This window comes from Eumetopias jubatus, unplaced genomic scaffold, assembly GCF_037043125.1.
Source record: "Eumetopias jubatus isolate StellerSeaLion01/CBP00866 unplaced genomic scaffold, mEumJub1_p1.0 scaffold_1, whole genome shotgun sequence".
In the NCBI taxonomy this organism is placed as follows: Eukaryota; Metazoa; Chordata; class Mammalia; order Carnivora; family Otariidae; genus Eumetopias; species Eumetopias jubatus.
In genome coordinates this window covers 204,347,185-204,486,177 of record NW_028274807.1, presented here as the reverse complement: position 1 = coordinate 204,486,177, position 138,993 = coordinate 204,347,185, and the positions used below count along the sequence as shown (strand labels likewise).

At 54.8% G+C, this 138,993-nt stretch overlaps 5 protein-coding genes and 1 pseudogene across 11 annotated transcripts; 2 read left to right on the top strand and 4 right to left on the bottom strand.

The window, feature by feature from the left end:
- The first annotated feature begins 21,193 nt into the window (after positions 1 to 21,193).
- GDF15 (growth differentiation factor 15) lies at positions 21,194 to 23,651 on the top strand. Its single transcript, XM_028086992.1, has 2 exons — positions 21,194 to 21,476; positions 23,008 to 23,651. The coding sequence occupies exons 1-2, from the start codon at positions 21,194 to 21,196 to the stop codon at positions 23,649 to 23,651; spliced, it is 927 nt and encodes a 308-aa protein (XP_027942793.1).
- A 4,005-nt stretch (positions 23,652 to 27,656) lies between these two features.
- Positions 27,657 to 31,569, bottom strand: LRRC25 (leucine rich repeat containing 25). Its single transcript, XM_028087198.2, has 3 exons — positions 31,482 to 31,569; positions 30,034 to 30,827; positions 27,657 to 28,089 (listed from the first exon to the last, which is right to left on the bottom strand). The coding sequence occupies exons 2-3, from the start codon at positions 30,816 to 30,818 to the stop codon at positions 27,951 to 27,953; spliced, it is 924 nt and encodes a 307-aa protein (XP_027942999.1). The 5' UTR covers positions 30,819 to 30,827; positions 31,482 to 31,569; the 3' UTR covers positions 27,657 to 27,950.
- Positions 31,570 to 43,797: 12,228 nt separating this feature from the next.
- Positions 43,798 to 58,559, top strand: SSBP4 (single stranded DNA binding protein 4). Of its 5 annotated transcripts, none has more exons than XM_028087011.2 (18): positions 43,798 to 44,214; positions 50,413 to 50,485; positions 50,857 to 50,918; positions 51,008 to 51,092; positions 54,624 to 54,713; positions 55,205 to 55,270; positions 55,494 to 55,553; positions 55,641 to 55,710; positions 55,875 to 55,942; positions 56,031 to 56,098; positions 56,430 to 56,475; positions 56,568 to 56,603; positions 56,721 to 56,775; positions 56,867 to 56,937; positions 57,038 to 57,116; positions 57,517 to 57,545; positions 57,708 to 57,931; positions 58,182 to 58,559. In XM_028087011.2, the coding sequence occupies exons 1-17, from the start codon at positions 44,156 to 44,158 to the stop codon at positions 57,915 to 57,917; spliced, it is 1,227 nt and encodes a 408-aa protein (XP_027942812.1). In that variant the 5' UTR covers positions 43,798 to 44,155; the 3' UTR covers positions 57,918 to 57,931; positions 58,182 to 58,559. The 5 variants fall into 5 exon arrangements, with proteins under 5 accessions (XP_027942812.1, XP_027942813.1, XP_027942814.1 ...); XM_028087013.2 differs by having other exon boundaries at positions 43,802 to 44,214; positions 57,708 to 57,815; XM_028087012.2 differs by lacking the exon at positions 55,205 to 55,270 and having other exon boundaries at positions 43,799 to 44,214.
- A 215-nt stretch (positions 58,560 to 58,774) lies between these two features.
- ISYNA1 (inositol-3-phosphate synthase 1) lies at positions 58,775 to 67,306 on the bottom strand. 2 transcript variants are annotated; one of them, XM_088028960.1, is made up of 12 exons: positions 67,146 to 67,306; positions 64,638 to 64,752; positions 61,761 to 61,889; positions 61,459 to 61,620; positions 61,033 to 61,165; positions 60,699 to 60,892; positions 60,318 to 60,467; positions 60,019 to 60,234; positions 59,728 to 59,892; positions 59,509 to 59,622; positions 59,217 to 59,434; positions 58,775 to 59,077 (listed from the first exon to the last, which is right to left on the bottom strand). In XM_088028960.1, the coding sequence occupies exons 1-12, from the start codon at positions 67,304 to 67,306 to the stop codon at positions 58,876 to 58,878; spliced, it is 1,959 nt and encodes a 652-aa protein (XP_087885086.1). In that variant the 3' UTR covers positions 58,775 to 58,875. The 2 variants fall into 2 exon arrangements, with proteins under 2 accessions (XP_087885086.1, XP_087885087.1); XM_088028961.1 differs by lacking the exon at positions 67,146 to 67,306 and adding an exon at positions 65,139 to 67,103.
- ELL (elongation factor for RNA polymerase II) lies at positions 67,291 to 136,998 on the bottom strand. 2 transcript variants are annotated; one of them, XM_088028955.1, is made up of 13 exons: positions 136,850 to 136,998; positions 92,772 to 92,819; positions 86,253 to 86,374; positions 85,640 to 85,803; positions 83,294 to 83,568; positions 79,572 to 79,696; positions 74,707 to 74,803; positions 73,076 to 73,550; positions 71,338 to 71,517; positions 69,827 to 69,893; positions 69,360 to 69,531; positions 68,169 to 68,213; positions 67,291 to 67,494 (listed from the first exon to the last, which is right to left on the bottom strand). In XM_088028955.1, exons 1-13 carry the CDS (start codon positions 136,982 to 136,984, stop codon positions 67,378 to 67,380), a joined length of 2,022 nt encoding a protein of 673 aa, XP_087885081.1. In that variant the 5' UTR covers positions 136,985 to 136,998; the 3' UTR covers positions 67,291 to 67,377. The 2 variants fall into 2 exon arrangements, with proteins under 2 accessions (XP_087885081.1, XP_027942811.2); XM_028087010.2 differs by lacking the exon at positions 71,338 to 71,517.
- Positions 97,615 to 99,450, bottom strand: LOC114196376 (succinate--CoA ligase [GDP-forming] subunit beta, mitochondrial-like; annotated as a pseudogene).
- Positions 136,999 to 138,993: the final 1,995 nt, after the last annotated feature.

The following is a 138,993-nucleotide window of genomic DNA, read 5'->3' as shown; positions in this document are numbered from 1 at the left end:
AGGCTCCCAGGCAGGCCCTAGAGACAATGGGCAGAGGTCGCTGGGAGTGCACTGGTGATGGGGAAGGGGGGAGACTCCGTCTGACCATGTTAAAGAGTAATTGGGCCATGCTAGTGCTATTGAGGACAGACGGACCCTTCGACCTGGCCCTTCTGCTGATGGTGTGAATCCCAGAAAAACCCAATGTGCATGGTTTCCCAGCGGCCTGGTTTACAAGAATGAGGAGTTGGAGTGTGGAAAAACACTAGGGTATTCTTATACCGTGGAATACTATACAGCACGGAAAAAGGATGAGCCGGACTTCCAGGCAAAAATCTCCAAGCCAGAACATTGAGTGAAAATAAGCAGGTTGTGAAAGGGAACAAACAGTGTGATACCAATGTTATGGACGTGGTTTTTTTTTTTTAATTTGCATTTTTGTATTGTGGTAAAATATATAGAACGCAAAATTTGCTGTTTTAACTGTTTCTAAGTGTACTGTCCGGTGGCATTAAGTACATTTACAAGGTTGAATATGCACAATACCTGACCTCTATTTAGTTCCAAAACTTTTCCATCACCCCCAGATGGAAACTCTTTAACCATTAAGCAATAATTCCTCATTCAGGTCCCTCCTCCTCCAGCCCCCGGTAACCTCTAATCTACTTTCTTCTGTCTCTATGATAGTTCATCCAAGTTAGGGACACCTGGGTGGCTCAGTTGGTTAAGCGTCTGCCTTCAGCTTGGGGCGTGATCCCAGGGTCCTGGGATCGAGCCCCTCATCGGGCTCCCTGCTCAGCGGGAAGTCTGCTTCTCTCGCTCCCTCTGCCACTCCCTCTGCTTGTGCACTCTCTCTCTCTCTCTCTCAAATAAATAAATAAAATCTTAAAAAAAATAAAGTTCATCCAAGTTGTATCATGGATCAGAACTTCATTTTTTTATGGTTAAGTAATATTCCATTACATAGATGTACTACATTTTGTTTATCCATTCAGCCTGTGATGGACACTTCGGTGGTTTCCACTTTTCGGCTGTTGTGAATAGTGCTACGATGAACATCGGGGTGCACACTCAGTTCCAGTCCCTACTTTCAATTCTTTTGGATATATACCCAAAAGTAGAATTGCTGGATCATATGGTAACTCTATGTTTATCATTTTGAAGAACCACCACCAAACTGCACAGCAGCTGCCCCATTTCACATTCCCACCAGTGGTATAAGAGGGTTCCAATTTCTCAACATCAACACATTATTTTTGATGATAACCATGCTATTGAGTGTGAAGTGGTATCTCATTGTGGTTTTCGTTTGCATTTTCCTAATGACCAATGTTGTTGAGCGTCTTGTTACGTGTTAATTATCCATTTATATATCTTTCTTGGAGAAATATGTATTCAAGTCCTTTGCCCATTTTTAAATTGGGTTGTTTGTCTTTTTGTTGTTGAGTTGTAGGAGTTCTTTGTATATTCTGGATATTAAAACTTCATGAGATATGTGATTTGCAAATATGTTCTCACTCTCTCATGGATTCCTTAGGATTTTCTATAAATAGGGTCATGTCATCTGTGAATAGAAGTAGTTTTACTTCTTCCTTTCAAATGTAGATGCCTTTTTTTTTAAAGATTTTATTTATTTATTTGACAGAGAGAGAGAGAGAGAGAGCACAAGCAGGGAGAGCAGGAGGCAAAGGGAAAGAGAGAAGCAGGCTCCCCGCTGAGCAAGGAGCCCGACACAGGACTCGATCCCAGGACCCTGGGATCATGACCTGAGCCGACGGCAGACGCTTGCTTAACTGACTGAGCCACCCACATGCCCCTAGATGCCTTTTATTGATTTTTCTTGTCTAATTGCTCTGGTTAGAACTTCCAGTGTGATGTTGATTAGCAATGGTGAAGGTAGACATTCTTGTCTTGCTCTTTATCTTAGGCGAAATCTTTCAGCCTCTCACCATTGAGTATGAAGTTAGCTGTGGGTTTTTCATAAATGTCCTTTATGATGTGCAAGAAGTTCTTTTTATCCCTAGTTTTTAGAATGTTTTTATCACAAAAGGATAATAGATTTTGCCAAATGTCTTTAATGCAACAATTTAGATGATCATGTGATTTTTTTCTATTTATTCCATTAATATGAGTATTGCATTGATTGATTTTCTTATGTTGAACCGTCCTTGCATTCCTGAGATAAATCCTACTTGGTTATGGTGTGTAATCCTTTTGATATGCTTTGGGATTTAGTTTGCCAGCTTTTGGTTTAGGAATTTTGCAACTATATTCTTCAGGGATATGGATCTGGGTTTAAGGGAAAACCTCAGACCTCCTTCTGTGTTTTTCCTTTGCTCTCACCCAACTACCACACTCATGACACTTCTATAACACCACAACAAGCAATTCTCTGCAACACCAGTTGGTATCTGAGAATTTAACTCAGTTCTGACACTATATACCTGGAGATAGTGTCAGATCATTCAGGTTAAAGGTTCAGTCCTACAAGACTGTCCACCATTTCAGATACCCAGAGCACGTCCAGCTTGTTAACTGTGGTCCTAATGGACTGGCTAGAAATCAGAGGTTTCCATTACCCCTTCTTTGGGTTCAGTTGATTTCCTAGAGTGGCCCACAGAACTTAGGACAACTGTTTACTTACTGTTTACCTGCTTATTATGAAAGGATATGATAAGGGTACAGATGAACATCCAGATGGAAGAGATCTGTAGGGCAACGTATGTGGGAAGAGGCATGGAGCTTCCATCCTCTGGGTGCACCACTCTCCCAGCACCTCCGCATGTTCACCGACCCGGAAGCTCTCTGAACCCCGTACTTTTGGGATTTTTATGGAGGCTTCGTCACGTAGGCATAATAAATGATTAACTCCATTTATAGCCCCTTTCCCCCTCTCTGAAGAATAGGGGGTGTGGCTGAAAATTCCAAACTTCTAGTCATGGCTTGGCCTTTCTGGTGACCAGCCCCTCTCCAGGAGCCCACCCAGAGTTGCCTCATTACAACAAAAGACACTCCTATCAGGAAATTCCAAGGGTTTTAGGAGCCCTGTGCCAGGAACTTGGGTCAAAGACCAAATAGTGTAACAAAAGATGCTCCTGGTGGTTTTATCACTTAGGAAATTACAAAGGCTTCAGGAGTTCTATGCCAGAAACTGGGGGCAGAGACATATAAATATATGTATTTTCTCTTTTCTCACCGGCTATAATTTTAATTGCTTTCTTTTTTTAAATTTTATTTATTTATTTGATAGAGAGAGAGAGTACAAGCAGGGGGAGCGGCAGGCAGAGGGAGCGGGAGAAGCAGGCTCCAGGGAGCCCAATGCAGGGCTTGATCACGACCTGAGCCGAAGGCAGATGCTCAACCGACTGAGTCACTCATGTGCCCCTGTAATTTCCATTTCTTATATTTATCTGTCTTTATTATCAGGGTAATGCTGGTTTCATTATAAGTGTTGCTTCCTCTTCTATTTCTTGGAAAAGTTAGATAAGAATTGTTATTATGGTTGAGCCTTGAACAAGATGGATTTGAACTGCACAGGTCTGTACATGGATTTTTTTCAGTAATTTTGGTACAGGACTGTAAATGTATCTTCTCCTCTTTATGATTTTCTTTTCTTTTTTTTTAAAGAGAGAGAGAGAGCATGAGCCAGGGGAGGGGCAGAGAAGCAGACTCCCTGCTGAGCAAGGAGCCCCACGCAGGCGTTGATTCCAGGACCCTGGGATCATGACCTGAGCCAAAGGCAGACCCTTAACCAACTGAGCCACAGGCGCCCTCCTTATGATTTTCTTAACAACATTTTCTTTTCTCTAGCTTGCTGTATGATAAGAATATAGTATATAATACATATACAAAATATGTGTTAGTCAACTGCTTATGTTGTAGGTAAGGCTTCCAGTCAACGGTGGGCTACTAGTAGTTAAATTTGTGGGGACTTGAAAATTATATGCTAGGGACATCTGGGTGGCTCAGTCAGTTAAGCATCTGCCTTTGGCTGAAGTCATGATCCCGGGGTCCTGGGATTGAGCCCCATGTTGGGCTCCCTGCTCAGCAGGGAGTCTGCTTCTCTCTCTCCCTCTGCCGTTCCCCCTGCTTGTGCGCACGCTCTCTCTTTCTCTCTATCAAACAAATAAATAAAATCTTTTTTTTTAAGTTATATGCTGATTTTGGACTGTACAGATGGTCAGTGCCCCTAACCCCTGCATGGTTCAAGGGTAATTACTCCATAAATGATTGGTAGAATTCACCAGGGAAGCCATCTAGTCCTGGACTTTTCTTTATTGGAAGGTTTTGGATTACTAATTCTATCTCTTTATATATTATAGGTCTGTTGAGATTTTCTATTTCTTCTTTTTTTTTTTAAAGATTTTATTTATTTATTTGACAGAGAGAGACAGAATGAGAGAGAGAACACAAGTAGAGGGAGTGGGAGAGGGAGAAACAGGCTTCCCGCCGAGCAGGGAGCCCGATGCGGGGCTCGATCCCAGGACCCTGGGATCATGACCTGAGCCGAAGGCAGACATTTAATGACTGAGCCACACAGGCGCCCCAAGATTTTCTATTTCTTCTTAAGTCAGTTTAGGTAATTTATGTGTTTCTAGGAATTTGTCCATTTCATCTGGGTTATCTGATTTGTTGGCATACAATTTTCCTTTTTTTTTTTTTTTAAAGATTTTACCTATTTATTTGACAGAGAGAGAGACAGGGAGAGAGGGAACACAAGCAGGGAGAGTGGGAGAGGGAGGAGCAGGCTTCCCGCTGAGCAGGGAACCCGATGCGGGGCTCGATCCCAGGACCCTGGGATCATGACCTGAGCCGAAGGCAGACGTTTAATGACTGAGCCACACAAGCACCCCAATTTTTCCTCTTTTAAAGATTATTTATTTATTTATTAGAGAGAGAGAGAGAGAGAGAGAGAGACAGTGGGAGCAAAAACAGGGGAGGGGTAGAGGAAGAGGGAGAGACAAGCAGACTCCCTGCTGAACACTGAGCACAGAGCCAGACATGGGGCTCGGTCCCAGTACCCTGAGAACATAACTTGAGCCAAAGGCAGACACTTAACCGACTGAGCCACCCAGGTGTCCGAGCATACAATTTTTCATAGTGTTCTCTTATGATCTTTTTTATTTCTATAGGGTCAGTAGTAATGTCCCCACTTTTATTTCTGATTTTAAGGATTTGCATCTTCTCTCTTTTTTTCTTTGTCAGTCTAGCTAAAAATGTCTTGATTTTGTTGATCTTTTCAAAGATGCAACTTTTGGTTTCATTGATTCCAGTGATTCTATTTTTCTCTATTCTCTCTTTAACTTTGCTCTAATCTTTACTATTTCCTTCCTGATACTAGCTTTGATTTAAGTTTACTCTTCTTTTTCTACTTCCTCAAAGTCTAAAATTAGGTTATTCATTTGAGATCTTTCTTCTTTTTCAATATAGTCATCCATAGCTGTAAATTTAATATGTGCGCTGCTTTTGCTGCATCCCATGACTTTTAGTAGGTTTTATTTTGTTTTCATTTGTCTCCAGATATTTCCCAACTTCCTTTGTGATTTCTTTGAACCACAGTTTCTTTAAAACTGTGTTGTTTAATATCTACATATTTGTAAACATTCCAATTTCCCTTCAGTTATTAATCTCTAGCTTCATTCATTCCATTGTAGTTGGAGAAGACACTTTGTATGAATTCAATTTTTCAAATCTATTTTTTTAATCTTTTTTTTTTTTATTTGACAGAGAGAGACACAGAGAGAAAGGGAACACAAGCAGGGGGAGCGGGAGAGGGAGAAGCAGGCTTCCCACAGAGCAGAGAGCCCGATGCGGGGCTCGATCCCAGGACCCTGGGATCATACCCAAGCTGAAGGCAGACACCTAACGACTGAGCCGCCTGGGCGCCCCCATTTTTTCAAATCTATTGAGACTTTTTTCCCCTTAGCATATGGCCTATACTGGAGGATATTGCATGTGCACCTGATAGGAATGTGTATTCTGCTGTTCATTCATGGAATGTTCTACAGATGTCTCTTCAGTCTAGTTGGTTTATAGTGTTATTCAACCCTCTATGTCCTTAATCTTCTGTTTAGATGTTCTATTCATTATTAAAAGTGGGGTACTGGAGTCTCCAACTGCTTTTTTTTTTTAAAGATTTTATTTATTTACTTGAGAAAGAGAAAGAGCATGGCGGCGGGGGAGGGCAGAGGGAGAAGCAGACTCCCTGCTGAGCAGGGAGCCCAGTGCTGTACTACATCCCGGGACTCCAGGATCATGACTTGAGCCGAAGGCGGTCGCTCAACCAACTGAGCCTCCCAGGAGCCCTCTCCAACTGCTTTTGTAGAACTATTTGTTTTTCCTTTCGATCCTGTCAATGTTTGTTTCTTTTAATTTGGAGCTCTGTTGTTTGATGCATATATATTTAGATATGGCTTTGAGCTAATGTCTAGTGTCCTTTTATTTCAACCTGTAGGACACCTTTAGCATTTCTTGAAGGGTGGATATAATGGCAAAAACTCCCTCAGCTTTTGCTTATCTGAGACTGTCTTGATTTCTTCCTCATTTTTGAAGAACAGTTTTGTTTGATATAGAATTCTTTGTCAGGCTGTTAATTTTCTTGAGGATAGGGGCGCCTGGGTGGCTCAGTGGGTTAAGTGTTTGGCTTTAGCTCAGGTCATGATCCTGGGGTCCTGGGATGGAGCCCCATGTCAGACTCCCTGCTCAGCAGGGAGTCTGCTTCTCCCTCTCTTTCTGCCCCTCCCCTGCTCATGTTCTCTCTCTCTCTCAAATAAATAAATAAAATCTTTTTAAAAATCTTATTGAGGATAGCTTATAAATGATGGGTACTGGTTTTGTTTTGTTTTGTTTTGTTTTTGAGAGCGAGACCACAAGGTGAGGGGGACAGGCAGGAGAGAGGGAGAGAGAGAATCGTAATCAGGCTCCACGCCCAGTGCAGAGCCCCATGTGGGGCTTGATCTCATGACCCTGAGATCATGACCTGAGCTGAAATCAAGGATCAGCTGCTTAACTAACTGACTGAGCCACCCAGGCGCCCCTATTCTGTTCCTTTGAATGGGCCATAATTTTATGTTTCCTTTTATGCCTTGTGATTTTTTTGTTGAAAATTAGGCATTTGAACATTATAATGTGATAACTATGGAACTCAGATTCTTCTCTTGCTTGCTGTTTTTGTTTTTGTCTTTAAATTGTTGAAGGCTGTATTATTTAGTGTAGGTACTCACTGGGTATTATATAAGACTGATGAATCACAGACCTGTACCCCTGAAACAAATAATACATTATATGTTAATTAATTGAGTTTAAATTAAAAAATTAATTTGTGTAGGTACTTTTGCAAACTATTTTGTGCAAAGACTGTATTCTTTATTGTGTGTGGTCACTGGGTTCTCTGTTCTTTAGCTCACGTTCAGTTAATGTCTGGACAGAGATTTCTTTGAATGCCAGGAGCTAAAAAAAGAACCCAACCCCCACCCCCTACAATCAAACAACAAAAGAATCCACCTCTCCTAGTCTTTGCAGACCAGTTCCCTGCTGGGGCATTCCTTCAACATTAAGTCAGGCTTGTGCTGAGTCTAGGGATCACCCTGAGATGAAAACTTAGGGTCTTCTCTGGTCTTTTCTGAGCCTAAGTCTAGCTCTGAGCCATGCACATAGTTTTCTAAATTCCCCCCAGATCTATGGATGCTTTGAATGTCCTAATTTCCCAAAGAATCCCCCCAATTTTTCTCCCAGGGTTTAGGTAATTAATTTTTTTAAAAGATTTTACTTATTTATTTGACAGAGAGAGAGCATGAGCAGGGGAAGCAGCAGGCAGAGGGAGAAGCAGGCTCCCCGCTGAGCAGGGAGCCTGATGAGGGGCTCGATCCCAGGACCCTGGGGTCATGACCTGAGCCGAAGGCAGATGCTTAACCAACTGAGCCACCCAGGTGTCCCTGGGTAATTGATTTTGACCATAATCTTTTATCCTATATGTTTGCAGGTTGTGAGTTCATCTTGCAGTATTTTTGAGCAATGCACGCCACCTTTCTGGCCTGAGCTCTGAGTTAGGCAATTCAGAGATGAGCATTCTGCGTCAGTCCTTCAAGAAGCCCTGAGTAGGTTAGAACAGACCTACAAAATAATTTGTGAATAAGATCTGCTCTGCCTCCTCCAGAATCAGGGACCAGGGTTTAGCACCAGAAACACAGTTTGCTTTTGCTAAACCACAACTGCTGAGCTGGGGAGGGCAAGAACATCTTTGGCAAGGGCAAGTAAAAATGCCACGAAGCTTTCCTACCATTTTCAGGGGCGCCTGGGTGGCTCAGTTGGTTAAGCGTCTGCCTTCGACTCAGGACATGATCCCAGGGTCCTGGGATCGAGCCCCGCATCAGACTCCTTGCTAGGCAGAGGAGCCTGCTTCTCCCTCTGCAGCTCCACCTGCTTGTGCTCTCTCTCTCTCTCTCTGATAAATAAATAAATAAATCTTAAATATATATATATATATATATATATAGTATTATAAAAATAGGCCTGAGGATGATCCAATCCTAGTTTCAGACAGAGACTTCCCTGAGATTGGAGAGGAGAGCGTGGTGGATGGATGATGGGGGGTGTACAGGGGCTTCAGCTCTTTGGGGACTATTTCTTCAGCTGGGAATAAGGTAGGTGAGTGTTATTTTATGAATGATACTTTTGTGTATACCTGAAATCTTTCATAACGAAAATAAAACTGACGAGAGAAGGTTTGGCAGTTTCTCAGCAAGTTAAACATAAAATCATCACATGACCCAGCAATTCCACTCCTCGGTATAGGCCCAGGAGAACTGGACACAGGGGGTCAAACTAAACTTGCAGAGACATGTTGCCGGCAGCACTAGTCACAGTTGACAAAATATAGTATAAATATTATACGATTCCACTTGCCTAAAATTTTCAGAAGAGGCAAAATTATAGACGGAAAGTAGATTGGTGGTTGGCAGGGGCAGGGAGAGGGGGACAGGGTTTCCTTTTGGGGTGATGAAAAGTTCTGGAACTAGACAGATGTGGTGGTCACACAACCCTGTGAATGTGCTAAATCCACTGAATTGCACATTTTAAAATGGTTAAAATGATATATTTAAGTTATATGTCTTTTACACAATAAAAAAATGTTTGTTTGTTTTTAATATTAGAACTGACTTTGCTCAAGAAGCAGCCCTCACCATCGATGGGGGTACTTTTTGGGGTGCCTCTAATGCTCACAGATTTTTAATCTTACCTTGATCCTGAAGAGTCACAAATAAACCTCTCCAGGTGAGAATAATTGCCCTGGACAAGAAAAAGAATCAAGGATGTGAAGAGCTCGCTTGCTCACAGAGCTAAGGAGAAGCAAACCAGGATCTCAAACAGGCCCATCTGCTGTGAACAGTTTCTTGGGCCTGGGTCTGCTTTCAAGTTCCTGAGCCGGGCTGTCACCTCCAGGTTGTCTGTGGGAGAGTCTCCAACCTCAGGGCCTCTGAATAGGCCGTGTACCCTGCCGGGAGTTCCCTTTTCGCTACTCCTTCCATACCCAGAGCCTTCTCTTGCCACTTGAAAGGAGCCCTGGCACATGACAGATGTTAAAACAGCGTTTGTGGAATGAACGAGTGAATGAATGAATAGATAGGTTTCTTTAAAGCACCTCTCGGGGACACCTGGGTGGCTCAGTTGGTTAAGCGTCTGCCTTCGGCTCAGGTTATGATCCCAGGGTCCTGGGATCAAGCCCCGCATCAGGCTCCCTGCTCGGCGGGGAGTCTGCTTCTCCTTCTCCCTCTGCTCCTCCCCCGACTCACGTTCTCTCGCTCACTCTGTGAAATAAATAAATAAAATCTTTAAAAAAAAAAAAAAAGGACCTCTCATGGGAGCACTGTCCAATGACAAAAATACTACAATTTAGCAACAAGTTTGATGCCCTTTATTCAAGGGAAAACAATCCATGAATTGGGGGAGTACATGCCTCACAAGCAGAGAAGTACACTTCCTGAGGAATTCTATAGAACTTTAGAAGCGGCAACTCAGAAACAGGGCATGATTGGCTAGGAGGTCAGGGATTTCCTTACAAGGCCAGCATGTCCTATTTTCTAGGTTAAGGTAAGCTAGCTAAAGCTGAATGAGAAGATTGTGATTGGTGTATGTTAGGTTTCCTGTAAGAGCAGGCTGACTTAGATTTAGATTTGTGATGTGGGCAGGGACACTGGGGTGGCTTCTATTTTATGACTCCTACTAGACAAATTACCCTTATCAGAACTAAGGAGAAAGACCTGTGAATCCTCATAGCTCTGGCCAGTCCAGGGATCAGGACATCCGAGGAGGAGCTTGGCACAGAGAGGTCAAGACCCCCGCCCAAGATCACACAGCCAGGAACTGATAAAATCAGGATTTGAAACTGAGTCTCATTTCCCAGAGTGTGTGTTTGTCCCACAATGCCCGAGTATTGCAAGCCCATCATATGCCCCACAGTACGTGTGTATCATTCCCATCTGTAGGTAGCAGAAGATGCCACTGCAGAAAATGCTTCTCTGGCATAAGGACCATTTTGAGAAACTGCAGACACGGGAAAAGCTCTGGAAAAACAGAGTAGAAGTGACTCTTTTGTCATTTATAAGGAGGGTCACCATTTGTAAGAGCATGTCCCTCTCTGTATCAGGACGAGAAGGTTGGCTCAAAATCACAAGAGAATCTTATCAATGACGAAGCACATAACTAGCCTCGAGCCCCACCCCCAACATCTTTCTTTTGTCTTTAGTTGAAGATGGTATTTAAGGTGATGGCTTGGGCCATCTCCTGGAGTTTCCTGTTTTCCTGTGTCTCTCCTATGTATATTTGAGGTATACATGTTAAACTTCTGTTTTTCTCTTCTTAATCTGTCTTTTACTACAGGAGGTCTCAGCCAAGAACTTAGAAGCGTGGGGTGAAATTCTTCTTCCGCCCCACTGCATCTCACACTCAGAAGTGTGGCCATATCCCGTCATGTTAGGGGTCCTGAGGGAGATGGAGCAGTCTCGGGCCTGGCTGTAAGGGGCTCCACCCCCGACCCTGCTGGCTGCCAGCCATGTGGCCTTGGCAAGCCCACCTCTCTGGCCTCAGTGTCCCATTTGTGAAATGGAGATCACACGTCCAACACATTGGGTTTTATAAAGATTGAGTCTTAAGCCCCTGACACATGATAAGAGCTCAAAAATTCCCCCTTGATATTTCTTTCTTTCTTTCTTTCTTTTTAAGATTTTATTTATTTATTTGACAGAGAGAGAGGGAGAGAGAGTTAACGAGAGCAGAAACAAGCAGGGGGAGTGGGAGAGGGAGAAGCCGGCTTCCCGCGGAGCAGGGAGCCCGACGTGGGGCTCGATCCCAGGACCCTGGGATCATGACCTGAGCCGAAGGCAGACGCTTAACCGACTGGGCCACCCAGGTCCCCCGATCTGATATCTATCCCTCACAGTCCCTGAGAATGTGACCTTAGTTGGCAAAAGGGCCTTTGCAGATGTAATTAAGTTAAAATCGGGAACGAGATCATTCTGGATTTATGGTGGGCCTTAAATATGACAGGTGTCCTTAGAGAGGGGAGAGGAGGGACGGAGAAGAGGAGAAGGCCATGTCAAGACAGAAACAGAGTTTGGAGTGACTTCGCCACAAGCCAGGTGTTGGGGAGGAAGAATTCTCTCTGTCCTTCAAAGTCCCTCTAGTGGGACTAAATCCAACTGACATGAGACAGAGTAACAGGAGAAAATCAAATTTAATAGTGGACATACATACGGGGGAGGCACTTCAGCCTGGGGGAACCTGGGGAGAGAATGGGGAACGCTTATTGAAAGACAGGACATTAAAGCTGGGGTTTAACAGATAAATAGGAGTTTGTTGGAAGGAGACATTCTTTCCAAGCAAACTTGCCTGGGCCTAGCTCAACTCAGCTCTGGCTAAAGCAGAGACATTGCTGCCCAACCACCTATCCTCATGATGGTAATTAATTCTAAAGTATTGGGATTATATCTCAACTCAAGCCTCATCAACTCAGGGCTACTCTCTAAGGGGGTACTACTGAGAAACCAACGTTGGGAAGAGATTAGCAATGCTTCCAGATCTGCTGGGCATCTCGAGGGCTGAGCCAGGGTTTGACCCCAGGGCTGGCTGTGGAACCCTCTAGATGACAGAGGTGCCCACTGGCCTGGAGGGACGTTCACAGAATGGGCTATCAATTCTCCCTTGTCCTGCGAAGTCATAGGAAATTTTCAAATAACCTGCTTTTTTGCCTTTTCTGGACCTCCTGCCATCACTGTTTGCCTCCTGTCATGAGGAACAAACAATAAAAGTGGGTGTGTGTTCTGTTGTGTGTTGTGTGTGTTTGACGAGGGTGACTATGGACGAGAGTAGGTGGTGAGGGAAAGTTCTGGGCGGTTTGTGGCCAAGCCAGGTGGCAGGGACGGCCTGACCCCTGGCCTCCATGCTGTTTACTCCCACCTTGGATTGGCCCCCTGGGGACCCATGGAAGCTGCCAGCGAGGAATGCAGGGTCCCGGCCTGCTGAGCTCACCCATGGCTGGCTGCCCACAGTCTGTCCTACTGCCCCGCCCAGCTTGGCCACGGGGCTGGCCATGAGGTCATCTGCTAACGATGTTGTAAAGGGAGCCAGATGGGCCTGGCTGCCAGCATTTCGGGGTTTGGTGAACCGGAAACACCATGGAGCTCATGTCCCCCCCTTTCCCTGTCCCTGGGGATCCCCCAGGCCCTCCGTGGCGCTGTGTCCTCTTGGGAAATTCCAGGAATACATTAATTACTGGTCCTGTTCGTAAAGTGACAGACGCCCATTCACGAACCAGCAGCTCCTCTCCTGGGTGGGCCGAGGGGCACGATACTGCGAGGGAAAGGGATGGACCGGCGGCGCCTGGGGGGCTCAGTTGGTTCGGCGACTGCCTTCGGCTCAGGTCATGATCCTGGAGTCCCGGGATCGAGTCCCGCATCGGGCTCCCTGCTCAGCGGGGAATCTGCTTCTCCCTCAGACCCTCCTCCCTCTCGTGCGCTCTCTCTCTCATTCTCTCTCTCTCAAATAAATAGATAAAATCTTTAAAAAAAAAAAAAAAAAAAGGATGGACCCCGTGGGAGAGAAAGAAGTGTCTCAGACGTGACGTTGGGTGAGAGACACCAGACCGTAAAGAGAATACCCTGACTGGTTGTGTTATATCAGGTTGGAAAACAGGCAAACTCATCGCCGGTCACAGAAATCGGCCTGGCTGTTACCCAGGGATAGGAATCGGGACGGGAGGGGGACCGGGAATGATCTGGGACCTCATCTGGGAAGTGGTCCCACAGGCCTACTGTGTGTGAAACACCATGGAGCCGAACACTAAGATGGCTTCTTCTTGTTTCATGGAAGTCGTATCTCAATAAAAGTTTAAAAGGAAAAAGGCAGAGCTGTGGAAACTATTCTGGCCACCCCTCAAAACGTTAAACACAGAATTCCAATTTGACCCAGCAATTGCACTTCTGGGCCTATCCTATCCCCGCAAGAACTGAAGACAGGTCCTCAGACCCCCCCACGCGAGCGTTCACAGCAGCCCCGTCTGCAATCACCCAAAGGTGAAAGCAATCCAAATGACCATGTTCATGAGTAGATGAACAAGATGTGGTCCATCCACCTGGTGGAATGTTACTCAGCCGTAAAAAGGGATGAGACCCTGACACATGCTACACCATGGAGGAACCCTAAAAACATCATGTGCTCAGTGAACGAAGTCAGGCATGAAAGGCCACCTGCTGTATGATTTCACATATGTGTATGACATTGTCACTTATAATAAGAAATATGTGTTTGTTTGGTGTTTGATCCTTGGAATTCCCACGATGAGAGCTATAAATGTGTCTTTTTTTTTTTTTTTTTAAAGTAGGCGCCATGCCCCACGTAGGGCTTGAACTCACGACCCTGAGACTGAGAATTCAATGCTCCACCGACTGAGCCAGCCTGGTACTCCAAGAGTACAAAGATGTCTTTTCTTTTCTTTTCTTTTTTTAAGATTTTATTTATTTATTTGACAGAGACAGTGAGAGAGGGAACACAAGCAGGGGGAGTGGGAGAGGGAGAAGCATGCTTCCTGCTGAGCAAGGAGCCTGATGCGGGGCTTGATCCCAGGACCCTGGGACCAGGACCTGAGCCGAAGGCAGACGATGCCTGAGCCACCCAGGTGCTCCTGTCTTTTATTTTCCTAATGAGGTGACTTTTGGAAGACACCTAACCGTGTGCTTGGAGAGTTTAACTTTCTGTCCCACTCCCGCTGACCTCAGGGGAGGGGAGAGGGGCTGGAGGCTGAATCAACCCCCAACGGCCAATGATTTAATCAGCCATGCCTGTGATGAAGCTTCCATAAAAACCCAAAGGGTAGGGTTCCCTGGAGAGCTTCTCCGTTGATCAACATGGAGACTTGGGGAGAGGGCACCCCTTCCCACATATCTTGCCCTATGCATCTCTTCATCTGGCTACTGATTCGTATCCTTTAACATCCTTTGTCATAAATCAGTAAGTGAGTGAACGGGTTTCCTGAGCTCGTGAGCCGCTCCAGCAAAGTAACCGAACCCAAGGAGAAGAGGTCCTGGAAGCCTCTGAGTTATAGCCAGGCTATCAGGACCGCAGCTAACAACCAGGACTTGCTCTGGGCATCTGAAGTGGAGACAGTCTTGTAGGACTGAACCCTGAATCTGTGGGATCTGACACAGGTAGGTGGTGTCAGGATTAGGTTGAATCGTAGGACACCCATCCGTGTTGGAGAATTGTTGGCGTGCAGAAACCTACCCCCGCTCCACCACATTGGAAATTGGGTGCAGTATACTTAATATGAAATGTCCAGAGCAGACAGATCCACAGAGACAGAAAGCTGATTGGTGGCTGCCACGGGCTGGGGGAGGCCGAGGGGGAGTGGCTGCTCAGGGGGACAAGGTCTCCTTGTGTGGTGATGAGAATGTTCCGGAAAAGACAGGTGATGGCAGCACAACCACTGCACGCCACTCCACTGCTCACTTGAAAATGTTGAACCTTCTGCTACTTTTCCACGCAGCCTCACACCTGACAGCCTCGCAGGAGAACCAGGGGTGCATAGAGGCCTGCATGGCCTGATGGGACATGGTGGGATTGTCCCCTACAACTCTATCTACCTTACTTGCCCCCAGGGCCCTGGCTTTCTTATCCCTAGAAAGCGACTGGGTCTGAATGGAAAGAGGCTGGGTCTAACCTCCCAGCCAGCTGTGATCAGGCTGGAAAGTGACAGTGGCAGGAGCAGGCTTAAGCACCTCCTGCTTCCTGGGGGCATCACTCGGGACGCTCAGGGACTTGACTCAGGTCAAGGCTGGGCTGGAGGAGAGGATGGGGGTTGGGAGCACCCAGCTGAGCCTGGGATGGTAGTGTCAGAGAAGGCTTTCTGGAGGAGGGGTTTTTTTGAGTAAGGTTTTGAGGAACGAGTAAGAGTTCCCCCACAGATAGTGATGAGTGACTGCAAATACACCCAGTTAACCACATACCTCTTATGCACCTGGCCCTGTCCTTTCTACCTCATTTGAACTTTTCTCCAGTGAAAGTCTCAGTTCTCATTTTCCAGACAAAGAAACGGAGATGGGAAGGAGAGGACTGACTTGCCTGAGGTTGTACTTTCTGGCTCTTTCTGTCCTTTCTCTCCTCTGCTTCCTTTGTTTTTCAACATCTTTAGCCTTTGGCCCTAACCAGGAAGGGAGAGCAAGAATCCCATGAGGGAGAAGGCCACCTCTTAAGCTCCTGCCATGAAATTTAGCACATAGTTAATGACATTGTTTTGTTTTTTTTTTAAGATTTTATTTATTTATTTCAGAAAGAATGAAAGAGAGAGAGAGCACGTGAGAGGGGGGAGGGTCAGAGGGAGAAGCAGACTCCCTGCTGAGCAGGGAGCCCGATGCGGGACTCGATCCCGGGACTCCAGGATCATGACCTGAGCCGAAGGCAGTCGCTTAACCGACTGAGCCACCCAGGCGCCCCATAGTTAGTGACATTGTAATAAGTCTTCTTCGACAAAGGCATTCTTTCCACCAGTCCACCAGGCTGAGCTGATGTTCTCATTTTACGGAGGAGGATACTGAGGCTCCAAGTGGTGCCCCAGCTTCATCAGGAGCACATCTCTGCAACCAGGCCCCACTGTGACCTCTCAAGTAAGTTTTGTACACAAGGGTGGGCAGGAGATGCTGGGGAGGCCGGGACAGTTAAGTTCAGACTATAAAGTTTGGTCCTACAGTGTCAGGCCCAGCTCAGAGAGCAAGGAGCACAGCCATGCCTGGGCAGGAACCAACACCATCACGTTTCTCCCTGATGCTGCTGACACCCCAGGGGGCTACCACTGGGGCGTGCCCTATCCCTGATCCAGGAGCACCTCCCGACCTTCCCAGGACCCTCCAAAATGCACTCCAGGCTGGATGTGCCCAGATCCCAGAAGTTGCAGAAACACTTCAAGGACACCCCGCCCATGCTGCCGTTGACCAAGAACTTGAAAGACTCACACCCCAACTGCATCCTGAAGTGTGGGTAAAGTCTCGGAGACCCCTCTGGGCAGTCCCCACATCCAACCAGTGGTTCTGTGTCTTAGAAAAACACTGCTCAGTTGTGAACTAGGCAGGAATATCCCATCCCCCACCGTGACTGATGAAGTAGCTAACAGCCTCATTTGTTTTTTTTTTTAAAGATTTTTACTTATTCATTTGAGAGAGAGAGAATGAGAGAGAGAGCACATGAGAGGGGGGAGGGTCAGAGGGAGAAGCAGACTCCCCGCCGAGCAGGGAGCCCAATGCGGGACTTGATCCCGGCACTCCAGGATCATGACCTGAGCTGAAGGCAGCTGCCCAACCAACTGAGCCACCCAGGTGCCCCTAACAGCCTCATTTGTGGCCAGACAGGGTGGGGCTCGGCCAACATGGGATTGTTAAAACCCCATCCTGATCACAGATGGGGAAACTGAGACCCAGAATGGCCAGCAACTCTCCTGAAAGTGAGAAAGGGCTCAGCACCTGCGGAACCCAGAGAAGCGGGTGCCAGGAGGGCATAGTTCTTGCCCTTGGCTAGGGGTCTGCATGTGGGAGTAGGGGAAGGTGGGCAGAACCCGCTCAGGTTGGTTCCAGATTTGAGGCAATCGAGGGCCAAACTCAGCTAAAGTTGCCAGCAGAAGGTGCCCTTGAGAACTGTGCTACCTAGGATCCCGGGGGGAGGATTTGGGGGCGGGGGAGGTGTCAGGCTCCGGGGAGGGCTCGGAACCCTCCCTGGTCTCACCTGGGCTGTGTATTTCCAAGTAAACCTCTATCCTCTCAGACAGAGAGTAACCTAGTAACTAGGTCGAGGGTCCTAGAACCACAGGCCCACTCCGCAGTTGTCCCCAAGACCTGGGAGGGGAGCTGTCTAGGGATCCTAAGGGTCCAAGGAATCTGGAAGCTGGACATCTTGTGTGGTCTGCCACCCCACGCCCTGCACATAAGGAGGCCCACGAGGGGTCAGTTTCTCTTTCTTTCTCCACAGGAAACCTCCAGCCTAACATCTCTTCTGCCCCTGAGAAATCCTGCCTTTTCCGGCCCTACTCCCACTGTCTCCAACGGTGCCAAGCCCACTGTGAGTCCTACAGTCCTTGAAGCGCCATGCGGGCCTGGGTCTCAGTTCATTGTCCAACCCAGAGGGAGCCTCCAGGCCCCTGGAGTGCCGGAACCACCAGGAAGACCGGGTAAAAAGCATTTGGGATATGTCTCATAGCCTGACCATAATGTCGCCACTTTGGCTCCAGGCCCACAGGTCAGAATAGCAGCCTTTCGGGTGAGGCAGGTACTTGCCAATGGCCATGCCTTGAAACTCAATTCCTAACAGATGCTGAGTGCACATTGTCCCCTGACTCACTGCCTATGAGTCCTCCTTCCAACCCCGTGAGGGGGTGCCATTACCACCTTTTACAGACAGGGAAACTGAGGCTCACTGGTCACAAGCTGAGGGTTGAGGGCTCACAGATCTTGAGGGACTCCAGTCCAGCCTTTAGCTGTTCCTTCTTCCCCAAATCCATTTCTCTTCCTCCCTCTCCTCACCAAACCTTCCTTCAGCTGCCCAGTTCCTGCCTCCCCAGTATTCATGGGGCACAGAGAAAGGGGACGGGATGGGAAAGAGAGAAGCGACCCCAGGCTCTGGGAGGTGGCCCTGGCTCCCCACTGCTTGGGTGGGAGTCACCCAAGTGTTCACCCAGTGGGGTCTGGGGCAAGTGGCCCTCGTGGCCCACATACTTCGTCTTTCTTTTTTAGGATTTTATTTATTTATTTGACAGAGAGAGACAGCAAGAGAGGGAGCACAAGCAGGGGGAGTGAGAGAGGGAGAGGCAGGCTTCCCGCCGAGCAGGGAGCCCGATGCGGGGCTCGATCCCAGGACCCCGGGATCATGACCTGAGCTAAAGGCAGACACTTAACGACTGAGCCACCCAGTCGCCCCCCCACATACTTCGTCTTGAGGAAACCCCGGAGAAAGCTGGTTTGGAATTGGGCTCTCCGCTCCCAAGGCAGGTGGTATCCCCGAGTACTACAGGAGGATTTCGGGGAACAGAGTTGATCTTCTGCCTGCCCTGGGGGTACCTGGTGTGTTTCTGGGGCTCCCTTAACATCTCAGATTTCCAGCTGTTCCTAAATCTCTCTTTCGGAGAAAACGTTTCTGCTGAAGGTGACGGCATCTTCTGTCCCCAAGGGAGGGGCTGGCCGCTGGCCCCTCTGCTTGCCTTCTCCCTGATGCCCAGAGCTCCTGTGAATGCCTTGTCCGAAACCCCCGTGCCTGGGACCCCAGGGTCTGCTGGACACTGTCCAAACGACACCCCAAAAAGTAAATGAAACAGTTGAAATATGTGATTTCTTTGTGTCTTTGTGAGAGGTTAGGGTCCACCGGGATGATCCTTGGCCTAGGAGGCATCAGTGGGCAGAGGGGGCCCAGAATCACTGGGATTCCTGTCCTTGGTATGTGACCCGGTGCCCAGTCTGTGGTGGCAGTTATGAGTGCGCTGAGTTAAGAATAAAATTTCTGTTCTGAACATTCGCCTTCCTCACAACACACTACCTTTGTTCTGATGCACAGAGAGTTGGAGTGACTTGCCTATGGTCACACAGCAAAGTGGGTGGCGCTGGGATTTGAATCATGATCAGGTTGCCGCAGAGCATGTGCAAACATTCCCACTCCCTGTGTGTTGTCCCCACAACCCTGACACAGAGTGCTGTTACCACCTTTTACAGATGGGGAAACTGAGGCTCTGCCAGTTGATGCCCGTTGTCCCATGTGTCACGGCCAGGGAGGAGTAGGCTAGAACGTCAACCCAGGCCAGCTTCTCTGGAGCTGACAAATGTCCAGTCTGTTGGGACCTGGGTCAGGAGAAACTCTTCACGAGGCTTTGAAATTTGGAGGAAAAAAAACAGTCAACAGTTCTAGACAGAGGAAACTTCAGAATCCTATCCCAGGCTTAGAAATGCCAGGAAAACAGATGGCCAGCCAGGAGCTGGACGTATGTGAGATCTCCAGTATGGAGTCGCCCCCCTACAACCTTACGCGCCTCCTTGCCCCCTCTTGGTTTGATTCCCTTATTCAGTAATGGAGGCTAGTGAATGTTGGCATCTCGCCATCATTGATCTTGCAGGGATGCCTACTAGGACAGCGCCCCCTTTGCCCCACTCAGCCCCAGGTTAGATCAGATCTAGGCACTGGTGACCCTTGCTGCCCTGTCCCTACCAGTCTGGACTACTCAGCATTCTGGCTCGCCTTCGGGGCCTGGCCTCTGCTCTGACCCCTGTTACTGAGCACTTACTACGTGTGCCAAGCTGGTGAGGCAAGAGGCCCATTTTCCCAACAGCCCCCGTCAGGATGGAAGTGACAGTGGCAGGAAAGAGTGTGTTTACTAAGCACTTGAATGCCCGGAGCATCACGGGGTGGGGGTGGGGGGGAGATTTGGACCCATAGCTGGGTGATAATCTCACGCATAGAAGCTGAGACTGAGACTCAGGGGGGCCCGAGTCTCCCCAGTGGGTGCATGCTGGGGGTGGGGAGAGGTCTGACCCTGTTCCTCCAGGGGAGACTTGCTGTGGGGCCCCCCAGCATGTCCTTGTGCCTATCACCAGCACACACTCTGTCCCACTTGACACATCCCCTCCATCTGCCTCAACACAGCCGCTCATCTTCTCTCTGGCCAGGAAGCTAGAAGCAGGCACAGGGGCTGGGGCCAGGGGGCCTGAGCCGTGGAGAAGGGGCTGAGGGGAAGACCTGGGTCTTTCTGGGGCACCCCTTGCCCCTCCACCATCTGGTGGCTGGACCTGACACCAGCCCTCCCTGACCTAAACCCCAGCACTCTGATTCCCTGCCATCTCTGTTCTGGGCCCAGCCGAGGGACTGTGTCCCAGAGTAGCTTCATCTCCATCTAAGTCTTCAGAGACCTCCAGTCTGGGGAAGACAGAGCCAAGCACAGATAGTCTCAGTGCTGGGAGGTCAAGGCTGGGCTGGAGGAGAGGATGGGGGTTGGGAGCACCCAGCTGAGGGTCAGAGAAGGCTTTCTGGAGGAGGGGCTTTTTGAGTAGGGTTTTGAGGAATGAGTAAGAGTTCCCCCACAGATAATGTTGAGTGCCTGCAAACACACCAGTTAACCACATACCTCCTATGCATCTGGCCCTGTCCTTTCTATCTATTTGAACTTCTCTCCAGTTTTCATTTTCCAGATGAAGAAACAGAGATGGGATGGAGAGGACTGACTTGCCTGAGGTTGTACTTTCTGGCCCTTTCTCCTCTGCTTCCTTTGTTTTTCAACATTTTTAGCCTTTGGCCCTAACCAGGAAGAGAGAGAGAGAATCCCATGAGGGAGAAGGCCACCACTTAAGGTGCTGCTGTGGAATTTAGCACATAGCTGGTGGCTAATAAGTCTTCTTTGACAAAAGCATTCTTTCCACCAGTCCACCAAGCTGGGAGGAAGTGCCCATCTCATAGAAGAGGATACTGAGATTCAGAGAGGCTTCTAGGGGGTAGGTACCCCCGCTTCTCCAAGAGAACCCCCCCCAGAAGGGCCTCCCCCTGAAAAAGCAGCCCAAGACTCAGCCAACTATGGTCCCTGGAGTGTTTACTCTGCACCCAGGGCGGAAGGGACCAGGCAGGCGGGGGCGGACAAAGTCCGGGGATTATAAAGGCCAGTCCAGCAGCGTCCGGTGTCTCAGTTCAGAGCTCAGCTAGCACTGGCATGCCTGGACACGGACTGACGCCACCGCACGGCTCTCCGATGCTGCTGATGCTGCTGATGTTCTCGTGGCTGCCTTCGGGAGGCGCCCTGTCTCTGGCCCAGGAGCACCTCCCGGCCTTTCCGGGACCCTCAGACGCACACTCCAGCACGGAAGTCTCCAGAGTCCAGGAGTTTCTGAAACGCTACGAGCACCTGCAGACCAGGCTGCGGTTGAACCAAAGCTGGATTGATTCAAACCCTGACCTCGTCCCTGCAGCTCAAGTCCGGATACTCACTCCAAAGCGTGAGTGAAATCTAAGAGACCTCTGTCCCCTGGGCAGCTACCATCATTTAACCAGTGGTTCTGAGTCATAGGGGCCCAGGCCTGCCCCTGAGCCTCAGTTTCCCCATCTGTGAATCGGACAAGAACATCTCCCCTTGGGGCTGATGGGGGAGCTGGTGGCCCGGTTTATGCCGAGACAAGGTGAGGGAGGCTTGGCCAAAGTGAGATGTTAACGATGGCAGATGGGGAAACTGAGGCTCAGAGAAGCTAGGGATTCTTTTGAAAACTCACAGAGCCTGGAATGCCCAGAGACAAAGTCAGGCAGCAGGGAGTGGGTGGGTGGGGGGTCCTTGTCCTTGGATGTATGGGGGAGGGCGCGCAATCCAGGAGAAAGGATGCCAGAGAGCAGGGAGCGGGCGGAGCAGACAAGAGGAGCAGGCGGAGCGGATGAGAGGAGCGCAGCCTAGCGATAGGTGGAATCTGCCCGTCCTGGTTCCAAATCTGACGCAATCCCTTGACACGGCACTGCTCAAGTCGCACGTGGCATGTGCCCTAGGGAGGGAGGAGATATCTTCTCACCCATCCACGGAGGATCTAGGGGGAAGAGAGGGCAGGAGGAGATCTGGGCTACGCTGGGAACTGGGAGGGGTTAGGGGAAGAGTGTCAGGCCAGGAGGGAGCGCTACTATCTCGCCCTAATCCTACTAGAGCTGTGAGACTCCAGATGACCGGCTTGTCCTCTCTGAGCCTGGTGACCGGTGTCCAGGGCCCTCAAACCCTAGTCCCCCACAGTATCTCCAACACCTGTACCAGCCTAGGGATCTGAGAATCCTGAGGATCCAGATATCTTTCATTTCTCAGATATGGAAACCAAGACCCAGAGAGTTGAAAACACAGTAGCTAGTCCCAGCACTTAGTAGGCCTTCAATGAAATGTTTTTGACTGCCACAGGAGGCAGAACCAGTGTTTGGATTTTAGTCCCTCTAAATATCATGTACCATTAATTCCTGCAAATATATATATATATATATATATATTAGATTTTATTTATTTGAGAGAGAGAGAGAGAGAGAGAGCACAAGCAGAGAGGGGGAGGGGCAGAGGGAGATGGAGAAGCAGACTCCTGGCTGGGCAGGGAGCCCGACATGAGGCTGGATCCCAGGACCCTTGGCATCCTGACCTGAGCAGAAGGCAGAGGCTTAACCGACTGAGCCACCCAGGCGCCCTAATTCCAGCAAGTATTTACTAAGCACCTACCGTATGCCAGACATGGTGGTGACAAAGCAGACAGAAATCCCTGGTGAGGGGATTCAGTAGGGAAGATGAAATGATACACAATGAAATAAAATAAAATAGGGCAGTGCCTATTTTAGGCAGCGTGGAGGGATACGTAGCCTGCCATGCTGAGATTCAGGGGAATAGTGTGCTTGGAAGAGGAAGCAGCTTGTGCAAAGGCCCTGAGGTGGGATGCAGCTTGGCGTGTGGGAGGAAATGGGCACTCGGCACCTGGCGCACAGTAGGCATGTGGTTGACTGGTTTCCTCTCTTCCTCAGTGCGACTTGGACCGGGCGGCCACCTGCACCTGCGCATCGCCCGGGCCGACCTGACTGAGGGGCTCCCCGTAACCTCCCGCCTGTATCGGGCGCTGCTCAGGCTGTCCCCGACGGAGCCGAGCTCGTGGGACGTGACTCGGCCGCTGCAGCGTCAACTCAGCCTTGGAGTTTCCGGGGCGCCCACACTACGCCTGCGAGTGTTGCCTCGGTGGGACCGGTTGGGAGCGACGTTGCCTTCTGCACGTCCCCAGCTTGAGCTGCACTGGCGGCCACGCGCGGCCAGGGGGCGCCGCAACGCGCATGCGCACGTCGGGGACGGTTGCCCCCTCGGGGAGGGGCGCTGCTGCCGCCTGCAAAGCCTGCGCGCGTCGCTCGAGGACTTGGGTTGGGCCAACTGGGTGGTGGCGCCTCGCGAGCTAGACGTGCGCATGTGTATTGGCGCGTGCCCAAGTCAGTTCCGATCGGCTAACACGCACGCGCAGATGCAGGCGCGCCTGCACGGCCTGAACCCCGACGCCGCGCCTGCACCGTGCTGCGTGCCCGCCAGCTATGAGCCGGTGGTGCTCATGCACCAAGACGGTGAGGGTCGCGTGTCGCTTACGCCCTTCGACGACCTCGTGGCCAAGGACTGCCACTGCGTATGAGCGGTCCTAGTCTTTCACTTACGGCTCGTGAGCAATGGAGGTGACCTCAGAGATCCTTGCCTGTCGAATGGGCTTGTGGGACCTTAGATGCCCGACTCCCACCACTGTTGTCTACCCCGTCCCGCCCAAACCTCTGTATTTATAAGTTTGTATTTATTATTAATTTATTGGGATGATCTCCCTGGGGACTGGAGGGCTAGGGAGGGCTGGTCTGACAGTGTGCACTTATTTAAACTGTGGTAATAAAAATGAAGCTGTCTGACCTGAGCCCCGTGATGTCCAGGATGAAGCTAGTGACCCTGGGAAGAACCTTCCCCTCCTTGGCCTCAGTCCTCGCAGGGGACCTGGTATCAGGGTGAGTGGAACCCCGTTCAGGGAATGCATGGTGGAGCGTTCTGGCATGTCAGGCAATTGGATGGTGCTCATGACACCGATGCACCTCAAGGACAATCCTTCTCTCTGTCTCTGCCTCTCTATCTCCTTGTGTCTCTCTTTCTGGGTGGCAGTCTCCCTCCATATCTCATCTCTTAAGTATTCCTGTTTCTGTAGTTATATGGCCCTGTCTCTATCACCGTCGTGCAGTCAGTCTCTCCTTGCACTGGAGTCACCTTTCCAAACACAGGCAGCCTAGAGTCATGTCCGTCTGCAGCCAAGTGTATTGTGTGTGATGTTGCCCCCGACCTAGAAGAGTCCCATCACTTCTTTTGGGGGCACCTCCCTCCAAGGGCCAGGGGGGCCACGCCCTGTGCAGCTAAGGCGACTAGGAATTCTGGGGCTCTGCCTGCACTTGGTTTCCACCAGCCCACAAGCAACAGCATGGCAGCCATCCCCTCCATCTGCTGGCTCCAGACCACGCCATTACTGGCGCCGTATGGGTTCCATTTCCAGTAACAGCTCCTGCGGAAGTGCAGAGTATCCTGGGGAAGCCATCCCTCACCACCCCAGCTCTCCCCAAGGCCAACCCGGGTCACTGGTGGGCAAGCTTCTGTTTCAGGAAGTCCACTCTCCTGTTCATGACTACAGTGTTGGAGTCCCCAGAACCCTCAGGATCTCTCCAGGCCTCCAGCGGCTGGATCACCTGTGACTTGGCTCTGGAAGCTGTGAGGAAGCAGCTCGATGGCCAGCCTGGCAAAGCCAACACCCCGCCCCAGTCCTGTGGCCACCCCCAGCCACCAGGCCTCAGGCGGCGCTAGGCTCATCAGAGCCTTTCCCCTCTCCTCCCTTCCCCTCCCCCTAGATTAGGCAGGCTGCAGCAGCAAGCAGAAGCAGTTGGGTTTTTTTAATATCAAAACACCAAAAAGGAAGTTGAGAGAACCCCACTTTTTACCATCCACGCCACATGCATGCCTCCCTGACACCCTATAATTGTGTGCCTTGCACCAAGTAGAAAATAAACTCCAAGCAGCCAGTTAAAAAAGAAAAACAAAAAACAAACAAACAAACAAAAAAACAGGAGGAAATAAATACGTTGTGAAGAACATTTTCGTGCACACAGCATCTCCCATGTTATATAGTCTTCCTACTTAGGATCTTGGGATCCCTGATATGTGCCAGGTCCCCCCTTCCCACACCGATGTGCCTGTTCACCCTGAGAATCTCCGAAGGGAAATGTTATGGGGGTCTGGGGGACAGAGTACCTACTGCCAGCAGTGAGTGAGGTGTGTCCCCTGTGAATGCTGCCACCTAGAGGCAGACCTGAATGATTGTAGGTGCCCATGAATGTAGTCAGTAAATGCCCGCTTTGTGCCAGGTCTTGACTGGGCACTCAGGACACAGAAGGAACAAGACAGGGGCGCCTGGGTGGCTCAGTCATTAAGAGTCTGCCTTCAGTTCAGGTCATGATCCCAGGGTCCTGGGATCGAGCCCCGCATCGGGCTCCCTGCTTGGCGGGAAGCCTGCTTCTCCCTCTCCCACTCCCCCTGCTTGTGTTCCTGCTCTGGCTGTCTCTCTGTCAAATAAATAAATAAAATCTTAAAAAAAAAAAAAGAAGGAACAAGACTGGCAAAAGCACCCCATCTAAGCTGTCGAGTGAGGGAAACAAATGAGTACAAAGTTACATAATAAGAAAGTGGTGGACTGCAGTATGAATTGTGCTGTGGAGTCAACCCAGGGAGTGCATTAATGAGTGGAGGCAGAGGTGATTTATTTATTTTTTTTAAGATTTTATTTATTTATTTGAGAGAGAGAGAATGAGAGACAGAGAGCACGAGAGGGAAGAGGGTCAGAGGGAGAAGCAGACCCCCCCCCTGAGCAGGGAGCCCGACGCAGGACTCGATCCCGGGACTCCAGGATCATGACCTGAGCCAAAGGCAGTCTCTTAACCAACTGAGCCACCCAGGTGCCCAGGCAGAGGTGATTTAGACAGTTGGGGGAGGGGGCCTCCCTGAGGATATGGCATCTGAACTGAGACCTGGAGGAAGAACAGGACTCAGGGGAGAGTTGGGGAATGGGCATTTGAGGAAGTCAGAACAGCAGGTGCAAAGGCCCTGAGGTAGGAACAAGCTCAGTGTTCAGCCACAAAACTGTTGAAGATGGGGTCAGAGAGGTGGGTGGGGGCCAGAATCCACCAAATCTCATCGGTGGTGGTGAGTGGTATGGGTGTGTTTGAAGAGCCATGGGTAGATGTGAAGGCGTGAGAGCTGGAGAGGGCTGGGATCTAATTTATGCTGGAGGCGAGCAGGGGTGGGCATTTGAACAGTGTCTAGGGTGGGGATGCAGAGGTTCAAGGAAGCTAAAGACCTTTATAGGTGCCCTCTCCCACCCCAGATCATTCCCAAGTGTTGGGGAACCCAAGAGAGCCTCAAAGTTAAGCTCAATCCCAGGGTCCCCCAAAGCTAGCTGATGCCATATGAGCATTTCCCCCAAATATCAGCTGTTGCCTTTGCTGAACATTATTATGCCCGTGTGCCTTTCCATACCTCTAGTTGCTGCTTACCAGGCCGGTCCCCCCACCCAGTATGCGTGTCCTCTGCTTCTCAAACACACATCCTTCAAAACCCACTCCAGATTCCCTTCTCATGAGCAGCCTTTTCCAAACTCTTTTGTTCATCTCTCTCTGGATCCCTTGGCCCCATCCCTCCCTCCAGCCCAGGCTTGACCTCTCAGGACTGAGGGTATCTGTGTCTGGCTCTCTCCCCTAGATTGGAGGGTTGGCAGGGTCCAGGCTGGGAGCAGCTGATAGGAAGCCCAGCTGAGGGGCACCTGGGTGGCTCAGTTGGTTAAGCGACTGCCTTCGGCTCAGGTCATGATCCCGGGGTCCTGGGATCGAGCCCCGCATCGGGCTCCCTGCCCGGCGGGAAGCCTGCTTCTCCCTCTCCCACTCCCCCTGCTTGTGTTCCCTCTCTCGCTGTCTCTCTCCCTCTCTGTCAAATAAATAAATAAAATCTTTAAAAAAAAAAAATGTTTAAGAGTGTGGGACGCCTGGGTGGCTCAGTCAGTTAGGCGTCTGCCTTCGGCTCAGGTCATGATCCCAGGGTCCTGGGATCGAGTCCTGCATAGGGCTCTCTGCTCCATGGGGAGGCTGCTTGTCCCTCTGCCTCTGTCTCTCATGAATAAATAAATAAAATCTTAAAAAAAAAAGATGTTTAAGAGTGAGAAAAAGTGGAAGGGGATGGCTTTCTGGGCAAAAGGAGTGGCACGGGCAAATGAAAACTTCAGGAGCGAGGTGGGCTGGGTGGTGAGGAGGCCTAGACCAGAAAGACAGAAGGATGGGAGAGGATAGTGATAGTGAGTGGGGTAGGGCAGAACCACGCAGGCCTCAACTGCCAGGCTGAAGTCCTGGGGGGCAATGGGGAGCCACGGAGGGTGTGTGAGCAGGGGAGGGGCACAGTCCCGTTCGGAAGTTATAATGATCCCTCTGGGGCTGGTGTGGGCTGCCCTGGGGGCTGAGCCTGGGTACCAAGTGCCTGGGAACGGGGCCTGAGAGGGACAGAGTGGGGAACAATTCGGGAGTCTCGGAGAATCTGGTCTGGGGAGCTTAGGGAATCCCCACCTCAAGGAACCCACTTGCCCTGAGCCAGCAGCGTTTATTAAGCACCACCCGCACACCGACGGGAGGGTGATGACAGCGTTCACAAACTGACCCTCCTGTCCCCATGTCGGGGCCTCTCCTCTTCCCCCTTGCAGCAGCTGAGGGAGCTGAGAAGCAGAGCGGGGCTGGAGAGGGAGCTGAATCCCTGGGCCTCAGGGACGGTCCTTCCCTGTCCCCATTCCTCAGGTGGGAAGACTGAGGCCAGTGAAGAGCCAGAATGCCCCCAAGTAAGTAGAAAGCAGCAGGCTGGAGTTCAGGGCATCAAAGGCTCAGCGCCCGGGGATCACGTACTCCTCTTCGTCAAGTGGGGTCTGGTGCATCGACCGCAGGTTGCAGTAGACAGGCTGGGAGGCATGGTCGGGGCCCTCGTAGTTCATGTAGAAGTCGTTGTCCTCTGATGGGTGAGCCCTGTGGAGACAGAGAGGGGAGGGAGCACTCAGGGGGTAGGCACGAAAGTTCTGGGCGCCTGAGTCCCCTCCTAGTGTTTACATATGAGGAAACTGAGGCACAGGGCCGTGTTCTCCCAGCCGCCCAACTTCCTCTGAGGAAAGGAGGTGGGGGCCAGGGATTCAGGGAAGATTCCATGGATTTAGCATTTTTGTTTGTTTGTTTGTTTTGTTTTTAAGATTTTATTTATTTGAGAGAATGAGAGAGAGAGAGAGAGAGAGAGAGAGAGCACAAGAGGGGGGAGGGTCAGAGGGAGAAGCAGACTCCCTGCTAAGCAGGGAGCCCGATGCGGGACTCGATCCAGGGACTCCAGGATCATGACCTGAGCCGAAGGCAGTCGCCCAACCAAGTGAGCCACCCAGGCGCCCCTGGATTTAGCATTGTAATGCTCCTGTCCAAGGACCTCAAGCCCATGGTCAAATTGTTTTCTTCCTTAAAGTTGAGGTAGTTGCTAATTTTTTACATTAAAGTCTAGACTTTAAATTTTTCTTAAATTTTAAATCTAGACTAATTTTTTCAGTTTCCTCTTGAAAAATCAGAAGCTCTAGTGGCACCAGCCCCATGGACACAAGTGGCTAGAGCCAAACCAGTGCCCTTTCAGCTGGGAAATGTTTTTACTAGATTCTCTGAAGCAACAGACTTTGTGGCCTCAATACAGAAATAAATTTGAGTCTCAGTTTCTGCATCCATAGAATTGGTCTGGGAGGAGATAGCTTCTTAGCAATGTCTAGTTATATATGGTGGGCAAGCCCCCCCCCCAAAAAAAGAACTCTCCTGCCTCTGGAACATTCTAACCCTACTCTGGTTTGAACAAGTGGTGTCCATCGGTTATTCATGCTTTAGAATGAATCACTCCAAACACATAAATCCTTGTCTAGGGATAGAGAACTGGGAGCCAGACTCTGCTTTCAGACTCACTGTGTGACCTTGGGCAAGTCACTCCCCCGCCTCCCAGAGCCTCCGTTTGTTCAAGTAAAATGTAGGGTGGGAATGACAGATTGCATTCTAAACAAAGTTTTTCGAGGAGACTGATCCTGAGGCTTTGGTGACAGCGAGACAGAGGTGAGCCTCACAGCACACGCTGCCTTAGCAAGTCGAATGCCTACAACTCCCTCCTGCAGGCCACTTCTGCTTTTGAGTCCTATTTGCATCTGCTTTGCATATTCTCTCATTTCTCACCCACAGCTTCCCACCAGCCTCCCCACTTTGTGGATTCCCCTGCCCACACCGATCCATGACTCTGTTCCATTCCTGCTTGGATTCTCCCAGCCACCTCCAGCCTCAGCTCTGATGTCTTGCCTTCTCAAACGGATTCACAGAAGATTCTCCATTCTCTCCCACCTCTAGGACTTTGCCCCTGATGGGGCTGCCCCCCGCAAATCCTTTCATTCCCTCATCCAACCTGGAAAAGTTGAACCCATCCATCTAAGTCCAGCCAAATCTAGAGGTGTCAGGGCTTTGTCGGGGAGAGAAGGACACGGTTTTCTGAACATCTCATGTGTCAAAGGGACATGTGGAAAGGGGAGCTGTCCGCATCTTACAGAGACTGAAACAGACTCAGAGATAGCCCTGGGTCACGCAGGATCTGAGCCAGGCCACCGACTACTTCTGTGAAGCCCCTATTCTGCCTGGAACACTTGCTCCCTCTCCCCCATCCTGGGCCACCAGAAACTCAGTTTGCAGGTCACGAAGGAGGAAACTTGTCTCATATTCAGGAACTCACTTAATTCTTATCCCAACTCTGCGAGGTGGGGGCTGTTATTATCTCCATTTTACAGATGAGAAAACGGAGGCCCTGAGGTAAATCGACTGGCCCAAGATCACACAGCCTACAAGAGGTGGTGCAGGGATTGGAAACCCAGCCATCTGGCTCCAGAGTCTTGCAGGCAGATGTGAATCACTCACCCATGTTCGGCCCACTGGTGCCCGGCAGCTGGCTGGCCCACGAACACATTCTCATAGTCGGGGGTGGAGGGTCTGGGCACGGCAGCTGCTGGGGGCTTAGGGCTGAGGCCCCGGCTACTGTATCTTGGCTGCTTGCCAGAGCCAGACCGATAACCATCCTGAGCAGCCCCTGTTTTGTCCAGGTCCCGGTTACTGACCCTCCGGCGTGCCCGGAGTCTCCAGGCCAGCCCTAGGCCAGCAATGGTGAGCCCCAGGAGCAGGCTTCCACTGGCCACCAGTGCCCCGATGGTCATCAAGGACAGGCCATGGGAGCAGCCAGCCTCCAGGAAGGCGGAGACATTGTGCCAGGCACCGGTAGCTCTGTCTCGGCACTTGAGAGGTGGCTGGCCAGAGCAGTTGTCCTCTCGGACCTGGTGCCAGGATTCCAGGACACAGTTGCAGTCAGCCTTCAGGTCAAGTTTACAGCTCACGGCCAACTCCTTGGCCACCTGGGTCAGTGGGTTGTTTGTCACATCTAGGTCCTCCAGCTTTCCCAGGAGTTTAAAGAAGAGCAATGGTAGCTCTCGAAGACTATTCCCAGACAGGTTAAGGTAGAGCAGGTTCCTGGCCTGCAGAGACTGGTTCTGGGGCAGTCTGAGGCCTTGGCCACTGAAATTCAGGCATATGGCTGTGAATTCTGTGTTCCAGTCCACGATCCCGGAGGACACGTTGCAGGAAAAGACTTGGCTGTCTGGATACTGCAGCAGCAGCGGCAACAACAGCATCCACGCCAGAGAGCCCCCCATTCAAGCAACCTAGGCAGAGACACCAGAATCTAAGCCCGACTTTAGCCTGTGATCACCTCACCCTCACTGCTTGTGTTGTATTATCATTATCATTATCATTATTATTATATCATCATTATCTCAGAGTGGCCCAGGCCGCTTCTGAAATGGTAAAGCGCAGGCCCTCGCTTGCCGCCCCTCTGGATGGCTCTGGCTTCTGGCCTCAGTCTCCCCCTCTGGGGAATGGGTACGTAAGTAATCCGGGTGCCTGACGGTCCTGGAAGGCGAGGAGAAGACCCGGCCCAGTCAGCCCTCCCCTTCTCCCAGTGGAGCCCCTTCGGGTTAAGTCGCCCAATTCTCCCCAACACCAACCCCACCCCCCCCACCACGAATATTTCAGGCGCCCTCACTGGCCAAGATAGGACCATATGCAAAATAAGCGGTTGCCCCGGAAACGGCCCGGCCCAGGCCCAGCTAATTGTTTCTCGCAGAACTGCGGGGTGCTGAGAGTCTCGGGCTGGGGTTGGATGGGGCTGCTGTAAGGAACCCCTTCCAGTCTGGCTTGAGGCCCCTTCCCGGACCCAAGTTCTAGCGCCTCGGTCCTATCTTTCTGGTCCCACCATCACGCTTTTGCCTCGGCAGGGTGGAAGGTTCTGGCGCGGGAGGGGCTGCGTGGTGGCTCACCTGGACGTGGGGGCCGAAGTGGTCAGCACCCTCCGCGGATCCGCTGTGGTCCGGGGCGCTCCTCAGGATCTGCACCCAGCGACTCAGGGGAAGAGGAACTGGTGTCCGGGTGTAATGCTGAGGGGAAGAAATAAGACACAGAGACCCGCCCCCCTGCAAGGCCTCAGGCCCAGGATTCTCACGGGAGGGGGAGGAGCGACCTGCTTCTCTTTTGCTGGAACCCAGTGACAACATGTCCCCCATTAATACCCTAACCGACCAACTGCTACCTCATCAACTCGCTTCCTGGCGTCAGCTCACTTGATTGCCCAACCCATGTGTTCATTTGTTCATTCAACAATCACCCATGCTGAACTTCCAAAAGGCCTCAGTATGGCCAGGTTCTGGTGAAGCACCCAGTCTTCGGAGAGGACAGAGCTGGACACAGACAGACCCAGTCCAGTGGAGTCAGGTCAGGTCACAGAGAGGGACAGAATCCTGGAAGGCTTCCTGGAGGAGGAAGCATTAGAATTGGGGCTTCCACACATGAGTAGGGTTTTGCCAAGGATTCCTAAAGCCTGCCTTTGACTCTCCAACCTGCTGGCCTTCCCCACAGACTCAGAGCTCGTGCTCGGGTACAGCGATGCCTCCATGCTGCAAGGGGCTGTGAGGAGGGTTCCCTGGGGAAGGAGTCGTTGAGTCTGGGGCTTGGAGGATGAGTCACAGTAGCTGGCAGAAACAAATGCGTGGCAGATTCCAGGCAGAAGTCACAAAAGGAGCAGATGCCCTGCAGGTTGAGAAAGCATGGCTGGCTTGGACAGTGTGTTTAGGAGTGGAGGGGTTGGAGTGGACAGGCTGAGAGGAGAAACTGGTGGTGTGGGCAGGGGGTGGGCAGTGCTGGCCTCAGACACCAGGATGAGGGGTGGGACATTATTCTCAGGGCCTTGGGGAGCCAAGGAAGATGTGTGAGCAGTGGAGGGGTACTGTGTTAAAAGATTCCTCCAGACTGAGCCTGGTGTCTGGAGATGGGGAACCTGGGGAGGAGGGCAGAGTTCCAGAGGAGGAGGGGGGCCTGAGTCAGACCCAAAGGGTAGTAACAAAAGTAGATTAAGAAGGAGATTAAGGGCTAGAGGAGTGTCTCAGCCTCACCGGGGTCCTGGCATCAGGCAGACCAGGTTCCAAATCCATTCCAGACACTGACTCACGGTGCAACCTTAACCACTCTGTGCCTCAGTTTCTACATCTGTAAAATGGGATAAATGCTAAGAGCCTTTTTTTTTTTTTAAGATTTTTATTTATTTGACAGAGAGATAGAAAGCGAGCACAAGTAGGCAGAGCAGCAGGCAGAGGGAGAGGGAGAAGCAGGCTTTCTGCTGAGCACGGAGCTCGATGGGGGACTCGATCCCAGGACCCTGGGAACATGACCTGAGCCCAAGACAGCCGCTTAACAGACTGAGAAACCCAGGCGCCCCTAAGAGCCTTCTCCTTGACTGTGGGAAGCTGAAATTCACTCGCCCATGCTTTCCCCTCTCCTCAAACTCTGCCCCTTTCCATCTAGGAACTCAGAGGAATTGACCAAAGGTTTTGAACTGAGACTTTATAGAAAGTTGCAAGTTGTTGCTTCAACACACCCAAAGGTACTCCCTCCTCACAGAAAAATTGCAAATCACAACTCTGAGGTACCGTGTGTTTTCCTCTATCAGACTGGTAAAACTTCAAAAGTGTGATAATGTCCGGTGCTTGCAGGGCTGTGGGCACACTGTGGCGCTGTCCCAGGGGAAGGCACACTGACACAGGCCACCAGAGTAACAAACACTTGTGCTTGCTGACCCAGCAGCCCACTTTTGGGATGCTCCTGAATAATTCACATTTACAAAATGAGAAGGGCAGCAGGGGCATGAACTAACTCGTGAGTGGATACACAAAATGCGGTGCATCCATACAGCGCAATATTACTCAGCCATAAAAAGGAACGAAGCCCTCACACACGCTACATCATGGATGAACTTTGAAAACATGATGTTGAGTGAGAGAAGCCAGACACAAAAGACCACATAGCCTGTGATTCCATTGATAGGAAACGTCCAGAACAGGCAAATCCATGGAGACAGAAAGGAGACTGGTGGTTGCCAGGGGCCGAGGGGGAGGGCCTGCTCATGGGCACAGGGTTTCCATTTGGGACAGTGGAAATGTTCTGGAACTAGATGTTGGTGGTGCTTGCAAAACACTAGAAATGTACTAAAGAAAAAAACCTGAATTGTTCACTATAAAATGGCTAAAATGGTAAATTTTATATAAGTGTATTTTGATCCATTTAAAAAAAGAGGGAAGGCAAGAAGATGGCAGAGCTGAGACGCTTCACTGCAATGTTGTTATACGGGGTGGAAAAAAGGAAGCAACCTAAAGGGTTGGTTAGATGAATAACAGTTCATCCATCCTGGGGTGGGGGGGTGGCTCAGAGTCATAAAAACAAAATGATAGAGGTTTGTGAACCAATAAGGAAAGACTCATTCATCTTTTCCACAAAGCTTTATAAAGCACCTACGATGTGCCAGGCACTGGTCTAGGAGCTGTGCATACAGCCCTGAACAAAACAGACAAAATCCCTGTCCCCATGGGCTTCTTGTAGCAGTTGGAGAGACCGGCGACATGCAGGATCTACCGGGAAAATATGAGACGGGTGGAAGAAGCAGAGGAAAATAAAATCGAGAAGCAAGCAGGGAAGGTGGCAACTCTTTTTTTTTTTTTTAAAGATTTTATTTATTTAGGGGCGCCTGGGTGGCTCAGTCCTTAAGCGTCTGCCTTCGGCTTAGGTCGTGATCCCAGGGTCCTGGGATCGAGCCCCACATCGGGCTCCCTGCTCCGCGGCGAAGCCTACTTCTCCCTCTCTTACTCCTCCTGCTTGTGTTCCCTCTCTCGCTGTGTCTCTCTCTGTCATATAAATAAATAAAATCTTTAAAAAAATTATTTATTTAGGGGCGCCTGGGTAGCTCAGTCGGTTAAACACCTGCCCTCAGCTCAGGTCATGATTCCAGGGTCCTGGGATTGAGCCCCGGTCAATCTGCTTCTTCCTCCCTCTGTGCTCTTCTCTCCGATAAATAAAATCTTAAAAAAAAAAAAAAGATCAAAAAATAAACTCCTAGATTTCTGTTTTTTTTTTTAAGATTTATTTATTTATTTATTTGACAGAGAGACACAGCGAGAGCAGGAACACAAGCAGGGGGAGTGGGAGAGGGAGAAGCAGGCTTCCCACGGAGCAAGGAGCCCGATGTGGGGCTCGATCCCAGGACCCTGGGATCATGACCTGAGCCGAAGGCAGCCGCTTAACCGACTGAGCCACCCAGGCGCCCTAAACTCCTAGATTTCAATTGGCTAAAGAAACTTTGGGTGAAACATGAAAAACGAAAATTCACGGTTACCTCTTAGCATGAGGCAGATGGGAGGGAGAACCTCCCCACGTAGGTTTTTCAGTGAAAACATGGGCCTCAGCCAACAAGCACACATAAAGACGGGCCTTCGGCATAAGAGGGGCAGCTGGCCTCAGGCCCAGGTGTGGGTGGATGTCCCCCATGCCCCACACCCTGGGAGGAGTCGGAAGCGTCCAGCACGAAGCCCTCTCTTAGAATAGGAGGAAATGAGGAAATGAGGAAATGAGGAAGTATGTGTGGGGCGGAGGGAGGCAGGCTTGGGGCCTGGGGTAGTGGGGTCTGCAGGTCTCCAGGACCTGTGGGACCTGGAGTCTAGACCATTTAGTGGGGTCTGGAGTTTGGGAGGCCTAGGTCCCGGGGTTTGGGGGTCTAGAAATTCCCAGCATGTGAGGAGGTCCTGGGTTCTTTTTTTTTTTTAAGATTTTATTTATTTATTTGACAGAGAGAGAGACAGCGAGAGAGGGAACACAAGCAGGGGGAGTGGGAGAGGGAGGCAGGGAGCCCGATGCGGGGCTCGATCCCAGGATCCCGGGATCACGACCTGAGCCGAAGGCAGACGCCTAACGACTGAGACACCCAGGCGCCCAAGGTCCTGGGTTCTGGAGCATGCCAGGGGTCTGATGGGCCTGGGGCCTGGGGGACCTGGGGTCTGGGCCGTGTTGCTGCTGCCCTAGCAGGTCGTGGCCAGGCTATGGGAAGCAGGGCAGCCCTGGGCTCCACTCCCTGAGGGGGACCAGAATCTTCCAGAGGGCACACCTCCATACTCCCCCTCCTCCCGCCTGACATACCCAGAGCCTAGGTCTGAAACAAGCCTGAATGTCAGGCAGGGCCAGTCTCTCAGCACAGAGACTTCCAGAGGTCCTTAGGGACACACAGAGACCTTCAGAAATCCCCAGAGATACCTAGAACAGCTCAGAATCCCCAAGACCCCAGGGTACTCAGAGACCTGTAGAGAGACCTTCAGAGACTCCTCCAAAATAGCCAGGAAAACACAGAGATCTCCCACAAAGACAAAGGTAGAGATATATACAGTTTCCCCGGGACAACCCAGACCCAGTGCCACCAATCCGTGGCCCCCTCAATTTAGCCACATTTGCCTCACACCCTCTGACCCCCACGTAGCCACCTGTGCTGGGTGAGGCCTCAGCCTGGGCCCTGCCCCCAGTATGCCCGAGACTGGGGAGCTGAAGTGGGATCAAGGGTTTGCCCTCCCCGACTATCCACCTCCTGTCCAGCTCATGGGCTCTCACACTTGTCCCGAATCTGCCCTTTCTCTCGAGCCCTGATTCTCCCTGGGGCCAGGCCCCCAAAATTCTGGCCCCAGCCCCTGTCCTGCCATTTCCATTCCCATTTGTGCAAAGTGCAGCCTTTGAATGCCAGACTTCCTTCCCCCCACACCCCTCAGGGTCTGGCTGCCCTTAGGGGCCCATCTCACCTGAGGGAGGGTGGAGGCTGCCCAGGAGGCCCAACCCAGCAGCTGAGGCTATCTAGAGGCCCGGGGATCTTAAGGTGTCTGAGGGGCTCTGGAGCCAGCAGGTCGGGACCTGGGGCAGGTGTGACAACCCAGGGCTGGGCTGGGGCAGCAGAACTGACTCAGGGTCAAACTGTGGACAGACAAGGCAACCGCAGATCAGGCATGCATCCAGCAAACAACTGGATCGGCTTGGCCACTTCACGGCTGTGTGACCCAGGGCCGATGCCTTAATCTCTCTCCACCGCGGCTTCCTCCTCCCTAAAAGACGGACAGTGAAAACCACCCTGTGGGGCGGCTGTGAAGGGCCGAGAAGCAGATGTGAACGTGAGCGTGTGTCTGGCACGGGGGCACATGGGCGACTTAGGACGCAGGCTGAGTGTCCCATGGAGGAAGGGGAGTGTACATGAGGGCCCACCGATGCACCAAAATCGAATTCAGAAGGTTAAAGCTGGATTTTTAATGATGCGGCAAGAGCCTGTTTGAGGTCACGTGGCCACGCCGGTTATAGAAAAATTTGAGAAGTCACTGAACGCTCTTGTCGGGGGGTGGGGGAGCAAACAAAACGTGGGACCGAGGCCACTGCGGTCAACGAGCACCGTCCACCTGCTCGCTGCTTAGCCGAGGGCCGCTCCAGCGGTGGGAGGCCACGCTGGGGGCCCACAGGGCTCTCCTGGGGACAGCCCTCGACCACAAGACGGAAGGCGAGCTGATTACAAACGCCTCTGCTCCCCACAACCTCCGGTAGGACATCTCCGAGGCAGGGCTCTGGGCTGCCTCCCCGAGGGCCCCCTGGGAAACCGGCCCCTGGGAACCTGCTGGTTGGCGCCCCCTGCAGGGCTCCTTTTCTCTCCTCGCGGGCGGACCAGGGGCTTCCGGGAATAACCTCCCAAACAGTGAAGTTCCCCGAATCTGTTCTTCGAGCCTGCTTTTCAGGGACCCCAAATTAAGATAGGTGGAGTGACTGGGACACCTGGCTGGCTCAGTGGGTAGAGCATGCAACTCTTTTTTTTTTTTTTCTTCAGAGAGAGCCCAAGAGCAAGTGAGGGGAGGCACAGAGGTAGAGAGAGAATCCTGATGCAGACTTCCAGACTTCACTCTGAGCACGGAGTCCAACGTGGAACTCCATCCCCAGGACCCTGAGATCATGACCTGAGCCAAAATCAAGAGCCTACCGCATAATCAATCAACTGAGCTACCCAGGTGTCCAGGAGCATGGAACTCTTGATCTCGGGGCTGTGAGTTCAAGCCCCACATTGGGTGTAGAGATTTTTTAAAATAAATAAAAAATAAACTTAAAAAAGAGAGACGTAATCTTCACAATAACCCCTTGAGATAGGAACTGTCATTACCAGTTCATTGGAACTGATAAGACCCCTCCCCCATTTTACAGACAGGGAAACTAAGGCATGCATGGTGTGTTTGAGTAGCTTGCCCAAGGCGCAACAGCAACCGAGGGTCAACCACAGAATCTGTGTGGTTGACCATTAGGGTACACGGTGCTCAAACACAAGATGCATTTGTCTGCACCTACCCGGGAGGGTCTGAAGAACCATTCTAAGGCACATGATGAATTTCTATGTCACTCCTGGATACACGGATTTGGACTTGAGTTCATGATAGTGACTGCCTGTGGCTGTGGGCTAAGGAGGGTATTTTGTTTTATTTGTTAGGCTTTGTTTATTTTTGGTAAGATTCCATTCCTTCCTCAAATATTTACTGAGTGCCTACTGAATGCAGCAAAACTTGCGCCCTTGAGGAGCTGATATTCCAGTGGGGAGGGCGCCATGAACCGTAAATTACCAAATTTAAAAGTGGTTAGGAAATAATAGTTCAATGGAGAAAAAGTTAAACAGAGTGTAGGGGGATTTGGAGAGCAAGACGGGGTGGTTCATAGTTTTGAAAAGTTAATCAAAGAAGATCTCTGGAGAAAAAAAATGCAGAAAAAAAGGGGAAACAAAAGACATTCAGGTCAGAGTTTAAAATGGGAAGTTTTGGGGGGTGGTAGGGAACTGGGAGGTTTTTTTGTATTTTTCTCCTTTTTTGCTATGAAATGATTCAACACATAAAAATGTAAGTATATATTTGGAGGCTGACCTGGGGGCATGGGCAAGGTCAAGAGAAGCTAACAACATTCCAAGCCTGAAACTTGAGGTCTCAAGAGCTGTTCCAAAGGGGCACCAGGGCAAAGCCTGCGGGGGAACCCTCAGGAGTTGGTGCTGCGAGTCTCTGCTGTCCTCGTGTGGCCATAGTGAGGATTGCAAGTCCTGGTGGCCTTGGTAAGAGACAGAAAATTGGTCCCTGGCTCTTCAGCCCTCCAGATTCCACCCTGGCTATAGGGAGGATGGTAATGATGGGAAGATGGTAATGACAGTTTGTGTCACAGTCAGACTGAGACCCCTGGGGATACTAGAGGCCTTGGATCCCAGCACAGAGGGGATAGTGGTAATTTTTAATTCATTTGTTTAGCAACAGGTATTTATTGAGCTCCTGCTGTGTGCCAAGCATTGCTCTAAGCACTGAACAAAACATGCAAATTCCCTGCCCTCATGGACCTCATGGATTACTGAGGACATGGGAAATCAATATGCAAAGACAAGATTTTCAGGAAAATCCAACGTGACCCAGGTTGGAGGGCCTCTCTGAGAGGACATTGCTGGAGGTGAGGTCTGTAGGATGAAGAGAAGCAGGCCATGGGGAACGGCTGGGGGAAAGGTGTCCCAGGCAGGGAGAACACCCCTGCAAAGGCCCTGGGGTGGGGATGAGCTGGATGCATACAACAGGATCATGGACAAAAAGTACCCAATTTGTGGTGCTTAGCAAGCATCCATTCCCCCGTGTTGTTATTAAGCTGAGGGACTCCCAAACGGGGAAGAAAAGACCCTTCCCCTTTACGGTCCAGAAAAAGAGTGGGACGTTAGGGTGTCACGGAAACTCTTTCTTCTGCCACAGGAAGGGACCGGAGCTCTGGAGAGGAAAGCTAAGGGAGGGGTGTTGCCAGCACACCCCAAAGTGAGACCTGGTCCTCCACTCTCTGCTGTGTGTCTTCAGGCAAGTTGCTTCCCTGTGCTAAGCTTCAGTTTTATCTGCAGAACTTTTTCTGTAGCTGCTACAGGCTCTCCCCTCCTTCATTCCTCTCCTCCCTGCTCCTCCCCCCAGGCCTGAGTTTTCCACAAAATGCCTCCAATTTCCCAGAGTTGAGTATCCCAGACCCCAGACAGGGCAGGCACGCCAGTGGGTGAAGTGCTGCCACTGGGTCACCTATGTGACTCCCTCAGTACCTCTTGGGGTTCAGTTTCCCCATTCTCTAACATGGGAAGAAGATAGGCTGCCTCTCCAATGAGGTTGCTGGGTGGATTTTCCAGGGATGATCTGATCCCGGGCTGAGCACACCAATGTCTAATGACTGCTTTGGCTCTGGAATTCAAGCGCGGGGAGGAGGGGCAGAGGCTAAATTTGTGGGCACGGAAGCCCACAGAAAGTAGGGCGGTGTACTGGCTCGGGCTAAGCCTTGTGGAGAATGGACACAGGTGCTGTGGGGTGGGGTGGGGGGAGCTGTGGGTTTGGTTGAGGCTCCTCTTCCCAGTCCTCCTGGATCCCTTCTCTCGCCTAGAGTTCCTGGCAGCTCTGCAAGCTTGGGGGTTCAGTTGCTTCCTGCTCAAAGACTCACAAGCGGACCTGCACAGCCAGAATTCAAACCCAGGAATATCCTCCATCCGGGGACTTCCGCCTCCAGGCGATCGGTCTTGGAGTAAAGGAAACTGAAACTCCAAGGGGTTGCTGCCTCTTCAAGGAGCCTAGCACATCTGAGCGAGCCTTTGCCCCCTCCTCCCAGCACTCCTGGGTTGGGGGCCTTGCTCCTCCCGCCAGGTGTCGGCGGGGACTCCCACCCCTGCTCTAGCGCTCACCGGCTGCTGTGGCTTCTCCCCTCCCGTGTTGTTTGGGTTTTAATTTTTGTGTTGCAGTTAGAAAATTACCCATAATTACAGCTTCTGAGAGGAAACATCTCCTGGCCCAGACCCTGCTCCCAGCTGTGGCCCGCCTCCCACGCACGGCTGGGGCGGGGCTGCGGGAGCCGCCCTCCGGATCCTGGCCCCATCGAACGCCTGCCACTTTAATGGGGGGGGGGGGGCGCTGCTTCCATCTCCAGTGCAGAGGAAAAACCATCATTTGGAAAACCCAACCAGACTTCGAGCGACTCCTGCAACATATTCACCGGCCGCCAGGGCTGTGTCCGTAGGGAGGACAGATCCAGTGGAAGGCGGAGGCTGCCCGCAGATTATCTGATGCATCATTTTATCGTTAACAGTGACAAATCCAACCAAGGCCAGGGCAGAATCCGTAATCTAGGGGAGATGGCCAAGGAAGGCAGGAAGAAGGGACGGGAGGAGAAAGAGGGGAAGGAGGGAGAGGATGGGGGGAGAAGAAGCAACTAGAATAGGCCAGGCCAGGAGCCAAATTGCCCTCCAGGCAGCAGCAACAGCTAGAGCAAAGGCCGTGAGGTGGGCCTGTGAAGAGTGGGTATGAAGAATGGAAGGACTGGAAGGGAGTGGGGAGGGACAGCCTCCCCTCTGGACAAACCCCCAGCCCTACTTAGCACAGCCTGCTTCAGGCTCCCCCCAGGCACCGCCCCCAACCCGGTGGTAATCCCAAAAGAGGCAGAGAATCGGCTCAAGGCTGCAGTGTCCGCGAAGCCACACGGGGGCGATCGGGAGCTGGTGGAGGGATCGCTGGTCTGGGATCCAGCCTAGACCCTTAGCCTACTCTGCTTGCATCCCCGCCGGGGCCCCTTAATCAAATCCCGGGCCTGCCATGGCCCAGAGCCCCTGTCTACCTGGGCCTCTTACCAGGGCAACCTCCTGCATCTTCCATGCCATCCCAATCTACCCAGGAACCCCATGGTACTTCTTAAAATCCTGTTGCATATCCTGCCCCTCACGGCTACACACCTTCCGGTGGCTCCCTATTGCTCTTGGAACAAATCTCAGCCGATCCCCTAGGGAGTGATCCGGCTCCTCTTCCCCCTGCTTCAGCCACACTGCCCTCCTAGCTCTGCGTCCAACACCTTGACCATGCACCCACCTCAGGGCCTTTGCACTTCTGTGATTGCAGTCTGAACATTTTGCTTTCAGATCTTTCAGATCCACCCCACCCCTTATTAAAAAAACAAAACAAAACTTTCCTCCCCCCCATGCCCCTCCTTCGTATGGGTGCGGGGGGGGGGCTCTTTTATGGGTTCGGCTTTTGCAAGGCGTGCGCCCGGTTCGGATGTGCTTGCGGCTCAGCTTCCCTGACGCCGCGTGGGGCCCAGAGCTCGCTCTTCTCGGACTTTTCCGCCGGCACCGAAGCTGTGTTTGGAGAACCGTCCCCGTTACCATGAGAACCGCGCTTGTCGCTCTAGCCGGCCGCGCCTCCCCCTTCATAGCTCGCGCCTCCGTCTCCCTCCTTCTCTCCTCTCGCTTCCACCCTGCTCCGGGAGCTGGGCCCACTCGGCCGTCGCTTGGTCCTCTCCACCGGGAACCCCTCCCTCGGCCCAGCATGTGGTACTCCCTGAAATTATCCTACTGACTCGCCAGCTTTTGACGGTCAGCCTTCCCCGTCAGAATCTGCTCCACAAGCAGTAGCGACGCGTCCGCCTGGGTCCCCAGAGCCCTGCACACACAGACGCTCAGTAAATGTCTGTGGGGAGGTTGGAGACTCACAGTGACTCAAGGAACCGTGGCTCAGAGAGGGCGAGGGACCTGCGCAGGACACAGAATCCTGGGGAGCCATGGAACATTGGGAGATAAATAGGGGGTGCCTGGGGTGGCAGGGCCTGGGTGTCACAGTTGTCACCAATACGCTGTGTGACTTGGGTGAGCCACACTTTCTCTGTGTCTCGCTGAAAGTAGGCACTGGAGAGCGGTAGCGGGAGCGGGTATTACGATGAGGGTGCCCTTGACGCCCACGTCCGCCAGTGGCGTCCGGGGCTCGATGCCCTACAGAAGCTTCGCGGCCGCACCCCCACTACCTCGTAGCCCAGGCCCCTCCTCTACGCCGGCCCCTGGCTCCGGGGGGGCCCCGCGGGAGAGGAAGCTGGGGGAGGGGACGACTGGCTGGACAGGAAGTGGGAAGGGCTGGCGTCCCCCTCCAACCCCGGCCGAGGCCCCTGGGGATGGAGGCGGGGCTGGGGCCAGCTTGGCCCTTCCCTTCCTCTCCGCCTGTCTGGAACCCCAGCGGCTCCCGACTTCCCGACCGCCAGAAGGCCTGAGGGGTGGGGATCCCCACTGGGGGGGCGTAGCCTCTAAGAGGGAGGTATAACGGGTCAGCTCGCAGTGGGAGGGGGTACTCCCATCAAGACACTCACACACACACACGCTCGCAGTCGTGCACAGGAAGAAAGAACACCTATGGCAAATATTCACAGAAACATCCAGACCTGGAATCACAACTGGACTGCCTCCCGACACCTGCGGCAAGCAGGTCCAGGGCACAGGCGTCCACCCCTCCCAGGCACCCTTGCCTTGGGGCCCTTACCTCAATGTCTGCCCCCCATTTCACAGACCCTGGGGGGAGAAGGGCCCCAGGAGGGGGAATGGGGTACCCACTGCCTGCAGTCCTGACTCCTGCAGAGGGGCGATTAAAGGTGGGACGCGCCCCATTTACCGTTGGCAACACAGCAGTTGAGAAATGGCAGCAGGAATGACCCAGTGGACAAACGCCCAGCGACTACTATTGACACAGGGTGTGACTGTGGAGCCGCGCAGGGTGGCTGCCAGGGTGTGACCCGGCTATCCTTGTGTGCTTGTCTTTGTGTTGCATGTGCGTGTGGCGGTGAGTGTCCACAGGCCATGTGACTGTGTGACACTGACTCATCTATGGCACTGTGAGACCCCAGGTCTGTGTGTGGAGCCCTGGGTAGGCTAGGACCGTGTGCCCCAGGGTGACCGCAAGTAGCTGCCTGGGCTCTTTCCGTAGCTTGTGGGAAGCTGTAGCATAGCCGACCCTCCGTGTGTCTGTGGGGCTGTGTGTCTCTGTGAGTGGTGATCTGTATGTTTTGTTGTTCTGACAGTCACTGTGTATACCTCTGTGTGTATGACAGTGTGTCCCTAGGTGAGCCGTGTGGGGGTAGTTCCGCGGGGTGGTGCACCCCGTGTGACTGCCTGTTGCTTTATGGAACTCTCACTAGTTGTTCCAGTAGCTACGTGGATCTATGTGTGTAGTCCTGTGTCCAAGAGTGTAGCTGCAACTGTGTGTGGCTGTGTTCCTGGGTGTACAATTTGGGTGGTTGGTCCTATCTGGGGAGTGTGTGTGTAGCCGTGATTAACTGTATCCTGCTGTGTGTCCCCAGGTGGCCGTCCCCACCCGTGCCTGCGTGTGTGTACCCGCGCCCGCCCCCCCGCGGCGGGCACTGCGCGTGCGCGCCAAGCCCACGGTCCCCACATCGGGACCCATCCGCGCGCCCGCCATCGCCCCTTTAAGAGCGGCGCCCGCGGGCAGCAGGGAGGCGGCGGGCGGGGGCGCGCGCGGCGGGAGGAGGGGGCGCGCGCTTCCCGGAACAGCCCGCGCTGAGGGAAGAGAGGAAGAAAATAAAACCCGTGGCTGGAGCTGAAGCTGGAGCTGCCGCCGCTGCCGCCGCCGCCGCCTTGGCCGTCTGGAGCTCCCCCGCGCGGACGATGCCCGCGGTGCCCGCGCGGGGCTCGGGGCGGTGAGGCCCGGGGCGCGGGGTAGCTATGGCGACCGCTAGTGCGGCCCGCGGTGCCGCCTGACAGGTGTGGGCCCCGGCGGCAGCGGCGGCGGCGGCGGCTCGGAGCAGCATGTACGCCAAGGGGGGCAAGGGCTCGGCCGTGCCCTCCGACAGCCAGGCCCGCGAGAAGTGAGTCGGTGGGCCGGGGCCGGGGGAGCCGGGGGCGGGGCTCGGCCGCCGCGCAGCTTCCGTGGGCCCCAATGCCGGCGGGCACCGCGCGGGGCACGTGGGCGCGGGGGCAGGGCGTGCGGGGCCGGAGCGCGCTGGAGGGGTCGCGAGATTTGCGGGGGCGCGCGAGACCCGAGGGGCGCGAGATTTGAGGGGCGTGCGAGGCCGGAGGGGCTCGAGGGGTCGCGAGATGTGTGGGAGTGCGCTAGATCTAAGGGGTGTGAGGAGCTTAAGAGTTCGCGAGATTTGAGGGGAACGTGAGACTCCGGGGGCGAGAGGGGCGCAAGGAGTCGTGGTTTGCGGGGCGGTGCGCGAGAGCCGAGAGGTCGTGAGAGTTGAAGGGGCGCGGGAGACCCGAGGTTCGCGAGATTTGAGGGGGCGCGTGAAACTCGAGGGCTGGGGAGACCGAGCGGTTCGAGGGGTCGCGACATTGCAGGGGCGCGCGAGACTCGGGGGCGCACGAATTGAAGGGGCGCGAGAAACCCGAGCGGGACTCGAGGGTCGCGAGACCTCCCCGACGGTCGAGACTTGGGTGCGCGAGTTTGCGGTCGCGCGTGCGCGCGAGGTCGCGCACGGAGCGGCATCGCAGTGTCCAGGGAAGTTTCCGGGGCGGGCGAGACTGACCAGTTGGGGACCCCTGCACGGAGGAGGAGCTTGAGAGAGGAGAGGGCCTGAGGGCTGCTAGCCCCAGCCCGGCGGGGGCAGCTGGGTGGGGCCCCTGGGGAGGCCACACGGCCCACAGTGGGAGGACTCTGGGATCTGCAAAAAATGCCTCATGCGGAGGCTAAAGGCCCCGTCCTGCCTGTGTTCCGGTCCCCTTGATGGCCAGACCTGTCCTGTGCTCGTCCGTTTCTTATAGAGGGTCCCATCTAAGCCTTGGTTTGGAGGTAGGGTTCTGCTGCTAAAGAAAGTTTGGAAAACACCAGATGGTCACATCCCCTATTTCATCCGTGGGGGTGCTGGGGCCTTGGAGAGGAAGCGATCTGTTGAGGTCTCAGGGTTTGGGGCGTGGGAGAGCGCTCAGAAAGCGGGAGTGGGGCGGGAGCGGGGAGGGCACACTGGAGAGCTCGGCTGGTTGCTCTGAGCATTGCTCCTGCTCTGAGCATCGGTTTCTGAAACATGAACAACTGGCCTTGTAGGATTCTCACAAGGACCGGGTGAGAGGCTGCAGGTAGAGCACCCCACACAGGCAGCCACCAGCCGAGCCACTTCCTGTCTCTGAGCCTCGGTTTCCTCCCGTGTGAATTGGGGTGTGGGGGATTTACACTGCTCAGGTCCTCAGCTCTCGGGTACTGTGTTTTTCTCCCTGCTCGCAGTCCTGCCTCCTCCTGCCCTTCTTCCTTCTCAGGTCCCTATCCTGGGCCCCCTTCTCGCTCCTCATCTCAACACTAGTTCTGGGACAGCCTGCCCCAGAAATGAACTGAGTACCTGCTGGGTGCGTGGATGGTGGATCCATTAATAAACACTCCCAGCCCACAGGACAGCCTGGAGGGCACCTACCACCCAGCACTAACTAGCACTTGCATTTGGTCCTTGGTTTCGGGGCTTTTTAAATAAGCGGACAAAGGTGATGGGTAGTCGAAGGCCCCTTTGTCCCCTTTATATCCTTTCCCCTGTGGCCCCAGAGGTTCTGCTAATGTGAAGTGCTGCCAGGTAGGTTTAAGTAGTTCCACAAATGACAACCATGGTTGGTGTCTTGTGTTTTTTCTGGGATTGGTTTTGAGAAGGGGCACATGACCACGTGTAGTTTGTTCCTTAGCCCAGCAGGTGAGGGAATCACCTTGTGTTTGCTCTGTCTCTTGCTGGGCTTCCAGGTGTGGCTGTGGGCATCCTTGTTTGGAGGGCAGATGGGCAAGAGATTCTTGAGAAAGGAACCCCTGAACTGAGTCCTGGAGGCTAAGCAGAGCCAGTGGACACAGGGGAGCTTCCGAGGAAGGGCTTGAGAAGAGGGAACGAACAGAAGGAGGAGGAAGACAGAGGGGGAACTTGTGAGTGGGGGTCATCACCCAGGCCACTGGCTGGGAGAAGGGCTGTAAGGGGCATGCGTGGAGGCTGCCAGGCAGATGGTGAGGAGACACCCAAAGGCCTGGCCTCGAGGGTGAGGGTGGGGGGTCGGGGGAAGAAATGGGTGGGCTGTCCCTCTGTTGGGAAGTGACACGAGGCCCTGAGTAGAGTCTCCCAGCCCCCAGCAGCAAGTCCAGGGGCTTTAAGGGGGAGGAGGACACTGTGCTAGTGCTCAGAGCCTCCGTTACCTACCATAATTCTTGCTAATTACGGTGGTGGTGCCACGTTGTAGTCTCCAAGACTCTAACATCCTGTTCTGTCACCTGAGCAGCCCTGTGTGCATTTCTTCTTGTGAGCACTTGGGGTCTGGGCACCCCATATCCTCTAGGTCACTCATTCCTTCCATCCACCTGCCCTCTTACAGCAGAAGCCCCTCCCATGAGCCCGCTCTTTGTTCTGCAGGTCATTTGCCAACATGGTTAGGGGTGGAGATGCCAGGATTTGGATCCAGAGCCCAGGCCCTTCCACATATCTGAGCTCAGAGCCTGGACAGGGACACCTCGAGCTGGAGGCCCTGCATGGGTTTGGCGCCTTGAAGGTCTCAAAACAACATGGTCAAATGTCCAGGCTTCAAAATTTTTCACTCAAAACAAAACAAAACAAAACAGCTCACAATCTTTCCCTGAGATTCTGTCCTGGTAGAAATTAAAGTAAGAACACGTAAGAGAAATCAGCAAAATTTAAATCTTCTCTGGCTTCTCTTTGCTTTGGGGATAAAACCCCAAGTCCTTAAAGCTGAAATGCTAAGCTAACTTTTACTGGTGCTTACCAGACTGTGTTAAACCTGTCCTCACAGGGCGCCTGGGTGGCTCAGTTGGTTAAGCGACTGCCTTCGGCTCAGGTCATGATCCTGGAGTCCTGGGATCGAGTCCCGCATCGGGCTCCCTGCTCGGCAGGGCGTCTGCTTCTCCCTCTGACCCTCCCCCCTCTCATGTGCTCTCTATCTCTCATTCTCTCTCTCTCAAATAAATAAAATCTTTAAAAAAAAAAAAAAAAACCTGTCCTCACAGGAGGGAGTCCCTGTGGGTTGGTTGGTTTGTTTGTTTTTTCATTCATTTGGGGTAGCAAGGGGCCCAAGATGCTCTGGGTGCTGTTGTAATTTCAGTAGTGAGGGAAAGAGACCAAGTCCCTGCCCTCCCAAAGCTATATTCCAGAAAGAGCTGCAGGCAGTGGGCAGAGAGACATGTGTCAGAAGGGGATAAATAAGGTGGTTGGGGGGGGGTGGATGGGGCAGGTGGAGTTTAGGTGTGACAGGGAAGACTGTGACAGATGACATTTGAACCACATGGGTCTCTAGGTGGAAGTGCCCTGAGTGGGGGGACACCCCGTGCAAAGGCCCTGGGGTGGAGGAGGGCCAGTGTGCGTGTGTTGGGGCACTGGACGGACTGAAGGAGACGTGCTATTGGGTGTGTGTGTAGACTCTGGAGGCTGGGGAGAGAGCAGCCCCTGGGGGAGCCCTGTCGAAATCCAGGTAAGAGGTGGTAGTGGCCTGGACCAAGTGTGGTAGAGGAGGCAGGAAGAGGGCTCCAAAGCAGAAGAGTGAGCTTTTTCCTCAAGTTTTTTCCCTAAATTCAGTAAGTGCAGTGATCTCGGGGGGATGGCTGGGTGGATATTCACGCACCTGTGTAGCTTTGTGAGTCAAGGCCAGACTACCCAAGTCAGATTGGGGGGGGCAGGGGAGATGGGGAGAGGAAGAAGCTGGGCAGGGAGCATGTTGAGGATGGGCCACTAGATGTTATGTGAATCCCAAGTTTGGGGGGGCCAGGCTGGCGCACCCAATGGACAGCTGCATGAAGATGTCATCAAAGCGGGAGAGGAGGCCATCCAGAGAGAGAAGCGAGGGCCCGGGGCTGAGCTGGGGCAGGGCTAGTGGAGGGAGGAGGGGAGCAGCCAGGAGTGGGGTCCTGCATCCTGGGTCAGATGCCACCCCTGAAGAACAGTTGAGGGCAAAGGGGAGGTGTAGGAGGACCTGATGGCTGGCAGTGTCAAGCAACCTTGGTGGATGTGGTGGGAGCCAAGGGTCATTTCTCCAGGAAGCTTCCTGAGCCAGAATGCCCCAAGGGCAAGACTGCAGCCTCCCTGCCCCTATCCTTACATCTGCCTACCTGGATTCCCCCCCATCCCTTCTTGCTCCCTTTTCTCTGGGCATTTCAGCCCCAGATTTTCCTGCTTTCTGCAGTGACACCCCCCCCCAAATGGGTGAGGGACTGGCTGGACCTCTCTCAGCCTCTCTCCTTGGCCGGAGAGTGCAGGAGGGGGGGCGGGCAGGCCTGGGCTTGTTGGCTCCGCTTCAGCCCGTTGTTCCTTCACTAATGGACGCGGGGCTGGCAGATGCAGACCACTTGAAGGCTCAGGAAGCCTTTAGAAAGGAAGAGAATCATAGGAGTGAGTTGGACAGGTAAACCTGGAGGCCATGGGGCCAGGAAGGCTGAGAAGGGTGTGATGATGTGGTGGAGTCCACAGCCAATCTTGAGGAAAACCCACACTCGGAGCACTGTGACCACCACGAGCCATACCCCTCTGTGCCCTGTCCCTCTCGGTGGCTGTCCACAGCTCATCTGGTGTGGTGTGAGCTGGGGGCACATCTTGCCCTGGGACAGCTGCCCACCCCAGTCCCTCAAATGTCCGCCTCTTGTCCTTCCCTAGCACGCACTACCTTCCAGCCCACCCTAGAACTCAGCAGGTAGCCTCCCGGGGTCAGGTGTCTGTTGTGTTCACTGCACAAAGAGATGCTGGGTGAGTGTTGAATTAATGAAAATGGCTGGAGGAAGGAAGAGGATCCAGGGCAAGGGCAGAAGCCGTTGTGTGGGGGGGGAAGGAGCAGGGGCCGGGGGACAGAATGGCTAGAACTGCCTCAGCGAGGTGTGAGGGGAGCTAAGGAAGGGGGGGTGATCTGATGGGGGGCGGGTATGTGAGGATCAAGAAGCCTGGCTGGGAAGGTGGGAGAGAACAGGAACATGAGTCAAAGCAGGGTTATTTTAGGGTGGGGCCCTCAGCCAGGGAAGGGTGGCCTGCTGAGTGGGGAGGCGTCCTGGAAGGGCTTCCAGCTCAGGCCAGCCCTGGGGGAGCCCCCCCATCTTGGATCTAGACCCTACCCTCCCAGCACCACCCCCGCCCCCCGGGGCCTGGACCAACGACCCTATGTCCCTGGGAGCGCTGGGAGGGGGCAGTAACTGTGGATGGTTGGGAAATGGGTGAACCGAGGAGGCAGTTAGTTTCTCTGCTTGCTTGTGGGGAGGACTGATGAGGGGGTGTTGGGGCCGAGGATGCGGAGGTTCGGAAGATGGTGTAGAGGGGCCGGCCTCCCTGTGTGGCCTATGGGGGACACTACTGGCCAGAAGGTGGCTTGTGTTCTTGGAGCAGGCAGCAGCCAAACTGGTGTGTCCAAGGGTGCTGGGCACTGTGTTTCTACAAGGCAGGCCCTGCTGCCCCTCACCTGCCCTCGCTTCTCCACACTCTCCCGTGCGGGGCTGGTGTAGCTAGGTCATGGCCACCACGGGTGGTCCTGAGAAAGAGAATCGGGGTCCGGGGACACCTGGCAGAGGAAGACCGCAGGTCAGAGGGCCCCTTCCTTTCTCTACAAGACAGGGCTGGAAGGAAATTAGGTGTTGGGCCCTGACCACATGGCCTTGGGTACCCGCTGGGAGACCCCACCCAGGGCAGAGTCTGGAGTGACCTCTAGGAGCCCTTTCTCCCGGCCACAAGACCTCCCTGGGATGAAGGCTGTTCTGGGGTCTCAGCATTGGCAGGACAGGGCCAGGACTTGGTCCACGAGGGGCTGTGGAACTGAGCAGAATGGATGGCTTGCAAGTCAGGGGTCAGGGACTGCTGGGAGTGCTGCCTAGAGGAAGGGCCTGCTGGCTGGGTATTGATGGATGTGTAGGAGTTGGCAGGTCTGAGCACCTGATGAAGCCATCACACCAGGTGGGAGGGATGGAGGGGTTGGGGAACCACTGGGGGGCAGTGAGTGAGGCTGAGGATGGTGTCACAAAGGGCTCACTGAGGCCACTCCCAGGGTCCCTTGGGGAAGGGGTTGTGGGGCTGGCTGCAGGCCTCCGGAGAGCCTAAGCCCGTCCGCACCCCGCCCGCCTGCAGGTTGGCGCTGTATGTGTATGAGTACCTGCTGCACGTCGGCGCCCAGAAGTCAGCCCAGACCTTTCTGTCCGAGGTAAGCCGGCCTCGCCAGGCAGAGCGCCCCCAGCCGGGTCCCTCCTTACTGCCTGTACCCTGCGGTCCACTCCACCCCCTTTCCACTGGAGCTCCAGTGCTCGGGTTCCGTTGCCCCTCCACTGGCCCTGGGAACTGAGGGCTGGAGTGGGTCAGGGCCCGTGGGCTGGGGTCGAGGCATCTGTCTGGCCATCTGAGGGTCTGTGCACGCTTCTCTGCCCCTTACCCAGTTGTCCCCTGCCCCGCACCCTTGCTCAGGGCTGCTGTTTCCCCGTCTCCCAGGCCCCAGGCTGGTCTGGGGTTGCCTCAGTTTGGAAGAGGTTGGGCAGGGCCGGCAGCAGGCCCCCTCACTGTCTTGTTTTTCCCCTGCAGATCCGATGGGAGAAGAACATTACGCTGGGGGAGCCCCCAGGCTTCCTACATTCCTGGTGGTGGTGCGTGTGGGGCTGGCCAGGGTGGGCCATGGAGGGGGGCTGGGTGGGGACGCATGGGGAAACCATCGTCCCCCCCCTGCCGCCCACAGCGTGTTCTGGGACTTGTACTGTGCAGCACCTGACCGCAGAGAGGCGTGTGAGCACTCAAATGAGGCCAAGGCTTTCCAGGACTACGTGAGTCCCTGCCCCAGGGACCAGGACTAGGGCTCTTGGGCATGGGCCAGTTTTGGGGCCTGTGACCTTGGGGGCCTGCGTGGCCTGAGATTGGCTTGGGTAGGCAGGTGGGTCTGGTGTTGGGGTTTGATCTGGGGTCTTGCCCACTTCTGGGAGTCCCTGTGCCCTCTCCTCAGTCTAGGGTCACTCACAGGGTGGGGGAGGCTCCTTCCATTGCAGCCAGCTCCTGAGAGTCCCCACAGCCCTCCCCCCCCACACACACCTTACTGAAGCCAGCTCTACCTCTCCTTCCCCTCATCTGAATCCCTTGGGGAGCCAGGAGCTCTGCCTCCCCATCTGCCCAGCTGGGTGGGGTGTGTGTTGGAGGGGTTGGGGGCCACCACTGCATATCCCCTCCCACCCCAGCCTTTCTGAGCCCAGGGGACCGTGGGGTTGGCTAACTGGCAGGTGCACCCTTGGGCAATGCACTTCCTGACTTTGCTTGGTGATTGGGGCTGTTGACCCCACCTCTTTGGCCTCAGTTTCCCTCCAGGTTGAGTGGGGGTCAGAGGCCTATCTGGAGAGGAGGGGGGATAACATGAAAGGGCTGGTGGCATCTCATTATCATGGGGAGCGGATGGCCACCCCTACGTTTATCCTCTTCTTGGTCCTGGCTGTGGGGCTTGGCCACCTGGCTTCTCCGAGACGTCTCTGGCTGGACAGGAAGGGCTGGGGGGCTCTGGGCCCACTCCGAGGAGAAGCAGCAGCTCAGCTGGCGTCCAGGGTCGTGCAGCTCTAGGCGAGCTCCCACTTCTCTCGCCCTCCCCCTCGTGCACCCACTCTCCTACGGTTGGCGTCCTCACAGCCTGAGCAGTCCGCCCTGCTGTGCCCCCTCGGGCCTCCCAGGGCGTGGCCATCCCCGTCTTGCTCTGCAGTTGGTCAAGGTCGTGCACCGCCTCCCCACATAAAGCGCCCCCCCACCCCCGCAAGTGCAGGCCTTTGTAGAGCCGGGGTGCAGCCCGCGAGGGGTGCGGGTTCATCGTGTCCCTGAAGACGCTCCGCACCCGTTGTCTGATGTGCGTGGAAGCCGGGGTCACACTATTGGTCCCCATCGGGTTCCACTGTTCGTATGCCATCCTCCCTGTTGCTCTCCTGCCAGAACTGGGGCTCCAGGGGTGTCTGGAGCTGTGTGCGTGCAAGACTCTGCGTGGGCACTCACTCCCATTCAAACCCTAGCCCCTCCCAGCCTGCGCAGCGCCCCCTTACCCCCCCCCCGCCCCGGCTTCGCCTCTGCCCCCACCTCTAGCGGCCTCTCAGGGCCCCTCTGAGGAGGGCAGGAAGGCGGAACGCAGGGTTCTCCACTTCCACGGGAGCGCGCTTCCCGGGAGCGCGCCGGTTACCATGGCAGCAGAATGCGTCGGGGGAGATGGTGCGGGCACAGAGGGTGTGTGTGGGGGGGAGCGCCCTAGCCCCGGGGTGACGGGTTCCCTGTGGCTGCGTGCGCACATCCTGCCCAGCTGCTGTTCTAGCGTGGGGGGAGCGCCGTGCTCGCCTCCCCTGCGCGGTCGGGGCCCCCTCCGAGTGGGGGCTCAGTTCACCACTCCCGGCTCCGCGGCCGACCTCGGCGTCTCCAGGAAACGCTAGCGCGCCCAACCCATCGTCATAGCAACGCGGGTTGGGCCCTGGCGTCTCCGGGTGGATGATTGACGTGGGGGGTCTAGCTCGGGCCACCCGCCAGGGAGGGTGGGCCCGCCCTGTATTAACCCTTCTGGGCCTAGAGTTGGGGAGCCGCAGTGGGTGAGGGGTGCCCTATCTTCTCCCTGCCCCCACACCTCGTCGGCAGCCCAGAGAGCAGCTGCCCCCCCCACCAGGAAATGCTCTGGCGCCTGCTGTGGCTTGAAAGGGGGGACTGCTCTCCCACCCTCCCTGTGGGGTAGGTTGTGGGGAGTGGACAGACCGAGGGCTCAGAAGTACCTCCTCCAGCCACTGAGGCAGGCCCCTGTGAGAATACAATAGCTGCTCCAGCTGTCAGGCTCTATGTCTGGGCGGAGGGGGGGTGGGGGGGTGAGGTGGAGGCAGGGGGGACTCCTAGGGTCTTCTGGGCTTTCAAAAGATTGGTGCCAGGCCCTGGGAGTGTTTTCCGTCACCACAGGCCAGGGAAGGCTGTCCCCCCCACCCCCCGCCCCCCACAGCTCCTCCCCCATCTTGGGGCCTGGGCAGGAGTCCTTCAGAGGTTGATCTTTGAGAAGGGGCAGGAAGTATAGGGCAGCTTGCAATACCCAAGGGGAGGGGTATGTCTACAGGGGTCCTGCTCTGACCCAGCCAAGGGGCCCTCCCCACTTCTGTGGGGCCGGAAGTGCTGTGTGACTGTGGGCACAATGCTTAACTTCTCTGAGCCCAAGTGGCTGCAGTTTTGCAAAATCCTGGGCATCCCTGTGTGATGGCTTGTGCTAGTCCCGGGAATAGCCGTGACCCACACAGACCATACCTCTTGGGTCCCGCTGGGGGTAGAGTGGGGTCAGATGATCCAGACAGACAAGAGTTGAGGGGCCTCCAGAGAATTACTGTGTTTACTCAGTCCTTGCAGAGTCTCCCTCCTTCCCTATCCTTTGATGTGTCTCCTCTGCCCTGTAGACTGGGCCTCCATTTCCCTCCTCCTCCCTGCTCTGTTCCCAAAGGCAGACAAGCCTGGGACTTGGAACCTACCAGAGGAAGTGGCCTGTCAGCCCTGCCAACCAGCATCTCCACCCTGGGCTGACATGGGAACCCTCCTGTCTAGCACCCGGTCTCCTCCCCTCCTCCAACTGAAGAGAGGCCTGGAGCCTGGAGCCCCCATCCCAGTAGTCCTGCTCTTCCTTCCCTTCCCAACTGGAGGAAGAGGGGAGTTCTCTGCTCCGCAGCCCCAGAGAGCAGCCCTCTGGGAGGGAGGTTCATCTGGAAGCTGCCAGTTGATTTTTGTGTTTATTTGGGGTGTCTTGGGTAGAGCTGAGAGTCCAGCTAATCCGCTTTACCAGCCAGGAGGACATGGGGCCTGCTGGGCCGGGGCTAGAGTCAGGGACCATGCCCCCACTAGTCTGACGTGAGATTCCAATGGAAAGAGCAAGCCTGTGCCAGATGCAAGAGGCACGTGCCCACAGGGGTCCTGGGTTGTTGGCATTTTCAGACCCCCCAGAATCCTCATGCTTGGGACTGACTCCTTAGGAGGTGGGATCCCCAGGTCCCTGGCCTCCCGCCTGGGCTGTGTGCTGCACCTGACAGGGCCCCAATGACCTCCAGTGTCTTGGGTACAGAAGAGGCAAAGCCTGGGTCCACGGCCACACGGCACATTTGAGGAGGGTGCTGAGTCAGGGCTGCTAAAACCGGGGTGGGGACAGGTGCAGCCGCTCCTCCTTCACCTAGAGAACCCTCCAGGTGTCCTCACGTGCTCACCTGGGTAGAAGATCCGATGGCCCAGGTTCCTTGCTCTATGGAGTGGGCTGTTTGTGGGTAGGAAGGGACACTCAAGCAGGAAGTGACGTGAGCAGGTTCTCTTGGTCTTCCTCACCCCTGCAGAGCACTGTAGCAGCCCCCAGTCCTGTGATGGGGAGCATGGCCCCCAACGACACGATGGCAGCAGGCCCCATGGCGCCCGGCTTCTTCCAGGTACAGCCAGGGCCGGTGCCCCTTGTTCTCCAACTTAAGTGGGCATGTGTCGGAGGGTGAACAGCGTGGGCCATGATGGGCGTGGGGGGGGGGGGTCCTATGGGGAGAGGCCCCAGCAGGCCACAGTTGGTAGGGGGTTGTCCGCGAGGTGGGTATTTGCACACAGGCCTTGGTGGCGTGATGGGAGCAGCCGCGTGGGCTGGGCCCCAGTGCAGGAGAGGGCGGGGTCTCTCTGAGGGTGGCCTGCGCGGGCCTGGTTGCCAAGGGCCTCAGAGCATGGCTCTCTGAGCCGTGGGTCCTGCCCATGACTGTTCCTGTAAGGCCCCTCACCCCAAAGCCCGTCTTCCACTCGGGGGAGTGCAGGGCTGGCCCACCCTCCCGCCTCCATGGCGTCCCCTCACCCTCCCTGGCCAGGCTCAGCAGGGCCACAGAGAACAGTGAAGCTTCGGTGGACCTCGCTCCTCCCAACCCACCTGGTTCTGTCCTCCTAGGGCCCCCCTGGCTCCCAGCAGCCCCCCCACAACCCCAACGCCCCCATGATGGGGCCTCATGTTCAGGTAAGGACCTGTGACGCCCCGCCCCTTTGCACATGCACATCCCAGCAACTCGAGCCCCCAGCCCCACTGCACTCACGCACCGGGCACTGGCTGGCTGCAGTTTGCTGGCTGGTCCTGGAGGAGGGGGCTGTCCAGGCTGGGGGCCCGGGCGCTGCAGGAACGGGGTAGCTTTGGGGGGTGAGCAGGTGGAGGGAGGTGCTGATCCCCGGCCCACCTCTTCCAGCCCTTCATGTCACCGCGGTTCCCAGGGGGCCCCCGGCCCACCCTGCGGATGCCGAGTCAGGTGAGAGAGGGATGAGGGGAGGGGGGGGGCAGGAGTTGGGCCAGGGTGGGGGTACCCACGCTCAGTGCTGCCACACCCCCTCCACAGCCTCCTGTGGGCCTCCCCAGCTCCCAGCCCCTCCTTCCTGGCTCCATGGAACCCTCCCCGCGAGCTCAGGGTGAGTAGGGAAGCTCCAGCTGCTGCCACCCCCCACCCATTAGAAGACCCCAGCTCCAAGTTCCTCCTCCCTGCTGCCTCCTGGTGCATACCCACCCCCCTCCAGCACATGTCCACACTGGGGAGTGTTATTGGCCTGAGCCCCCTTCCTTCTGCCCCCCCCAGGGCATCCGAGCATGGGCCCCATGCAGAGAGTGACACCTCCACGGGGCATGGCCAGCGTTGGACCCCAGGTGAGGGCTGGGCCAGGAGAGGGGGTGCGCTTCCAGGGGACTTCCCCCGACACCTTGGCCTGCACTCACAGCCCTTTTGCCTTCTCAGAGCTATGGAGGTGGCATGCGGCCCCCACCCAACTCCCTCGCCGGCCCAGGCCTGCCTACCATGAACATGTAAGGCCCTGAGAGACCCCTGGGGTGTGCCCACGTAGGCCACCACCCAGCTTCATGGCCTGGCTCTGCCGGGGCAGACTTAAGTCCGCACAACAGCACTGGTTGTTTACTCTGCATTGGGTGGGGAAACTGAGGCCCAAAGGCCATATCCCATAGGATATGGGATTTGAGGGCTGACTAGAATCCATCCCTGGTTACCAACTCTCAGCCAAAGTCTGTGGCTCTGCGGGCCTGTTTGGGGGCACATGGGCAGGGTGGGGGATGTCACAGAGTGTGTCGGGGCTGTGTGCCACCTGGCCTCACCCCGGGGTCCACCCACTGTCTCTTCTAGGGGCCCTGGAGTGCGAGGCCCGTGGGCCAGCCCCAGTGGAAACTCGGTGAGAGGCGGGCTGGCCGGCCAGGGGAGGCTGGGGGGTGGGCTAGCGCTGTGGGGGTGGAGTGGGCCGCTCACAGCTGCGCTTCTCCCCAGATTCCCTATTCCTCCTCCTCCCCCGGCAGCTACTCGGTGAGTGACGAGGCGGCTGGGCCACTTGAGCCAGGGGGGCAAGGGTGACGGTTGGCAGACGGGGGGGGGGGGGGGGGGGGGTTCGTTCTCACCTGCTCTGTCTCCTTCCTTGTGCAGGGACCCCCAGGAGGAGGAGGGCCCCCTGGAACACCCATCATGCCCAGCCCTGGAGGTGCTGCAGCCTGGGCAGGGTACAGGGAGGGGTGTGCTTGCCTGGAGAGATCCTCACACCCCACCCCCTCACGCACCGGTATCTCCCCCAGACTCCACCAACTCCAGCGAGAGCATGTACACTATCATGAACCCCATTGGGCCAGGCACCGGCAGGGCTAATGTGAGTGGGGGGGGGGTTCCAGGGTGGGGGCTGCGGAAGGCGGTGGCCCCGCTGGGGGTCTGGTGGCCCGAGCCCCACGCTGCGCCCCCACCGCCCGCAGTTCCCGCTCGGCCCTGGTCCGGAGGGCCCCATGGCGGCCATGAGTGCAATGGAGCCTCACCACGTGAACGGATCCCTGGGTGAGTGGGCGTCCCGAGACACACACCCCACGCCCCAACCCCGCTGCTTCGCGAGCCTCTTGCGCCCCCTGGCGGTTGCTCCAGCCCCGCTCCCTGGTTTCTCTGCGGGTGTCCCGGTTGCACCCTGAATCTCCACAGGCCGCTCGTTGGCAGGGGAGGCGGGCGGGGGGGGGAGATTGCAGTAACTGAGCCAAAAGTGCCATCACTGACCCCCGTCCGGACTCTCCATCCAGGACCCCCAGCGGCGCCCCAGCGGACTGGGCCCCGGGGACCGAGGCAGGGCCCCAGTACAAGTTCAGGGAGGGGTTAGTTGACCCTGGGCTGGGGTGGGGGCGGGGGATTGGTTCCGGGCCTGGCGCAGGCGCATCTGAGCCGCGGTCCGCCGTGTGTCGGTCCACAGGCTCGGGCGATATGGACGGGTTGCCGAAGGTGAGGGGCCGCGCTCCTGCGTGGGGCGGGGCCTGGGGCTCCCTGGGTGCGGGGATGCGGGCTTGGCCAGAGCTGTGCGGGCCTAGTTGGGGTTGGGCGGAGCGGTGGGCAGGGCCTGGCCCGCGGGGCGGGGAGTCCTGCGCTGACCACGGCCGCCCCCAGAGCTCCCCCGGCGCCGTGGCCGGCCTGAGCAACGCCCCGGGCACCCCGCGGGACGACGGCGAGATGGCGGCCGCCGGGACCTTCCTACACCCGTTCCCGAGCGAAAGCGTAAGCGACTGCGTCGACTCCCCCCCCGCGGCGGCGTCGGGCCGGAGGGGCCTGGCGGGCAGGCCCCGGCGGGGCGGCCGGGGGGCCAGAGCAAGACCGTGACCGCGGCGGGCCAGGTGGGGGGGCGGCCGCGGCATCCTTCCCCTCCCCTCTCCCCTCCCTCCCGCCCTAATCTCACCGGACCCCCTTCCCCGTCCCAACCCCCCACCCTGGGACCCGCACCCCAGGGCGGTCTCCCCACGCATCGCCACCTGTCTCCTCCCCTCCCTTCGCCCCGTCCCCCATTCTCTCCCGGGGGGGGGGCGGGTCCCAGCGGAGGCCGGAGCTGAGCCCGCCTCCGCGCGCCACCCCCTCATCTCTCCGCAGTACTCGCCCGGGATGACCATGAGCGTGTGATGGGGCAGCAGCCCCTTGCCCACTGCCGGCCTCGGCTTCTGCCCAGTGCCCCTGCCTGGGACCAAGGTCCAGGGGCTCGGGCAGTCTGCTGGGTGAGGGTCTGAGGTCACACCTCGGGCGACTGTACTCCATCCAGTTCAAGGATTGGACAGCTGGGAGGCCCCGCACAAAGGACTCTCATTTTATAAAAAAAAAAAAAACACAAGGACCTCAGAGACGTTCTTTCCTGTATAGGCCCTTCTCGTCATTTCTATTTTGTCCCAGGGGGGGCTCCTTGGAGACCTCCTTTCCCCTGGACAGCAGGGGTGGGCCCCATCAATAAATGTAACTTGGTTTTGGTTTTTGGTATGTGGTCTCAGATTTCTTCGCTGTGGCTTGTGGCCACGGCCTCCCATCATGGGGTTAGGCAGAGGCCTCAGGGTTCTAGAAGTGTCAAGAGTTGGGGCATCAGTTTCTGAAGGGTGGGTAAGAGTCTACCGTGTGAAAAATGGGGATGGGGCTGGAGTTGGGGGATGGTTAGGGTTAGGTTGAAGGCACCGAGAACCCACAGTTGATGCTGTGGCTGAGAGTGGCACTGGCTTTATTGTCTTCAGGGGTCTTGGAAGGGTTGGGTTCTGAGGGGCAGTGGGGACGAGAGTTTTGGGGGAGATGGATGGCCACGGCCCTAAGTGGTGGGCATCTGGGGTGCCTCAGCCTGCGAGTGCCCATTGGCATCCCCCGTACAGCCGTTGGGGGCAGTTGGCGCTGGTCCTTTCTTGCAGGGCAGAGGGCAGCTGGCGACCACAGGCCCCCCTCGCTTGAGGCCGGGGCGCTCCATCTTGTGTTCCAGAAGCATGTGGTTCTGTGGCGGGAGTCCCACACAGGCCCTGGGGGAAAGGCTGGGGCTGAGCGGGGCCAGACCATGCAGCTGGCGAACCCCACAGCCTCCGATCCCCAACAATCCCTGTGCCGAGGCCGCCAGTGGACATTCGGGCCTCGGATGGGGACTCCAAAGCCGGGGCCCACCTGAGGATATTCTCGATGCAGCTGCGCTGGCGGAAGAGCGCATTGACCACCGGGCTGCCGGGCGGCACCAGCGGCGCCTTGAAGAGGAAGCTGAGCAGCGACAGCACCGAGTGGAAGCCCTGCGGCTCGGGGTCGGCGTCCGTGCAGAAGCTCACGCGCTGGCACAGCTCGGTCAGCAGCACCAGGTCGAGCATGATGGGCGCGGCCAGGAGGGAGTCCTGCAGGGCCGGCGGGTCAGAAGGCGGGGCAGGGCCGGCGGGCAGCCCCACTCCTGCCCCGGCGGGCCCCGCACCTCGCACGTGTTGTGCAGCACCAGCGTGTTGGTGCCGCCCAGCATCAGCTCCGAGGTGTACTCGTCCAGCGCCCGCTTGCTGTCGCCCACATACGGCACGTACTTGATGACCACCTGGGGGGGGGTCCGGCACGAGGTCACAGGGGTCCCTGCCCTCCTCCACCAGGGGCTTCCCCCCACCCCACCCCCCACCCCCAGAGCGGCCTGTGGCCCACGCACGCAGTGGTCGGGCTCCTGGCCGGGCGCGTAGAGCACGGGGTTGCTCTGCACCATGTCGTCCACCACGCTGCTCTTGGACACCTCCTTGGAGCGGAACTGGGGCGGCGCCGATAGGTTCTGCCCGTCGTTGTTGCCCAGGTGGTTGTAGCTCACGATGGACATGGTCTACAGGAACAAGGGGTCCCGCGGCAGCTGCAGGCCCCACGGCGCACAAGCCCCGCGGTGCGGGCTTGGGGTCTCCAGGCCCCCCCCCGCCCCCTCCCGAGCTGTGCACCCCCCAGGCCCACGCACCTTGAGGCCAGAGCCAATAAGGAAGTCCACGAGCACGGACTTGACCTTGGTCTGGCCTGACTTGAAGTCGTCTCCACCCACGAAGACACGTCGCTGGCGGGCGAGCTCGAGCGCCCCAGGCACCAGCGTGTTCTGCGGGGACCCATTGAGGAAGGCGCAGCCCTCCAAGATGCTAGCCACGGCGAAGAGAGTGGAGGGCGACACCTCCAGGCCCAGCTGTGGACGTAGGCGGGCGATCAGCACGGAGGGGTCCTCTGGGGCTGGTCCTGACCCCTCTTCCCAACCCTGGATGCACCCACCTGGATGGTCCGCAGCAGGTTCTCGGCGGTGTCATTGAGGCCTGGGACCACTTCGCAGAAGCGCTCCGTGTTCGCTGTCCACAGCACGATGACTTTGTCTAGCCCCGCACTGGACCGGAAGTCGCGGATGTCCCTGCGGATCTGCTCCAGCTGGGCGGGGAGGCAAGGAGGTTGTACAGGCCCCTCGAGCTGGGGAAGTCTGGGCTACTCTTCCCCAAGTGCAAAGTGAGGTCTGGAACCTCAGGATGGGAACGAGGAGACAAAAGGCCAATAACGCGGGGGGGTGCGGGGGTGGGATGAGAGGGGTGGTGGGTGGTAACTCGGGGCCAAAGGCAAGAGCAACAAGTGGCAAGGGATACAGGGTATGGGGCGGGGCCGCACCTGCTGTGCGCGCGTGCCCAGTATGAGGTTGTCAGCGCGCGCACTCTGGTTAGCTGCGATGAACTCGGGGATGTAGACAGAGGGCCGCGGGCGCAGGGCCTCCAAGTGCGGCCACAGTTGCTCCTGCAGCCCCCAATCCAGTACCTGCGCGCGCCGCATCGCCTCAGCCAGGTTCAGCGACGATATGTCCCAGCCTGGGGCGGCGGGGGGTGGGGGGAAGGAGGGGGGACGGGCGGGGGAGGGACGACACACCCCCAAGCTCAGCCCAACCCAGAACGTGGGCCCCTCCAGGCCCCGCCTCCCACCTCAGCCCCCAGCCTAGGGCCCCGCCCACCGTCGAACACGAGGTCGTCGGGTGCCACCATGGGCAGCAGGGCGCTGAAGGGCACGAACACCTCCTGGCCGTCGGCGTCCAAGCCCAGGCTAACGGTGCCCGCCTGCGTCAGCGAGCCGTAGTAGTTGGCCGCCTGGGGGGGCGGCAGGCGGGGCGAAGTGAGGTGGGGCGTGGCGTGAGCCACTAGCCGGCCCGGGCCCCGCCCGGCACCCTCAAGCTCCGCCTTCCTTCTGGATGCCTCAGCTCTGTGCTCCTAGCCAGGGCAGAAGTCGCTCGGCCTTTGGAGGTCCCCCCCCCCCACCCCCGGGAGCCCGCCGGCACCTTAGGCTCCGTCCCCGGAGGGTCTCCTCCTTCGTAGAGCTCCGCCCCCTAAAGGCCCTTCCCCCTCCTGCAGGGACTCGGGCCGAGCCCCACCCGACCCCCCACCTTGCGGCCGGTGCGCGTGGGCCAGGACAGGCGCAGTCGGTTGGCCAGCACGGCAGCGGTGAGCGTGGAGCCGTTGTTCCCGCCCCAGCCGACGAGCATGACCCCAAGCCGGGGCACCTGCCGGGCGGTCCGAAAGGTGAAGCGCGTGGACATGGGGTATACCTGGGGGCGGGCGGTCCAGTGAGCCTGAGGCCACAGGCCCTTCCTCCCTCACAGTCTTCGACGTTGGGTAATTCCCGTCTCCTCCCGGCTCCCTGGTTCCCCCATTCCCACCATCCCCCCACCCCGGGTCCCTTCCCTACCTTGAGGACACTGCCCTCGCGGCTGACGCACGTTGTCCGGTACTCGTACTGAGCCTCGATGGCGTCGGGGCCGTAGACCACGTCGGGGCTCTCGACCACGAAATCGGCTGTGGCCTCCATCGCGGAGAGCTAGGGGCGCAGGGTGGGCAAGGAGGTCAGCGGGGAAAGGAGAGCCGGCGGCCCGAGCCGACCGCGGTCCCCAGGGAGCCCGCACCACGCCCCGGGGCCGCACTCACCGGCGCGGAGTCAACTCGGACAGTGGCGGACGGCGAGGGCTCGGGGCGCGCGAACTCCAGAGAAAAGAGCCGCGGCCCCGCCCCCGCCCCGCCCCTCACCCCACCCGCGCCAGGGAGGAGGGGCGCGCGGGGAGGAGGGGCGCGCCGGCCTAGGACTCGGAGGACTCGGAGGACTCGGGTTCAAGGCCCCATAGGCCCGAGCCATCACTGCCCTTGGGCTCCCCGCCCCCCACCGGGCGCGGCCGGACGTCCACGTGGGCTGCAGACCCCGGCCCGCGCACCGGGCGCGTGGATTCGCTTCACACCACGGCCGGTTAGGGCGCGCGGCCACTTCCCCTCATTTTACGAAAGAGGACATTAAGGCTGCAAGAGAGCGCCAGACCCAGCCACCAGGCAGGAGGTGGAGCTGGGCAGGAGGGCTGGGCACCTGGGTCCGAGATAACTGCAGTGGAAACGAGGGTCAAAGACTGAGCCAGGGCTCTGACTCCACAGCCAGGCACTCCTCCAGCCTGGGCCGCCTCCGCCTCCCCCTTCCTGAGCAGGACTACCCACCACGCACTCCGGGCAGGGCTCACACGGTGTGTGTAAGGGGCGCTGCGAGGCCTCGGTTTCCCTACCTGTAGTGGGAGGGCTTGGCAGGGCCAGGCTAGAGGGGGGCCAGTGTTCGGTGAGGAGAGGAGGGGAAGGGAAGGGGCAGGACCAAGGAGGTCAGCTGGGGAGGAGCTAGGCAGGCACAGCACTGCGCCCCCCTAGCACCCAGTGATAAGGGAGCGTGGGAACCCGGAGGGCGGGCGGGCGGGGGCGGCTCCCCCAGGAACTTTCCAAAACAAGCGGCCTCCTCCGGCTGGAAAGTTTCCACCACTGGAGCTGACCCAAAAGGTGGATAGTTGGGAACGCTCACAGGAAACATGGTCAGGGCCTGGCCTTGGGGGTTGGGGGCTCCAAGACTCCGGTTCCAGGCTTTGCCCTCGAGGGACTCCAGTGTGGCGGAGCCGGAAGTAGACTAGGGCACCCCTAGCCAGAGACAAGTCAGAAGTAGGGTCTGGCAGGGCAGGTTGCCTAGAGGAGGTGGCTGCTGGAAGGCGTCTTGAGATGCAAAGACATCTCTTATCAAGAGACAGGAAGGACTGCCCAGGCAAAAACCTGGGGGAGTGGGTTCAGGGGCAGATGAAAAGGTGGCCAGGTGGAAGGGGGAGAGCAGCAGTTTGGGGACCAGGGCAGACCCTCAAGGCTGGGGACAGGGAATATTGTGTAACAAATATTTGGGTTTTGTCCCTGGTTTCTGGCTGGGGAGATGGAGTTCAATCGCCAAAGGCTGGTGATTTCATCATACCTACATAATGGAAACTCCGTAAAAACCCCAACACCGCACGGGTTGAGCGAGCACAAGAAGTGTGGGAGGGGGGGCACACCTGGAGAAGGGCATGGGCGCCCAGTGCCGTTCTCCACACCCTGCCTTCAGCATCTACTTCCATCTGGCTGTTGGAAGTGTCTTCCTGAGCGCTGTGAGCCATTCTAGCAAACCTCGGAGGGAGAGCCATGGGAACCCCTGATGTATAACCAGTTGCTCACAAGTATGGGTGGCCAGACACTTGTGGCAGGTGTCTGGAGTGGGGGGCGGTCTCATGGGACTGGGCCCCTAACCTGTGGGCTCTGATGCCAGCTCCAAGAGCTGAAATACAGTTGGCGCCGGGGGGTCTGAAGGGAGCTTGCGCCTCTGAGTGCCAGGTGACCTGGGAATGTGCAGACTGGACAGGCCCCCAGACCCAGCCCTGGGGAGCCTGAGTACTACTCATGGGGCAGCCTGTGGGAGGTGCCAGGAGGAGGGCAAGGGCAGAGCGGTCAGCTGGGCACCGGACAGTGATGGCAGGGATCGCCTGGGTGTGCAACATGGGGGGGACTGTGCTGCCTGGGAGTGACTGGGGACCTCTGTCCCCACCATAACACAGGCTCCTGAGGGCAGGGGCAGGGCTGTCTCCGTCACTAAGTGCCAGTGCCCAAGCGGAGCCTAGCACACAGGAAGGGCCGTGGGATCAGCGTGCTGGGGGGATGACAACCAGGGACGTTGGCCAGCCAGTGGCAGGGGTGAGCGGGCGGCCCCAAGGTTGTGAGGTTGGGAAGACCTTTCTGGGGCCCCTGGGGGGCTGGATTTGTGGCATCCTTGGCTCAGGAAGGATCCTGATGGGACTCCCTGCGGCTAAGGTGCACTCAGGGAGTAATGGCCATGGTGCCTGGGGGCAGCGTGAGGGGCTGCAGGGGAGTCTGGCGATGGGCCTAGGGGAGCACGTGGGCAGGGCAAAGCTGCGGCTTGATGGGGTTCAAGGGAGCAGACACTGGCCCTGGACCTTGGGCTGTGGGGATAGAGATGTTATCCCCTAAAAGCCCGGTGTGTGCCACTCGGCCCCACGGGGCCCGCCTGACCTTGTCTCCTGCGCCCCTTGGATTCCCCGGGCCACCTTAGAACTCCGGCCGAAGCTGGGGGCAGCGGGGCTGTCCAGGAGGCTAAGGCCCAGAGCCCCTGACCCCTGGAGCCCTTTCATCCCAGGCTTATTCTTTGTCTGTTTTTCCTTTTGAAAATAAATACCCACCCCCACCCCGTCCTTCAGGAGCAGGACCCTGACCCCTGCCTTCATCTCCTCACCTGGAGCTTGGAACAAGGACAGCCGTCCCTGTTGGCATCCTGGGCCTGGGGGATTCCACCGGGCCCGGTATCCCCATCCCCATCATGGGCGCAGGGGCAGCCCCAGCGAGCCGGCCTAGCGGGGAGAGACAATAGAACAGGGCCGTCACTGCTGTCTTCCCCAGCCGCAGCTCATTTCCCCAAGGAAGGGCACTCCCCGGGCCCCATGTGGCCCTACTACTGCTGGGGGCTGTGGCACTCCGGAAGGCCCCTGCTCATATACCCACCGTGGCTCCCCACTGCCCCCATATCCAGGCGGTGTGACCTCATGCCTCGCACGAGCAGGGCCCACCGCCTCAGCCAGTCAGCTTCTGCCGCCGCCGCCGCCGCCGCCAGCCTCCCTCCCACCCCCCACCCCCCACCCGCCCACCGCCATGGCTGCTCCAGGGCCAATCTCCTCCTGACCCCAGCCCACCCCCACAGGGCGCCAGGAGGCCCCGGCTGTGACAGACACAAACGCACCCAGGCACTTGGGGCTGCTAGGTTCAGTTCAGTGAAATTTATTGTAGGTTGAAAAAATCAGCATTCACCTGTTTAGTGTACAAAAAGGACACTAGATCTTTTAAGAAAATATTAGGAAACTGAAGACGCGGATGCCTTTCAATCGTAACATTTTGGCAAAAGTGAAAAGTTCTTGTAAACACCAACTCCATGGCTCAAAATAGTTTTTCTCCACAGTACAATATTAAAAAAGGGGGGGGGAACACAGTATCAATAAGTTAGACCATATTTAATCAGCTAGGACTTTCGTCCATCATCCCCCAAAGCACAAAACTTTTCTTAGCTTCATAATTCCTTAAAAGGAGAAAAACAACAACAACAAAACAACAAAAAGCCAACAACAAAAAGGAAATTCAACTTAGAGTCCCTTGAACTGGTTCCCAGGGCAGAGGGCCGGGTCAGCCCTTAGGCTGCAGCCTCCTTAAATAATCCTTCACCCGAGTCTGCATGTCCAGCTGAGCACATGACATGGCTGTTTGCAGAACTCGGGGGTCCCTGGGGCCTGCAGCCCCCACTCCATCCCAAATGAAAAACAAAACAACAGCCATTGAAACATGAAGGATCAGTTCCCTTGGTGCTCGGGGCATCCCAGGGGTCCCCGGGCAGGAGCTGGTGGGGCGGGGCGGGCATACTGCAGGTGCCTCCACTCGGCGCCTGCTCTTTGGGAAGCCATGAGGAGACGTCCCCGTGGCTTAGAAAAATAGACATGTCTACTGAGCATTTCTGCTCTCCCTGCCTCACTACTGTTGGTGGCAGCACCCCCCCACATCCCCCAGCTTGCGAGCCCCCGGCTCCAGGTTGCAGCCACTCCCTCCGCCTTCCCCAGTCCTGGGTGGCTTCGCTGAATGTGAACACACGCCTCAGGCCCCACTGCACGCCGGCAGGGCCCCCCACACACACACGTACACGCGTGCACACGCGCACACACGCGCATGCGTGCGCGTGGTCCCCCGACACTTTGGGGGACACTAGACTAGGCACGGCTACTAAGCAGCAATTATGGTGTCCATGGATCCCATGCCCCCAGAGTGAGCAGATAGGGCACGTTTTCTGAGCTCACTCTCGGGGGGTCCCCTGACCCCATCGACCCCCAGCCCCTCCCTGAGTGCAAACCCTGCGGTGGCTCTGCTAAGATGACCCCAAGACCCACAAGCGGACTGAGGGATGGAGTGAGGTCAACAGCATGGAGACCACTCGGTCTCAGCGCGAAAAGAAAAGCAGCAGCAAAGGGGGGAGACTGAGAACATAATAAAATAAAATCCGACACTGCTGCTGCAGTGTGAGCTCTGGCACAAAACCCCCGGTGACCCCCTACAGCTGAGGGCCTGAAATAGCGGGGCAAGGCCTGGTGGGCTGAGAGCCGCTCGGCCCGCAGCTCTGCCCCTGCAGCTCCCAGCAGCTGCTCCGGGGCCAGCTGGAGTTCTCGAAATAGACCTGGGCGGGCCTCCACCCCCTTAGAGACCCCGTCCTGGCCTGGGCGGGGAGAGGCGGGGACCAGAGGGAGGGCCCGGGGCAGGAGCACAGCCAGACCCAAGCACAGGAGGCCAGCCGGCTGCACCCTCCCCACCCCCGCCACCCCCCCTCCTCGGGTCTCCCCTCAGCCCTGGGGAACAACTCTGAACTTTCAGAGGCATCTGTAATACTGCAGGAAGGACACAGGGCAGCATCTAGACCTGGTGTCCAAGGAGGGGAGGCACAGGTTTAGAAAAGACGCTTTCTCTCTCATACAAAAATAGACGGAAGTCTCATAAGCAGGAGCTAAAAGTGGCTGTCTTTGTATAAAACTAGAAAAGGCAGGCAGGCTGGCCTTGGAGTCTTTCCATGAGGGGACGCTGGAGCCCCTGGGGCTGTGGGCCGGAGAGGAGGTGGGCTTCCTGAACAGCCCATCCCGGGTGGGGGCTCCTCAGGAGGTGTGGTGGGCTGGGGTGGGGGGGGTGGGGGGGTGGGATGAGACGCCGGCCACCCCACCTCAGTCTGTGAGCTGAGGGCACCAGGTCTGCAGGGGCTCCCCTGAAAGCCGGCGTTGCTGGCTCAGATGAACGTGTCTTCCTCGTGTTTATTTTTTTAAATAAATCTCTTTTTCCGCTCTGTAGCTCCCCCCCTCCCCCCGCCCCCAGCTCCCCCGCCATCCAGAACGGTCGCCCGGCAAGGGGAGCTGGCCTAGCGAGCCAGGCAGGACCTCCTGCCCCGTGGACTCAGGCTAGGGCCAGGCCTGCAGCTGCCGCTGATCGTACTCGGCAATGAGCCTCTTGATGTGGGCCAGCTTGCTGTGCAGGTACTCGCAGCGGTGCTTCTCCTGGCTGTAGTTGGTGTTGGTCTGCAAGAGAGAGGCAGGGCTGAGCCACATCCTCCACCCAGCCGGCCTCCTGGGGCACGGCCTGGTGTGGCGCCCGCCCACCTACGGGCCGCCCTGGGCTCCCACTACCCCTGCCTGTAGGCCAGTGCCCACCACACAATGACAAGGACCCTTGCTCTACCTTAGGCCAGAGCCCCGGGATGGTGTCCCACCCCAAGCCCCATCCTAGGAAACAGGGTCACTGCCGGGATGAGAGTGGCCAGAGGCAAGACTGTCATGAAGCCTCCTTCCTGGGCTGGGGGCCTGGCTGGCAAAGAAAAGCCCCGGCACACAGGGGCGCACACACGTGGTGAACCCACAGCCAGTGGCCTTCCGAGCAAGAACTGATAGGGCCCTGAGGAGGCATTCCTGCCGCTGGGGGTGGGGAACTTCAGCTCCTCCCCTGACCTTGGAGGGAGCGCCGCGGAAGAGCCTGGGGGCTGCAGCCACGGAGGAGTGGGAGTGCTAGAGGGTGCTTTGCTGCCAAGGGAGATATGGGCTGAGCTTCTCAGCTCTAAATTGGGGAAGGGGGCCGGGCAGGAGCTGCTCTGAGGACCTGAGACCCCCAGGCCAGCCAAGGCCCTTGTCTAGTGCTGCTCACCTTGAGACAGCTTTTTCTGACCCCACCCCACCCCCCACTAGGGGTGGAGACATACCTTTTTGATTTTTCGATATTCCTGCAAAATCTGCCCCCGAGTAGTCTGGAGGAAAAACAAAACAGAAAGTACACAATGCCCTTGCCTGCAGGAGACCCCTACTGAGTGACCCCTTCTCCCCTGATAACCTGTGACCTGCATAATCACCACCGGCCTTGAGACAATAGTCTCATCGTGGCCTGAGAGAAGCTGACCAAAGTAAAGAGAGGCAGGCTGGGTGGGAGGGGAGGACGAGCAGGGCAGGAGGTGGGGGAGGATGCTGGGCCAGGGGAGTGAGGGGCAGGGGCCCAGCCTCAGGGACAAACACAACGGCCAGCACAGCGGGAGGGAGGAGGCAAAGAGCAGGCCGGGCGGCCTCCTTCCCCCACACCCAGCTGGCCCGGTCGCTGTTCAAGGTCAAGCGCAGAGCCCCCTCCCCCTACACACCTGGGGGTGCAGGGGCATATTGGGGAATATCCATGTGGAGGCTGCAGGAGGGAGAAGACCGAGACCCCGGGATTCCTCAGTCCCAGACCCTCAGAACCCTCATCGCTCCTCCAGTTGTGAGCGGTTTCCTCTGGAAACCGAAGTGGTCCCCACGAGGGCCTCAACACCCCAGCTCATCAGACTAGCTCTGAAAGGTGGCATGAGGGGAGGCTGGTGACCAAGGATGGAGTTCCCCCCCCACACTCCGCCCCCCAGCAGCGAGCTCCCAACACGGGCTGGCTTGGGGAGCCCACGTGCCTTTGATGGGAGGGTGAGGGGGCCACAGGGGCTCTCCAGCCCCACCCCTGTGGCTCTGACAGCATGGGTGGGCTGTGAGCCGCAGAGAGGACTCGAGGCGCTCTTGCAGGGCAGACCCGTGTGACCTGACCCTACAGGGCCTGGCTGTTTCAATGGCTCTGAACACAACTCCTGCCCCAGCGGGTCGGGTCTCCCACCTGCAGAGTCGGTCTTGGGTGTCCCCACTGCACCGGAGGCCGAGCTGGGCCCGAGAGCCTGTGGGCCCCCATGGCAGAGTTGCAGGGACGGGCCCGAAGCACAGCGGTGGCCAGGGCCAGCTGAGTGCCAGGCCGGGGACGCGGAGCGACACTGGCGGAGCGCAGTGGCCCTCCTCACCGGGGAGGGGTTGGAGGCCCGGGGCTTTGCCGCACCCATGAGCAGCCTCTCACCCAGGTCGGGCGCGGGCATGGGCCCCTCCCCCCGCCGTACCTCGTACTCCTCGGAGCCCTGCGGGAGCTGCCGGAGCTGGGCATCCAGCTGCGTGAAGCGCCGTGTGACCCGCTCGATGCGTGCGTGCAGACCGCGGTACTCGCTGTACTCCGCGTTGAAGTCGTTCTTGTAGCGCTGCCGCTGCTCCGGGGAGGAGATGGCGGCGTATCTTCTGAGGAGACGGGAAGAGGGGCCGGCAGGGCTCAGGGGGCCGCGGGGGGGGTGGGTGGGGGGGGTAGGCCCGAACGCCCACGGCTGCATGGGCGGCCCCACCCAGGCCCCAGCGCGGCGGGTGACTTCCCGGCTCTGGGAGGGGCCCAGGCCTCGAACAGGCCCGCGGGGCTGAGAGCTCCCACGCAGGGCCCTGCAGTGAGCAACCCCCGCCCCCCCGCGCCGCCCCCGACCTACAGTGCAGGGGAGAGTGTGGGCCGCGGAGAGGGTGGCAGGCCGGCAAGGGAAGTACTCACAGCAAGTAGTCGGGGGTCTCTGAGGTCGAGGTGGGGACGCTTGAGCTGTTGCAGGTCCCATTCAAACCTACAAAGGAAGAGCAGAAGGTCTGCTGTCTGAAAGACACGGCGGGATAGCAGAAGGGGAGTCAGGATGGGCAGAGGGCCACCTGGGGGGGGGGGCTCACGGGACCCAGGAACACCACCGCGGAGCACTGCGGGTGCCCCCGAACCACAGCCGTGGGACGTGCAGAGAGCCCAGATGGTGCCACGTGCAGGTTTTCAGCAAGCGGCTGCAAGGACAAGTTCATCACAGGGCCAGCGCCTGGGCAGCCCGGCCAGAGCCTGACCCACCCAGAGACCCCGCTGCCTCTGATGACCGATCATTACTCTGGAAACGAGCAAGCCCCTTGCCCAGCTCCGGCCCGGCAGGACGGAGACAGAGGGCCACTCGGGAAAGTCCTGGCTCCTGCCTGCAGCCCAGGCCACCCATGAGGTGGAACTGGAGGGCACAGGCCTGTCCACGGCGCTTGGGGGGCACAATTGGCCAAAACTATAATCTAGCCTCTTCCCCAGGGGCTTCTTTCCCAGCACAGAAGAGATTTCATCACTGTGCAGTGTACCCTCAGTACACACTGTGCCCCCCTTAGAGAGGAAGCAGCCCCCCTGGGAATCCCTGCACCGCAGGACTCCCACCAACGGATGGAGCACACATCTCCCACCTCTCGGGGTGGCAGCCCAATGGACACGCATGCGAGAGCTTAGTCCGTGCTTCCACCTCACATGCCTTGCATGACGTATGCCTTCCAGAGTGTTCTGCCATTTGTGGGCCCAGTTAACATTGCCTCATTTAGCCCTTCTGAGATCTTCACCAGGTGAGAAAACAAACGGGGAAACCAAAGCTCAGGGTCAGATTCTCCTGGCACCTAAGACACCTTCGAGCTCTGGCCTGAGGCAAACCTCAGAGGCCCTGCTCCTACTGCAGCCCTCGCTGCTCAGCCATCGCTCAGCCCCTGCTGCACCCGCTCAGCTGGTTCCCACCACAGGGCCTGGGCCTAAAGGGAACCCTCCCCACAGCTGCCTTCTCATGTGCCCCTTCTACTAGCTTCTCCCGTGCTTCCCCCGGGTCTGGGTCCCACTGTGAGAAGGCTCCCCACCCCACCCGCCCCCCACCCAGCACACCGGGCTGCCCAGGAAGGCACACCGAGGCAACAGGAGGGGTCCACGGACCGAGCAAGAGTGGGGAGGAGGCACAAGGATGGGCAGAGGACCCAGGGGTGGACCGGCAGCACAGGGGGACAGGCAGCCAGCCCTGAGGGGCACGAGTTGGGGTTTTGGGTCCAAGGTGGCATCAGCACAGGGGTGGCTAAGGAGAGCCATCTGCCAGACAGGTGGGGGCTGCTGCATCTGTCTGGGGCAGAGGCGAGCATGCGGCAGGGCCGGGACGATGCCACACAGAGGAATGGGGTCACAGTTGATGCCGTCCCTCCCATATGAGACACAAAAGCAAGGAAGCATCCTCACATGCTGACCTGGAACCTTCTCCAGTGCGTCTGAGGCAGGGGCTGGTGCACAAAGAACAATGCCATTGTTAAAGGGAGGTGGGTGGTTCCTGCTGGTGTGAGCACAGGCAGAGCACACTGTCCCGGAAGGAGCCTCAGAGCAGGACGGTAGGCCTCTGTGCTCAGCCATTACCGTTACATTTGAGGCGCCTGCAAGACGCACATTCAGATGGATAAAGCACAATTTTTAGTGCCTGGTTGTCCTTTTCTTTTCCCCTGGGCCACCTACTCCCTGGTTTGCCTGATTCCAAATCTCACTTTCCCACCTTAGCCTGGGGCAAGCTACCCAGGCCAACGTGCCCTGGGCAGGATCCGAAGCCGTCTGAGCGCCATGTGCCCTCCTCCTTCCCTGGGCCCTGCCAGAGGAACAAGGGCCTTGCTTTCACCATTTAGGACAGGACGTGCTGCTTGGCTGGGCCTGCTCAGGGTTTGTCTCTCCAGGCAGGACCAGCTCCAGGGAACCAGGCCTTGCCTCCATCCGGCTACTGCCAACACCTGCCCTCCAGCCAGAGGGATGGGCTGGGAAAGGCCTTTCTGGAGAGCAGTTGAACAACTCATTAGAAAGCCTTAAGGAGAAAGCAGCTCTACCCTTGCCCCAGGAATGCCTCCTGCTTGGATCCTTCCTAGGGAAATAATCTGAAAGCAGCACCAAGTTACACAGCCTGAGACTGTCCACAGGTGGCAGGTGCAGCTGCATCTTTGTGGCCACACCATGCTGATTAGGTTAACAGCCACAGGAGGTGTTCAGCTCAGGCACACCCAGCTATGAACTCAAGGTGGCCCAGGCTCTGGGGGTGAAGACCCCTACTCCCACCCCAAGTCTGGCCTGTCCATACACCTCCCCAGTATCTCTGGGCCCCACAAAGTTTCTCTGGCTCAGCACACAGCCCCAGCCAGCCTTGCACCCCTCTCATCCTGCTGTGATCCCAGGTCTCTCGACTTCCGGCTTTCTTACCAGCTCCATGACCTCCTTCTGGCTCCTACAGCCTGCTGTTCTATGGACAGCTTCCCAAACCCAGTCTCCACAAGCTGAAATGTTCACTAGTGAGCAGGCTACACGAGGCCTGTAGCAGTCCAGGTGCTCCCCCTCTCTAGCCAGGCCCTGTACCCCACTGCCTTCCTTGAACCCTAGCCCCACCCTGCTCCCTTTCAGTGTCTGGGACCTCCCTTGCAAGGAGAGCTGCACCTGGAACTAGTTCCTCTCCGGGTGCACTGTCCCCTCCCATGGGCCCCAGCTCGGAGGTTCTGTGCTCCCAGCACTGGCCTGGCGCACAGTAGGACCCCAGAAGGCTCCAGGGCCGAGACCACTGGGGCATTCACAGACAACCTTGTATAAGAACACAGGGTGCCGGGGCGCCTGGGTGGCTCAGTTGGTTAAGCAACTGCCTTTGGCTCAGGTCATGATCCCCAGCTCCTGGGATCAAGTCCCGCAATCGGGGTCCCTGCTCAGCAGGGGAGTCTGCTTCTCTCCCTCCCCATGCTCTCTCACTCTCTCTCTTTCAAATAAATAAAATCTTAAAAAAAAATTAAAAAAAAAAAAAAAGGAACACGATGCAAAGGAGCTGAATGTGCAGGGCGTGCCAGTATGGGGGCTCATGGCGTGGTAGAGCCCCCTCTGAGCAATGGTGGGGGCAGGCTGGAGCTCACCCTCACTTGGCAGTGTCCTCCCACAGCATCCCCCACCCCAGGTCGGACCCCTGGTACGTACCCGGAGCATCTGGTGGGGCTCCTAGGGGGCTGGGCATGTGGTCTGGCAACCGGGCCCGGTGTCTGTCCTCAGTTGCTCTCTCCTTGTCTTTGTGCTTCTTGGACTTCTTCTTGGATTTGCTGTGTGATGAGCCACCATGGGGCCTGCTGGGCTGGGCACAGTCCGTCAGCAGGGGCAAGCTGAGGCACGTAGTTGGGGCTGGGGTGGCCACTTCCCCATGCTCGCAGTCCCGGCCACTGTGGCCCAGGTCATTGCTGACGTCAGCCAGAGGGTCATGGATCCTCGGGGGCTCCAACCGCGGGGGCAGGTGGGCATCTGTGCCAGCTAGTGGGCCCGGAGTGGGCAGCAGGGCCTCACGGCCATGGGTTGCACTCAGCTTCCCATTGACGGCAGGCTGAGCTCTCTGGGTAAAATGGGATATCCTGGTTTTCTTGCTGACCAGGGAGTCGGTGAAATCAGGAGGTTGTGATCGTTTCTGCAATGGGAGGGAAATAATTTTAAAAGGGAGAGTGTCTGGAGCCACTGGTGTCTCCTGAGAAGTGGCTGCGGAGCAACAGGCCCTGAGCTCATGAGGCCCTAGGAAACCCAGTGCCTGACTGCAAGGCCCAGTCTGGCCACAAGGGGGCACCCAGAAGAGCCAGGCCCCAGCTAACCTGGCTCAGCCCACCCTGAGGACAGAGCCAAGGAAGGGCAGCAATCGGCGGAACTGGCCAGCTGAGCACTCAAGAAGGGCCACCTCCAGGGACTGGTCTGAAACGTCGCAGCATTCAGCATCATCCCTAGATGATGGGGATGCTGACAGAACCAAGTCTGAAGGACACACGGCAGCCCCACAGGCTGGGACTCTCCCCACCCCTCACCAGACCCAGAACTACTTGGATCCCCAAGGGACACCCTGTGACATGGTGCAGGCCACACCCCACTTCACAAGCGAGAAGCCTGAGGCATGTGAGGCGAGGCCAGACCATGGGAAATGGCTAGAGAGCAAGATGGTAGGTGGCAGGCCCACCATCAGGGGGAAACAGGGTAAGGAGGCTGCCAGCCCTCTACTTTGGCCCAAAGCCAGGGCAGGCACAGACCTGATCTCTCCACAAGGAGGATTCAGGGCCTTGGACATGGGCTGGGAGCCTCCAGGGCAGAGGAGAGAAGGGGGGTAAATAAGGGACTTGCTACGAGGGGTTCACGAGCCAGGTGGGGACACCTGAGCGCCCGTCCTGACTACTGACTAAATCGGCAATGGCCACCACTCACAGGGCCCTGTGCCTGCAGCCAGCCCGCCTGATTTTACGGAAACTTCATGTCAGCCCTGGGAGGCAAGTGCACCTGCCATGCCTGCTGTACACAGAGCACGGGGCTCAGGGCAGTCTGGGACCCCGCCCTCACTTGGACACACCACCCACAAGCATTAGAGGGAACTGCACTGAGGGCCCAAGCCCAGGTCCCCAGTCTGGGGAAAGCCCGGCAGTTGCTCACTCACTGAAGAAAATACCTGGCTCTGAACCAAGGGCCCCATGGGCTGCCCAAACACTGAGGTCAGGCCTGGCCCACTGGCCCCTAGCCCGCCCTCCTCCCTCACCATGGCCGCCACCGCAGCCTCCGCACATTGTCACATCCTCGCCCACCGCTCCTACCTGAGGGGGTGAGGCCGAGCTTCCACGTTCCCTGGGAGGACTGGCGGCAGCAGGGTCTCCAGGGAGGCCCACCGCACTCTGCGGCTGGCAGAGCTTCCTACGAAGGAGAGGTAGGGTAGCTGTACAGCCCGACAACCTGTGGGGCATGTCTAGGCCCACCTGCCTTCCCCCTGACACCACACTGTCCCGCCTACACCCAGTGATTCAGGGTGGGCCCTGCCATCCCGATGAACCAGAACAGGGTCGAGTACACTGGGTACCTCAGGGCAGGGCAGGCAGAGAGCAGCCCAAACACATCCCAGCCCAGGCTCATCCACAGCCTGAAGGACTGCCCACTTGGTGTCCCGTGTGCCCAGAGAAAGCTCAGTGGACCACCCACTCATCCAGACACCCATTGCTGTGGAAACCAGAAACCCAAGTGAAATTGACTGGATATTCAAGCTTTGTGCTGTGTCCCTGTGGGAGCTGGGTACACTGGGGCACTGGCCCCTCCTTTTAAAAACAATCATTCAGGGGCGCCTGGGTGGCTCAGTCGTTAAGTGTCTGCCTTCGGCTCAGGTCATGATCCCAGGGTCCTGGGATCGAGCCCCGCATCGGGCTCCCTGCTCAGCGGGAAGCCTGCTGCTCCCTCTCCCACTCCCCCTGCTTGTGTTCCTGCTCTCGCTGTCTCTCTCTGTCAAATAAATAAAATCGTAAAAAAAAACAAAAACAAAAACAATCATTAATCCTAATAATGCTTACTGCAGGAACTTTATGCTGAAGGGGACTGAGATGCCCTAGCATGACAGGAAGGCCTCCTGGATTCAGGACCGACCTTCCTAGGAGCCAACATGACAATATCTCCTCAAGGACAACAGGGGCAGCCACCAGCCTACCAGTACCTGAGCGTAACGATGCAGCCAGGGATGAGGGAAGAGACACCCCAACACTCAGAAGGGCAAATGGAGGCCCCACTAGCGACCCTGGCTTGAGGGCCCTCTCTGATCCCCCTCTCATTCCCAGAGGCTGCAAGTCTCACGGGAACCCAGCAGCCAGCCCGGTGCCAAGTGTGGTGCCGCGGGCCCTCTGTGTGCTGCCAGGGTCTGGGGCTACAGGGAATGCATCTGCACTGCTCTTAACCAGTGACGAGCCGAGCAGGCCTCCTTAACAGACAACCACATGACAGACCGCTGCTCCGGCCCCTCCGTGGTGGCCCCAAATGTGAGAAGAGCCCCAGGAAAAGTGCCTACAACGTGCAAGCACTCACAGGGGCCACGCAGTTCCCATGGCCAAGACAGGTACCTCAAATTTTCTGTCCAGCCACATGGAAGCAACCACAGGCATTGACATCTGCTCTCTTTCCAGCCTCCACTGAACAGGCATGAAGAAGAAAGGGAAAAGAGAGGAGCACGGTCCAACGCTGGAAGCGGAAGCAGTGACTATCTCATAGGGTCCAAGAAAATGGGGCCCCAAGCCATAGTACCCCACGGGCATGGGCTCAGACTCTCAGAGACCTCAGAGAAGGGGCTCCTGCAGGGCTGTCTCCACTCTGCTCTGGGGCTGTGGGGAAGGAGCCCAGCCTTCTCTACGAGGCCAGGAGGCTGCTCAAGACACACCTGGACAATGGGATGGACAGAGGTGTGGCCTCAGGAGACTGAGGAAACAGAGGGGTCCATGGGGGCGGGTTTCAGAGAAACCGAGGCAGCCCTCCTGAGGAAACGGAGCCACTCAGGAAAGCCTTGAAGGGCTGCACCTAGGCCTCCAGGTAACAAATGTCAGAGTCCAAAAGAGACAAGAGAATGCATTTGAAAGGGAAGAGAAACTCTATAAGCAGATGAAAACTTTCAATCCACAACAGAAACACCAGCCTTAATATCCACAGAAGACAAAGGACTTGAATAGACATTTCTCCAAAGATGATACACAAATGGCCAATAAGCACATGAAAAAGTACTCAACATTATTAGTCATCAGGAAAATGCAAACCAAAACCACAATGAGGTATTTACCTCACACCCGCTAAGAGGGCTAGCATAAAACAAAACAAGAACGGAAAATAACAACTATTGGTGAGAAAGTGGGGAAACTAGAAAACCTTTTTGTGTGTTGCTGGGAGGGGAAATATAAAATGGTGGAGCTGTTGTGGAAAAAAGTTTGGCAGTTTTCCAAAAACCTCAACTCTACTTCTCCTTCTATACTTGAGAGAACTGAGAATCTATGTCCATACAAATCCTTGTACACAAATGTTCACAGGAGCACTAGCCACAATCACCAAAAGGTGGAAACGACCATCAACAGGTAAGTGGATGAACAAACGTGGTGTATATCCACACACAACAGATTATTGAGCCACAAAAACGAAGCTCTGATAACGTTACAACCTACATGAACCTTAACCGTACACTGTACACTGAGTGAGAGAAGCAAGTCACCAAAGACCACATGTTGTAGGAGCCCACTGATACGAAACGTCCAGAACAGGGAAATCCACAGAGACAGAAATATGACTGGTTGCCGGGGGGGAATGGGAGTATCCGCTAACGCGGGGTTCCATTTTGGGGTACATGTTCTGGAACTAGTAGAGGCAGCAGCTGTACAACACTGTGAATGTAATTAATTAACACCTCTGAATTTTGAGAAAGAAGAACAAGTCGGGAGGCATCACAATCCCAGATTTCAAGATACACTATAAAGCCATAATAGTCAACACAGTATCATATTGGCACAAAAAACAGACACAAGGGGAGTGAGCACAGGGCTGGGCACGGCTGCCGAGGCCGCATTGCGCACTGGAACACCTGAGGCAGGACGGGCCCCAGCAGCTACACACACGGAGAACAGAAACACTGAGGAGGAATCAAAATGATGCTGTAAGTGGGTGTCCATGTAGAGCAGAGCCTCAGGGGCCCAGGCCGACCTGGAAGCATTAGCGTGCTTAACTCCGGTATGAATTCTGAACAAGCTGTAGGAAAAGGAGGCGGCCCAACTTCTGGGGTGATACTTGTCCCCACAGGCAGAAATACCCCAAGGCCCTATTTTTCCTTCTTGCTTCGAGGCTTCAAGAACCGCTGTAAATGGGGTTTTCTTCAGGGAGGGAACAACCTAAATTGAAGAAAAAAAAACTGTACAGACGGGTGGCCGGGGTAATCTTCAGTGTGGTTGCAGGCATCGAGGATGCTGACCCTGACCTTTGCACACCAACCAGCTCGAGGTTCCAAGGACAGTAAGTGCGGCTGGTAACAAGCAGTTTCTGGCGCAGCTGATCCCTAAGCTGGCCCGTGCAGACAGAGAGAGGAACACCATGCTTGCCCAGGAGAAGGCCGAGTGCCTTGGGTTCACACGAGTCCTGGCAGCTCACTCAGCGGAGCAGGGATTAATATGAGCCAGGAATTACACAAAGCTCCAGAGCCATGGGCGCCTGGGTGGCTCAGTCGTTAAGCATCTGCCTTCGGCTCAGGTCATGATCCCAGGGTCCTGGGATCGAGCCCTGCATTGGGTTCCTGCTCCACAGGAAGCCTGCTTCTCCCTCTCCCACTCCCCCTGCTTGTGTTCTCTCTCTCGCTGTGTCGGTGTGTCTCTCTCTGTCAAATAAATAAATAAAATCTTAAAAAAAAAAAAAAAAAAAGCTCCAGAGCCAAGGATTCCTACCGACCCCACCTACACACAAACACACAAGGCTACCTGCTCTTGGCCAAGTCCCTTCTGGAGAGCTCTGTGTGGCCAAGGCCCTTGGGGTCTGAGAACAGCAGCTACCTAACAAGAGGCTCTGAAGGGAGGGAGGCCAGGAACAGCCTTACAGTGCCCTTCGTGTGTCCCTCGTCACCTCAAAGCACTTGGTTGGGCAAATTTGACCATTTCAGCACCAGACTCTGACCAAAAATGTTTGATGGATGAAAACACCTGTAGGAGGTGACAGTACCAACCCAACATATTTAGCTAGGGGGAACAGGAGACGCCAGAGAGGGGATGGGGGGGGGTAGGAGTGGTCTTCTACTGAGAACAGCTCCTCAGCCTCCCCAAGACCTTTGGACAGCCAGACCAGTGACCCCAGGCTGGCTCAGAAGCAGGTACTGGCTTGGGGAGGAGTGTCCTGCAGGGCTGAGGAGAAACTCTGGGTTCACCTAGAATAGCCCCAAGTCTACATGCAATTACTGCTTTAAACAGCTGAACTTAAAAAAAAAACAAACAACCAACCTCATAAATAACTCAAGTCCCTGAGAAATCATTTAAAGACTAATTAGTGTATCAGCCTGCTCTGAACGGTGATTCACAGCCCGTGCTCCCAAGTCAGGCATCAGTTGAGAAGGAAATCATTAATTGCTCACCTGAGCCAGGCAGGGGCCTACTTAACCACTCCTCCCCTGAGCCACCAAGGCCACTCCTGACCTCAGGTCCCAATTAATCTGAGAGGGAATGTGTTTAATTAATGCTACTTAATCACGCCTGTGGGGAGTTTTATTTTGCTTTGTTTCTCTGCTTCAAGTTCCTGAGAGGTTCTTTTTAAGAAGGAGGTGGCCTGTAGCCGAAGCCTGTGGGGATGCGCAGGTTTTGGAAGGGAGCTTGATGGGAAAGGAAGTGTGGAACAAGCTGGGCTGACTGAATACTTCCGTCTGGGCATTCTGGTGTTCGGGTGGGTGACTTGCACCTTCCACTCCCTTCAACAGGAGCTGACCTTTCCCCCAGTAGGAGGCCAGAGTGGGCTGGCTCGGCTCTGTGGCGTCCCAGGTAGTGGGAAAGACTGCTAGAGAGCCTCCACAGATCCTTCCATCCTGCTCAAGGGTCCCGTGGCCTTTGGGACCACACTAGGTCACCCCGGCATCCTCAGGATGACATCTGCCCCAGAACCAGGGTGCGGGGACATGCCCAGGCATGGGAGGCAGCATTACCGGACAAGCATCCGCTTCAACAGCTGCTGGTCCCCTTCCGAGTAGCCAGGCCAGTCCTTCTGCACATCCTTATACACACAGTCCTTCAATGTGCATGTGCCATCCTTGGCATTCACATTGGCCACCTGTAAGACAGAGACAGGATCAGGATGCCTGGGTGGCTCAGTCAGTTAAGCGGCTGCCTTCGGCTCAGGTCATGATCCCAGGGTCCTGGGATCAAGCCCTCCATGGGGCTCCCTGCTCAGTGGGGAGTCTGCTTCTCACTCTCTGCCCCCTCTCTTCTTGTGCTCTGACAAAAAAAAAAAAAAAGAGAGAGAGAGAGAGACGGGGTTATCTTGCCAGAAGCCCCAGGAGAGGGAGAAGTTACTGAAAGCATTTGATGGAGGGTGGGGGGCAGAGACACAGGAAAGAGGACAGCACCCCCCCCATCCCCTGTACACGGGGGGCAGCAAGCCTTGGGATGCAAAAGTATCAGAACACCAGGTCCGGACGCACATGTCTTATAGCTGCTGGAAGACAGGTTGGCTCTAAAGCAAGGGGGGCTGCCTTTTTTTTACACAGGACCCCTTCACCAGCCTCCCCTGTTATGGACTGAATGTTTTTGTCTTACCAAAATTCATATTAAATCTCAACACCCAAAATGATGGTATTAGGAGGCAGGCCTTTGGGAGGTGATTAGGTCATCAGGGTGGAGCCCTCATGAATGTGAAGTGTCCCTCTACGAGAGACTCCAGAAGGCTCCCTCCCCACCCCTGCCATGTGATAACCCAGTGAGAAGACAGTCTGTGAACCGGGAAGGGGGCCCTCACCAAACACCCAGTCTGCTGGCGCCTTGATCTTGGACTTCCCAGCCTCCAGAATCGTGAGAAGTAAACATCTGTTGTTTATAAGCCACCCAGTTTGTTATTCTGGTACAGCAGCCTGGAGAGACTGACACCCCACCTCTTGGATACGCACTTCTGTGGCAGAGATGGTGGCGGGTGGGGGAGCCAGGGCCTCCAGGGGCCAGGCTACGTCCACCTTCCCCACAACCAGCTAGCCCTGCCCCACTTTGTTGGCCGCGGAGAGCTGGTGCGGCAGCTGATGTTTTTCACTATCACAGGCTTCTAAGAGGACTCCAGGTCACGAGGGTTTCCTCAGGGAGCATTTTTTAATGGCTAAGTAATATTCCACCAAGCATGTGCACTGTGATTTACTCAAAGATTTCTCCTTTGTTGGATGCTGATGCCACTTCCAGTTTCTCTGTAGCATAAACAGACACCGCTGTGTGCAGGTTTTTCCACGCTTGTGATGGCTTCCTTCGGCCAGCTTCCCAGAAGTGGGATTAGTGGGTCAAAGGCTCTGAACATTTTTATGGCTCTTGATGCGTTTTGTTAAAATGCTCTCCAGAGGAGCCACCCACCCGTCAACACTCCCACCCACAGAGGATGAGCCTCCGGGTTTCTCTGAGGCCCCGCCAGCACCGGAGACAGATGCTTTAAATCTTTGCCTTGGATGTTTTCACAGAAGGAAGAGAGAAGGTGCCTTTGAAGAGTGCGGTTTCATCTGTGCTGTTCATCGGAATCCCTGATCACTTGCGGGAAGCTGGAAATGACGAGCCTGTGCAAGGCCCAGCCCACAGAATCCCCTGAGACCTTCCCCTTCCTCAAGCTGCTGGGGTCCTGCTATACTACCCACAGCTGCCAGGGACGACGCGCTGGGTAGTAAATACAGAAGCACAAAGCAGATGGGGCCATTCAGAAGAAATCAGAGTAGACATGGGGAGGATGTTCTGCCCACAGACACCAGATAAGCTGCCCCACAGGAGGCTGCTGAATCCAAATCAACCAGAGAAGCCAGAGCCCAGCACGGTGCCTCTCTGATCCTGGGAAAGGGCTTGGGAGCAACCACAGCATCTCAGAGGTTAAAAAAGCAGGCACCCCGGGCAGAACAACATCAGTACCGACAGATCCCTAGCTCTTCGGAAAACCGAGGCTGGTGTTCTGGCCACATTTGAGGATTGCTCAGAGGATAAATCTCAGGTGTAACTGTGTGTTCTGTCAGCCAAGTTTCACATTCTGCATTTGAGGGGCTCATGTGCTTCTTCTTTCTTCTGGGCACAAACGGCAAGAGAGGAAGGTGGGAGCAAGGGCATTTCCAAGAATGCCACAGTAGGGGTTGATGGCCACCTAACTGGACAGCAGTGTGGGCTGCAGCACGTCCAAGGGCAGGCCTGTGTCTTCAGTCCTGGCTTACATCTAAAGACCCGGCATTTTGCCAGCCCTGCCTCATTCTCTCCGAGTTCCAGCCTGGGGGAGGGCCTCCACTGTGCTTCCCCCAAGTTCCCAAGGATAAGGCTGACACCTGCAACTTTCCAAGGAAACAAACCCCCCAGGAACATCATTCCTGGTTCTGGAGCTTTCTGGATGCTTTGGCAAGCCCCTCTGCCAAAGAAAACTTCTGAGCCATGTAGCTACATAGCTATCTTCTAATAGGCCTTGAGCCAACTCATATGCTCAAGAGGGAGAAACTGCGCAGCTTGGTTCTCACCTGTACAACCTCTGAGTGGGGCACAGTGCCTCAAGAGGCCAAATCCGGGGGCGCCTGGGTGGCTCAGCTGGTCAGGCGTCCGGATCTTGATTTCGTCATGATCTCAGGGTCGTAAGATTGAGCCCCATGTCGGGCTCCATGCTGGGTGCGGAGCCTGCTTAGAATTCTCTCTCTCCCTCTGCCCCCCTCCCCCCTGCTTGCACACACACTCTTAAAAAAAAAAAAAAAAGAGGCCATATCCACACAGTTTCCTGGCAAATGGAGCCCCCAAGGCCAGGGTCCCAGCGAGATGAGGGGCAGCGAACCCCGTGGCTCATCCTCAGATACAACTACTGATTATCTCAGCATGTGAGTTTTGCACTGTCTGTGCGCCCAGAGCATCTGAGGCAGGATGCAGGAGGGGCAAGTGAGCTGGTGGACAGAACCCGTAGAGGTGCGACCACACCTCCTCCGCAGGACGGGACTGTCCACTGCGAGCCGTGTGAACCTCGCGGCAGGGCTCCGAGGTATCTGCATGGCCCAGCTGATGTGGCGAAGCCAGAACAAGCTGTTCAGCTTCCCAGGGCTCCTCAAGCTCCCTCCATGGGCTTTGGGAGACAGGGAAGGGCCTAGGGAAAGCAGCCAGGCCCACAGCTCTTGCTCTGAAGCCTGAGCTGTTCTGTAACAGCCGGCTCCATCTGCAGACGTCCCATTCCCTCCAGCTCAGCCTTCCACCCCTCAAGAGGTGCTGCTGGCAAGCTGCGGCCGCACGTGCCAGCCCGAGGGTCCACAAGTGAAGGGGCCACGGCTGGTGAGTGGCAGGGAAGCCCACCTGACTGAGGAGCCTGAGCTCTTGTTAACTCACATCTGTGGTTACCCAGGCTTCTTTTGATTCTAAAATCATCAGGCGACTAAAGTCTAGGATCCTCTGTGCTGTGCCTCCTGCCTGTGTGTTAGCAGATGGTGTGGACAAGGGTGCTGACCTCACTCTAAGCCATCCTCATTGCCACTGGACAGCAAGCACCACGACAAGGGACATGTCCGTGACAGCCCTAAGCATGTCCTAACCCAGGAGGCCGAGGCTCTGAGGCAGGCTGAGAATCTTGGAAGAGACCTCGGGAAGGGCCCTTTCCAGGCTGCCCTGTGTCCAGACCCTGTGCAGAGGCCACCTGAGGCTGACTGGACCCTCAACCTGGCCCCGGGCAAGCACGAACCTGCTGGAGGAGGCCATCCAGCGCATCCTTGTCCGCCTGGGCCAGGCCGTCCTTCTGTAGCCGCAGCAACAGCTCGGCCTTCCGGTAGGGCCTCAGTGCCAGGAGGTGCAGCACCCGGTCACGGAAAGGCCTCTGAGACACCCCACTGCCCCCGCTAATGCCACCAACACTGCTCTTCTTGATGGCACTCGCCAGGTTGATGGGGGTCGCCCGCTTCCGGGAGGGCACAGCGTCCGTGGCCCCCGGGGCTGGTTTCCGAAACTGAACCTTCTTGCCTGCAACAAGAGCCAAGGCATTAGGGATGTGAGGGGGTGGGGGGCCTCTGTGCCCCTCTGCCTGGGGCTGATGCCAAGTTCTGAGCGGGTGCGTGGATGCCCACTGATGGCCACCAGCCCGAGGGGAAGGCAGTTTCAAGCCCTGTCCAGCCCAGCCAGCTCGGTGGGGACCCAGGACAGCTGAGAGCACCACCTGCTGACCACACACAGCTCATCAGGCACTTGCAGGGCCCCCAGTGTCAGAAGCAGGAGCTGCAGGAAACAACGGACTTCATCACGGGCAGCCCGACCACTGCAGGGAGAGGGGGCTGATGGCAAAAAGAGTGGGGGTTCCTGAATGGCCAGAGGGAGATGCCCCCGGAGCCTACACATCACAGCACTGTGCTGGCCCCACAGGATCCCCCATTCTCTCTTATGAAAAAGGAGTGAACAAAGGCATCAGGCTGCTTGGGCACCTTCTCTGGAGACCCCAGGGTAGGAGCAGCTCCCCAGCTGCAACCCTGCTGAGCGCTTCTTGGGCAGACATGGCTGTGCTCAGAGTCCCAGGGGCAGCAGCCTGATCCCCTACCCTTCTAGAGCAAACAGACTCCAGCTCTGCTCTGGAGGGAGGGGCCTCCACTCAGAAACCATTAACTAACCCCTGGATAGCAGCACTGCCACTGAGGGAACACGCATGGCCAAGGGAGGACAGCGCATGCTTCATGACCTTGGGCCAGAAAGCTCTCTATGAGGATGTTTTTTGCTCTCATCCCTTAAATCTCATTTGTCAAATTAACACAGGAGGAAGTGCTGTCAGAATCCTCAGGTCCCCAGAGGACCCAGCTGATGGGCCAACGCAGGGTCAGGGAGAGGCCTGACACAGTGGGACAAGCATGTCTGTCTTCAGAGGCCAGGTGACAAGTGCTTCCACCAGAACCAAAACCACTGCAAAACTCTTGCTGTACCCAAAGTGGCAGAAGCCACATTTCTCACCAAGTTTTAGGCGAAAGGACCAGAAATTTACCGAGATGTATACGTATGTCCACATCTGCACCTCGAGGTGAGAGCAGCCAGTGGAAGCATTTTTGGATTTTGGCGACTGCTCTCGTGTGGCTGTCTCCAGCAGCGGCCACAGCCCAGAGCACAGGCTCCCTCAGCACGCATGGCCACGTCCACCCAGACACAGCGGTCACTGGCGACACAGACTCCTGCACGGACATCTGGGGTTTCATTCAGAGTCAACCCCACTGCCAAGCCAGTGAAATCATGTGCTCCTTTGGGGGGCTTTGAAATCCTCCTACCTTTTCTTAAAAAAGAAAAAACCCCAAAAGCCACCAAGGTCCTGGTTTGCTGTGAGCCATTTTGAGCCTCCCTTAGGCCTAACACCCTTCCCCCCGGCCTTGAATCCTCATGACTCTTGAACTTGTCTGGACCTAGGTGCTGGGAAAACTAAAGCAGGAATGGAGCTTCCTACAAGTAAACACTTTTCATGCTGTTGGTGTCTCAACTTCACCAAAACTGTTTCCAAGCAGATGATATGCCGCCAGGGCCTTCTCATCCAGCAGGGAGTCAACACATTTCCTTCCTAGGTGCGACTCGACGGTCCCTCATTGGCCCCAACCCAGCAGCAGGCCACTTGCCACAGGGTAGGTCTCGCCATCTGCACCTTGCCACTGGCCATGTCAGTCTTAGGGAAGAGCCGGCCAGGCAGGTGAGGGCAGGGGTGGCTGCTGAAGGACAGACCGCAGCCCTGCTGTCGAAGAGCGGGTCTATCTCTCTGATGGGTAGAGATCCCCGAGGTGAGAGCCTGGGAGAGGGGCCCGTGGATTTGGAATTCCTAGAGTTCTTGGGGCTCTTATTCAAACTGGGCAATCAACAGATGCCACAGCCCCCAGCTGACTCAGCCAATGCAACAGGACCTTCCTTTCTGACCCAACAACGACTTGGCTCACCCTGCTTGGGGCCACACCTGTCAACCCATCACTCCAGCTCCTGGCCAGGACAGGTCCTGAGTCTCTCCTGCTCCCCAACCCCACAGGTGCCCAGCAGGCATGAGCCCCCCGACAGGTGAAGTCCCAGGCCTCTTCCTCACCCAGGTAGCGGCCTCCAGCCTTGATGACAATGGCACCACGGCTCCGTGTCTCCTCCTCGGCCTGTGCCATGCTCTGCCGTGCTTTCTGGTAGGAGTCGTCGGTGGCACACACCGTGATTTTGTCCTGGATGCTGCCCAGGCAGTCCAGGTGAACATCCCCATGGCTGCAAGATAAGGGGCCAGGAGCCAAGGTGAACTGCGGGGATGACAAGGAGAGACAGTCTAGGAGCCCATGCCCCCCGCCCCAACAATCCCCAGTTGGGAAATGGCATCGGTGATAACTTGAGCAGCATGGTTTCTACATGGCACATCTTGATCTGGAAGAAACAAGGCAACCTAGGCCCCTGAGCAGAGGCAGCAGGCCAGGATCTGCACCCATGCCCCGCACACACTGAAAGCAGCAGCAAGGCTCATGTAAAGGAAGGAAGGAGGCACTGGGGCAGCCTGGCTGGCTCAGTCTGTAGAGCGTGCGGCTCTCAATCTTGTGGTCGTGAGTTCAAGGCCCATATTGGGTGTAGAGATTACTTAAATAAACAAACTTAAAAAAAAGAAACAAAGAAAAAGAAGAAGAAGAAAAAGAAGAACGGGGCACTGAGCCCAGGTAGGACCTCACCTGGAGACATATTGCTGGATGCAGTCGAAGCTGCCCTGGGGGCTGTCACGGCCAATGTTGGAGAGGTAGAAGGAGAATGTCCGTGCCTCTGTGGGGCAGTCAGGCTGGGGGATGGAGATGTGCTGTGTAGAGAACAGGAGACATCACTGAGAGGTCCACAACACAGGGGTGTGGGGGCAGGCACCATGGGATGGCCCATCCACTGGACCTCAGACCATCCCCACAACTTGACACAATGAGAATGTGCTAGCACTTTCTAAGCAGTGATGGCATCTCGGTCTGAGGAGCATAGAGCGCTTAACATACACCCGGAGACAGGGATCCCACCTTGATCTGGGTCACGACCCAGTTTCCTGCCCAGCAAATGGGGCAGATCTGGCCTGGGACATGCGTGAAGATGAAATGAGACAAGATGGGCATCGGGAGCCATCAGGGCACACTGAGCAGCCAAGATACTCCAACCCTTGCTCCCCTGTGGGATACAGACTCCACCTAAATGTCCACTCACTGCCCTGCAGGCCCTGAGGGGCTCACAGATGGGCAGCACTCACCTCAACAAACCATGACATGGTTAAACGTGACACAGGATGAATGTCTTGGCTAATGTAACCATGACTTTGGGCAGTGCCTCTGCAGAAGGGATGGACAGCCTGGCTGGCAGACAGACAGATAGCAATGGTCCCAGCCAAGGTATAGGGCTCAGCGTAGGTGGGACAGCCTTGTACCCAGAGGCCACTGCAGGATTCCAGACCAACCCTCCCTAGTTTGAGGGAGTTGGTAGGAAGACCCCATGCTCTGGTTGCTGGCCCACAGTCAGGGTGCAGGATGGGCCTCCAGAACCCTCTGTCACCCTGTGGTGGCCCCTCATAAAGTAATCGCTGGGTTTTGGGTGCAGGAGCTCATCACAGCTGACAGACACACAAGAGGGGCACAAGTGGTAAATGGAGATTAAGGGGATGGGCAGGCCACATTCCGGCCTCATCCCCAGGCTATCAAACCACCTCAGTATGCCCAAGCCCTGTTTCCTCTCCAATGAGGTGAGCTACCAACAACCCTCATCAGCACCAGATCAAACATGGCCCAGCTGAATTCCACCCCGGCCCCGCTGTCACGAGTAAATAAGGGCAGTTCAGCCTGTCTGAGACTGAGAACACAGTGGCTCGGGCCACAAGAAAGGATGCTGCTCCTGACCCAGCTTCACGGCCTCCCTGCCCCGCCCCTCAGGCTGGTGCATGGACCCATAGGGAACCTGCATGTCCACCTGGCCTAGAGTTGGCCCCCAAACACTGAGTGACCTGCCCAGCATATGGTCAGTCCCTGCCCCTAGGAGAGGCCCGGATATACCCAGTGAGAGCCAACCTGGCTCAGAGTGGCTCCCAGACATGGCAGCTGAGCCCTGTCCTGTCTGCACACATCTCCTTTCCAACACTTGTGGCCACCCTGTGCTGTCCACTCATGCCCCCCACTTTTCTTTTTTAAGATTTTATTTGACAGAGAGAGAGGGCGAGCACAAGTAGGCAGAGTGGGAGGCAGAGGGAGAGGGAGAAGCAGGCTCCCCGCTGAGCAGGGAGCCCGATGTGGGGCTCGATCCCAGGGACCATGACCTGAGCCGAAGGCAGCAGCTTAACCGGCTGAGCCACCCAGGCGCCCCACACTCATCCCGTCTTGGATGTGACTTTTTGTTCTCCATTATAGAAGTAGCTGGAAACACGCTGCCCAGATGCCAAGGCTCGGGCTGCTGAGGGTCACTGCAGGAGAGAAGCCGAAGCCAGATACATACTGACGCAGCAGCCCAGAATGCAGCAGGAAGCTCATGCACCACAAAATCAGCAAATCAAAAGCAGCTTCCTGCAGAGCCTGACACCCGCTGCCGTTGGGGGTGGGGGTGGGGGTGGGGGCTTTCTCCACCCCATCCTTGAACCTCTCCCTCATCCCATCCTGGCTCTGATGGAGATGTGCCTCCCCTCCCCCCAGGTGGCATTTTCCACCTCGGTCTGCTCAGAGGACAGTGACTGGGCTGTCACCCAAGAGAAGGGAAGTCAGGTCTGAGTCCCAAAGCAACTGGGCTTTTCTCTGGATGGGGCCTGTGGGGGACCCTGCACTGTAACCCCTTTACCCCATCTAAACCTTTTCTACACAGGTGCGTATGCCCACTTTCAAAATTTATTCTGGAAGTGGGGGTCCCAGCACAGAGCCCAGAAGCGGATTTGTGTAGCTACTGGAGCCAGAGGATGGTGAGGAACCCTGAGCTTGAAACTAATGCAGAGGAGCACTAAATGCTGCTTGTGACAGGGGAGGACACACACAGAGGTCTCCGGTATCCTTCAGGACAAAGTGGGGAGCACAGGAGTTGGGGAGGGAGGGAAGTAGAGGGGAGGTTTGTGGGGAGCCTGGTGTGGCCCATTCTCTCAGTCCCGGCTCCTGGAATCCTCCTGTTAGCAGGCTGCTTTGCCGCTCCCAAACGACGCTGGTTATTGGTTACCAGTCACTGGGAACCAGGCAGGGAAATCAGCCAGCTGGGCATGAACAGCCCAGGAACGCATGGCTTTCTCTGGGTCAAGCGAAGAGCTTGGCACATGTTCTAGGATGTGGCCCGAAACTCAGCCCTGGTCAGCCAGAGCATGTGCCTTCTGGACCAAGTCTCAGCTGTCCCACGGGGGCCACCATGTGGCCCTCAGCTGGCCTGAGCACGTAGGTTTGGGTGCGTCTGATGACAGCCCTGACTCCGGGTTAGGTCACTATAAACCTAATTGAGCGTCTGTGTGCGCAGAGCTGGAGCAGCAAACAGGTTTGTCCTTCCTGGGTGGCCCTGAGTGCCTCTGAGGCCTGCGAGGGGGCACAGGCTCCTGCCAGAGCCTTATCCTTTGAAATCTGTCCCAAGCCGGGCCTGCCTGCCCCCCTCCTCCCCAGGTCTGTGGGGCCGCGTGTTTGCAGCATAGGTGGGGGCTGCGAAAAGACACAGCAAGTCCTGGGGGCAAAAACTGGTGGGGAAAGCACTTGATATTCCATTCAGGTAAGAATGAGGTCAACGGGCACGTACAGGAACCCAAACGTCAACTGACCAGGGTCTTCTCTCTGACCAGAAGAGTTTTCAGGCAACACTTGTTTTCTTAGTTATTGTCACTTCCTGGGGAAGCTTCAGAATAAAGCATATTCTGGGTACAGAGAACTACCATTGCTGAACTTGACTTCCAAGAGAAAGCATCCTCTGCCGCCCTGGGGCACTCTCTCAACCCCAGGCTCAGGGCGCACGCTAAGCACTTGCCTGCACTCCAGGCGCTGTTCTCATGCTCTCACCCACCCAGCAAGCTCAGGAGAGGGAGTGCACAGCCCCCGCACTCTGGTCAACCCTGGCACACAGTTGGCTCCCAACTCCAAAACCCCCCATTTTAGAAAGTTTTTAGACTGTTTCCAAATTGTCCCTGTTACAAATGACGCAGCAATAAGCAGCTAGCGGTTCAATCTTGTGTATGCCCTTAACTGCTCCCACAGAGACGGCTCCTAGACACACAGACAGAAACTGGTCAAACGCCTCTAACCAGAACTGCCAAACCTCAGTCTAGAAAGTGCAGTTCAGGCTCCTGGCGTAGCACAGGGAAATGCCGAGACCCTTAACAGCCTTGGATACCAACCCTACTTCTCTTTTTTCATCAACTGAAGAGTTTCAGGGTGGGGCTGGTCAGGTGGGGGTTTCTCTTCCCCTCTGGAGGCTGACTTTTCACCAGCTGTCAGAGGTTAACAACTTAGAAGTGACCCCCAGACAGCAGAGGGGCCCAGGTCAGCCAGCTCAGTGTTCGAGAGAAGGCAGAGAATGCAAACACAAACATGTACTTGGCAAACGAAACAAAGATGAACATCTTGCTCTGGCACGTGACCCCCCAGAGGCCCAACATGCTACCGGTGGGCCAGGTTCTCTGGGCACCCTGGCAAATGCCGTTAGTCACGCCAAGGAAGCAGCCAACACCAGGGCCCGGCTGCACACCACAACCTCCTTGGGCAGGCCGGGTTCTCATGGTGCTTGCAAGCATAAGCAGGTGACCAAGCCAGATGGGACTCCCACCCAGGCAGTGCTCAGTGCTGAAGCCCAATGCTGGCTATGCGCACCGAGGGGGATGCACACGAGGAGCTGAGCGAGCTCATTCTGGGCTGCAAGGAGGACACTGGTTCTCCTAAGGCCTCATGAACACACATACACACGACCCCTGAGGCAGAGAGCCCATCTCCTGGGCAAGGAGGCTGAGGGATGGTGAAAACTGGCCAAGGTCCCTGAGCTCAGGAGCCTACAGAGGGGGTCTCAATCTTCAGTCTATCAGCTTCATGGGCCTCTGGGAAAGAGGGTCCCCGTCACTGTACAAAGAGCCAAACATGGAATTAGCCCATTCCCCACGAACACTGAATGAGCCTGCCCAGCCCCACCCCACTGACCTCCTGCCTGCTCCTCGCTCTGTCCAGCCTACCTCACTGGCTCCATCTCCAACCTCAGCTATGCACAAGCAGCTGAGCGACCAGGAGAAGTGGGAGGCGAGAGCCCAGGTGCCCTGCCTCCTCCAGCAGCAGGGTGACTATGCAGATGCAGCCCGCTAAGTGCCTAGCACAAGGCCAGGCCCCTCACAACTGTCGGGGGGAGGGGATGCATCCCATCAATGCCCAGGAGGAGAAGGACAAGGTCCAGAGGACACAGAGGGCAGACCTAGTGCCTGACCCTTCACAGTAAGCAGGGAAAGAATAGCACTCCTCCTCGCCACTTGGCACCCTCCAGCCCTCACACAGGCTCACACAGGGAATATCCTCCTAGTGAAGAATCGTGGTCTGGCTTGCCCAGAGCTGCGGCACAGGGCCTCTGTACCCTCAGAACCTTCTAGAAACTCTGTTACACATGAGAAAATCCAGAAAGAAGGAAAAGTGGGTAAAACATGACTCTAAATCTAAGGTGGTAGAACCCCTAAGTTGAACGGACATGGCTCTGAGGCTTTGCACAGAAATTTGGGCAACCCAAGGCACAGCCCAGGAGAACCTCGTGGTGCTTCTGTGCCTTTTGTGAGTGGTCATGTGGTGTCTTGTTGACCAGAAAATGCTGCTCACTAGATAAGCCACTGATCTCAGTGGCCCTTTCCATGGATCCACTTCCTCTTCTTTCCCTGACTGCTGAGGGCACAGCATGGCCATTGGCCACCAGAGGGCGACATGAGGCCAGTCTGGCAGCAAGCCCAGGGAACCCTGCCCCCAACACTGACCTCTGCCCTTGGGGAAATGTCCCAGGGAAGATAAAGGGAAGGCTGCCACAAGAATCCGAAGCGGCCGGACGGAGGTGCGATGTCCCTGAGGAGGCACTGGGGAAGCAGGGACTCTGAGGCCTTTCAGGGGGTCTTGATGATCTTGATAGGTCTTGGTATGATGGTCAGTTCAGTTCACATGTGCACCTGGCCAGGCCACAGCCCCAAGTGATGCCATGAATGCTAATCTGGATGGAGGTATTCTGTAGATGTGGTGACATCCACGACCAGCTGACTTTAAGAGAACGACCCTCAATAGTCTGAGTGGGCCTCACCCAATCAGCTGAAGGCCTTAAGAGGGAAACTGAGGTTTCCCGGGGGACAAAGAAGCTCGCCTGTGGACCACAGTGCCCATTCCTGCCTGCTCCATGCATGGACTTCAGCCTCACCAGTCCAACAACTGTAGGAGCCAATGCCTTGCAATGTACCTCTTGGTATCTCTGCATCTGCACACACAGACACATGATCTTCTACAGGCCCTGTCTCTCTAGAACACGCTGGCAGGGGTGAAACCCACAGACCTCCTCCATAAGGAGGCAGCCGGCCAGCTGTCAGGTGGAAACTGACTCAGACACTTGTGGCAACACTTCAGATTTAAAAAAAAAAGACTTGCAATAAGGACCAGAAAAAAAAAAACTGAAATGTTCCAAGGCATGTGTGATGGGTGTTGGGGGGCAAGAATTGTGGACAACTCGTCCCACTTTTTTTTTCTCTTATTCTCCCAATTTTTCTATAAGATGATCCATTTTCTATAGAATGAAATAAATACGTTTCAGAAAACATGGAGTGCTCAGTTTCTATAACGACCCCCTCCCCCCACTGGCAGCCCAGTACTAAAATCAGACACCCATGGTCCCAGGTGCACCAACAAACCAGCTCCTGGGGAGGCCACAGCTCCAGGCCTGCTTGTCCCCTGGGACACCTCAATTTTGAATCAGTGCAGAGATCAGATCAGAACAGAGACTTGGGGGCCTGGGAGTCAGCTATGCATTGGCTACAGGAAGGAAGGGGAGACTCTGAGGGACTGCTGGGCAGAGAAGCTGCATTCACCCCAGAGAGCCTCTTGGTGTGGCCCCAGTCATGGGACCAACCTGGCAGACCTTAGCTCGGCACAGCGCCTGGCCTGACACACAGAGAGATGGGACCAAAATGCTGCCCCCAGCCTGTTTCTGTGCACAGCATGCCACAACAGGCCAGAGAGCACACTGTCACAATTCCAGATATGCTTAAGACAAAAAAGACTCACCCCTTGACTTCCTTGAAATCGGATTGATGGTCTCAGTGAAAAAGACTCCTGCAAAAAAGCAAATGGGAAAATGTCAATAAAGATATCTCAAAATCCAAAGCTTACTTCCCAGGTATAGAAAGAGTAGGGTAAGGACAGTGTTTTCAGGAGACACAAGAGAAAACACACACACGTCTGAAAATTGCAGGAAAGGTCACTGGAGAATTTTGAAGGATCAGCAGGAGTTCCTGAATGGCTGGTATATAAGAGGTAAGAGTGGAGACACAGGCAATGGGCAGCCCCTCACTGTTACCCCCAAACCAACAGCAGCCCAGACCACCCTGCTTCGGAGACACCCCCTCAGAAGGGAATCGCAATGGATGAGCACCGCTGGCCAGAAGGCAGGCTGACGAGGTGATGCGCCCCACCCCCCCAAACACCCTGCCAGGACAGGGCCCAAGGCCTGCTCAGCTCCCACGTCACAACTTCAGAGCAGTTTGTCACTGAGCCTGGGGTGGCGGAATTTCCAAATGTCACAAGAAAAAATATACTTAAAAACTCAAAATACTTTAAGCTTCAGCTATTCAGAGATCAGCCTTCTGTCAGAATTTTAGAAAGAACATGGATCCAGATGGAGGGTCACACCTCTCCTTCTCACCCATCTTGGGCCCCAAGCGCCCACCTTCTGTACAGCACGTATCACCCCACAGCGTGGCCCTAGTTTGTCACCACAACCCCTTCCCCCTCAGTCCCCAAACCCTCCTCGCTTCTGTGCCTACTATCCTCCCCAGCCTTCTCCAGACGCCTGGGCTCTCGCATCTCCATCCAAGCTTGCCCCTCGGGCCTGCAACCCAGCCCAACCAGCAGTGAGAGGAGACCCTTCCAGCTGGCCCCCCCCACTCCCAGACACCAGATGTCTGGACTGACTACCTGTCTGCTCCCCACCCAGACTGTCAGGCCCACCACAAGCCCTGGGTGGGTGAAATAGCTCTCTAGAATCACCGGAAGAACCAACCAATGGGCAGGTTGGCCTCTCGGGGTGCATGGGTCCATCAGCTGCTAGGCTGAGGGCTGTAGTTGTATGAGGCAGACATGGCTCAGCAGCTGGGACCATACAAGCCGTACATGTACTCCACCCCCACACACACACGCTTTGTTTACCAAGAGCCCCCTCTTTTGCCAAATCTCAAGGACTCTGGCACTGCAGCAGTTTGTCAGTGAACTTGGGGCAGCAGAATTTCCAAGTGTCCTGAGATCTGACACCCTAGAAACTACCCTACACTTCCAAAGCACATCACCTTCTCACTGCCAGGCTATCAGATATGGGACATCCTCCAGTCCCTTGTCCTGCTCCAGGACAGGAAACCAACCCCTGCTTTGGAGGGTCGCCGTGCTTTGAAGACAGGCCAGGCTTTCCCCAAAGCAGGCTCAGGACCAGCTGACCCATTCTATAAGCCACAACCTGACCTTGCCCCTCACCCCCCACCCCTGGGGCTGACGTTCAGAGAATGAGAAACACAGCACCTGTGGGGTCCCTGGACCGGCTAGGCCCTTGCAGATACATTTAAGAAGCCTTTGCTTGGAACTGGGTTAAAGACAGAGACCAAAAAGAAAACCTGCAGGTGGCCAATGAGCATGTAAGAAGCCACTAGTCATCAGTGAAGTGCAGGTTTCGCAGGGAGATACCACGCACCTATCAGGACGGCTAAAATGAAAAGGACAATACCCAACACACCGGTGGGAGTGCACACGGCAAAGCCACTGTGGAAAACGATCTGGTAGTTTCTAAAAAAGGTTAAACACAGTTGCCATATAACCCAGCATTTCCACTCCAAGGGACAGATCCAAGAGAAATGAAAATACAGGTCTACATAAAAATGTATATACAGATGTGCACAGCAGAATTACTCTTAGTATCCAAAAGGCAGCAACAACCCAAATACCCATCAATTGGTGGACGAAGTAACAACAGAATACTACCCAGAAATAAAAGGGAACAAACTCCTGATGGACACAACATGGACAAACCTCAAAGCCTCTGAGTGAGAGTACCTCAACACAGGACATCCTGCACCGGATGATTCTGTTCATGTAAATTTCCAGGAAAGGCAAAACTAGAGACAGAAAGCAGACCACTGAGTGCCCGGGCCATGGGTGGGAGCGGGCAGTGGCTGCAGGCTGCCGGAGGCAACGTCTAGGGTGGTGTATTTACACTCACAGACCCTACACCTGAAGCGGGTAAGTTCCATGGGCCATCCACACAACTCCATGACAGCGGTGACCTGCCCTCAGGCTTACAGAGGGTCGTTCTCTGAAGACTCTTGGGCTTTGAGCAACATCACCTGAACACAAAGGATTCCTGAACACCCAGAGGAGATATTCCTGTCTGTTAACCATTTTCAGTGCAGGATACAGAGTAGATGGAAGGAAGCAGCAGAAGACACAAGAACACCACAGCAAAGGCAATGCTAAGGCAAAGCAGTCCTCTTTGCCGGTAAGGTCTACTGACCTTACCTGATCATCAAAGACAGGAAGGCAGGCTGCTCCCAGCAGAGGGAACAACAGGTACAAAGCCCAGAGCAGACACACAGGACGCCACATTGGCAGAGAGCACCTGGGGCTTGCTTCTTGCACCCCCACGTCTGTTAGCCCAGGCCCCCATGTAGGAGCCAGCCTAGGGCTAACTCTAGTGCCTTGCGTGTCTATCAACACAGGGCAAGGCCTGTGTTGGGGGAGGAGCTTGGGGGACAGGGGACATGACAATGGTGATGATACAAGTCTGGATTTAGAGTAATAATGGGGAGGAACCCAAAAGGGTGCATCTCCCCAGAAGGAACTCCACCAGGGCAGCCCCAGCAGTGCCTGGCAGACAACAACCAGCACCCACACCAGCTGGCGTGGTGGGCCACCCTCCCCCTGGACCACATGCTCCCTGTGGGCCACTTAGTGAAGCATTTAAGTGGCATGGTAGCTGCCGAGCAAGTTATCTAGAAGAGTCCTTTCCCGCAGTTACTCATTCCCGACGGCAGTGACTTTAACCATTGGAGAAGCTGGCAGAGAGGCCTAAAAACCCAGGCCTTCTCAACAATGCCAAGGCCATGTCCCCATGCAGCCTGGCTATCATCACAGAACCAGGCCCCTGGTTCTCATGGTGTCTCCTCCCTCCAGCAGAACCAGGCCCTTCTTGTCAACAGCAGAGCAATTCACTTGTTACTATCACATACATACCTGGATGACTCCCCACAGGCCCTGTCTATAGCCACTAACAAAAACAGGCATCAGGACCAGACCCAACTAAGTTCCACCAGCCCTGTACAGGCAGGGGGAAAGGGGCCCCACCTGGTAGGACATTAGAACAAAGAGAGAAGCAGCCCTTAGTGTCCTCACACTCACTGGATGACAAGGTGTGTTCTAACGGCACTCAGGTCACAGGCCACGCCACCCAACAGGGGACAGCTGGTCACAGTCATAGCCACATTTACAGGCCCAGCAGGGCCCACCCTTGGTAATCTGGGTTAATGAGGCTGCCTGAGTCAGCTGCAGCTCTTACCCATCAGCTCCTCCACCCCAAGGCAGACTACCTTGACCTTTTGTGCAGACTCTTCTACATGGGGCACCTGCTCACCACTGTGCCCCACCCCCCTAAGATTTCCAGGAGGAACCACAGGCACCAGGAGGGTCGCCTCTCCAAGGGCTACGGGGATCTGATTTGGAGTGTCCTGCACACTGACATGTGACCACCCCACCTGCCACAAACTCCCAGCTCAGAGGCCCCAGAACATTTCAATGAAGCATAACAAAATTGTTACAAGAGAGTTTAAGAAAAGAGAAATCTCTGAAGAGTTCTAAAATGTACTGAAACCACTTGTGTGTGTCCAACATCCACTCAAGTGGCCTTTGGCACACATTGTTTTGTTGGAGGGGGTTGCTACTTGCAATGGAAATCTGTTTTTAGATCAAAGTAAGGTTTTTATTTTTTTTAGAGCTTACAAAACATAATTTTATTGAAATTTGTGTACAGATAAAAATTTACCAAAATTTAAACAAAGACCTAATTCAAATTCCTTCCCACCACCAAAATGGACATTATAAGAAAAAGCCACATTCTCTCAATTACATTCTCCCCAGCGAGTAGATTCTGGAAGGAGAAGGAAGGAGAGAGAAAATACCGACAAAATATAATTTGATCTTCAGCACTGTCTCGTCTTGAAATGACTTAATTATGGAGATTTCCATAAGAATCAACATTCTTCGGTTTTGACACTGAAATAGAACCTTCTATGCCAAAATCACAAATAAGGCTTCCGGCTTTATTTTTAGTGTGAGGTAAACAGTGTATTCAATATTAAGGCAAACGGTAGTGGGATATTAATATGGATCTTCCACTGTACAATAGCATGTTTTGGAACATCCAGGGATTTCCTAAGGCTGTTGGAATTAGAAACTTGTAGAAACTGTTGCAGTGTACAACAGTTCTGAATGTCTTAGCTGGACCTTTTTGACAATCTGTCAAATGGAATCTTGTTTGAGTTTTTTACAGCATGTAATTTTTTTTTTTATTAAAGTTGTAAAATTGTTGTAAATGAACCAGGGTCTGATCTCAAATTCTGTGTATATACACACACTGGCCAAATAAATTGCTCCCCCAAAGTTGGCGCAACGATGCCTACTGAGCAGGCTTACCATGACAGAGGAAGTGTGAGAACAGGACATTAATAAAGATTCTAAGTGAAATCAGATTATTTAGGCTGTCTAGCCATCTTACTCAAGAAAATGCAGATTTAAGATCTTAGGTACAGTGATTCATCCTCTGGCTCACCCCTTCTCCCTTTTTTCCCAATGGGATAATCATTTCCTTCAGTGATGAGAGAAACAATCCTTTTTATGGCAAAATGGACTTCTTCCTCCAAGGGGTCAGGACAAAGCTATCACTTCTTAGCCACGCTGGCCACAGACTTCTTGGCTGCGTCCTCCAGGTCGACGGCCTAAGTAATGGGGAGTCCGCTGTTATTGAGAATGTTCTGGGCCTCGTGGACATTGGTTCCTTCCAGCCGGACCACCAGGGGCACCTTGAGTTCCAGCTCTCGACAGGCTTTGGTGATCCCATTGGCAATGATGGCACAGTTGACAATTCCACCAAAAATATTGACAAGGATGGCTTCTATCTTAGGATCGGCTATGAGCAGTTTGAAAGCTTGATATACTTGAGCTTCCTTTACACCACCACCAAGATCCAAAAAGTTGGCTGGCTTCCCACTATTCAGGAAGATGATGTCACAAGTAGCCATGGCAAGTCCAGCACCATTCACAAAGCAGGCAATGTTCCCATCCAGTCCTATATATTTTAGATCATATTTGGCAGCTTCATTTTCAATGGGCTCATTCTCCGATTTGTCGTCATAGCAAATATGTCCTTTTGTCAGAATTCTGCATTGTCATCAAAGTTTATCTTTGCATCGGGGCGCCTGGGTGGCTCAGTCAGTTAAGCGACTGCCTTCGGCTCAGGTCATGATCCTGGAGTCCCGGGATCGAGTCCCGCATCGGGCTCCCGGCTCAGCGAGGGGCCTGCTTCTCCCTCTAACCCTCCCCCCTCTCATGTACTCTCTCTCTCTCTCATTCTCACTCTCTCAAAATAAATAAATAAATCTTTAAAAAAAAAAGTTTATCTTTGCATCAAAACAGACAACTTGTCCTTCTGGGGTTTCACCAAAGGGGTTCACTTCCACCTGAGTAGCATCAATTTTCAGGAAGAGATTGTACAGCTTCTTAATTTGATCTGCAGCCTGGTTTTTCAAAGGCCCAAGGAAGCCGAGATTTTCTGCCATCCGCTGAGCTTGGCTGTCCTTTATCCCTTCCATAATGTCGATTTGCTCCTTAAAAATAAGTTCTGGATTCGAAGCTGCCACCTCTTCAATGTCAACGCCCCCCTGAGGGCTGCCCACCAGTACAGGGCCATTGCAGGACCGGTCCATCAGAATGGCCAGGTAGGTTTCTCTGGAAATGTCCAAGGCTTCAGCAACCATCACCTTGTTAACTTTCACACCTTCTTTTGGAGTTTGTTTTGTGGCTAGATTATACCCAATCATCTGTTTAGCCAGCTGTCCCACGACTTGAGGGTCTTTTGTTAAATGAACACCTCCTTTCAAACCACTACTGAAGATACCTTTTCCTCTTCCTCCAGCCAAGATCTGGGCTTTAAAACAAATTCTTTTGCATTTAGTTTCTTAGCAGCCTCCAGAGCCTCCTTTGCAGTGTCTGCTACAAAGAATCTCTGAACTCTGACTCCGTGGTCCGACATCAGTTTCTTGCTCTGGTATTCCTGCAGGTTTAGCCATCTTCGGGGGGTTAACTGAACTGCCTGGGATCTCGCCGCCAGCAGCAGGGGCCAGAGCACCAGGTCTCGCAGAACTTTCCGGACCTGCGCTGCTGCGGGAGATGCCATCTTAAACAGGAAACCAAGGTTTTTATTTTTCTAAACAAAAGTTCTCAGCTATTTACTGTAAAGCAAATATGTTTAATTTGAATGACTCAAAACGCATCAAGCCTGTCACCTCCAAGAACCTACTGGAATAAAGCTGGCTGCATAATTCACCAATTCTTAATCTTCCCTCTGAGTCAGGTTCAGGGTGGGGCAGGCAGGCCGAGGGGACCCCCAAATGCCATAGGTCCCTGTGACAGCCTCTGACTGCCCAGCTCAGTGCCTCAAGAAACTTTCCAGATCACGGGCTGGGGAGGCTAAAGGGGCTGGATGTGTGGGCAGAGGCCCTTGGAGGAGAGGGCAGTACAGAAGCCTCTCCTGGAGCCTGCACAGGGCCCTAAGCTGCTCCCCTTGAAGGCTCAGGGGCACTCCCCCGAGGCAGGGCCCCAAGCCAGAGGATATGGCCTACGAGAGGCCATATCTGCTGCCAGTCCAAGGGAGTTCTCACTGTACCCCACTCAGCAGTGGAGCTAATCTAGCCCTCAAGTAAAGGCTTCACTCAGTTCCCTTTACTAGAAAATCTCAGAAACAAGCTTCCGCAGGATCAGCTCACCCACCACTAACCAAACTGCCTACCAGCAGCCAGCAGCAGAACCAACACACTTTAAGAAGGACAACGAAATCCAGCACATGACCCCATGGAATTCACAACACTCAGTATCCAAAACCAAAAACCTCCAGAGATGTGAAGTTATAGGAAAATGTGACCCCCCCCCCAACCCAGGAGAAAATTCAGCCAATGAAAATCGACTCACAAAGGACAGAGACAATGGAACTGACAGACAAGGGCTTCACTTTAGAGTAACCATTACATTTGAAAAATGTTCAAGGGTTTAAAAGAAACTTGAACTGGTGAGAAAAGAAATATGAGGTATGAGGAGAGAGCCACATGGCACTTCTGGAGCTGAGAAATGAAATATCTGGAAACAAAAACTCATGAAGTGGGATTAATATTAGACAATGTGGAAAAAAAGGTTATGAACCTGATGACAAACTACCAAAAACTATCCAAAATGAATCATACACAGAAAAAAGTCTACAGGAAAATGAACACAGTCTTGGTGAACCGTGGGACAATGGTACCAAGAGTTCCAACATATGCATAACTGGAATCCCAGGAGCTTGGTATCTGAGGAAATAATGGCCCAAATGTGAGGAACACAATAATTCCATAGATTCCAGAAGCTCCAGCAGGAAAAAACAAAGAACCATGTCACAGCACACCATAAGCAAATCAGTATGACCGCTGATTGACATGCTACGAGAACCAAGGAGCAAAGATAACTCACAAGGCCAAGTATCAGAAACAAGCCTGGAGACCGTGGAAGGACATCTGTAAAAGACTGAGGGAAGAGCAATGAATGTCAACCTAGAGTTCCTTATCAAGTGAAGGAGAAGGTGAAACAAAAACTTGTTCAGGCAGAAAAAGGCTGAGATCATCTCTGCAGTAGATCTGCACTGCAAGGAAGATTCCAGAAGTCCTTCGGGAGGAGGGAGCGTGGCACCAGATGGACACGTGGATCTGCACCCAGGATGAAGAGCACTGGGGCACGGGGAATGTGTGCATGAACATGGAAGACTTTGTCTCATGGTGACATTTCTGTAGATCACTGACTGTTGAAGGCATAAACAGTGATGAAGTAAGGATTTGGAAGTGCAGCCTTGAAAGGGTGGCAGTGAGGCACAAGGACCTGGGTGGGTGGGGGCAGGGAGATGGAAGCAAATCCCAGGGTCCTGCCACCACATGACCTGAGGCATGAGGTTAACTGGAGGGCTGCATTCTCCCAGTGTCAAGCTAACCCTGACCTCCCTGAGCCACGGCCCTGGGGGGTAGAGCAGCCAGACTCTGCACATTTGCCTGCTAGACATGCTGGCCGTGCATCTCTAGCGTGGTTGGACCACTTACCCCTTTATGCACTCGAGGGGCATTTCCCGAGTCCCTCAGGTCCCAGGCTGTGCCTCACAGAGCATGGCAGGCAGGGCAGGACAACCAGACACAGGCCACCCCAGCACATGGCCATGACTGCACATGGAAGGATCAAGTGAGGGGTACGGTGCACATGGCAAGAGAGCAGACCTGGGGCGCCTGGGTGGCTCAGTCGGTTAAACGTCTGCCTTCCGCTCAGGTCATGATCTCAGGGTCCTGGGATCGAGCCCTGCATCGGGCTCCCTGCTCCGCAGGAAGCCTGCTTCTCCCTCCCCCACTCCTCCTGCTTGTGTTCCCTCTCTCTCTGTGTCTCTGTCAAATAAATAAATAAAATCTTAAAAAAAAAGAAAAGAAAAGAAAAGAGAGAGCAAGCCGACCCCGAACGAGGGCGGGGCCGAGGCTGGGGCGGAGCTTCGGAGCAGCTTGGGCTGCAGAGGGAGCTGCGGGACAGAAGCCCTGGGTAAGAAGGCATGCTGCAAACAAGTCAGCGGCCGTGGGGCTAGTGCAGGGCCTCCCCTGGGCTCGTGGACTTCTCCTCAAGGTGTGGCACCAACAGTGTCTGTGGAGCAAGCGGCCAGAGCCCTTGTCGGAGATGCCTTCGCAGTGGGACCAGTGCTCACCCTCTGGACCCGCCTGGCCTGGCCCCCAGCAGCTGGGACACCCTGGCAATGCATGGGCTCACCGTGCTAACATGCCCCACCACTGCCTTCTGGCTGGCTGTTCCCTGCAGGGAACAACAGCTCATGGGACCAGGGACATACCATTTGTTAGGGAAGCCTTGTCACCCTGACCTTGCCGCCTCAGCAGGACAGAAGGTAAAAGGCGGCAAACATGTCAAGGCCAGGAGGGTCCAAAAGACTAGCCAGGGTGCTGCCCATTTCCCTATTGCCTTGACAGCTTCCGCGTTATTCCCCAGACTGTGATTAGCAAGTCACCAGGTACTGTAACTTCCTAGAACAGTCTCTGGGACACGGTACTACCTGTCTGCATGTGTCACGCTCAGTGCCTGTGTGGGCTGCGCTTCAGGTTGGCAAAGTTACACACGATGCCTCTAGTCTCTGCAGACCCTCTTGAGGGGTCATGTCACTCCCACCATAGGCTCAGAGGTCACATCCTCCCCAGGGGCAAAGCAGCCCAGCGACTGCAGTGACTGCAGCAGGCATGGAGGGCTGCCCCCCTACTGGCCCTATCAGGACCCTGTGTAGCAGAACGTCATCTCCTATTGGACGTGTGTAGGGTTTGAAACCAGGAGTTCACTGGGACAAGTGTCACTGTTGGTGTTGTGCTTCAGCCAAGAGCCCAGGGTGAGTCAAGAGGCCTGGTGGGGGTGGGCAGTGAGGAGGCATCACCAAAGAACACCCTGCAGTCTCTGTCCCCAAGCAGCTCCCACAGGTATCATAAAGATGCTGATGAGGGTAGGAAGACATAGGGAGCAAGCAGAGCAGGGGAACAGGTAGCCCCGTGGGAGGAGGCATGGAGTGCTGCCCAAGACCCCTTTAAGCTAGGACTGGGAGAGGGCGAGTTAGAACTTCACTATGGCCAGAATCCCCATAGAGCTCTCCACGGAGAAGAGCACTTCACGGGTAAAGCCACAGGACGTAGCTTACAAAATCCACCTCCAGGTCCAGGAAGCACACTAGGTAAGGCACTGAGTTACACTCGGGGTTCTCAACCAGGTGATCCTGCCAGAGGACACTGATGAAGTCCAGAGACATACTTGGTTGGGGAGGAGGGCACCCCTGGAATCAGGTGCAAGGAGGCCCAGGATGCTGTGCCCACAACAGCCCCACCCCAGAATGCTCTACCCCCAGTGTCAGCAGTGCTGAAGCAGGGAAGCCCTGAGCTAACTGCTGCCATGAGGAAAACAAAGGGGAAAGCAATCTTCAAAGCAGAACGTGGGCCATAACGTGGGACACTACACGGGACAAATGACCTGGTTTCTTCAACAGATGGATGGCACAAAAGGAAGAAGGATGGAGTGCTATAAATTACCAGACTTGACATGCACATCCCATGTGGCTCTGCATGGACCCAGCCAAGTGAAGATCCAGCAGAGACAGCCTGCAAGGGGGCCAGGGGCTGCTCTCCGGTGCTCTCAGAGAGCTGAGTGAAGACTGCATCTGAAAGAAACAGTCCATGTCTGTTAACATTCAACGCAGTCATTGACAAAGCCAAGGGTGAAAGGAAAAGATACCTGGGATTGTTTTACAAATGCTCCATCAAAACTCAACAGAACAGGGGAGAGCAGGGGGAAGAGGCGGACCGCGAAGGGTCAGGCACTCACAGAGGGCAAGGCTGGGTGATGGCACGGGGCCACTCGTGCTCGTCTCCGTCATCCCCACACATTAACACACCCACGTGAAAGGTTTCAAATAAAAAGTGCACACGTACGGGACCTCCCGTACCACACAGAACGGACACGGGGCCAGGTCAGTGAGAGACAAAAGCACGGAGTCTGCACATCATCTGGGGAAGGGGAACAGAGCCAGCAGAGGTAGGACAAGTGAGGACTGGCCTGACCTGGACAGAGCCCCAGGACGTCCGCCACGGGCCCTGCGTGGGAAGCAGCACTGAACTCCACCCGGGGAAACATGCTCCCTGCCATCTGCACAGCCTGAGCCCCAGAACACAGAAGTGCCTGTGGAAAATGGGCTGAAAAGAAGAGCTTGTTCCTCCTTAAAGGGTGTCCCTCTTGGCAAAGCACAAGTGAAGCGCACCAGCACTTCTCAGGGGCTGCGATCAATCACTCAATCCGCTCCTGAGCAGAATGCGGCCAGGAAAGGGGGCAGTTAAGTCCTGAGAAAAGGCCTGGCTGCCGACCTCCTGGCAACTGTCCCCCCCTTTCCAGTAAAGCACAAACAATTGGGAAACTCCTTTCAAGGAATCCTCCCTGCAACTTCCTGGCAGACTCTGAGCAGGATGCCGAGGCTGTGGAGAGCTTAGACAGTGTCTGGGACCGTGAGGGGCCATTTCCGTGAAGTACAGACAGGGAGAATGGAAGCACATTCATCACTATGTGGAGGGACACATCAAAGCAAGAAAAGGGGGCGCCTGGGTGGCTCAGTCCATTGGGCGTCTGCCTTCAGCTTGGGTCGTGGTCCCGGGGTCCTGGGATCAAGTCCTATGTTGGGCTCCCTGCTCAGCCTGGAGTCTACTCCCTCTGCCCCTCCCCCTGCTCGTGGGCTCTCTCTCTCTGTCTCTCAAAAATAAATAAATACATTTTAAAAAAATTGTATCTAAAAAGCAAGAAAAGAGATTCCAAGCAGCCAAGAGCCAGGTGTAAATCAGGACCCACACAAGGGCCAGCACCGCACATACTTAGATCTAAATTCATGGAGGTACACAGAGTATTGTTTGAGGTTTAGAAAAGTTTGAGGATTAGGAAAAAAAAAAGATGCAAATCACCTGAAACTGTGATCCAGACAACCCCCACCCCTGCATGTTTTGTTTGCTCTTCTTGGGTCAGCAAATAAAGGCAGACTAGAAGGGCCACCTTTTTTCTGCTGATTCCCCCTATACCCACCTGTACTCCAACTCTCCACCATCCCCAGTCCCTGGCGATCACAAATCTGTTTTCTGTCCCTACGGTTGAGCCTGTCCCAGGTTACATAAATGGAATCATACCGTCTTAGTTTCCTGTGGCCAATGTAACAAATCACCACAATCTTGGTGGCTGAAAACAAGAGAAATGTATTCTCTCACAGTGCTGGAGGCCAGAAGTCTGAAATCAGTATTCCCCGGCTGAAATCCAGGTGTGGGCAGGGCTGCACTCTGTCCAGAGGCTCTAGGGGGTGGTCCTTCCTCACTTCTTCCAGCCTCTTGGGACCCTAGGCATCCCTCAGCTTGTGGCCACATCACCCCATCTCTGCCTCTATGGTCACACCACCTTCTCTTCTGTGTCAAATCTCTTCCTGCCTTTTTTTTTTTTTTTAAGATTTTAGTTATTTGACAAAGAGAGAGAGCACAAGCAGGGGAGCAGCAGAGGGAGAGGGAGAAGCAGGCTCTCTGCTGAGCAGGGAGCCCAACGCGGGGCTCGATCCCAGGACCCTGGGATCATGATCTGAGCCGAAGGCAGAGGCTTAACCAACTGAGCCACCCAGGCGCCCCTTCCTGCCTCTTTCTTATAAGGTCACTTGTGATTACATTTAGGGCCCACCCAGATAATTCAGGATGATCTCCCCATCCAAAGATTCTTAACTTAAATCCCACCTACAAAGTCCTTTTTTCCATCTAAGGTCACATTAACAAGTTCTAGGGGTTGAGTCCTGGACATTTATCAGACCCTTATCCAGCTGACCACACATACTTAGCACAATGCCTTTGAGATTCATCTATGCTGTCCTCTCCAAAGTCCATTCCTTTTTACTATTGTTAACCTACTGCATTATACCAGCTTGTTCATTCATTTGCTGCCTGAAGGACACAAGGTTCATCTCCTGTTCTGAGGAAATGAATAAAGCTGCCATAAACATTTCCATACAGGATTTTGTACGGACATGAGTTTTCGTTTCACCCAACAGCACAACTGGGAGGTCCTCTGGTTAAGTGTCTGTTCAACTTTACAAGAAGCTGCCAAACCATCTCCCAGAGTGGCCCCATCATTGTGCGTCCCCACCAGCAATGAGAAGTGTCCACCTGCGCCCTGTCCACACCAGCATTTGACATTGTCAGCTGTTTTATTTTAGCCATTCTCAAAGGTGGGCAGTGTAGCTCACTGTGATTTCAATTTGCATTTCCTTACTGACCACTGACGCGGAGCGTCTCTCATGGACTAATTTTCCATTCTTGCGTCTTCCCGCTGAAGCTACACAAAGCTGTAGTGCATTTTTTAAAACTGGCTCATTTTCTTAGTACTATGTTTTGAGAGTTCTTTATATGTTCTGGATACAAGAGCTTTATCACGTGAGTTTTGCCAAGTCTCTCTCAGTCCACAGCTTGTCTTTTCTTTCTTATCACAGTGTCCTTCAAAGAGGGGTTCTTAATTCTGATGAAGTGGCACTTATCATTTTTTTTAAACAGTTTTGTTTTATGAAAATCTTCTAAATTGCCATTCTTACCAACTCTCCCTTCCTTTCCCAGAGAAGAAGCTCTAGGGAACTGCCGGGTCCAGCCTTCCAATCCTCCCAGTCCCACTGAAGTGTCTCTCTCAGACTCCCGTGTCTGGTGCACTCTGGATCATGACCATGGAAGTTCCCTGGATGCTGACCACTCAGACACCGTCTGGACTTAGTCTCATGACCCTGGTGGGGTGGGCCAGGTACTGTCCTCCTTCCACCACACCAGCCCCTCACCCTGAACTACAGCTCTCACTGCTTATACACTGGTACGGCCAAAAAGTTGGGCCGGGGCCATATGGGGCCAAGACCGTTCCCCCACCGGTTTCCCTGTGTCCCCTTGTATATCAGCCAACACGACTACCCCTGGGTGCCCAAAGCAATGACCTTCCAGCTGGGACACCAAATGAATCAGAACACAGGGTACATCAGGATCCCGGAAGTGCAGAAGGACCAGCAGGGCAGGGTCTGGCACGTGCTCCACTCAGATGAGGGTGGGCAGCATCTGAGCCCTGACCAGAGCGGGTGTTACATGGACATGCTAGGCACAGGCTCGGCACAGCATCTGCAGCCAAATCGAACACAACAATCTGTGATATCTTGAACAACCAGCCTCCATCATAAAGCCCCACTTTCAACTACTCAGTTATCAGATAACCACTGTTACAAGTGAGGAAAATGAGGCACAAAGAGAAGACAAGGTTGCTGGAGGTCATGGGGGGGTGGGGTCCCCACTCCACAAGCAGAGCTTATCTCAACCTCACAGGACCAGCCCTGGGGTCCCTGAATGGCTCATGCTCAGTCACCACCCCATTTGATCTTAATCCAATTTCACAATTTATCCAAACTCCTTGTGAAAGGTGCATGATCCCATGATAATAGGATGAGACAAACATTTACTAAACAAAACTCTTCACACTGAAGTGCTTCTATGCCACTGAGCCCTGCTCCATCAACAAAAAACACGGCCCTTTGCAAGATGCCCCCACAGTCCCAGGTCTGCTCTCAGGGGAGTGTGGCTATTGTGAGCTACCAGCCCTTGCCACCTCTCTAAGTCGTGCAACCCGTGCCTGGGTCAGGCCTTCTTTTCAACACCTATGTCTCATTACTATTTCATCTTTCCCCTCTGCCTTTCCTCAAGTAGAAAAATTAAGAAGCTGCCCTACCTCGATATTTGCTGCACATCCGCAGTGCACACAGCCTGCAGTGCTGAGCACAGCCTGCGGAGGGGCCAGATCCACATGCTGCACTCGGTCCCTCTGTCCCCACGGTAGCAAATGGCCAAACCGCCAAACCTCAAATCTCATCTTTTCTGTGTTACCACTCACCTTCTGGGACAGAGCAAGCTCAGGCACAGAACCCCAGTCCCTGGCCCCTCACTCTGCTCCTGGGACCCGAGACTCTGTCTAGGCAGAAGCCAACCTCAGGAAGGTGTGTCCTTAGCCTCTCCTCTCTCTCACACAGGCCTTGACCAGGCCAATGAAAACACGGGAAACACGGATCAACAAGCAAAAAAGCACCCAGAGCGCTTTGCACCAATGCTCTCCTGACACAGCCTCATGAGGAGCCTGAGTGCTGGGTGGGCTTCTTTTGTTTTTCTAACTCGACTAAAACTCATCACACCAGGCACTGAACTCAGTGTCAACCTTCACTCTGCCCCCAGAGCCCAGTGGGCAGGGGTGGGGGGCATGACAGCCCCACTCCCCAGACACCTGAGAGAGGATCAAGTGACAGTGGAGGAAGCTGAGGGCCTGACCTATGTCACCAGGTCCTCTGGGGGAACCCCCAAGGACTCGGGCTACCTGATGCTCCACATCTCCCAGTGGGCACAGCTTGCACGTCTTCTGTCTCACAGCCTGCACCCTGCAAAGTACCACAAACTTGTCCCCGGAGACGCAGGCCCAAATCACAGACAAAGAAAAGCCCTGGCTGCAAACCCAGCCTTCTCTTCCCTTCGGGGCACAATGGTACCCCATGGCCTCTGGTCAGTGCCTAGTGAAAGGTCACTCTCCTACATCCTTGTCACACACACAGCATGACCTGCAAGTGGGGAGCCACCAGGTCAGGGACCTTTCCCAGCCTCAGCGCCCAGTGTTGGTCCAGCCCTGTCACCTGGGCACGCGCTGTGATTCCACAGCCTCTCCACTCCCTCCAGCCCTAGCGAAGCCTCCAGATAACACCAGCCTCCAACCAGCCTGGGTGTCAGCTCCAGGCCGTGCTCAACACCCTCTGCCAGCTTTATCAGTGCACTGGAGTAAATTCTAACTGCTCAGAAACACAGAGAAGGCAGACCCTGCCATTTGCCAACCAGGGCCCTGGGAATGGGGACTGCCTCTGAGCCAAGGAGGCTGCTTCTGCCAGAAGGCCAGTTCAGAGACTTGACCTTGGAACACAGGGCAAGGTTCACCTGGGAAATCCCTTCTAAGACCTCCAAAGACATCCCTGAGGCTTTAGGGGAACGTCTGGATAAGCCAACCTCCCCAGAGAGCTGGGTCACCCTCTCTTGTTCTAGAAGCTCTAATATTTTGAGCCAGAACGCTCCAAACATCTCAAAGAGGTGTCAAAATTGTCTGGGGGTCTGGGTCCACCCACATGGCAGTTCTGAGTCCCTTGATCATTGGCAACACACTCTTGCAGACACCAGAGGGAGGGCACTGGGCCCAGGGTTCAACAGGGCCTACACTCTAAATGAGAGCAGAGTAGATGTAACCAACGCACGTGAGGTGGCCTTCAGTGAGGCCTCAGAAAGCCGACCTGGCTGCCCTCAGTCCATGGTATTCCTTCTCCGGGAGGAGTGAGCAGGCACTGTGCAGGGAGCCAGACTTAGGGTTTGGGGGTCAGGCTCATAGCAGCCAGCTGGCTCAGATATGGGCCCCTAGTTACTAGAGGCATGTCTCATGAAAGCTCTCACCCTCACTGGTTCTGACACAAAGCAGGCTGCATGAAATCCGTGCATTTTTACTTTTAAGAAACAGAACCTGACTTGGCCAAGGCTGAGCTGGGCTAGGTCCTATAGGGAGGCTCCAGGCCCAAACAACACCCTGCATCCTGCACCCACAGAGCGTCACCATGTCTCCTCAATGAGGTCCCCTGCGGCTGCCAGGCGCTCGGCTTTCATCACTATTAGAGCCAAGAACAGATCAATCCCTTCAGATCCTGGCTTGGCTTCCAGGGGGCCTAATTGTTGTCTTTGGGACAAGATCCTCTATCACCTGGACAAACAGAATGGACCTTCCTGGAATAATCTGGACTTTCCAACTCTGGAAGCTGAGGAGCTGTGGAGCCCAAGGGAACAGAGCCTATCTACCCACCCAGCTATAATCTCAGGCACGGGCTCCAGAACTATCCCAAGAAAGGCACTCTGCCTACTATCCCCATGTGGTGCTGAGTGTGGCCCTCCAAGTGCTGAGAGGCCAGCTGAAGAGCATCTGAGTGGCGAGCATCCTCAACTACCCTCCCCCTGAGGGCACCTGGCAGGTGAGCAGCTGGGGGAAGTTCGTCCCACACTGCTGCTTTATGCACGGCAGCCGCCGCCTGGCTCCCATGACACAAAAGGATCAGTCCTGTTCTTGGGTTAAGTCATGCATAAGCATCCACCAAGGTCTGCCAACTGACTACTCCACAGAGAGATGGCCATCCCTTCGAGCACACTGCCCAGTGAAAAATGGCACCAAACTGGGCTCATCCTGCAAAGCACACGGGGCAGTGGTACCTGCCTCTTGTGTGGTGAGGGCAGAGAGCAGCATGGGCTCTGCCAGATGCCCAGAGCCCCTGGCCCTCAAGAGCCTGACCATGGGGACCTCCTGTGTACAAGGCCATGCATGTCCAGGGTCAGTTTCAGGCAGACAAGGAAACAGGCTCAGGGAAGCCAAGCAACTTGCTCAAGGTCACCTGCTCAGTAAAGAGCAGACGACACACTTGAACCCAGGACCCTCCTCAAATAAGAAGGGAGCAGGGGCCCCTGAGTGGCTCAGTCGGTTGAGCGTCTGACTTCGGCTCAGGTCGTGACTTTGGGGTCCTGGGATTGAGTCCCCCGTTGGGCTCCCTATTCCACAGGGAGTCTGATTGTCCCTCTCCCTTTGCCCCTCCCCCTGTTTGTGCTCACTCTCTCTGTCAAAGAAATAAAATCTATTTTTTTACAAAGAAAATCTTTAAAAAAAAATTTCCTTTTCTCTAGCTGACTTTGCAAGAATACAGTATATAATACATATGACATACAAAACATACACTGACTATTTATGTTGTAGGTAAAGCTTCTGGTCAATAGTAGGCTATTAGTTAAGTTTTGGGGGAGTCAAAAGTCATACACAGACTTTCAACTGTGTGGCGGGGTCAGCGCCCCAAATCCCCACACTGGCCAAGGGTCAACTGTGCAGCAGTATGAGGAGCATCAACTCTGATATGCTTTAATACATCAAATGATAGTTGTGCCAATGCCTTCAGATGTCATTTCACTCACTACTATTTCTAAATTACAATATATGTAGCAGCAATTAAAATCTCATCATTTAACACATTAACAGTAAATGTGTTACTAGGTCACACATTTCTCTTTAACGCTTTATTCGCTCTCTGCATAGTGCATTGCTTTGGTAATTCTACATATTTTGGGTATCTGAGAGGGATCCGTTTCCAGAAAAGACCAAAGCCCCTGCCCATGACTTGCTGTCTTGACAGGACCTGCCCCAACTGAGGTTCAGCCATGGATGGCTTCATTGGGAAGGTATTTATAAAGTCAACTGGAGTTCAAAAAAAAAAAAAAAAAAAAAGAGTCTCACTAATCTGTTTCTGAACCAATATTTACTCCTGGCTGCAGAAAGTCAGAGTGAGGACTCACCAGATAAGCCACATAAAGTGTTAGCTCAGGCATGGAACATCAATACCCCAATCTCCACACCAGTGCTGCTGGGGGACTGACATCCCGGTGTTTCCTGGTACCTACAGGGGTGGGATAGGGGGTCTCCATGCAGCAGGGAACACATGGACAAATTCACGAGCATTTGGTTCTAGTTACTAAAAATGCCATAATTACATCACCAACACAGGTATACTTGGACACAAGATATCACATGACTGAGAGGACACCTAGACATGAATGCCCCCCCGCGCCCCCCACCCCGCCGGGCTCTATTGGGAGCCCCTGCCTAGCCCCTGCCTGGCCTTTTTTAAGCCTCCCCTTCTTGGGAGTCTCCCACAGGTTTCCAGGTCGGCACAAACAGCGCTCCCTGGAGGGGTTACCCTTTCTACCTCTTCTGCCCCAACTCCCCATACCCCCTGGCAGATAGCGCCCGTGCACTGCCCTCAGCTCAACCTCCATCAGCACGCCAAGCCCTGGGAGGTCCTGCCCAAACTCAAGTACTCTGCCATGTGGAAGCACATGGTTCTCTTCACCTCTGGGCCCCACCTAGGCCTGACCAGAGGGAACCCAGGTATCTTGTAAACTCAGTGACCTACTTAATAAGTTCAGCAATGAGCATGGCAGCTTCTGACGCCAACCTCCAGCACTTTGACCCAAATGAGGTGCCACTTTGCATGGCCTGCAGGGCCTAAAGCGCATGGGTGCCCCCTTGCCCTCTCTGCCCAAGGTGTTCCCAGACCCTTCAATGACCAAGGGAGGGAGGTGACAACAGGCAAGCCAAAGCTGGGGAGGGCAGCTTGGAGCAGAGAGTAGGGCTCTGAGTCCAGCGGCCAAGCCACACACCCAAGCCTCTGCCTTCCTATCCTCGTGGCCTTGGGCAGATGGGCAAGCTTCCCTGAGCCTTAGTTTCCTCTTCTGGAAAATAGGACCATAAAGACCCCCTGGCCAGGCTGAGATGACTCCAGGAAAGGCTGGGACAAGTATGTGCCCCACCCCCACCCTCATGATTCCTCCTAAGACCCCCTCCAACCCCCAAAATGAAAGGTGCATTTCTGAGTACCTCAACGAGCAGGCCAGGCCACACAGTGATCTCACCATGCTGCTGCTCCTGATCCAGCGTGGTTTCTACAGCCAACAGGGACAAGCAGAGGCAAGCACAGGCTGCCTTCGTCTACTGCATCGAGACCAGACCACTGGGGCAACCAAGAAGGAAAGTGAGGGCTATACCAATTAAGACAAACCATTTCTACAAGCCCAAGGATTTGTCTGAGAAATGAAAAAGGAAGGAGACAGTGAGAGGCAGCTGAGAGACCAGAGTGACAAGAGGGGGCCACTGTCGCCAGAGCTGCCCACCAGGCCATGCTGGGAAGCTCTGCTTACACTTTCCAGAAAAGACCCTCTCTATACCACAGCTCCATGGAGCTTGCCCTGGACTCCAGGCAGCATGAAGACACTTTTGTCCCTTCTGGGCTCTCCCAAACACACAGCATGGGGCCTTCATCTTGGGTGGAAAACAGAGACCATTAAATGGAAGTGAGACACCCCACTCAGGAGGATAGAATGACATGAACGTGGCCTATTTTTCCATCTCTAACCTACCCAGGTGAACCAATGAGCAGGGCAGGCAAGACAGCCACAGAGGTGTTTCATAACAAGGGAAGGAGGACTCAGCTCAGACCCACCAGGTTCCCACACAGACACCTATAGGCACCCCCAAGCCAAACGTCAGAATGTGACAGCAATGAGCCGAGACCGCCATGCCTGAGCATGTGACATGTGGCCTGAGGGAAGGAGAGCTACATGTGAGCCCCTATGAGCAAAGTAAGTCCTTGCTTCATCCGGAAACCTTCTCGGCATACAGGAGGGGCTCAAGCACTGACCCTGAGATGATGCTGGCCAAAATTCGGAATGAGGCAGGAGCTCCTGGAGCGTTTTGCAACCCGGGTGCACAATGAAGCAACCGTCACCCTCAGGAACCAGCAGCAGTCCCTAAGGGTGCCCCGGGAAAGTGTCACTGCCACCACTCAGCTGCAGGGCCACACCAGACGGGACCAGACCAGACCCGACTACAAGCCACACTGGAGTGTTTCCTGAGCTCAAAGATAAATAAAATGAAGTCAGATGCAAGAAACAACTTTTTAAAAGAAAGATAGGTTGGGTAGAAGGAACAGTGAGGTGAGCCCTGGTGACTGGAGGAATCCAGTGGCCTCACTGTGGCTATAATATTAAGTCTTCCAAGTAAGCAAACATCCCATCAGTAACAAGAAACATCCAGAAGGAAAGATGAGGTCTCCTGCCTTCCTACTCACCAACACAAGGTCGTTATAATCATTTTACTTCAGGCCTGAAATTACATTTTGGGAGCAGCTCATGATGTGCGCCATCACAAGAGCAGAACCTGGCAGGACTCCAGGCCAGCCGCGTCCGCCAGAGGAGGGCCAGCAGGTCTATTTAGGAAAGGAAAACGGAACCGTCCTGCTGGCACTGGGCAGCTGCATGTATTAGCAGAGAGATCCACAGTACAATCCAAACCCTTTCTGTACTTCTAGGCTAAGAACCCGTAACTGACCAGGACAAGAAGTCTGTTTAACTCTCTAGGCCTTTTAAGGCCCTCCCTCATGGCCTGAGGCTGGTCTGGCTTCATACCACCACCATGCTGCCCACCACACTGGCAGGTGAGCAAATGTCACACAGCCAGGGGCCTGGGTTACAAAGAACTCAACATAAAATTCACAGACAAAGGCAGGAATGACAAAGTTAAGGGAGCTAAAACTGCCCTGGTCTGAGCTTCCCCCCTCCACTCAAAACCCAACCCAGAGCTGGAGAGAAAGGGCCTGACCTCCCTTGAAAGCTGAGGCAGTGCCCAAAGGTGTCATATCCCTTCCATACAGGAGATCTAGATCTGAGCAGCACCCTTGCCCAGCTTCCACATCAATCAACCAGTCCTAGTAGGGACAGGGAACCAAGGGCTCAAGAACAGGAATGATACACTAGGCCACTGACAGCTACTGGGAATTGAAAGCAAAACTTCTGTCTCAGTGCCCAGAAGCTGAGATCAGAAGATTCACTTCCGCTTCAGGATGTGCCATTTAAAAGCTGTGTGATGGGGGCGCCTGGCTGGCTCAGTTGGTTAAGCGTCTGCCTTTGGCTCAGGTCATGATCCCGGGTCCTGGGATAGAGCCCTGCATTGGGCTCCCTGCTCAGCAGGGAGTCTGCTTCTCCCTCTCCCTCTGCCCCTCCCCCAACTTGTGCACATGCACTCACTCTCTCTCAAAAGTAAATAAAATCTTTAAAAATAAGTAAATAAAATAAAATAAAATGGGGCACCTGCGTGGCTCAGTCATTAAGCGTCTGCCTTCGGCTCAGGTCATGGTCCCAGGGTCCTGGGATCAAGCCCTGCATCGGGCTCCTTGCTCAGCAGGAAGCCTGTTTCTCCCTCTCCCACTCCCCCTGCTTCTGTTCCCTCTTCGCTGTGTCTCTCTCTGTTAAATAAATAATTAAATCTTAAATAAATAAATAAATAAATAAATAAATAAATAAATAAAGTAAAATAATAAAAGCTGTGTGACCTAAGTAAAATACTTAACTTCTCTGGCTTGGTCTCACAGAGCTGGTGATCTAACTCACTAGGCCACTGAAAAAAGGTATGGAACAGCACAAACCAGCTCTGCCACACACATGACCTCCAGCTCCCACTTCCAAGTTTTTGAGTGCTGTAAAATAAAGCACTGCAACATTCTTTGGGGAAGAAAAAACAAACAAAAAACAACTCTGACACAAGCAAGGGGGCAAGGCCACCAGGGTCAGGGAGACCACCCCTTAACTGGCCATGTGACCTTGGGTGATGATGGATGTTATGCCTGCACTAATCAGTCTTCTCATCTGTGAAATGGGAATGATCCCATTCTTGACTTTCAAGGGCTGCAGTCAGGAGCTGGCAAGTTTACACCCTCAACCTTGAGAGGCAATGCAGAAGTAACATGCACGTGACCTCACTGCATCAATTCTCTCTGGGTGTACCAGAAGGCCCCACCAGGGACAGCCGATGGGACAGGCCCTGACTGACAAAGAGAGTGCCACTGCCCCCAAGCCAAGAGAACTATCAGAACCACAGAAACTTTCCTGAAACTGCATCGACTTCAAACACTATTCAGCAAAGTAATAACAAGCAATTAATAATAGTAAGTACTCATTTAAGTAAAACATGCTACCAGCCATGCTTACATTCCCACATCTGTCATGTATGTGGTAGATATCACAGTGAGTCTGGTCCATGTTCGACATCTGAGTGAACCCCCTCAGGTGATGCCGAGAACTCACCACATGGATGTCTGTCGTGGATTCCTTTCACAGCGGCCCCACCAACCCTCCAGTCATGAAATCTGAAATCCTGCACACCAAATGTAGTTTTTCTCCAAGCAGGACTGTTGGCACCTTCCTCCTCCAACAACCTCCTCTGACAAAAGCAGAAATGGGAAAAGTCCTTGCAGGAGGAAGGGATGGAGGGACAGAGGAGGAACCATGGACTTCAAGGAAGCAGCTGTGTGGTCAGAGCAAACGGCACACCCTTGTCCCTGCAGAGGTCAGCATGGCACAGGTGCCCGGACCTCCCGGTGTGCCTTTGCTCTGCCCCAGGGACAGAAAACACATCACATGGCCCAGCACGGTGGCCCTGACTGACTGTCCCTGCTTCCAAGAGTCAGCAGTTGTGGGTTTGAACATGACATGTGTATGAACGGACTTTGGGAACCATCAGGGGCCACATAGAATTTAGTAGTATTTTCCAATTCACAAATGCCACTTTAGTGTTTTCATTAATACGTCACTGAGATAACGTGAAGCAAACCTGAGACCCTGGAAAAGCGCCTGACAACATGGCCTGAGTGCTTCAAAGTCACCAGCCAGCTGGGTCCACAGTCATGCTCAAGGAAATGACAAAAGGCCGCTGGGTGCCAACTTCACATATTTAATTCACCAGAGCAGAGCCTTGAAGCAAGCACCACTTCCAGCCGCCAACTGAGGCCAAAGCTCACTGCAAGAGGGGGGATCTTGCTCCATGAGGAGCATGGTGGGTCACACCAGGGAGAAGGAATGAGCATGCCACGATGCCACCCTCACCCTCACCCTCTCAGCCAGCAGACACCACTCAGAGAGAGAACCAGGGTCAACCTGTGCTAGAGAAAGCCCTGTTAAAAGACAGACCAACCAACAGGAAATGGCAATAAACACAGCACAGACTGAAAAGATAGCTGCAAGTGGCTGAAACACATGAGAAGTCATCAGCAAAACGAGAGGGAGGTATCATTTTTGCCCAGCACTACCACAAAATTAGGAAGAATCAGATAATCTGGTGTGCAAGAGGAAGTGGGAAAGGCATGGTGGCTTGGGGGGTAGAGGGAATAAGGCACAACCCACGGAGCAGCAGCTCAGAGCTGGGCCCTCCCTTGGGTCTGTGTGGGCAGGCTGGGCCAGCGTCTCAGGCCAGGGGCCACTTGCTCAGGCGAGGATGGACAGGAGTCATGGGGTGGGACCCACGGGCCTTGGCAGGATGTGCATGAGGAACTCAATCCCAGGTACTTCCTGCAGGTATGGCTGACACACCTGGCTGGTGCCCAAGAGCGGGTTACAACATGCAAAAGCAAAATAAAGTCAGAAGCCACTGATCCAGAAAAGGAAGGTCCAATCAAATCCACAGGCTCACAGCAAAGGCCTGGTGTGTGCTGCCCTCCCATGCACACTCTGTCCTGGGGAGAGTCCTGGGCTCTGGGAATGTGCCTCTCGGTGGGTAGGAGGGTGGGGAGGCAGGGAAGGCATGGACACTGGAGAGGAGACTTCCAAAGAAAAGGCCCTCGGCATCCAAGGAGACCACACTAGGGTCTGAGCAGCAGAGTCCCCAGGCACCCTGGGAGGGTGATTTGGGCATGGGAGACACATGATCAGCAATCACTCACTATCACTGCAAGCATCCCCCAGTGGCACTGAGTGGCACTGCTACCCAGCTGGCTGAGACAAGGGGTTTGTAACCGGTGGAAGAAGCCCTGTGTTAGGCCACCAAATGTCCCAGAGCTGTGGGACAGGAAGGCCCCAGGAGTGGCCCCTATCACTGTGGCTCAATATCCTCCATTAAGAACCCACACTTTCGAGGCACCTGGGTGACGCAGTCGGTTAAGTGTCAGACTCTTGATTTCGGCTCAGGTCTTGATCTCAGGGTTGTGGGTTCGGGTCCTGCACTGGGCTCCACAATGGGTGTGGAGTCTATTTAATAAAAAAAAAGAAAAAATAAATAAAATAAAAAGAACCCATGGTCTCAGTCCAGCCAGAGATGAACAAGGGCTCCAGAACAGCAGGGACCAAGGGAACACACACAGCAACCCTGGGGTGATGGGCCACAAGAACACAGGACAGGCCCCGTGGCTGTGGGTAGAGAGAGGCTTCCGCGAGCCGGGACCACAGAGCTATCCACGCTGACAGGGCACTTTCTACGGGGCATGGGCATGACAGGATGAGTGAGGAGAGGATGGAAGGCATCTCAGGTGAGGGGGGCGAGGAGCACAGGCCCCTACGGAGGGAGAGGCACAGGTCTGCACTGACTGTAGTTCTTGCTCCAGGCGGAAGCCCTGGTGAGCAGCAGGCCTCACCCCAAGGTGTACTGTGATGACAGTGCCCCAGGCAGGGCGGCCACCAACCCCATCACCACAGAAAATCCTGCAACCAGCTAAATTAGGAGCAAATGTTTAGAGTTGAAAAGTTAAATGTCCCCCACCAAGGACGTTCCAGTACCCTAAACATGGGAGTTCCCCAAACCCCATCTTTGAAGGAAGACAAACCTCAGTGATGACATTTGCCACTTGTTACATTGCCAAGTGCCAGGATATGAGGCATGCAGCATGGTCAGTGTTCTGTAAGGAAAACAGATAACCTCTGTCTTTCTGCTTCTAAGCCAACTTAGGACAGAAGTTTGAGGACCACAAATGCAGAAGCCAAAAGCCCCTGCCTGGGGAAACCACTCAGCAGCCTGGCCAGGTTTGCCAATGCCCGGGCACGAGCCTGGTTGCTGGTAACATACAGGCCAGGGCCCCAAGCAAATGGCCCCAATGCTGCCGTCCAGGGCACCCCCAGCACAGGCGGGCTGCAGCAGCTGGGAGCACCCTGCAGAGGAGGCACTGCCCACAACCACACAGGGCCAAGAACTCACCACGGGCTACCAGCTCCTGGACCAAGCCAGGCCACATGGTAGGACTCCCTGGCCCCCACTCCTGTCACCTACTTTATAAAGAGGCACTTTACAGCTGGTTTTACTTGGTAAAAAGGGAACTCAGCTCAAAAAGAAAAGTGTTATAATCAGTATAGCACACCAGGCTCAGGCCTACTACCGGGAAGACGCCGTGAGCAGCCATTCCAGGGCACGTCCAACTACACTGTCCTCCCTGAGGGCCCATGCTGGTGCTCCAGACAGCTTCGAAGATGCCTTTATGGGGCTCTGTGAGAGAACACCACCTTCCTGGGCTGAGAACCAGGATAATGCAAGTGAAAAGGAGGTGCCAGGGCTTTCTTTATGGAAAAGGAATCTGGCAGAGCTGAAGAACAGTGAGAAAAATCAAACCTATGAACATGGAGAGGCCTCCACCAAGGAGGCACCAGGAGCCACCAGGCCAGGGCTCTACCACGGGAGCTGTGCTGCTGGTATCCAGACCTGTAGCAAAATGTTCGCCTTTGGAGCAACAGAACAGACGTGCAAGGTGAGCTGGACCATGAGATCACACAGGACCTGCGTCCCTCCTTGACATGGCGCTTCCACACCTTTCTCCAATAACGAAAGATTCACCGGGCCCCTGTGTGCTGTGACAGAAGCAGGCTGACCTCTGAGGAAACACTGAGTGCTGGAAGGCACATGGAGGAGGGGCCCTCTGACCAGAGATGAAATAGGAAGGGGCGGGGGGAAGGTCAGGAAGACCTGGAGGAAGAGCATTCCAGGTGTGGGCACAGTGCACTGTGTCTTGAAGCCCAGAAGCATGTGGTGCCCTGTGGTACAGCATGTCCTGGCCACCCTCCCACCCTCTCTGACCTGTCACCCTGACCTCTGTACCCAAGGGAGAGGGCCAGGCTGCTCCCTCAGCATATCCTTCTAGGCCTCCTCAGGGTATAGGCTCTTCTCCACCACCTGCTCAGGGCCCAGAAATGCCACTTTTCCTGCAGGTCCTCTCTCCAGGGAACTGTCCAGGCCCAAAGGCAGGATTAGAGACCATGAGACTGTCACTCTTCACTTGGGACCCTCACTGCCCAGCACAGGGCCAGGTGCTAAAAGGCTGTTTGCTTGCTTCGTGGTCATACCTGGGGCCTGGCTGCAGTCTGGCCCAGGTCTGACTGGGACCCCACATGTAGACATCCCACTCACTCATTACCCACTGCCCAGGCCTCACCTTGGCTGGAGAGTCTGGGGATGACTCACCAGGTGGCCAGAGTGCGTGGAAGATATGCGCACACGGCTTCATTTCAGGCCCTGGGTGATGGGTGCTCATCCACTGTGGAGATGGGCCAGGTTGGCACAGGGGTTGAGGAAGGCCGGCCCCATAAGTGGGCACAGGACAGGGAGGCCGGCAGTTCTGTTAAGCGATCTGCCTGTGTGGGCTAACTGATGCCACTCCTGTTCTGTTTTTTAAGCACAATCTTGTGACTCTCTGGGTTACTAAAATCTCAACACACATCCTGAGTAAAAATGATGACATGGGGCTTGCTTTTCTAAATTTCCCCTAAATTTTCCGCAGACTTCAGGATTCCTCCTGGACTCCTACATAAAACTGCTGTGCACATCTGATTTCTGTTGTGTTCATCTATGACCAGGGCAGAGAGAAGGGGAAGCAGCTAGAGGCTTCAGAACCCTCAAGCCTGGAACCTGGTTTTCAGAACAGCAACGCTCATCTCCCCAGAACTGGCCAGCGTGCACAGCTCAGACTTTGGGCCTCCCAACCTCACCTGTCAAGCCTAAGGTGAGCCCAGCACCACCCACAGGGTTAATCAATAGGTTAAAGAGTAACAAGAAACATCAGGCCCAACTTTACACAAACAGAGCTATCCAGGCTGCATCCTGGCTAAGGCCCAACTGTGTCTGCACAGGGGCTGTGTCCTCACTCCCCCTCTAACATGTCCTGCCAGCTGTCCTGAGACAGCCCCCGCTGTGGTAAGCTCTCCATAGCCATTACTGAGTCCTGCCACCAACCTGTCCAGTCAGCAGGTCCTGGGGACTCACACAGACCCTGTAGTCTTGAGCACCCACGGAGCTGGGGTCTATGGTGTCTGTGCCCAGGAGACCCTCCACCCAGGGTTCCAATGGAGGAAAAAAGTCCTGACTTTCTGAGATACCTCAGGCCTTAATTATTCTCCTGGACAGCCGGGGCTACGGCATGTAAGGAAGACACAGACACACAATATAATGATGACCTCCACCCCACAGGGTGGTAAACTGAGGCCCAAAGGGTGGTGACACTGTATAGCCAGTTCCTTCTCCCCTACTCCTCCCAGCCCTGTGTCCTGCTCTTAACTTTGCAGCCGCCTAGCCATGTCAACACCAGTGAAGGTTTGGAAGCAATATAGATTGTCCCCTACCCTGGCCTTCAGCTGTCCAAGGGACAGCAGCTCAGGCAGCTGGAACCTCTGTGCCTAGGCCTACTGGACACCCACATGAACATCTGGGAGTGGCAACCCCCTGGGTCTGCAGGCTGCTTCGGAATCAGCCCCAACTCAGCCAAGGTGAGGCATCCTGTTCCACTACCCCCAGCCTGAGCCCTGCATCCTGCATCCTCCAGTGACCTGCCTGCAACACCCCCAAGCTTGTCCGCCCCCTGAGCTTCACAACAGCAGAGGGACGCCCACACCTGCAACACGCGATGTGCTTGCTCTTGACTAGCTGAGCCCTGGAAACAGCACCGGGAGCCCCAAGGAGAGAGCACAGAGGGAGTACCACATCCACTCAGACCAGCCACTCCCCAAAGCTGAGATGTGCCTAGCAGAACACACGCTTAGCAATTCCTATCACCAGAAAGCATCCAGGCCTCAGTGAATTTACACATGAGAGACCAAGACAAGAAAGAGGAGAGGCAGGTGGCAGAAGCCATGTGAAGATCCCAGAATGAAATGCTAATTAGAACCACTGCTCTGGGGAGCGCCTGGGTGGCTCAGATGGTTGAGTGTCTGCCTTTGGCTCGGGTCATGATCCCAGGGTCCTGGGATCAAGTCCCGCATCAGGCTCCCTGCTCAAGGGGAAGTCTGCTTCTCCTTCTCCCTCTGCCTGCTGCTTCCCCTGCTTGTACACACTCTCTGTCAAAAATAAAATCTTAAAAAAGAACCACTGATCTGGGGTACAGACCCCATTGAGTTGCCATCCACCCCTTAGGAAAAAGGGGTCCAAAGCCTCGGGTCTTTTCGGAACAGCCTCAGCCCAGCCCAACTTCTGCTGACAGCCTGTGAGCCTTACCCTGTATACCTGGGAACCAATGAACCCCATTCACTGGCCACATTCTCACAGACCAGGCTCACCCGGGAGACGGGGTGGGGGCATTAACCTCATCTATTCAGAGACAAGACAGGACCCTCCCCACAGAGACATTAGTTGGCAGAGCTGAAGGTAGGGAGGGCCAGTATCATCAATCCCACACTCTAGGCCAAAGTCTGTCTCAGAATCCTTCTTAACACAGCTCCACTTCCTGTCAGGAGGAACTGGCACAGATCACTGGGTCATGAGGCCCTGTGCACAAGTCCCCCATCCAACAGGACCCTGTGCACAGGTAAGGGAGCCAGCAAGGCCTCATCCCAGTGCCAAAGCAAACTGGAGACAAGCTAAACACAGGCGACCAGTGCTGGTTGTCCTCATCCCACTCGCCAGATCCACTGCGAGCTGAGCACATTTCGCTGGAACAAGCAGACGTCTGTGAGCGTCCAACACCAAAAATAGTGTGCCCAGGGGAGGAAGGAACACACTCTTCTAGCTGTGACCTGTCTCTGCCTCAGACATCTCCTTACGGGGATGTCCCCCCACAGATCCTCCCCACCACACTGTAACCCCCTCACCCACCCAGCCTGCGGCAGTTCAACAGTCCCACCTGATTCTGAAAAAGGAGAAACAAAGTCAAAAAATAAGAACAGCAGGGGCACGTGGGTGGTTCAGTAGGTTATGTGGCCGGCCCTTGATCTTGGCTCAGGTCATGATCTCAGGGACCTGGAATTGAGCTGCTCACAGGCTCTGCACTCAGCAGGGAGTTTGCTTCAGGATTCTCTCTCCCTCTGCTCCTCCACCCCCCCGACGCGCGTGCTCTCTCTCTCTCAAATAAATAAATAAATCTTTAAAAAAAAAAAAAAAGAAAGAAAGGTAAGAACAGCAAAATCATGCCATTTCTGCTGCCAGAACCCAGAAACCTCAGCCCCTTTGCAGAGAGGCCTGCCTGAGAAGCCCTTCTCCAGGTTTTTCAGGCTGCTGGTATCTAAGTCAGAATCCATTTATAGATGATACTCATCCTGAGCTGAGAAAGCTCTGGAAGATTCATCAAGGCCCCCCAGTCCATGGAAAGCTCACTCCTAGGGAACAGAAGACACCTGCTGCCCATTGTCTCCACACAAGGGACCCATCTGAAGCCACTGTCATCTGGTTGTTCTTCATGCCATGAAGCACACCGTTGAAACCCGTACAAACAACCAACCCCTAATTGAGCACAATCCTCCCTTGGAAGATGACACTGGTCCCACTGTATCCCCATGGAACTGAGGCTGAGGAGAGGAAGAGATGGGAGGGGCGTGCTGCAGCCAGAGCCTTACTCCAATGGGAGGCAGATGCCTGCCCTTAGCTCCACCAGGGACACCCATGCTTGGCCCTTCCTGCCAGGCTGTGTGTGAATGTGTGTCCAAAGTTCACTAGCAGGTCACAAATAAAAAAGCCAGGCCCACCAGAGGCTGTGTCAGTCTTGACACTGTGCCTGGGAAAAGCTCCTGGGAAACCCGGGGACTTGAACATGGGGTGGGAAGCATTCCAAGTCTGCATGAAATCAGGGGTGGGGGGTAGAGGGAGGCAGTCCCAGAGCAGACACCCTCAGGTTTGAGGCAATTTAATCTACCTTCAGGTCAGCCACCACCTTCTAGGCATCCCATCAGTGAAATGAAGAGGCCAGACCAAAAGGATGCTCCAAGATCTTAGTCCAGCCCTGAGATGTGACAGGAAGCCACCACCCACAGGGCGGCATGCCAGAGCACAGGGGCCCAGGGTGTGAGGCCGGGACAGCACATGCCACTAACACACATAGTCCTCATGTCACACGCCCATCCCAACACTCCAAACCAGCAGCTCTTGAACTTTTTCTGTAAAGGGCCAGAGAATCAATATCATAGGTTTTGAGAATTAGACAATCTCTGTCACTAAGACTCAGATGCTGTCATACAGCAAAAGCAGCCATAAATACTGCTTTTGTCCCAATAAAATATAAACACAGTTGGCAGGCTGGATTTGCCCCTTGGGTCATGGTTTACCAACTTGTTTTAGACTCTAAGGTTGGCACTGAAAGAAAAGAATGCCATAAGGGTCTACTACATTGGCATCCTTATCCAATTCTGTTCACCTAACAGGGCAGCAAACATGCCAGAGACCTCCGTTTTCGGGGCTAGCAGCTTCGGCAGCAACACTAGGCACAGCAGACCTCAGCTTCCTTGAGGACAAAAAGAGGCCCACTACAACTAACGGTATTATCGCTAATGCTACAGAAAACAGAGCAGCCATGGGGCACCTGGGTGGCTCAGTTGGCTGACTCTTGGTTTTGACCCAGACCATGATCTCAGGGTCCTGGGACTGAGCCCTGCATCAGGCTCTGTGCTCGGCGGGGAGTCTGCTTGGAGATTCTTTCCCTCTGCCCCCATCCCCCCATCCCACTCACATGCGTGCAAATGAATCTTAAAAGAATGAGAGAGGAAAAGAGAAGAGCAGAGCAGAGCGAGCCAAGCTAAGCCCCTGCCTTTGGCTCAGGTCATGATCCCTGGGTCCTGCTCAGCAGGAAGTCTGCTTCTCCTTCTCCCTCTGCCCCCGTCCCTCCCCGTTCATGCTCTCCTTGGTAACAGCTCTCCTTGCCCTTCCTGCCATCTGCACCCAGGTGACCCTGATCAAGATCCTCCTTCAGGCTCGCTCTCTTTCTCTCAAATAAATTAAAAAAATCAGGAAGGAAGGAAGGAAGGAAGGAAGAAAGGAAGGGAGGGAAACAGAGCAGCCAGGATGGGGACAAGGCATGGGATCTCGGTCAGGACCTTGAGAAGAACATAGTAGGGAGGTCACAGGCAGGAGGTGCCCACTGTCAAAGGGAAAGCCATGCTAAGCTCATGTTCCACCTCCAGCTACTGCAAACCGAGCTGTCCGACTTCATTCGGTGGGCATTCTCCTTATTGTAAGTGTTGCTATAGGACACTTAAATCATCCCCTCCAGATGTGGCAAGAACCACAAGGTCCGTATCAGGAAGCTGGAATATCCTCCATAAAGTCACTGTTCAGAAAAAAGGGGAAAATAAGAAAAGGAACCTCCCAGCCCACTTACCCTCCTCAGGCCAATGGCAGGAGGCGAGGCTACTCCAAAAGTCCCCAGGGTCCCAGGGGTGCCACCACCACCAGGAAGGGCAGCATGAAGGGACAGCCTCCTCAGCCCAGTCCCTCCACCTCACTCTGATCAGCCTCTGCTTACCTACGGGGCCTGAAAGCAAGTAGGGAGTCCCTGGCACTGCAGGAGAAGGGAGGATGGGAGCAGGGCAGAGGCAGGGAGCACGGCTGCCACAGTCAGAAGCCCTGAGGCAAGTGGACTGCATCTGCCCACAGGGTCAGAAAAAACACCACTCCTCCTTCCCATCCACCTTCGTGCACAGGCCCCAGCCCCAAGGCCAAGCCAAAGGCAGGAACAAAGACAATGGCATAGCTCCCTGCCTGTCCAATAACCTCCCCCCCTCCAAAGGGCAGCACCTGACCTGAGGGGCCTCCAGGCCACTTCCTATTTGGAAGAAAGCCCATTTTCCACCAGTCACCTTGTGATTCAACATGGGACACAAAGAGGTAAATTCACCAAAGCACAAATTCTGCCCCACCTGAACTCACGGCCAGGGAAGGGCCCAGCAGCCTCAGGTGCCAAAGGGCAGAGCCTAGCCTTGCCCATCACCCTCAGGGCCTCTGTCTGGTTTGAGGACAGGAAGGGACACAGAAGTTTTGCCATTGGGAGGGCTGGGGGATGGTAACAGCTCTCTTTGCCCTTCCTGCCATCTGCACCCAGGTGACCCTGATCAAGATCCTACCTCAAGCAGGACCTGAAGCTAGTCCAAGCCCACCTCAAATCTAAGAGCCAACATGGCCTTATTCCACTGGGGTCCAGCTCTCTATCACCTGCGACGGGTCTCTTAAGCCCATCAATGGTCCAGCAGGTGTCAGAAGCCTAACAGATCCTAAGTCTCGTTGGACAGTCACATACTTTTAAAGGCTCAGAGACCACTTCACACCCATCAGTACAGTTATTATAAAACAAAACAAAACACAAAAAAACAAAAGAACAAGTGTCGGTGAGGATGGCTGGCTGGAGAAACTGGAGCCCTCGTGCACTGCTGGTGGGAATGTGAGATGGGGCAGCCACTGTGCAAAACAGCTTGGCAGTTTTTTCAAAAAGTTAAACATAGAGGGGCGCCTGGGTGGCTCAGTCATTAGGCGTCTGCCTTCGGCTCAGGTCATGATCCCAGGGTCCTGGGATCGAGCCCCCTCAAAGGGCTTCCTGCTCAGCAGGGAGCCTGCTTCTCCCTCTCCTACTCCCCCTGCTTGTATTCCCTCTCTCGCTGTGTCTCTCTCTGTAAACTAAATAAAATCTTTAAAAAAAAAAGTTAAACATAGAATTACCATATGATCCAGCAACTCATCTTCTGGATACATACTCAAAAGAAGTGAAAACAAGGACTCAAATGAAATAAATCAGACAGAGAAAGACAAATACTGTAAGATCTCACTTTTGTGTGGAACCCAAAAAAAAAAAAAGAAAAGAAAAAGAAAAACCACAGAAAAAGAGATCAGACCTGTAGTCACCAAAGGCAGGGAGTGGGGGGAGGGGAAATAGGAGACAGGGGCTCAAAAGGCACACACTTCCAGTTATAAGATAAATAAGCACCAGAGATGTAGTATAGAACATGACTACAGCCAACACTGCTATGTGATATACAGGAAAGTTGTGAAGAGTAGATCTTAAAGTAGATCTTAGGGGCGCCTGGGTGGCTTAGTCAGTTAAGCATCCGCCTTCGGCTCAGGTCAAGACCCCCGGGTCCTGGGGCACCTGGGTGGCTCAGTCCATTGAGCGCGCGGCTCTTGATTTCTGCTCAAGTCATGATCTCAGGGTCCTGGGCTCAAGCCCTACGTTGGGCTCTGTGCTCTGTATGGAGTCTGCTTCTCCCTCTCCCTCTGCTCCTCCCCCTGCTCGTGCTCTCTCTCTCTGTCTCAAATAAATAAATAAAATCTTAAAAAAAAAAAAGCCGGGTCCTGGGATTGAGCCCCATATTGGGCTCCTTGCTCAGTGGGGAGTGTGCTTCTCCCTCTCTCTCTGCTCCTGCCCACCGCTTGTGCTCTCTCTCACATAAATAGATAAAATCTTTAAAAAGAGAAAAAAAAAAGTAGATCTTAAGAGTTCTTAAAAAACTTTTCTGTTTTTGTATCAACATGAGATTCTAAATGTTAGCTAAACTTGTTGTCATCTCATGATATATGTCAGTCATATTACTATGCTGTACACCTTAACCTTATACAGTGCTAGGTCTCAATTATCTCAATAAAACTGGGAGAGAAAAAAAAAGCAGGGACTTGACCAAATGTGTGTATGCCCATGTTCACAGCATTATTCACAGCAGCCAAGAGGTGGAAACAATCCAGCGCCTATCAACAGACAAACAGACAAACAAAACGTGGTATATCCATACGATGGAATACTATTCAGCCTCACAACAGAAGGAAACTGACACATGCTACAACATGGATAAACCTTGGACACATTATGATCAGTGAAAGAAACCAGTCATAAAAAAGATAAATACCAGGGTACCTGTCTGGCTCAGTCTGGCTCAGACCATGCAACTCTTGATCTCAGGGTCGTGAGTTCAAGCCCCATGTTGGGTGTAAAGATTACTTAAATAAACAAACAAACTTTAAAAAAATTTAAAGGGACAAATGCCATATGATCTCACTTATAGGAGATCCCCAAAGTTATCAAATTCATAGAGACAGAAACCAGAATGGCACACAACAGGGGCTGAGGGAGGGGAGCAGGAAGTTAGTGCAATGGAGACAGAGTTTCAGTTTGGGAAGACGGGGAAGTTCTGGAGAGGGATGGTGATGACGGCTGCATACACACTTAATACCACTGAGCTGTACAGTCAAAAATGGTTAAGAAGAGGGGCGCCTGGGTGGCTCAGTCGTTAAGCGTCTGCCTTCGGCCCAGGTCATGATCCCAGGGTCCTGGGATTGAGACCCACGTCGGGCTCTCTGCTTAGCTTAGCGGGAAGCCTGCTCCTCCCTCTCCCACTCCCCCTGCTTGTGTTCCCTCTCTCGCTGTCTCTCTCTGTCAAATAAATAAATAAAATCTTAAAAAAAAAAATGGTTAAAATGGTAATTTTATGTTATGTGTATCTCACCACAATTTTTTTAAAAAAGTCTCCAAGAAACTTGAATCTCCCTTTACAAGGGGAAGAAATAAAGGAAAGGAACTGTGAAAGAAAGAGAGAGAGAGAGAGAGCGAGAGAGAGAGAGAGAACGAAAGAAAGAAAAATAAAATTTAAGAAAGGCTCTCAGAGGTTCCAGTAAAGACTCCCGCTGATTGGTCTTAGCACTCTCAAGGCCTCCCTGACCATGGCCTGTCATAGGATGGAACCCCCCAGAAAAAACGTTTGTCCATGAAATGGAATGAAATCAGCATTGGGTCAGTCCCCCCACAGTGAGTCTAGGCAGGGGATGGAGCTCGTCTACACCCGCACAGGTCACTGCAGTCACAACTGCTTAGTCTGCTAGATGATGAAATTAACCCCAACTGGGCGCCTGGGTGGCTCAGTTGGTTAAGCGACTGCCTTCGGCTCAGGTCATGATCCTGGAGTCCCGGGATCGAGTCCCGCATCGGGCTCCCTGCTCAGCAGGGAGTCTGCTTCTCCCTCTGACCCTCTTCCCTCTCACGCTCTCATTCTCTCTCTCAAATAAATAAATAAAAAATCTTAAAAAAAAAAAAAAAGAAATTAACCCCAACTTCCTGCCTGGGCACTCCTTACCCCCACACCCTCCAGCTGCCCCACCACCCCAGCCTCCCTCCTGCGGCCACCCTCTCAGATCTCATGCAGACTTCGGAAATCTCAGACTCTTCCCAGACGGTTCCGCCTGCCCCACTTCCCACAGCACCTCCTGCCCACAGCCCGCTGTGTTTCTCCCTCCCAGTAGTCATCACCCATGGTCACCACCACCACCATGCTCTTAATGGGCCTCCCCTACAGAGATGTGAGGACCTTGGGATGCAGCCTGGCTAGCCTGCCCACCAGGAAGCCCCTAGGCCCAGAACAGGACCTGGCCAGCCTCAGCCCACCAGCAAAACCCAAGTCAGTCTGATAAACAGGACGACGAGGCCACATGCACATGTCCAGGTAAGGGTTGCAGTGGACCCATCCCCATATCAGAAAGAGGCCAAGGAGCGTAGGGAAATACAAGGGGTGGCCCCTTGTTACTCAGCCCTTACACACTGGGGCTCCACTTGCCAGGGTAGATGGTGGAGGAAACAGAACCCCCACCTCTCATCCCTAAGGAACAGCATTCTCCAGTGGAGAGAGGCCTTGGCCCCTCGAGACTGCCCTTATGTGACTCCCCGACAGCCATGAGCTCACATGCAACCTGAAGGCAAAGATGGAGCCACTGCCTCCAGAGCTCTAGGCCTGACTCCTCATACTCCACCAGCAGTCACTCCCAGGCCAGGTCAGAAGTCTCTTCAGAAACTCAGCCAGCACTTCCTGCCCCTCCTCTGCTCTGTATGGCCCCTGCCCACTGCCCACTCCACCATCAGCACCTGGTGAGGCTGCTCAAGGGACAGAGAAGGGAGACATACAGAAAGGCCCAGCTCCCTCAACACAGTGGGGTGGGCTTCCTGCAGGAAAGCTGCTAAAGAATCTGGGGAAAGCCATTTCTTTATTTAAAAAAGAAACCCTTTACAATAGAGACAAACGAGTGGATATTTTAAACTTTAAACTAACACACGCATGCAAGGTGGGAAGTTGCGGGGGTGGGGGGTGAGGGACAGACCAGAAGGGATGGGATGACAGGACCCTCTGACCTGGGGTGCCCACTACTATCTTAGGTGCTGCTTCAACCCAGGGAAACTGAGGCTCAGGAGGAAGCCTAGGTCTCCAGACTGTCAACTGGAACTAGCTAGAGCCAGTCTACCTGACCCCAACTCGTGGTCCTCAGCATCCTTTGAGGGAGGCACCTCCTTTTAGGATACCTTCCCTACATGTCTAAGATGGACACAGGGACAGCAAGGCAAACAGTGAGGAGCTGACACCCACCGATGGCCCAAGGTAGGAGTGGGGGTCGCTGGAAGGGCACACATTCAGGAAAGATGTCCCCGAGTCAAGCCTTAGTCTCCCCTCTGAAGAACAGTGAGAACACCCACAATAGCACAAAAGCGTGGAGGATTAACCACAGTCCTCAATCCCAGGCAGCTCATTAACTTCTCAAGGATGGGGTGATCCAAGGCTGCCTGTTCCACAGCACATCTGAGAAAGCTGGGAAGTGATAAGTGGGCACAAGGCCCTCGACCCAACTTTCTCAAAGCTTTGGGCAGCATCACCTGCCCTCCATCTAGCTTTGGCTCCCCCAGTATCCAGAGCACCCACTATCCAGAAACTGGTCAACACCAGCACAATAAGGGAAACCTGGCATCCAACTACCCCCAAGCAAAGAACACAATCTAAGAACTGGGGAAAAAAAAAAGGCTGCCGGCTTCCGGAGCTGCCACATCAGTTCAAAACACCTTCCAATTATACTCAGGACGCTTGAAAGAACCACAAGACATCCACATCTCGGGACAAAAGCAGCAAACCAGAAAAGTGTGGGCTCTGTAGCCAGCATCAATGAGGCAGCATATACACATCTACCACCCTGCCCCTCGACACTGATGGTGACAATGACGGGCACCCACCACAGACCCACAGCAGCTCTCCGATCAGCTGCCCTCATCTTTCCTCCAGCCCAGAGTCACTCCAGAGGCGGCTGTCAACATCTTTTCAAGCCACGCATAACCCGACTCTCACAAACCCAGCTCAGGCACGACAATAAAGCTGAGTGTGAAGATGTCTCTGCCACATGGCCAGAATCAGGAAAGGTTAGAAATGTCTGCCTCCCCCAACTAGCCACAGGTGGCTTTCCAAATACTTCTCACATCTGTCCCCTTGCCCATTCCCCAGTGCCACCCCAGCTCAGGCCCTCCGAGCCTCCTTACCCAGCCACCGCCTCTAGTCCTGCCCTCCCTGACCATCCACCACCATGGGCCAGACCACATCCCTCTGAAGCCTCAATTTCAACATACAAAAGTTGTACCCACTCGGCCACATGCAGCCTCAGGCTCCTCTTTGAGGCACAGGCACACCAGGGATGTCCCTTCAGCGCCTCTGCACAGCCCTCAGCACGGGACAGCAGACAAGGCTCCCAGCACACGGGAATCCCCAGGATCGGTATGGTGCCCCAAACGCATATACTGAGGAATACTGATCCATGAGGGTACACACTGCAAGGGAGATGCAGTCACTAAAAAGTAAAGCTTACGATTATATTAAATAGCAGAACTAAGACGGTGTCAGGGAGGAAGTAAGACCTAACACCATATGAGCATACCACTGTGATGATGAGGTGCCCAGACACAAGACAGAGGAAGGTGCCCAGGTGTCAACAACAACCATGGCCTGTGCCCATGGGAACAGAAGTCGCTCCTTTCAGGTATTCCAAGTTTTCTATGCTGAGCTATACTCCCTTTATAGTAAACTTCTCAATATGTGTTACTTTTAAATAAGAGTTCAGTGATCCCAGGAACTTCACAAACATGCGCGGTCCACTCCCCCCAGAAGGGCTGTGGGGAGTCACCAACACGCCCCGCTGACCTGGTGACTCAGTCAAGATCCGCGTCACAACATGGCCAGGGAGGGACCGAGCCCAGAGAATATAATTAGCGTCAGACTCCAGTGCGGCCACTTGGTATGGGCACAGGAGGTCTCTCTCTGAATGGTTCATCCGGACACCAGCTTTTTTATTAAACAGTAAAATGACAAAACAGCTATACATATTGCTGGAGGTAAGATCTCAGACAACTCCAGGCCGTGCTCGCCACAGACCAAAGGGAAAATCATAAAGTCAGGAAGCAGGGGAGCAAGGCCCTAAAAATGAAGGACCCAGAGAAGGCCAAACCCCAAAGGCACAACAGGGATGGCCAGCCCAGGCCTGCAGGCTGCATCAAGCAAGGCTACTGCCACGGAAGCAGATTTCCCGAAGCCAGTGTCTGCTCCAGGACCAGTTACTCGGAACAGGAGAAGCAGTGTTATTTTCAAAGACTCCCCAGAGATGTCACAATCCGGGTATGATGTCAAAACTACTTCAAGGGTGATGAACTCTGGCCTTGCCGATGAGTCAACAGAGGGTGAGTTTCCGCCAAGCAGCCTGCTGTTTACACACAATCACCACAGTCACCGTGGTGCAGGAACAGCATGCAAGCCGGAAGCCTAGTCAAGGGTCAGAGCAGCTGAGGCAGGGTTTGGCCCCTCACACAGAACCTCACTGGCTGCCTGCAGAAACCTCCATCACTTACCCCACACCCCGGGTCACTCACACGTCCTCCCACAGCACCTATGAGACATGCACCTTCTAGGAAGGACTCACCCCGCCCAGAACTATCAAGAGCCCACTCTGAAACACATAAGTAAACTGAACCCCTCCAGCCAGAGGGCAGGAGACAGGAAGCCATGCTCCTGACACCAACGGGCCAGGCCGCTCCACCTGGCCCACGCGGCCAGACCACCTCTCTTCAGAGGGGGCAGAGCTTGGAGCCTGCCGCCTGGTTCTCAGTCCCGTCCCAGCTGGGAATTTCCTTCCAGTGACCTGGCCTCCCAGAGTCTCTTCCCGTTTCCTCACCTGGTGGGGAACCATTCCTCACCACAGGGCTGACGGACAGCTGAACGCGTGCAGCTCGGGCCAGTGCTGGCATGGGGGGTGTGGAGCACAGGTGTTGGGACCCTCTGAGCCCCAATTGCCCCCAATGCACAGGGAAAACAATAAGCTAGCCTTCCTGCCAAGGTCACCAAGAAGATGACAGGAGCCTGGACAAAGGGCTTAGGGGGGCCCGGCCCACAGCCAAGAGGGCAGCCCCAGCTATTCCTGAAGACGGCCGGTCTGAAAAGCAGACAGAGCTGACAAGAAGCTGCCCTGCTCAGGGCGCAGTGGGCACGCACGCGCGCGCAAGCACACACACACCCGGGAAGGGGAGATGAGCCTACCTCCCGGGGCCTCGCTGTGGGAGAGGAACAGAGGCTAAATTAAGGCTCCTCCTGCCACCAGTGCCCGAGCTGACATCCACACAGCCGCCCCCTTAGCAGCCTGCGGGCAGCCCCTAGCACGGCTCTACAAGTCATGGACTATTTGCTGTAGGCCCCTTCCACCTCCTTTCCCCACACACCCTTCCCCAGGATGGAGCCCCAGCAACTGCCCTCCATGCCCCAACACCCTCCCCAGCCTCTTGTGTCTTAAGGCTTGAAGGCAGCATGCCTGGAACCCCCACCCCTGCCTGCACAGGACCTCTCACCAAGGGGACCTCAGCTCTGGCAGCTCCTAGAAGCAAGTCTCTCAATCAGTACCCTTTCACACCACCCCGCACCATCACATCACCCCATTTTATTTCCTTCCTTATGCTGACTGCTGACAAGTCTTTGTACCGATTTCTGTACTGCCCTGTTCACAATATGTCTCCTGCCTCCAGAATGTCAGCTCATGACGCTAGGGGCCCATCTTGGTCACTTCTGAACGTCCAGCACTTGAGCAGTAGCCCTATACAAACCAGGTGCTCAATCAGATTCAGGTAGATGCAGGAGCCCAGGCTCCCTGTCTCCCACAGTCTCTATTCAAACCTCCAGGTGGGAACCAGCTCTGGGTACAGGCACCAAATGCTGAGAACACAGCAGGAGGGGGGAGGTGTCAAGACTACACTGATGGCCACATATGTGTCAAAAGAATTCCCACAGCCCTGAAAGAAGAAGGAGCCAGAGCTTAGGCAGAGCAGGGCTTTGGGACCCTCAATAGTCCTGAGAAGGATCCAGAGGTCAGAACGAAGCCAGTCACTGGGACCCTCACAGCCCTGAGAGAAGGACCTGGAGCTGGGAAGGGTTGGGTACTAGGACTCTCATAGTCTTGAGAAGGATCTAGAGCTCAGAAATGGCCAGGCCCTAGGACCCTCCCAGGCCTGAGAAGAATCCATAGCTCAAAGAGGGTAGGGCACTGGGATCTTGCAATCCTGAGAGAAGAAGGACTCAGGGCTGGGAGGGGTCAGATACTGGGACGTGCACAATCCTGAGGACAAGAAGGATCCAGAGCTGGGAGAGGGTTGGGCACTGGGATCCAGACTGGGAGGACAGTCAGACACTGGCCCAAGGCCTCAAGCAGGTAGAACCAAGATTTTTTTTTTTTTAAGATTTTATTTATTTATTTGACAGAGAGATAGAGCCGGAGAGCACAAGTGGAGGGAATGGCAGAGGGAGAGGCAGAGGGAGAAGCAGGCTTCCCGCTGAGCAGGGAGCCCGATGCGGGGCTCGATCCCAGGACTCTGGGATCATGACCTGAGCCAAAGGCAGACCTTAACCATCTGCGCCACCCGGCCACCCCTAGAACCAAGATTTAAACCCAGATAGGCTACAATCCTCAGGCTTCTTGAGCCCCTCCCTGGGCCCTCAAGTTTTACTGAACAATATGCTCCTCTCCACCAAGGAGCTTATAAACCAGGAGAGGAGAAGGTCACTCGGCAACAGAGCCCACCAAATCCTAAAATGAAATACCTGGGTGGTTGAGGCAGGCACCCCATGGAAGGACACTTCCTCAGAGTGGCCAGGGAACACTTCTCTGAGCAGGCGCATGACGCTATCTTGGAAGGATGGGTCCACACTTCCTCTCTCTTCTCTCCCAGAAGTAGCCCATCACAGTCAAAAGGGAGATCTATGGGAGCAGCCGCGAGGGGACTCACTCGAGTTTTTTATATTCAAGGAGAAACTACACGAAGCCCAAGTCTAGACGGTGGCAGCTGCGCATATTACCTTCTGCCACATTCCAGGCTGGCCACCAGGTCTGCACAAGGGCAGTTCAGACTCCACACCCCTCTGGAGAGAGAAACCATGGGGGACTTTTACTCAGGCGACTCTAAGAGCTAGGATTACAGGCTCTCTTGGGCCACAGAGAAAGTTTCACAGGAACTTCCTCTCCAGTCCCCTGCCACATCTGAATCTGTAAAAGCCTCTTTGCAATTAAAAGTAAAAATAAAAACCCTCTCCACAAGTTGTCATTGGCAAACCATATAACCACAGGGCTACAGAATAGAAAACTCCAGACACTACTGACAACTATACATAAGAGGTTTTGTTAATAACCCATACACTTCTCTGGTCACACAAACCAGTTCTTCAAGTCACTTTCCCCATGCCCACCACCCAAAAGCACCCAAGCTGCCCTGATTCAATGCCCAACAAGTAATGTTAAATATGAAATTGCCAGGTAACTTAAATGACCAATCAGCTTCTGAAAAAATGCAAATTTGGGTCACCCTCAAAGTTTAGCCCAGCTGGCCAAGATGCCCCAACTGGCTTGGAGAAGTTCTTCAAGGGAGCCCCTCCTGGCTGACATACACAGCTAGGCTCCAAGTGGGATGAGCTGGAGTCTGCAGTTACCTTCACTCTCACATGAGGAAGATCCAGCTTAGTTAGGGGACGTAACCAACACCCTAAATTAAAAATAGCCGTGTGACAGCATGAGGTGGACACACAGGCGGGCCTTCCGGATGACTAGATCAAGCAAGGGCAGCATGGCAGGGAAGGCGGGGCTCCTAAGTGACCAGGTACCAAGTTCACCTTATTTACATGACTCATGAGCTCTTCCCCAGCTGTTTCTAGGAAAGCCTGCCTTCCTGCAGGACAAGTCAGAATTGCCTAGGGAAAAGACTCCAGACTGGAATTTCACAAGGAAGGGAGACTTGAGCTGGACACAGTAAGTCATTCCCCCCAGCCCCCCGCCCCAACTCCTCACCTGCAAGGACACCTTAGCCTCATCTTGAGGAATCCTTTTGACAAGGGGAGAACTTGTTCTAAAAAAAAAACGACCCCTTCTACGAATGGGAAACTGTGACCCAGGACAGGAAGGAAACTGCCCAAAAAAGTGGGAAGAAGCACGGGAAGGGTGGGCACCAGGAAAGTGGTGGGAACGTAACAGGGGAAGAAATTCCCAGCTTAGCTAATGGTGCTGAACAAGTCTGGGGCAGGAAGAAAGCCACATTCCTTCCTAGTTAGTCTTTCTCCTCACCCGCCCTCAGCCCCCCCATTCCCAGTATACACAAACACACACACACAGGGAGCAGAGCCTCCCTGAGCAGGACACCAGACCCCTCCCCAGTCACTTCATGACTATAAAGCCCCCACTTTCCAGGTAACAAGGAAAAGAGCTCCGAAACCACTTCCCCTCAGGTCCTGACCACTCTGGGCACCTGCAACTTCTGTCCCGACAGAGACGGCACCACGACAAACGGAAATGGGAAGAAGCAGGTTTCTGACCAGGGCCCCAGATGTGCCTCCAAATCAAGCCTGAAAGAAGGTGCACAGCAGCCTCCCCCCAACCCACGCACCCTGAGCCAGGTGGCAGAAGTGAAACGCCTCTAACTTCCCCAGATGGGTCCAAATCAGCCCCTGAGAAGTTTGAGAGTCAGCAGCCAGGTGCGGTGGCCAAAGCTCCCTCCCAGGTGCCCACTAAGAGCTCCCCCAGCCTGGGAAAGGCACCATGCCTGCGACCCCCCACATGCACAGCTTCTCCCCCAATCAAAACACTCCTTTCTCCAAAAATGTTCAGTGAGACAGGGTCACCTGCGAGGGGCAGGGGAGTTGGAAACAAGCTGTCAGTTTCTGACCAAACTCCCCCTGTCACGAACCAAGAAGTCAAGTGAGCCCAATTCCAAGGGCTTCATTGGTGTTACTGCCGGCCCTCAAGTGCAGACTCAGCCTCCCCACACAGACGGAACAGGTTCTCCACAGGTGCCCCAACAGCGGTGCCCCACTGACCCACCCTGCCTGGGACCCGGACGGAAAAGCCTCAAGCCTCCCCAACCCCCTCCCCCGTCCCCCAGCCAGGTGAACAGCTCAGTTCCTGCTCAGGGACTGGGTGAGCCGGGAAAGGCTCCGAACGCCTCCAGGTGCCGACTGAGTCGGCCCCCCCCCCCCCCCCCCCCGCGGACCAGATGCGTGAGCTCGGGGCCCCTCGGCCGCCCCGGGCCGCCCGCCAGTGTCACCTCCCAGAGCCGTGAAGGAACGCGGTTCCCCGCGCTCTCAGCCGGACAAGTGCCCACCCCGCGACCTGTCGGCTCAGGGACCCACGAGCAGCACCCCGGTCGCCGGACCCCGCGCGCCCAGGGCAGGACGCCTCCGCGAGGGGCGCATGAGGCCGGCCTGCGCCTCGACGTCCCCGACGGTCGCGCCGGACCCCGCGCCGCTCACCTGGCTGGCTCGGTAGCTCTCGAAGGCCCTCAGGGCACTGTCGGTGAGCTTCACGTGGAACACGGACACCTTGCTGCCGTCGCTGACCCGACCGCACGACAGCCCGTAGCTCCTAGCCTCCTTTAGCGCCGCCATCTTGCGACCATCGCTCCCCCGCCCCCCCCTTCCCGGTTCCAGCGCCGGCGCGCCGGCCCCGCCCCACCCCGCCGCCCGCTGACGCGCTGCATTATTCATGAGACGCGGCTGACCACGCCCCCTCTGGATCCAACGAAGTCCACAGTCACCTCTGCACGGCCCGCCGACTGTTGCATTATTCATGAATGCAGCTGGTCGCGCCCCCTATGGGCCTGGCGAAGCTCTCGGTCACCGCCCCGATGTGCTGTATATTCATGAGGTGTAGATGGCCCCACCTCTCAAGGCCCCAGAGGGGGCCACTTCCGTGCCTGGACTCCGCCCCGACACGCGCGCACCTCCAGGCCCCGCCTCAACATGCATAATTCATGACCCTGGCTCCGCCTGGCGAGGGTCGAAACCACGCCCCACTGTCCGCTGACGTGATGCATTATTTATGAGATCGCTTCAAGCCTTCCGTCCGTGGTTTCTGTTGAGAGCAGTAGCCAGTGCGTGAAGGGGGCGGGGCCGGTGCAAAACACGTGGGGGGCGGGGCCGGCTACTGGCTTGGTGAGTGGGCGTGACCATGCAAACCGAGCGCGCGTTGGACGCTGGGTTTGGCTGGTGGAGCTTCCCTTAAGGTAAGTAGATGGGATTCCTTGCCCGGGGCTGTTTGGGAATTAAGGGTGTTGGGGAGGAGGTAAATTTTGCTCATGACAAGAGTACAGTTTTAATAGAATAAAATTCTATATCCTCAAGGTTCCTGAGACATGGTGGTTGTCCAGCTTTCCCATTTTAAGAAAACATTTTATGTATCATAAGATTAACCCATTTAAAATGTACTATTCAGTGGCATTTAGTACGTTCAGAACGCTGTGCAGCCACTACAACTATCTCATTTGGGGAAATTTCCATCACCCCTAAAGAAAACCCCTACCCACCAAATAGTCACTCCACATCCCCCCTTCCCAGCACCTACAACCACTAACCAACTTTCTGTGTCTATGATTTCACTTATTCTGGACATTTCATATCAATGGAATCATACCATATGTGACCTTCTATGACTGGCACTCAGTGAAAGACTCAGCATGATGTTTTTTTAAACTGAATGAAGGCAACCTCATTTAAAATAGAGTTGGAGCACCTGGGTGGCTCAGTGGGTTAAGCGTCCAACTCTTGATTTCGGCTCAGGTCATGATCTCAGGGTTGTGAGATGGGCTCTTTGCCGGACGTGGAGCCCGCTTGAGATTCTCTCCCTCAGGTCGCCTGGGTGGCTCAGTCGTTGCATCTGCCTTTGGCTCAGGTCATGATCCCAGGGTCCTGGGATCGAGCCCAGCACTTGGCTTCCTGCTCCATGGGAAGCCTGCTTCTCCCTCTCCTGCTCCCCCTGCTTGTGTTCCCTCTCTTGCTGTGTCTCTGTCAAATAAATAAATAAAATCTTAAATTAAAAAAAAAAATTCTCGGGACGCCTGGGTGGCTCAGTCAGTTAAGCGTCTGCCTTCGGCTCAGGTCATGATCCCAGGGTCCTGGGATCGAATCCCACATCGGGCTCCTTGCTCAGCAAGGAGCCTGCTTCTCCCTCTGCCTGCCTCTGTCTCTCTCTCTCTGATAAATAAATAAAATCTTTAAAAAAAAAAAATTCTCTCCCTCACTCTCTGCCCCTTCTTTCTCTCTCTCAATAAATAAATAGGAGGTCAGAAGAGGGAGCTCTGTGCCCTACTGACTCATTGTCAAATGCAAACCCCAAAAGGAAGGAGTCTACTTTGCTACCCCAGCAGGATGAAGGATGATTTTCCCCTGGCCCAACAACAGCCCAGCCAATGAACCTGCCACAATTCAGCCAATGAGAAACTGTCACTACCTTGAACACTTACTTTCCTCCAAAACAGCTCCTCCCAACATCCTCCTTCTGTTTAAGATAATGTTTCAACTCCTCTGTTCCCGTTTTGCCAATAGTTTTATCATAGCTTGTGTGTCCTGAGTTGCAATTCCTCTATTCCTGAATAAACCCATTTTGCTGGTAAAATAAG

Bases quoted from the DNA above. Each gene is read 5' to 3' on its own strand.
- GDF15 (XM_028086992.1), top strand. From the start codon at position 21,194: ATGCCTGGACACGGACTGACGCCACCGCACGGCTCTCCGATGCTGCTG. The intron at 21,477-23,007 runs GTGAGTGAAATC...TCTCTTCCTCAG, and splicing joins CCGGATACTCACTCCAAAGC to TGCGACTTGGACCGGGCGGC.
- LRRC25 (XM_028087198.2), bottom strand. From the start codon at position 30,818: ATGGGGGGCTCTCTGGCGTGGATGCTGTTGTTGCCGCTGCTGCTGCAG. The intron at 28,090-30,033 runs GTGAGTGATTCA...CTGTCTCCACAG, and splicing joins CACCAGTGGGCCGAACATGG to GGCTCACCCATCAGAGGACA.
- SSBP4 (XM_028087011.2), top strand. From the start codon at position 44,156: ATGTACGCCAAGGGGGGCAAGGGCTCGGCCGTGCCCTCCGACAGCCAG. The intron at 51,093-54,623 runs GTGAGTCCCTGC...TCACCCCTGCAG, and splicing joins CCAAGGCTTTCCAGGACTAC to AGCACTGTAGCAGCCCCCAG. The intron at 56,476-56,567 runs GTGAGAGGCGGG...GCTTCTCCCCAG, and splicing joins CCAGCCCCAGTGGAAACTCG to ATTCCCTATTCCTCCTCCTC.
- ISYNA1 (XM_088028960.1), bottom strand. From the start codon at position 67,306: ATGGCGGGGGAGCTGGGGGCGGGGGGAGGGGGGGAGCTACAGAGCGGA. The intron at 61,890-64,637 runs GTGAGGAGATGA...CTGCGCCCCTAG, and splicing joins GTCCTTGTTCCAAGCTCCAG to CTCTCCGCGATGGAGGCCAC. The intron at 60,893-61,032 runs GTGGGCGGGGCC...CCGCCGCCCCAG, and splicing joins CGACGACCTCGTGTTCGACG to GCTGGGACATATCGTCGCTG.
- ELL (XM_088028955.1), bottom strand. From the start codon at position 136,984: ATGGCGGCGCTAAAGGAGGCTAGGAGCTACGGGCTGTCGTGCGGTCGG. The intron at 92,820-136,849 runs GTGAGCGGCGCG...GCTTTTTTGCAG, and splicing joins AGAGCTACCGAGCCAGCCAG to GAGTCTTTTTCACTGAGACC. The intron at 85,804-86,252 runs GTGAGGTCCTAC...CTTATCTTGCAG, and splicing joins ATCCAGCAATATGTCTCCAG to CCATGGGGATGTTCACCTGG.